Source organism: Arachis hypogaea, chromosome 8 (genome assembly GCF_003086295.3).
Source record: "Arachis hypogaea cultivar Tifrunner chromosome 8, arahy.Tifrunner.gnm2.J5K5, whole genome shotgun sequence".
Lineage (NCBI taxonomy): Eukaryota > Viridiplantae > Streptophyta > Magnoliopsida > Fabales > Fabaceae > Arachis > Arachis hypogaea.
The window spans coordinates 5,422,930-5,554,594 of NC_092043.1; the positions used below are offsets into that span (position 1 = coordinate 5,422,930).

The 131,665-nt window shown below is 35.5% G+C and overlaps 3 protein-coding genes, 1 long non-coding RNA gene, 2 other non-coding genes and 1 pseudogene across 8 annotated transcripts; all 7 read right to left on the minus strand.

Moving 5' to 3' along the window:
* Nucleotides 1-30,398: 30,398 nt before the first annotated feature.
* On the minus strand, nt 30,399-33,248 carry LOC112708312 (uncharacterized). The gene is made up of 4 exons (XR_011864303.1): nt 33,063-33,248; nt 32,860-32,973; nt 32,366-32,738; nt 30,399-31,635 (listed from the first exon to the last, which is right to left on the minus strand). It is a non-coding gene; the product is annotated as an uncharacterized lncRNA (long non-coding RNA).
* Nucleotides 33,249-48,680: 15,432 nt separating this feature from the next.
* On the minus strand, nt 48,681-48,784 carry LOC112708513 (small nucleolar RNA R71). The gene has a single exon (XR_003156368.1). It is a non-coding gene; the product is annotated as a small nucleolar RNA R71 (small nucleolar RNA).
* A 12,315-nt stretch (nt 48,785-61,099) lies between these two features.
* Nucleotides 61,100-82,496, minus strand: LOC112705789 (cytochrome P450 82A4). 3 transcript variants are annotated; one of them, XM_025756756.3, is made up of 3 exons: nt 82,327-82,477; nt 81,364-82,234; nt 61,100-61,934 (listed from the first exon to the last, which is right to left on the minus strand). In XM_025756756.3, the coding sequence occupies exons 2-3, from the start codon at nt 82,114-82,116 to the stop codon at nt 61,299-61,301; spliced, it is 1,389 nt and encodes a 462-aa protein (XP_025612541.1). In that variant the 5' UTR covers nt 82,117-82,234; nt 82,327-82,477; the 3' UTR covers nt 61,100-61,298. The 3 variants fall into 3 exon arrangements, with proteins under 3 accessions (XP_025612541.1, XP_025612540.1, XP_072057746.1); XM_025756755.3 differs by having other exon boundaries at nt 81,364-82,496; XM_072201645.1 differs by lacking the exon at nt 61,100-61,934 and adding an exon at nt 77,721-78,922 and having other exon boundaries at nt 81,364-82,480.
* A 10,936-nt stretch (nt 82,497-93,432) lies between these two features.
* On the minus strand, nt 93,433-93,540 carry LOC112708534 (small nucleolar RNA R71). The gene has a single exon (XR_003156388.1). It is a non-coding gene; the product is annotated as a small nucleolar RNA R71 (small nucleolar RNA).
* An 8,544-nt stretch (nt 93,541-102,084) lies between these two features.
* On the minus strand, nt 102,085-104,296 carry LOC112705791 (cytochrome P450 CYP82D47). Its single transcript, XM_025756757.3, has 2 exons — nt 103,042-104,296; nt 102,085-102,783 (listed from the first exon to the last, which is right to left on the minus strand). The coding sequence occupies exons 1-2, from the start codon at nt 104,041-104,043 to the stop codon at nt 102,154-102,156; spliced, it is 1,632 nt and encodes a 543-aa protein (XP_025612542.1). The 5' UTR covers nt 104,044-104,296; the 3' UTR covers nt 102,085-102,153.
* Nucleotides 104,297-111,237: 6,941 nt separating this feature from the next.
* LOC112704919 (uncharacterized) lies at nt 111,238-112,302 on the minus strand. Its single transcript, XM_025755782.1, has one exon. The coding sequence runs from the start codon at nt 112,300-112,302 to the stop codon at nt 111,238-111,240; it is 1,065 nt and encodes a 354-aa protein (XP_025611567.1).
* A 2,048-nt stretch (nt 112,303-114,350) lies between these two features.
* On the minus strand, nt 114,351-116,911 carry LOC112705792 (cytochrome P450 CYP82D47-like; annotated as a pseudogene).
* Nucleotides 116,912-131,665: the final 14,754 nt, after the last annotated feature.

Sequence of the window (131,665 nt, forward strand, 5' to 3'; positions counted from 1 at the left end):
TAATATGAGTATCGGCGTTCTAGGATTGCCTCTGGCATTTCCAAGACCTTATATCTTATGTATGTGGGCACCTTAACCTTACTGAGAACCTCCGGTTCTCATCCCATACGATATTTGTGTTTTTTTTTTCAGATGCAGGTCCAGAGGCACCTCGCTAGGCGTTTAGAGTTCTGCAGCAAAGTGGATTTTGGGGCTTTATTTTGATGTATAGTTTATATATGATCATATGTATAGAACTCTCCTAACAACTTGTGTTATTTTGCACCTCTTAGAGGTTTATGGAGAACCAGGATTTATTATATATGTATTTCAGGTTTTGGGGTAAGTAAATATGTATGTAAATATTCTCCGGCCAGCCTTAGTTTCGCAGGCTAAGTTAGGAGCTTATTATTTTGTACTCTTGCCCTCTGTTTTCACCTTCTATATGCTTTTGAACTCTAGCTTTTTTCATATGCAAGTTACGTTGTTTTTTAGCGCTGCGCTTTTAATTTTATTGATTTTGTTTTACCCATTCTTCAAGGTTCCTAGTATACTGGGCTTTTCAATTATTATACGTATATATATTTTATTTTAGAGGTCGTAATACTACATCACCTCTATTTTACGACTTAAGCGTAAAACTTTGTGTGGTAGGGTTTTACATTATGGTATCAGAGCAGTTCGTTCCTGTTGAGCTTGAGGGACGAACTGACTATGCTTCTGGGCATACTCTGGGTGTCTATACATGCTAATTAGGATATCTAACTGATATATATGGAATGAATGTTCATGAGCATGCATTTGGAACTTTGAATTCTCTAACGTTGTCATCCTATTTAAATATCTAACATTTTGAAATCGTTTCAATATTGTCCTACTGTCATTTTTGTTAATAGATCATTAATGACAGAACAACATTAAGATGATTTTAAAATGTTAGGAATTTAAATAGGACGATTAAAACGTTAGAGACAACTTTAATTTGGGTCTTATCCCAAACGAGATTTTACTCTTTTAAAGATAATTTAACTAATGTACTAAAGATACATGCTAAAATTATGTTTAGTAAAAAATTTAAATTTTTATTTTAATAAATACATAATAAATGTATTAAAAAGATAATTTTTTTATAAAACTTTTTTTAGTTAAAAACTTTAATGTTTGTCTTATCAATATAACAAAAATCACTTTTAGTAGCAATAACGTAATAGCACAGTTATCAAAACTAAACCGGTAATCAATCCGGTCATCACCGGATCACTGGTTCAACTGGTGGGTCATTGATTCACTCGGTTAATCCGGTCATAATGAAAAAAATAAAATTATATAAATAAAATTAAAATAATGTCTTAAAATTTTAAAATAAGTCTTTACAAACATTAATAATTCAATATCAACTTTTAAACATAACTAATGATTTAAAAAAAGATTTGGGCAGGAACAATTTATCTGGGGATGTGCCTGGGGATATTTCCAAATGCTTCTCGTTAAAATCTTTGTTAGTAGATCACAACCATCTTTCAGGGAACATACCAGAGGCATTGACAGATCTATCAAACCTAATAATGCTGGCTTTCTCTGCTAATAACTTTAGTGGGAAAATTCCTAGTAATCTTTCTATTGTCCCTAGCTTGGTCTACTTCAATGTTTCTGGGAACAACCTTGACGGTGAAATACCTCCAGCATTGGGCTCTAGATGCAACAATGCCTCTTCATTTGCAGGTAATGAGAAATTATGTGGGAAGCCGTTGGATAAACAGTGCGAGGAGATAAACAAAAAGAAACACAGCAACATAGTAACAACTAATGATAATCGACAACAAATTTAACTATTCAACCAAAGTTCACTAAAATTTTCTCAAGTTCAACAACTCCTCTAAAAAACCAAATACAACAATAGTAACTACCAAATTATTCAACAATAATTCTAACTAAAATTTACATCAAATTAGAGAAAGAACAGAAAGAACAACAACAATAACAACTCTATAAAAACCAACATTCAACAAACAAAAAGAACAACAACAACTCTAAAGTTTGCTCAAATTCACCTATATTAAAATCAAACCAGATAAAGAACAGGAACAACAACTCTGAAAAACCAACATTCAACAAACAGAAAGAATAGCAACAACTCTAAAATTTGCTCAGGTTCACCGAAATTAATGTCGAGCCAGAGAAAGAACAGCAACAACAACTCTAAAAACTAAATAAAACAGCAACAATAACATTCAACAACTATTAGATTCACCGAAATCAACATTGAACTAGAGAAAGAACATGGTCGAAAACTGGAACCCACCTGGTTGAGAAGACGACCACCAGCACCACCCGAAGGAGCAGATGCTGCTTCACTGGTTCTAGCGAAGTAAACGCAGGATCACAGTGAGAGACCGAGAGAGCGACGAGGTGAGAGACCTAGAGAGAGCGACAAGGTTAGAGACCCAGAGACTAACAGTGACGAACTGACGACTGGCGAAGTGAGGGGAGAGACAAGAGAATGACAAGGTGAGGGTGAGGGGCCATCGACGCCGAGCTTGAGAGAGCAAAGACAGAGAGACGAGGTTGGCTGGGGGGGTGGTTCCACTCAGAATCAAAATTCAGAAGTCTCAGATTAGTGGCTAGGGTTCATTCAAAGAAGGGGGCTGGGGGGAGGGGCAGGAGGTCAGAAACGATATCGTTTCAAGAAGAAAAAAAATTAATAAATACAACCCGGACCGGGTCACAGGTTCGCATAAAACTCATCAGGTCGAACCGGGTTTTCCCAGGTTTGTTGCATAGGCGGTTCGATGAGTGATTCGGCCTGGCTAGGTGACTGAATTTTCAGTCGAACCAGCCGGATCGAACCGAGTTTGATAACAATGCATAATAGTCACTATATATTTTATTTAATTTATGTTTTTGCTACAATTGTATATTTGCTATACTATTACATGCTATAATGATAATTATATATACTTTTTACTGTCATTAAAAAAGCCTTTACTAATTTGTATAATTGCCGGTAAAAGTTTTTTTAGCGATAAAGTATAAAGCTACTATTGTCCTATTGCCGGTAAATATATTATCGGCTATTTTTATTGCCATTTAAAAGTAAAATAAATATATAATTGTTAAAATTGATTTTTCTAGTAGCGTTATATGTATATATTAGCTAAATATTTTTTTTAAATTTAGCTTATATGTATCTTAAAATTATATTAACATAATGTTATGTCAATAAAAATAATTATTATTTGTATTAATTATTTAAAAGAATAAATACAATTAAACGATTATATACAATATTTTATACTATTAATATATTAAAACTAAAATATATATGTAAAATCATATATGTTTTTCATGTGTTGCAGCTAGTCTATGTATAATACTTTTATTTGAATTTTATATGGAATTCAATAATGAGATTTATCAATGCACGTTACTAATCACAAAAAACAGTCAATGCACGTTACTATAAATGACTTGATGATCATTAACATTAAAAAATGGTAATAAGTTATCGAATAGTTAGCTCAGCACATGCACGTCCATGCTTCTTTATTTAAAAATATAGCTAAATACTTAAATAAGAGGTTAGGCAAATCGAAATGAAAAATGCTAATGAATATCAAAATTTATTGTTTTTGAGTATTATTTATTTATTAATTTATTTTTTTAATTTAATTTTTTAATTTAATAATTTAATATAATTTATTTTATATTTTTAATAACTAATTAATAATTAAATATAATAAATTTTAATAATACTCTAATATTTATCAACCGGAATATATTAAAGCAACTTGGCAACTTGCTCTTTGTCAATAATGTTCGGTGTCAACGAGGTCTTGTAGTATATTATTATTATTATTATTATTATTATTATTATTATTGTATGACGTGCAAATACAATCTAACGATAAAACAATAATGAAGTGTGAGTGTCTCCTGGGTAGCTAGTAATGTTTCGCATGTTTCAATTATATACGATTTTGAATCTATGTATCTCATTTAAATTTTAGGTCCTTTACTGTTACCGTTTAAAATTTTGAAAACAATGACTATGTTTTAAAAACGTGACAATAAATCTATATCAAAGGCCATTTTTTTTAAAATGTGGCAAAAAAATTAACATGGCAATTGATTCTAAAAAGTGTAACCATAGAAAATTGATCATGACCAAACTAGTGACCTTTTGAAAAGGTGGTAATTACTCAAAAAGCGTAGCCAATTTATATGACCATCCTGTTTTTAATTTTCAGCACATTTTTAAAGCGTGTGACTAAGAACAAATTTTTTTTATAGTGTTAAACCAATATGATTAAAAGAAAAAGTTAAGGGAGTCAACTACAGCCTAAGTCAACTCAAGCCGATTCTTTGTAATTTTTACTTTTAAATTAAAATTCGAAAAATTTTAAGATAGTGGAAAGTTTTTTTTTCGTTTTTATAAAAAAACTTCTTGTTTTTCACTTAGTTGACTCTAGTTGGCTATTTTGTTTGTTGGTTTCCTAGTAAAACCGGATAATTAATATACACTTTAGCAAAATTAGATCATGCTATGAGAAGAAGCTACTGCAGCATGATATCAAGTAATAACAGAAGAAAGATTTTCTTTTTCAATACCAATGGCTACAGTCTTAAAGAATGCAACAGTGTTTTTACCTAAAAAAGGAAATGATTCCTACATTGAAGAGGATATCAAAGTCTGTATATGATAATTTGTTCAAGAAAAAAAGCAACTAATTTAAGCTGATTCAAATCATACACATACACCTTTGCTTAGATTATTTCTTCCTTCATATCGAGTGTGTTCAATTTTTCTATTGTCGAGATTAGGTTTAATATTATTCAATTGAAATATAAAGTACTAATTAAATACAATAAACATACATTAAAAATGACATAATAATTATAAAATTTTCAATTATAAATATTAAAATTCTATAACTTATACATATTAAGACTCTTACTACTATACTATTTTGGTAGGGATGTTCATGGCGGAGCCAGGTTTAATTAGACCCAGATCCGATCCTAAAAGGACACTAAGTCTATTTTGATCCGATCCGAAAGTGATCCAAAATAAACCAGATTAAATCAGATTGGCCCGATATAAATTTAATATATACAAATTTGTAAATTTTATATACTAAAGTAATAAAAATTTTACTTTTTAAAATCAAATTTAACAAATATTATATCATATTTGTAGCAAAATAAATTATTTTAAAGTAAAAATGATACCTTATAATAAAAAAATAATAATTGAAGTATAGAAGTATAATATGATACTACTAATTTCACTCTAAAATATATATTCTTACTGTAAAAACTAACTTCATGTCGAACCGGGTGACCGAAAGCTTAACCCGCACCCGACCCGAAAATGACATCAGGCAAAAATAGAAACCTGAATTTGGCAAAATATGCCTCGGGTCTGGGATGGGTTTCGGGCCGGGCCGGGTCGTAAACACCCATACTATTTGGTCTACTTATGCATGCTACATAAAATTCTTACTACACTTCATTTCTTAATCTCTCATTGACAAAAATTTCTTCAAATAAGGTTAAATTTGGCATATTTTTCTTACTAGATATATTCAAATATATCATGATTATAAAGGTAATTCATAATTTTATATTATATTTTTTTGTATTTTTTATTATCAGTCATTTTTTCTAACACAAGTAAGTTTAAATTTGACATATATATCTTCTTACTAGATACATTTAAATATAGGTGAATTCTATCAACCCTCTCTAAAATAAAGGGTAAATTACCCCTTGTGATATATATATTGAAAGTGATTCACCAGATGAGTTTTATGAAGTGGAAGAGATCTTTATGAATGCAATTGATGCACTTGAAGGTAGAGGAGAGTTTGGCTCTCCTATGATCCATGATGATAGATGTCATAAAAACATTTGGAAAGATTCTTCAGATCCTCAAGTCATAAACACAGTTAAAGACATTGTTGCTGATGATGATGTCAAATACAAGTTTTAAGGGATGGTAGATTGGGATTCTCATGAGGTTAAAGACATTGTTGTCGATAAAGTGGAGATCAAGTCGAATTCAATTGCAGACAATAGGATTTGCAAGATGAGGTGACAATTATGCACAAGAATTTAATCACTTTCAGGGGACAAAGGTTTTGCGGATAGTAAACATCGAGAATGTTATCACCATATAGAAGAGGGTGGAGGAGGCACAGTGGGTGTATGCTAAGGTTGGGAAGTTGTGCCTAATTAGCAGAGATTCTCCATACCTCGGTAGCACAAATGTTACCACGTGTCACGAGCTGAATATGTACTTGCACCTTGTTGATGGGTTTGTGAGTTCACCGCAAATAGATTTTTCCGGTGGTGACAGCCACCACCACCACCACCATAGACTGGTGATGCTAAACTAAATTTAAATAATCACAAGAGAGAGAGAGAGAGAAAAAAAAAAGTAGAAAACATATAGCTAGTTGTTATGATTAACATTCAACTTAATTGTAATTATAAGCACTATATATATCACAAGGGGTAATTTACCCTTTATTTTAGAGAGGGCATAGTAGCATTCACTTTAAATATATCATGATTATAAAGTTAATTCTTAATTTTATATTATATTTATGATGTTTTCATTCTCATTCATTTTTTTCTTACTTTTTTATTTAATTATTTGTAAACCAATACTATATGAGAAGATAAAATAAGACAACAAAAACAAATATAAAAATAAAAGTAACAAATGAAGATATAATTTTATAGAGTGATGCTAGGTAACCAAAGAATTTATACAATATAGAAAAGTCATGTAAAAATTCACATTCTCTTCATAAGTAAGTGACATACACCTCCTTATCACTTATTCTTCTTATCACCTACCATTTTTCTGTATGCTTGGAGCACATCTAGAAAATGGATTAATACAGACAGATTTACAGATAAATTTAGTCTTTATTACAGATGAATTTTTGGTTACCGACAAAATTATCGACAGATTTTGTCCCACTGTAAAAGTATCGTCGGAAATTATTTACCGACGGATTTTTTTCCGGCGAAAAATTACCGATGGATTTGTCAATTACTGACGGATTTTCTCTCTGTAAATTCTCCCTCTATTTCCTTGAAACATCGAACTTTCCGACGGATTTTTCGTGGGTAATTACAGACGAATTTTTCTGTAACACCCTACCATGCAGAGTCTTATGCTTAAGTCATAATTCAGAGATGGCAAGGTATTACGACCTCTAAAATAAAAAAATCTAGTACGTATAGTAGTATGAATGATTGATTATAACTAGGAGCCTTTGTAGAAAAAAGGGTAAACAAAAACCGCAACTCAAAAACGCAACACTCCGATCGATAACGTAACGAGCAAGGATAAACCAACGCAAGATTATATATATACAAAAGAATGTCAAAAACAGGAATATCAAGACTCAAAATCCGGCTGCGAAGATAACCGGTTCGAGCATAGCAATATATACATATGATAAAAATAAGGAAAACCCCAAAGGAAACCCAAAGGGACACAAATACATAAAACCTATTCTCCAAAATCTCCCATGAGAGGAGTCATCACGGTGTGTATTATTTAATGGAGATAAAAGTATCTAAGCAAAACATATAAACCAAAAATAGCCCCGAGAACAAAGGATCTTCGCAATTATAGAAGTCTCCAGCATGCCTCAACGGGAAACATCACGTCCTGCATCTGAAAACCACAAAATCCGCATGGGTGAGAACCAGAGGTCCCCAGCATGGTAACAGCTTCCACATATATAATACATAATAATAGAGGAAAGCCGAAGGCAATCCTAGAACTTCCTCCAAATAATATCAAAGCTTATAAACAAGCTAAACCATAAAGGGCATCTGACTAAAGATACTTCAGTCTAACTAATACTTCCCTTTCCAATTCCTTCAGACCTCCCAACCACCAGCAGGAGTATAATGTAGCAAACACAGTTATATCAAACAAGAAATATACAATTAGGAACAAGTAGAGCATTTAGACAATTAGCAAGTAATATGCAGTCAAATAGGCAATCTCAAACAATTCATATAGTATGCATATGATGAATGCCTGTCCCTAGTGGCTGATGATATCATCTGTCGGTTATAGAGCCAACCCGACAAGTCCTGGTAGCTAACCATTGGACTGTCCCTCTGTCACGCATCCCCAACTCGAGTTATACTCGTTATAAACTTGATCATAATCATGATCTATATCCATCACCCTCACTGGTGAATATTTACGGGGGCGAGCTCATCCGGGTCTTTCACAGTGCCCGGCCACACTTATGACATAGGGTCAAAAGAGCTTCGAGTCTCAACCTGGAGCACGTGGTGGCTAGCCACTGCTTCCTCCCAGGGAAACTCTCATCTCCAACAGTGGAAATGCAACATTCACAATTCATTCAACAGCATATATGCATTTGTACATGGCCATAATCATGGCTCTGCCGTAACACGGCAATAATCTAGCCTTCCGGCTCACGGTTAAATCCATAACCAGCCCATTGGCATCACGGTTAAATCCATAACCAGCCCATTGGCATCACGGTTAAATCCATAACCAGCCATTTCATTAACAAATACAGCCTTTCGGCCCATGGCATAACAAGCACTTCCACCACCATCCCCCTCATCTCACATAATCCTGCTTGATCCTCAATGATCATTCATTTTTTCCCTTGCTTCACTCGCAAGTTACCACATTCACTAGCCTTTCTTCTCATAGCTAGACATATCATAATGATTTAAGATATAAGTGGTGAGATCGGAGGCTTAGAAGTATGAAATTTGGCTTTTAAAACTCAAAAATCAACTTTGGGATGAAAACAGGTCCACGCGTACGCGCACTCCACGCACACGCGTGGATGGCCTCAAAAACTCATCGACGCGCAAGCGTCATGCATGCTAACGCGTGGATTAAAAATTTGCCAATCGACGCGTACGCGTCAACCACGCGTACGCGTGGGTGTTCTCGTGCCCCAGGCACAACACTGGCACAGTTCTGGCATAACTCTCTGGAAAATGGCTGGGCATTGGGTGCAGCACAATCGGCGCGCCCGCGCACATCACGCGCACGCGTGGATGGCGCTTTCTGGAAGAACGACGCGTACGCGCCAAGTGCGTCCACGCGCAAGGGGTCATTCTGCTAAAAATTTTCTAAGTTAAAAGCTTCAGAATTCACCAATTTAAACCCCAATCTTCCAACGGACATAACTTCCTCATTTTAAATCGTTTTTCACCCGTTCTTCGAACGGCACGGACATTCCGGATCCAATTTCATTTCTAAAAAGATTTGGTACAAAATAGAGATCCGTAGTCCAAGTTATGTCCCGCCAAAGTATGCCCAAAATCCATGTTTTTCATAAAAACCACAAAGTGCCATTTTCAAAACAAGCCATTTCCAACTCTTTTCAAAATCAATCAAAACATTCCATTTTCATCCCTTTCCTTTGAAATCAATCAAAATACATCAATTTCAACATCAAGCCTCCTCAACTCACACATTGACACTTTACCACAAATTACAAAATCACTATCTCATCATTCTAACCCACTTCACCCAAGTGGCTCAAACTCAAATATATTGACATATCATATACTCTTCCTCATGCCAATTCTCAACAACATCAATTCCACTAAATCATCATTGTACACAATCAATATCATACTCACCATCAACATGGTTCAACCCACAATTCAACCATAACTAATCATCAAGCATATATCACAACATGCATATTTCTCATACATCATACCACCAAGGCATCAATAGTCATCATCACATATATGACCACATCATATATATCAACAATTCAACAACATCAACAATTTAATGCCTATCTTAGGGCCTCTAGCCTAAGTATTTCCTACCACATTACATATTAGATACGGGAAACCGAAACCATACCTTAGCCGATTTTCCCAAGCTCCACCGGAGCACTTCCAAATCACTTATCCACAAGCTCTCAAGGCCTCAACACCTCCAAGAACAGATTTTTCACCAACAAACCCTTTCCAAGCTTTTCAAAATCACCAATCAAGCTCCAATATTCACATATACACAACCTAAGCCACAATCATCATACCCATACACAACATCTCAATATCCAACATCATAAAACAACAAAATTACACTAGGGTTGAGAATCTTACCACACCCAAGGTCCAAAGAGACAAGATTAACCTTCTCCTTCAAGAGAGTTGGGTCCTATAACATCAAAGAACCCAAAATCTCAACATTTCACCCATGAAACTCGAAAATAAGGGCTTGGATTTCGAACAGAAACACGTGGCTTACCTCAAGATTGATTGTATGGTTTTTGTAGAGCTCTCCGCGGTGAACGCGTGGCCGCAAACGGAGCGGCAATCGGAGCCCTAGATCAAAAGTTATGGTGGTTTGAAGATCAAGTGAGAGATAGAAGGTGGAGAAAGTGTTCTTCCCCCTTTTCCTCTTTTTTTCAGCGTGTGTGTGTGGCTAATGAGGAGAGAGAGTGCTGAAAACTAGGGTTTTGGGTTAGTTATGTTGGGCCAAGGGCCCACTTTGGGTCCGGTTGGCCCGGTTTGGCCCGTTCGGTCCAATCTTGGTCCGATTTCTATAAAATTGGTACCGAAATTCTCGTCTCAATCCCCTCTATCATATTTAGCCACAAAAATCACATTTTGGGCTTTCTAGAATAAATTCTCATTTATAGGCTAATTAGCCGTTAATTAACCGGGTTTTACATTCTACCCACCTAATTGGGAATTTTGCCCACAAAATTCAAATGCAATTACCTGAGAATAAATGCGGATAATCCGTTCGCATCTCTGACTCAAGTTCCCAAGTGTATTCCTCAACACCGCCTCGACTCCAAGCCACTTTGACTAATGAAACATCTTTTCCACGCAACTGTTTAATACTAGTATCCTCAATTCTGACCGGAGCCACTGGAAGCGTCAAATCTTCCCTTAACTGAACTGACTCAGGTTCTAACATATGGCTAGCATCAGGAGTGTACTTCCGAAGCTACGACACGTGAAACACGTCGTGCAGGTTCGAAAGATGAGGTGGTAGAGCCATCCGATACGCCACCGGTCCAATCCTCTCCAGGATCTGAAATGGACTAATGTATCGAGGATTCAACTTCTTTGCCTTAATCGCCCTACCTGCTCCCGTAGTCGGAGTAACCTTAAGGAAAACATGATCTCCTTCCTCAAATTCTAAGGGCTTTTGCCTCTGATCGGCGTAACTCTTTTGACGACTCTGCGCCGTAAGCATCCTATCACGGATTTTCTTGACTTGTTCAGTAGTCTCAGCTATCATTTCTGGCCCTAATAAGCCTTTCTCTCCAGCTTCATACCAACATAGCGGAGATTGACATTTCCTCCCATACAAGGCCTCATACGGAGCCATTCCAATGCTCACATGATAACTATTATTGTATGCAAACTCCACTAATGGCATATACCGATCCCAACTCGCTGGTTGGTCCAAAACACAAGCTCTCAACATATCCTCTAGTGTTTGGATCGTCCTTTCAGATTGACCATCTGTTTGAGGATGGTAAGCCATGCTCAAGCTTAATCGGGTTCCAAAAGCTTTCTGAAATGCACCCCAAAACCTTGAAGTGAAACGAGGATCTCTATCAGAGATTATAGTAGCAGGTACACCATGAAGTCTTACAATTTCCTTTATGTATAACCGTGCTAGCTCCTCAAGGGTGTAAGTCATTCGAATGGGTAAAAATGAGGTAAGTCATTCGAATGGGTAAAAAGTGAGCTGACTTCGTCAGTCGGTCCACAATCACCCAGATAGCATCAAAACCAGCCCTAGTCCTTGGCAATCCAGACACAAAGTCCATTTCAATACTTTCCCACTTCCATTGCGGAATCTCTAAAGGTTGCAACATCCCGGAAGGTCTTTGATGTTCAATCTTTACCTTTTGACAAGTTAAGCACTTTGAAACATATTCCGCCACATCATTCTTCATACCCAGCCACCAAAACATCGCCTTTAAATCATGGTACATCTTAGTACTTCCCGGGTGAATGGAGAATCCGCTTTTGTGTGCCTCCTTTAAGATATCTTGTCTCAAAGTGCCGATATCCGGCACAATGATCCTACCCTTGAATCTCCATAACCCATCTTTTTCTTCCGACACTCTCCACTGTTTTCCTTGCTCAATAGCCGGTAACACCTTCCATAACGCTTCATCATTTTGATGAGCCTTTAGGAGTTCGGACTTAAAGTCACTTGAGATTTCTAATCGGCTCAAACATAAGGTTCCGGATACTTCTCGAGCACCAATTTTCAGACTCTCGAATCCCTTGAGCAACTTCTCCTCTTGAAGCATCATCCAAGCCGCATATAATGACTTCCGACTCAACGCATCTGCCACTACGTTTGCCTTTCCCGGATGGTAATGCAACTCAAAGCCATAGTCCTTCAACAATTCCATCCACCTTCTCTGCCTCATATTAAGCTCTTTCTGATCAAAGAGATATTTCAAACTCTTGTGATCGGAGAAGACTTGGAATTTAACCCCATAGAGGTAATGCCTCCACACTTTCAAGGCAAACACAACCGCAGCGAGTTCCAAATCGTGCGTAGGGTAACTAACTTCATGAGGTCTCAACTGTCATGAGGCATACGCCACCACATTATGATGCTGCATCAGCACGCACCCTAGACCCTTCAATGAGGCATCACAGTACACCTCAAATGGCTCGTTCAGCTCAGGTAACACTAACACAGGTGCAGTGGTCAACTTTTTCTTCAATGTCTGAAAGCTCTCCTCGCACTCAGGAGTCCAAACAAACGGAGTGTCTTTGCGGGTTAACTTTGTCATTGGCAAAGCTATCTGTGAAAAGCCCTTGATAAACCTTCGGTAATAGCCAGCTAAACCCAGAAAATTCCTTATCTCCGTCACGGTGGTTGGTTGCTTCCAATCCATCACAGCCTCCACCTTAGTTGGATCTACGGCTATTCCCTTCTTACTCACCACGTGACCCAAAAACTTCACCTCACTTATCCAAAACTCGCACTTAGACAGTTTTGCATAGAGTTTTTTCTCCTTTAGAATCTGCAACACGGTCCTCAAGTGTTCCGCATGCTCTTCTTCAGTCTTGGAATAAATCAGTATGTCATCAATGAAGACAACAACGAATTTATCCAAAAACGGACGGAAAACTCTATTCATGTAGTCCATAAATACCGCAGGAGCGTTCGTCAACCCGAAAGACATTACAGTGTACTCGTAATGACCATAACGAGTCCTGAAAGCGGTCTTAGGGATATCCTCACCCCTCACCCTTATCTGGTGATAACCGGATCGCAAATCGATCTTGGAGAAAACTCCAGCTCCTTGTAACTGATCCATGAGATCATCAATTCTCGGCAATGGATACTTATTCTTTATTGTAACCTTGTTCAGCTGCCTGTAATCCACACAGAGCCGCATACTCCCATCCTTCTTCTTCACCAGTAACACTGGAGCACCCCACGGAGAGACACTTGGTCGTATAAAATTCTTTCCCAACAAATCCTCTAACTGAGACTTTAGCTCGTTCATCTCTAACGGTGACATCTTATAAGGAGCACTTGAGATTGGTCCCGCCCCGGGTACCAACTCAATAGCAAACTCAACCTCTCGGTTAGGTGGAAACTCATCAATATCGTCGGGAAACACTTTCGGAAACTCACACACAACCGGAATCTGTTCCAACCTTTGATCATCACCCGAAACGCCCGTGGTTAACAACATGATGCCCTGACATTCGGTTCCAGAACAGTTCACCATCATCGAATTCAAGTAATAATTATTCACCACGACCGGCCCTTCAGTATCTTCCGGCATAAAGTATACTGACTTTGTAGAATAATCTAGCAGAACATGGTTCTTAGATAACCAGTCCAATCCCAAGATAAGATCAAGACCGATCATCGGCAAGCAGACTAAATTATGAATAAAATCACGCTGCTTGAACCTAAAAGAAACTTCCGGGCATCCTAGCCTAGTTACCGTGGCTTCATGGGTAGCATTGTACACTCTTAGATCATAACCTAAAGTTACAATCTTCAGTCCTAACTCATGGGCTTTCTCAAATGCAACGAATGAATGCGATGCTTCCGAATCAAATAAAGTATTTAAAGTTTGACCAGCCATTTCACAGTTACCTCTAATGAGTGTCTCAGATCCCTCAGCTCCTATAGCTGAAGTGGTGAACACCCGACCAGTCTGCTGTGCTTTCCCTGCACCTTGTTTTTTCTTCTCCGGGCAGTTTGGGACCTTATGTCCCGCCTTACCACAGAAGTAGCACAAACCCCATCCGGCCATGTGCGGGACTCCCGGATGGTGACTTCCACACCTAGCGCAAGCTTGCTCATTTTGTGGCTGCTTCCCAAACCTTTTTCCTTGGGAGTTGTTGTTGTTGGGCCTCTTAAAAGAGCCTCCCCGCTTGAAAGGCGGACCTCTAGGTGCAAAGCTCTTCTCTCGGTTCCGTGGGAATGATCCCTTGTGACTCCCTCTCTCAGCAGCTGCCTTCTTCACATACTCTTCAGCAACCCCACACTTGTTCACTAACACAACAAAAGTTCTGATCTCTATTGGTCCCTGAGCTCCATTTCCGTCGTTGCCATGGTTGCTCATCTGTTGTCCAAGAGCCTCTGCAGTGGCCCACATAGCCGCAGCCATGTTCCCCAATGCCGCCATAAGGTCTACCGGGTTAATCGAGTTATTCTCTGACGCACGAGCATTCGTACGACCTCTCACACTACCTCTACCGCGTCCACGAGGCGCCATCTGGTTCCTATACATACCAAACAATCGATATTAAGTTGATCAGTCTCAATATTGGAAGTCTAGTGCTTCAAAGTCCCAAATGCATGCTCATGACCGTTTATGCCAATTATATCAAGCAGATATACTAATAGCACATAACACACACACAGAGAATGCACAGAAGCATAATCAGTCCATCCCTCAGGCTCTACAGGAACGAACTGCTCTGATACCATAATGTAACACCCTACCATACTGAGTCTTATGCTTAAGTCATAATTCAGAGATGGCAAGGTATTACGACCTCTAAAATAAAAAAATCTAGTACGTATAGTAGTATGAATGATTGATTATAACTAGGAGCCTTTGTAGAAAAAGGGGTAAACAAAAACCGCAACTAAAAAATGCAACACTCCGATCGATAACGTAACGAGCAAGGATAAACCAACGCGAGATTATATATATACAAAGGAGTGTCAAAAACAGGAATATCAAGACTCAAAATCCGGCTGCGAAGATAACCGGTCCGAGCATAGCAATATATACATATGATAAAAATAAGGAAAACCCCAAAGGAAACCCAAAGGGACACAAATACATAAAACCTATTCTCCAAAATCTCCCATGAGAGAAGTCATCACGGTGTGTATTATTTAATGGAGGTAAAAGTATCTAAGCAAAACATATAAACCAAAACATAGCCCCGAGAACAAAGGATCTTCGCAATTATAGAAGTCTCCAGCATGCCTCAACGGGAAACATCACGTCCTGCATCTGAAAACCACAAAATCCGCATGGGTGAGAACCAGAGGTCCCCAGCATGGTAACAGCTTCCACATATATAATACATAATAATAGAGGAAAGCCGAAGGCAATCCTAGAACTTCCTCCAAATAATATCAAAGCTTATAAACAAGCTAAACCATAAAGGGCATCTGACTAAAGATACTTCAGTCTAACTAATACTTCCCTTTCCAATTCCTTCAGACCTCCCAACCACCAGCAGGAGTATAATGTAGCAAACACAGTTATATCAAACAAGAAATATACAATTAGGAACAAGTAGGGCATTTAGACAATTAGCAAGTAATATGCAGTCAAATAGGCAATCTCAAACAATTCATATAGTATGCATATGATGAATGCCTGTCCCTAGTGGCTGATGATATCATCTGTCAGTTATAGAGCCAACCCGACAAGTCCTGGTAGCTAACCATTGGACTGTCCCTCTGTCACGCATCCCCAACTCGAGTTATACTCGTTATAAACTTGATCATAATCATGATCTATATCCATCACCCTCACTGGTGAATATTTACGGGGGCGAGCTCATCCGGGTCTTTCACAGTGCCCGGCCACACTTATGACATAGGGTCAAAAGAGCCTCGAGTCTCAACCTGGAGCACGTGGTGGCTAGCCACTGCTTCCTCCCAGGGAAACTCTCATCTCCAACAGTGAAAGTACAACATTCACAATTCATTCAACAACATATATGCATTTGTACATAGCCATAATCATGGCTCCGCCGTAACACGGCAATAATCTAGCCTTCCGGCTCACGGTTAAATCCATAACCAGCCCATTGGCATCACGGTTAAATCCATAACCAGCCATTTCATTAACAAATACGGCCTTTCGGCCCATGGCATAACAAGCACTTCCACCACCATCCCCCGCATCTCACATAATCATGCTTGATCCTCAATGATCATTCATTTTTTCCCTTGCTTCACTCGCAAGTTACCACATTCACTAGCCTTTCTTCTCATAGCTAGACATATCATAATGATTTAAGATATAAGTGGTGAGATCGGAGGCTTAGAAGTATGAAATTTGGCTTTTAAAACTCAAAAATCAACTTTGGGATGAAAACAGGTCCACGCGTACGCGCACTCCACGCACACGCGTGGATGGCCTCAAAAACTCATCGACGCGCAAGCGTCATGCATGCTAACGCGTGGATTAAAAATTTGCCAATCGACGCGTACGCGTCAACCACGCGTACGCGTGGGTGTTCTCGTGCCCCAGGCACAACACTGGCACAGTTCTGGCATAACTCTCTGGAAAATGGCTGGGCATTGGGTGCAGCACAATCGGCGCGCCCGCGCACATTACGCGCACGCGTGGATGGCGCTTTCTGGAAGAACGACGCGTACGCGCCAAGTGCGCCCATGCGCAAGGGGTCATTCTGCTAAAAATTTTCTAAGTTAAAAGCTTCAGAATTCACCAATTTAAACCCCAATCTTCCAACGGACATAACTTCCTCATTTTAAATCGTTTTTCACCCGTTCTTCGAACGGCACGGACATTCCGGATCCAATTTCATTTCTAAAAAGATTTGGTACAAAATAGAGATCCGTAGTCCAAGTTATGTCCCGCCAAAGTATGCCCAAAATCCATGTTTTTCATAAAAACCACAAAGTGCCATTTTCAAAACAAGCCATTTCCAACTCTTTTCAAAATCAATCAAAACATGCCATTTTCATCCCTTTCCTTTGAAATCAATCAAAATACATCAATTTCAACATCAAGCCTCCTCAACTCACACATTGACACTTTACCACAAATTACAAAATCACTATCTCATCATTCTAACCCACTTCACCCAAGTGGCTCAAACTCAAATATATTGACATATCATATACTCTTCCTCATGCCAATTCTCAACAACATCAATTCCACTAAATCATCATTGTACACAATCAATATCATACTCACCATCAACATGGTTCAACCCACAATTCAACCATAACTAATCATCAAGCATATATCACAACATGCATATTTCTCATACATCATACCACCAAGGCATCAATAGTCATCATCACATATATGACCACATCATATATATCAACAATTCAACAACATCAACAATTCAATGCCTATCTTAGGGCCTCTAGCCTAAGTATTTCCTACCACATTACATATTAGATACGGGAAACCGAAACCATACCTTAGCCGATTTTCCCAAGCTCCACCGGAGCACTTCCAAATCACTTATCCACAAGCTCTCAAGGCCTCAACACCTCCAAGAACAGATTTTTCACCACCAAACCCTTTCCAAGCTTTTCAAAATCACCAATCAAGCTCCAATATTCACATATACACAACCTAAGCCACAATCATCATACCCATACACAACATCTCAATACCCAACATAATAAAACAACAAAATTACACTAGGGTTGAGAATCTTACCACACCCAAGGTCCAAGGAGACAAGATTAACCTTCTCCTTCAAGAGAGTTGGGTCCTATAACATCAAAGAACCCAAAATCTCAACATTTCATCCATGAAACTCGAAAATAAGGGCTTGGATTTCGAACAGAAACACGTGGCTTACCTCAAGATTGATTGTATGGGTTTTGTAGAGCTCTCCGCGGTGAACGTGTGGCCGCAAACGGAGCGGCAATCGGAGCTCTAGATCAAAAGTTATGGTGGTTTGAAGATCAAGTGAGAGATAGAAGGTGGAGAGAGTGTTCTTCCCCCTTTTCCTCTCTTTTTCAGCGTGTGTGTGTGGCTAATGAGGAGAGAGAGTGCTGAAAACTAGGGTTTTGGGTTAGTTATGTTGGGCCAAGGGCCCACTTTGGGTCCGGTTGGCCCGGTTTGGCCCGTTCGGTCCAATCTTGGTCCGATTTCTATAAAATTGGTACCGAAATTCTCGTCTCAATCCCCTCTATCATATTTAGCCACAAAAATCACATTTTGGGCTTTCTAGAATAAATTCTCATTTATAGGCTAATTAGCCGTTAATTAACCGGGTTTTACATTTTCGACAAATTTTCTGTATGTAATTACAGACAGATTTTTCGATGGATTTTTCGTCTGTAATTATAGACATATTTTTCGACAAATTTTTTGTCTGTAATTTAAACATTGGAAAATCATCTCACATTCTGAATACAGACAGAAAATTCGTCTGTAAATTCGTCAGTAAGTTAAAATAGAACTTTTTTTAGATTTTTCCAATTACAAAATAAACTTATTTTCATACAAAATAAATATAAATTTAATACAAATTTTTATCTAATTTGTATTTGAATATTTATAATATTTCAAAAAATAAACAAATTCATCGTATTATCAAACTAAACGAAAAGTATTATAAACAAGCAAGTTAATATAATTCAAAACATAAACAAAGTGTAGATCATCAACTATAATTCCTAGCATATTGTTCAACCATACTAAAACTATCAGCTATAGTCTTCAGTGTCATCTTCATCCCCATCATCATCATAGTCCTCATCCGAAGAGATTGAGGATGGCGGCGGTGACGGTGGTAGTGGAACTGCACTAGAATTACTTGACTTCACTTGGATTCCTAATATAACAAAAAATCATAGTTTAAACATCAATAGAATATCTTGCACAAATTCTAAAGGATTGCAATCCAAAGCAAAATTTATCGCAACAGTCACAAATCATCAGAAACGAAACCTGATCAGATGCATAGAGAGAAGTGAAGAAAATATACCTTTTTCTTTACATGTGTGCCAAATTTTAAAAGGGCATCTGGCACAATTTGTCCATCTTATCACGCACACGGTCATCCAAGACCTATGAATGTAACAAGATTTTTCCACTAGTCAACAAAGGCATTTAAAACAAACACGTGAAAAGATTTTAGGGTAATACCAACCATAAATTCTTCAATATCTTAAATAGTCATTTTTAAAGTTAGGCTAGTACCAACCATATCCATCCAAGTTACTAGAATATCTTACAAAGGTGGGAAAAAGGCTTATCTATGGATTTTGTCATCATTACTTACTGGATATTATGAGCAAGACCTTCAAACACACAAATATCCAAGTTAGGCTTACACAATATAAGGCAAAAGTGACTGTTTTGCAACCGGTTTTGGTTGTGCAGTTTCCTTCTCAGTGGCTATGGCAATGGCAGGTTCCGAGGGAGCCGGATCACTGACGGCTACAACATCCGGTTTCTGCATAATCACAATAAATAACGAATCATAAATTATAGCTTAGTATAGTTATAGCAGTGAGGTAAATTTTTTTCTGTCATAACTTGTAATGTAAGAACAGACATACTTTTGGTGAAGAAATGTAAGGTATTTGAGATGATATCTTTGCAAGAAGCTCCTCCGTGGGATTCAGCGGTGCAATTGTCTCTGCTACTACCTCCACTATTTTACAATATGCAAGATCAAGGTTCTTGGCCATGACTGTTATAAGTTCTGCCACCTACCATGAAACAAAACTTGTTACTTTTTCTCTGTCATTCATAGGACTAGTTTTACAAAGTTGGAAATCAGCACAAAAGTTTACATGTTAAGCACTTGAAGGTTTGATACTTGACCCCCAAATAAAGTGTCTTCTGTTGATAGTGTTAGGTTTCTCCAAATCACATTTCACAATTTCAAGCTTCTCTACAGTTGGGCTAAAGACCAAAAACATTCTCTTGTTATTCAATACATCAGCATTTTCTTTATCGCCAAACCTACACAAATCATGAAATCCATAAATTTTCTTGTCTTACCTTGACTCCCTCCACTTGTTCCATCATCAAGCTTCATTTGCTCAACACTTTGCATATGTTCTATATCTTAATGCACATCCTTTTCATATCAAGCACTAATGGATACCAAATCTTGTTCATAAGATAGAACCTGTACCTTGATTAGTAGACCAGCTCTCTCAGCACTCCTCACTCTAGCTCTTACTTTAAATCTAAGTTTTATAAGCTCTCTGAAATGAAACTATCACTAGTCAGTATTTTAAAGAAAAGAAGTTTTTTCTTAAAGAACAAGTGAATTAAAGAGTACTAACAAATGTACCTAACAGCTCTTGAACCAACTCTACCAGTAGCACCAGCAACAAATACTAAGTTATCATCCTTAGAATCTGTTTTCTCAAGAATCCCCTCAATTTTTGTTGAACCTTGTATAGAGTATAAACATTAACATTCATATTAGTGATCATCAACACAAACCAAACATGTATAGCAAAATTATATATCTAACAGTTCTATCTGAATCACCTGAAGCTTAAGATCTAATGCAGTGGAACTTGTGAGGCTTAGTGATTACTCATAATTAAATTTAACCCAAAAAAAAGAAAGAACCTAGTGGTGCTTCTTTAATCTTTGCTGAGTCTTGAACTAGAACAGAAGTCTGCTTAATAACTGGTGCGCGAAATTGTGAACAATACTTTTTCACAACTCTCATAATCCCCGGTCATGAACCCCAAAAACTTGGTGTTCAGTACCATGGCATTACACAACTTCGCACAACTAACCAGCAAGTGCACTGGGTCGTCCAAGTAATAAACCTTACGCGAGTAAGGGTCGATCCCACGGAGATTGTTAGTATTGAAGCAAGCTATGGTCATCTTGTAAATCTTAGTCAGGCAAACTCAATTGATATGATGATGAACGAAAATAACTATAAGATAAAGATAGAGATACTTATGTAATTCATTGGTAGGAGCTTCAGATAAGCGCATGAAGATGCCTTCCCTTCCGTCTCTCTGCTTTCCTACTGTCTTCACCCAATCCTTCTTACTCCTTTCCATGGCAAGCTTAAGCAAGGGTTTCACCGTTGTCAGTGGCTACCTCCCATCCTCTCAGTGAAAGCGATAGCATATGCTCTGTCATAGCATAGCGGAATTCATCTGTCGGTTCTCAATCAGGCCGGAATAGAATCCAGTGATTCTTTTGCGTCTGTCACTAACGCCCCGCCCTCAGGAGTTTGAAGCACGTCACAGTCATTCAATCATTCAATCCTACTCAGAATACCACAGACAAGGTTAGACCTTCCGGATTCTCTTGAATGCTGCCATCAGTTCTCGCCTATACCACGAAGATTCTGATCTCACGGAATGGTTGGCTCGTTTGTCAGGCGAGCACTCGGTTGTCAGGCGATCAACCATGCATCGTGCAATCAGGAATCCAAGAGATATTCACTAGAGCCTTGATTGCTTGTAGAACAAGAGTGGTTGTCAGTCACCTTGTTCATGGGTGAGAATGATGATGAGTGTCACGGATCATCACATTCATCAAGTTGAAGAACAAGTGATATCTTGGATAAAGAACAAGCGGAATTGAATGGAAGAACAATAGTAATTGCATTAATACTCGAGGTACAGCAGAGCTCCACACCTTAATCTATGGTGTGTAGAAACTCCACCGTTGAAAATACATAAGCATAAGGTCTAGGCATGGCCGAATGGCCAGCCTCCCAGTGATCTAAGATAGCATAAAAATGAAGATAGCTACCAAAGTCCTCTCTATCATGATCTAAGAACTAGATGTCCAAAGATGAAAATACAATAGTAAAAAGGTCCTATATATAGAAAACTAGTAACCTAAGGTGTACAGAGATGAGTAAATGACATAAAAATCCACTTCCGGGCCCACTTGGTGTGTGCTTGGGCTGAGCATTGAAGCAGTTTCGTGTAGAGACTCTTCTTGGAGTTAAACGCCAGCTTTAGTGCCAGTTTGGGCGTTTAACTCCCATTTGGGTGCCAGTTCCAGCGTTTAACGCTGGGATTTCTTGAGGTGACTTTGAACGCCGGTTTGGGCCATCAAATCTTGGGCAAAGTATGGACTATCATATATTGCTGGAAAGCCCAGGATGTCTACTTTCCAACGCCGTTGAGAGCGCGCCAATTGGGCTTCTGTAGCTCCAGAAAATCCACTTCGAGTGCAGGGAGGTCAGAATCCAACAGCATCTGCAGTCCTTTTTGGTCTCTGAATCAGATTTTTGCTCAGGTCCCTCAATTTCAGCCAGAAAATACCTGAAATCACAGAAAAACACACAAACTCATAGTAAAGTCCAGAAAAGTGAATTTTAACTAAAAACTAATAAAAATATACTAAAAACTAACTATATCATAACAAAAACATACTAAAAACAATGCCAAAAAGTATACAAATTATCCGCTCATCACAACACCAAACTTAAATTGTTGCTTGTCCCCAAGCAACTGAAAATCAAATAAGATAAAAAGAAGAGAATATGCAATGAATCTCAAAAACATCTGTGAAGATCAGTATTAATTAGATGAGCGGGGCTTTAAGCTTTTTGCCTCTGAATAGGTTTGGCATCTCACTCTATCCTTTGAAATTCAGAATGGTTGGCTTCTTTAGGAACTTAGAATCCAGATAGTGTTAATGATTCTCCTAGTAAAGTATGATGATTCTTGAACAAAGCTACTTATTGAGTCTTGGCTGTGGCCCAAAGCACTCTGTCTTCCAGTATTACCACCGGACACATACATGCCACAGACACATAATTGGGTGAACCTTTTCAGATTGTGACTCAGCTTTGCTAAAGTCCCCAATTAGAGGTGTCCAGGGTTCTTAAGCACACTCTTATTTGCCTTGGATCACAACTCTTATTTCTCTTTTTTTTTTCTCTTTTCTCTTTTTTTTTTCGATTTTTTTTTTTGAATAGAAATGCTTTTTTTTTCTTGCTTCAAGAATCATTTTAATGATTTTTTCAGATCCTCAGTAACATGTCTCCTTTTTCATCATTCTTTCAAGAGCCAACATTCATGAACCACAAATTCAAGATACATATGCACTGTTTAAGCATACATTCAGAGAACAAAAATATTGCCACCACATCAAAATAATTAACTGTTATAAAATTCAAAATTCATGAAATTCTTCCTTTTTCAATTAAGCACATTTTTATTTAAGAAAGGTGATGGATTCATAGGACATTCATAACTTTAAGGCATAGACACTAAGACACTAATGATCACAAGACACAAATATAGATAAACATAAGCATAAAATTCGAAAAACAGAAGAATAAAGAACAAGGAAAGCAAAGAACGGGAACACCTTAGTGATGGCGGCTCTTTCTTGCTCTTGAAGATCCTATGGAGTGCTTGAGCTCCTCAATGTCTCTTCCTTGTCTTTGTTGCTCCTCCCTCATGATTCTTTGATCTTCTCTAATCTCATGAAGGATGATGGAGTGTTCTTGATGCTCCACCCTTAGTTGTCCCATGTTGGAACTCAACTCTCCTAGGGAGGTATTTAATTGCTCCCAATAGTCTTGTGGAGGAAAGTGCATCCCTTGAGGAATCTCAGGGATCTCATGATGAGTAGGATCTCTTGTGTGCTCCATCCTCTTCTTAGTGATGGGCTTATCCTCCTCAATAGGGGTGTCTCCCTCTATGTCAACTCCCACTGAATAACAGAGGTGACAAATGAGGTGAGGAAAGGCTAACCTTGCCAAGGTAGAGGACTTGTCCGCCACCTTATAGAGTTCTTGGGCTATAACCTCATGAACCTCTATTTCTTCTCCAATCATGATGCTATGGATCATGATAGCCCGGTCTATGGTAACTTCGGACCGGTTGCTAGTGGGAATGATTGAGCGTTGTATGAACTCTAACCATCCTCTAGCCACGGGCTTGAGGTCATGCCTTCTCAATTGAACCGGCTTTCCTCTTGAATCTTGCTTCCATTGGGCACCCTCTTCACATATGACTGTGAGGACTTGGTCCAACCTTTGATCAAAGTTGACCCTTCTAGTGTAAGGATGTTCATCTCCTTGCATCATAGGCAAGTTGAACGCCACCCTCACACTTTCCGGACTAAAATCCAAGTATTTCCCCCGAACCATAGTAAGATAATTCTTTGGATTCGGGTTCACACTTTGATCATGGTTCTTGGTGATCCATGCATTGGCATAGAACTCTTGAACCATCAAGATTCCGACTTGTTGAATGGGGTTGGTGAGAACTTCCCAACCTCTTCTTCGGATCTCATGTCGGATCTCCGGATATTCACCCTTTTTGAGTGAAAAAGGGACCTCGGGGATCACCTTCTTCAAGGCCACAACTTCATAGAAGTGGTCTTGATGCACCCTTGAGATGAACCTATCCATCTCCCATGACTCGGAGGTGGAAGCTTTTGCCTTCCCTTTCCTCTTTCTAGAGGTTTCTCCGGCCTTGGATGCCATAAATGGTTATGGAAAAACGAAAAAGCAACGCTTTTACCACACCAAACTTAAAATGTTTGCTCGTCCTCGAGCAAAAGAAGAAAGAAGAGAGTAGAAGAAGAAGAAATGAGGAAGAGGGAGATGGTGGTGTGTTCGGCCAAAGAGGGGGAGAAGTGGTGTTTAGGTTGTGTGAAAATGAAGGGTTGAAGAAGGGTATATATAGGAGAGAGGGGGTAATGGTTCGGCCATTATGGGTGGGTTTGGGAGGGAAAGTGGTTTGAATTTGAAGGGTGAGGTTGGTGGGGTTTTATGAAGGATGGATGTGAGTGGTGAAGAGAAAGATGGAATTTGATAGGTGAAGGGTTTTTTGGGGAAGAGGTGTTGAGGTGATTGGTGAATGGGGGAAGAAGAGAGAGAGTGGTGGTGGGGTCCTGTGGGGTCCACAGATCCTGTGGTGTCAAGGAAAAGTCATCCCTGCACCAAATGGCATCAAAATTCACGTTTTGAGCCAATTCTGGCGTTAAACGCCGGGCTGATGCCCATTCCTGGCGTTTAACGCCAGGTTCTTGCCCTTTCCTGGCGTTTAACGCCAGTCTGGTGCCCCTTTCTGGCGTTAAACGCCCAACTGCTAGGCTTACTGGCGTTTAAACGCCAGCAGCATCTTCCTCCAGGGTGTGCTGTTTTTCTTCCTGTTTTTCATTCTGTTTTTGCTTTTTTCATTGTTTTTGTGACTTCTTATGATCATCAACCTACAAAAAAGATAAAATAACAAAAGAAAATAGTTAATTATAAAACATTGGGTTGCCTCCCAACAAGCGCTTCTTTATTGTCACTAGCTTGACAGAGGACTCTCATGGAGCCTCAGAAATGCTCAGAACCGTGTTGGAACCACCCAACACCAAACTTAGAGTTTGAATGTGGGGGTTCAACACCAAACTTAGAGTTTGGTTGTGGCCTCCCAACACCAAACTTAGAGTTTGACTGTGGGGGCTCTGTTTGGCTCTGTTTTGAGAGAAGCTCTTCATGCTTCCTCTCCATGATGACAGAGGGATATCCTTGGGCCTTAAACACCAAGGATTCTTCATTCACTTGAATGATCAACTCTCCTCTATCAACATCAATCACAGCCTTTGCTGTGGCTAGGAAGGGTCTGCCAAGGATGATGGATTCATCCATGCACTTCCCAGTCTCTAGGACTATGAAATCAGTAGGGATGTAATGGTCTTCAACTTTGACCAGAACATCCTCTACAAGTCCATGGGCTTGTTTTCTTGAGTTGTCTGTCATCTCTAGTGAGATTTTTGCAGCTTGCACCTCAAAGATCCCTAATTTCTCCATTACAGAGAGGGGCATGAGGTTTACACTTGACCCTAAGTCACACAAGGCCTTCTTGAAGGTCATGGTGCCTATGGTACAAGGTATAGAAAACTTCCCAGGGTCCTGTCTCTTTTGAGGCAGTTTCTGCCTAGACAAGCATTCAGTTCTTTGGTGAGCAAAGGGGGTTCATCCTCCCAAGTCTCATTTCCAAATAACTTGTCATTTAGCTTCATGATTGCTCCAAGGTATTTAGCAACTTGCTCTTCAGAGACATACTCATCCTCTTCAGAGGAAGAATACTCATCAGAGCTCATGAATGGCAGAAGTAAGTCCAATGAAATCTCTATGGTCTCATTTTGAGCCTCAGAGTCCCATGGTTTCTCATTGGGGAACTCATTGGAGGTCAGTGGACGCCCAGTGAGGCCTTCCTCAGTGGCGTTCACTGCCTCTTCTTCCTCCCAGAATTCGGCCATGTTGATGGCCTTGCACTCTCCTTTTGGATTTTCTTCAGTATTGCTTGGGAGAGTACTTGGAGGGAGTTCAGTAATTTTCTTGCTCAGCTGACCCACTTGTCCTTCCAAATTTCTGATGGAGGACCTTGTTTCAGTCATGAAACTTTGAGTGGTTTTGATTAGATCAGAGACCATTGTTGCTAAGTCAGAGTTATTCTGCTTAGAACTCTCTGTCTGTTGCTGAGAAGATGATGGAAAAGGCTTACTATTGCTAAACCTGTTTCTTCCACCATTATTGTTATTGAAACCTTGTTGAGGTCTCTGTTGATCCTTCCATGAAAGATTTGGATGATTCCTCCATGAAGGATTATAGGTGTTTCCATAGGGTTCTCCCATGTAATTCACCTCTTCTATTGAAGGGTTCTCAGGATCATAAGCTTCTTCCTCAGATGAAGCTTCCTTAGTACTGCTTGGTGCATTTTGCATTCCAGATAGACTTTGAGAAATCATATTGACTTGTTGAGTCAATATCTTATTCTGAGCCAATATGGCATTCAGAGTATCAATCTCAAGAACTCCTTTCTTCTGACTAGTCCCATTGTTCACAGGATTTCTTTCAGAAGTGTATATGAATTGGTTATTTGCAACCATTTCAATCAGTTCTTGAGCTTCAGTAGGCATCTTCTTCAGATGAAGAGATCCTCCAGAAGAGCTATCCAAAGACATCTTGGACAGTTCAGAGAGACCATCATAGAAAATACCTATGATGCTCCATTCAGAAAGCATATCAGTGGGACACTTTCTGATCAATTGTTTGTATCTTTCCCAAGCTTCGTAGAGGGATTCTCCTTCCTTCTGTCTGAAGGTTTGAACTTCCACTCTAAGCTTACTCAATTTTTAAGGTGGAAAGAACTTTGCCAAGAAGGCATTGACTAGCTTTTCCCAAGAGTCCAGGCTTTCTTTAGGTTGAGAATCCAACCATGTTCTAGCTCTGTCTCTTACAGCAAAAGGGAATAACATCAGTCTATAGACCTCAGGGTCGACCCCATTAGTCTTGACTGTGTCACAGATTTGCAAGAACTCAGCTAAAAACTGATGAGGATCTTCCAATGGAAGTCCATGGAACTTGCAATTCTGTTGCATTAGAGAAACTAATTGAGGCTTAAGCTCAAAGTTGTTTGCTCCAATGGCAGGGATAGAGATGCTTCTCCCATAGAAGTCGGGAGTAGGTGCAGTAAAGTCACCCAGCACCTTCCTTGCATTGTTGGCATTGTTGTTTTCGGCTGCCATGAGTTCTTTTTCCTTGAAGAATTCGTTCAGGTGCTCTAAAGAGAGTTGTGCTTTGGCTTCTCTTAGCTTTCTCTTCAAGGTCCTTTCAGGTTCAGGATCAGCCTCAACAAGAATGCCTTTGTCTTTGCTCCTGCTCATAAGAAAGAGAAGAGAACAAGAAAATGTGGAATCCTCTATGTCACAATATAGAGATTCCTTGGAGTGTCAGAGGAAAAGAAGAGTAGAAGACAGTAGTAGAAAATTCGAACTTATTAGAGAAAATGGAGTTCGAATTTTGCATTAAGGGATGGTGTTAGTCCACAAATAGAAGGATGTGAGAAGGAGGGAAGTGATTTTCGAAAATTAAGTAGAAAATTTGAAAACATTTTTGAAAAACATCACTTAATTTTCGAAAATGAAGAGTGGAAAAGAAATCAAGTGATTTTTGAAAAAGATTTTGAAATTAGAAATCAAAAAGATTTGATTGAAAACTATTTTGAAAAAGATGTGGTTAAGAAGATATGATTGTTTTAAAAAAAATGTGATTGAGAAGATATGATTTGAAAAACATTTTAAAAAGATTTGATTTGAAAATTAAAAACTTGACTAACAAGAAAAGATATGATTCAAACATTAAACCTTTCTCAACAGAAAAGGTAACATACTTGAAATGTTGAATCAAATCATTAATTGATAGTAAGTATAAAAAAAATGGAAAGAAATTGGTTTTGAAAAAGATTTAATTGGAAAATTGATTTGAAAAAGATTTGATTTTGAAAACTTAGAAAAAATTTGATTTGAAATTGGGCGTTAAACGCCCAACCAGGCACCCTGGCTGGCGTTTAAACGCCAGTCTGTCCTTCTTCACTGGGCGTTTTGAACGCCCAGCTTTTTCTGTGCAATTCCTCTGCTGTATGTTCTGAATCTTCAATTCTCTGTATTATTGACTTGAAAAGACACCAATTGAAAATATTTTTGGATTTTTAATAATAAGGACAAACCAAAATGCAACAAGAATCAAATAACAATGCATGCAAGACACCAAACTTAGCAGTTTGTATACTACTGACACTAACAAAATGAAAATGCAAATGAGACACTCAAGTCAATAGAATTCAAAGATCAGAGCACGAAAATCATCAAGAATTACTTGAAGATTCTTAAGACACATGCATGAATGCAATAAGAACAGAAACATGCAATTGACACCAAACTTAACATGAGACACTAGACTCAAACAAGAATTATTTTTGGATTTTATGATTTTTTTAATTTTTTTGTGTTTTTCGAAAATTAAGTGGAAAAAGATATCAAAATTCTTAATGAGAATTCCAGGAATCAGTGCAATGCTAGTCTAAGACTCCGGTCCAGGAATTAGACATGGCTTCACAGCCAGCCAAGTTTTCAAAGAAAGCTTCGGTCCAAAACACTAGACATGGCCAGAGGCCAGCCAAGCCTTAGCAGATCACTGCTCCAAAAGCAAGATTGATAAGAAATCAACAAGCTCTTGTGGTGATAAGTTGAAATCTCGGTCCAATGAGATTAGACATGGCTTCTCAGCCAGCCAGACTTCAACAAATCATCATGAAACTCTAGAATTCATCTCCAAGAATTTCGAAAAAAAATAAATACCTAATCTAAGCAACAAGATGAACCGTCAGTTGTCCAAACTAGAACAATCCCGGGCAATAACGCCAAAAATTTGGTGTTGTTGTTGGATCTTGGCACTGATGTTACCAAAAGCTTGCTCAAAACTTGAACAATCCCCGGCAACGGCGCCAAAAACTTGGTGCGCGAAATTGTGAACAATACTTTTTCACAACTCTCATAATCCCCGGTCATGAACCCCAAAAACTTGGTGTTCAGTACCATGGCATTACACAACTTCGCACAACTAACCAGCAAGTGCACTGGGTCGTCCAAGTAATAAACCTTACGCGAGTAAGGGTCGATCCCACGGAGATTGTTAGTATTGAAGCAAGCTATGGTCATCTTGTAAATCTTAGTCAGGCAAACTCAATTGATATGATGATGAATGAAAATAACTATAAGATAAAGATAGAGATACTTATGTAATTCATTGGTAGGAGCTTCAGATAAGCGCATGAAGATGCCTTCCCTTCCGTCTCTCTGCTTTCCTACTGTCTTCACCCAATCCTTCTTACTCCTTTCCATGGCAAGCTTAAGCAAGGGTTTCACCGTTGTCAGTGGCTACCTCCCATCCTCTCAGTGAAAGCGATAGCATATGCTCTGTCACAGCATAGCGGAATTCATCTGTCGGTTCTCAATCAGGCCGGAATAGAATCCAGTGATTCTTTTGCGTCTGTCACTAACGCCCCACCCTCAGGAGTTTGAAGCACGTCACAGTCATTCAATCATTCAATCCTACTCAGAATACCACAGACAAGGTTAGACCTTCCGGATTCTCTTGAATGCTGCCATCAGTTCTCGCCTATACCACGAAGATTCTGATCTCACGGAATGGTTGGCTCGTTTGTCAGGCGAGCACTCGGTTGTCAGGCGATCAACCATGCATCGTGCAATCAGGAATCCAAGAGATATTCACTAGAGCCTTGATTGCTTGTAGAACAAGAGTGGTTGTCAGTCACCTTGTTCATGGGTGAGAATGATGATGAGTGTCACGGATCATCACATTCATCAAGTTGAAGAACAAGTGATATCTTGGATAAAGAACAAGCGGAATTGAATGGAAGAACAATAGTAATTGCATTAATACTCGAGGTACAGCAGAGCTCCACACCTTAATCTATGGTGTGTAGAAACTCCACCGTTGAAAATACATAAGCATAAGGTCTAGGCATGGCCGAATGGCCAGCCTCCCAGTGATCTAAGATAGCATAAAAATGAAGATAGCTACCAAAGTCCTCTCTATCATGATCTAAGAACTAGATGTCCAAAGATGAAAATACAATAGTCAAAAGGTCCTATATATAGAAAACTAGTAACCTAAGGTGTACAGAGATGAGTAAATGACATAAAAATCCACTTCCGGGCCCACTTGGTGTGTGCTTGGGCTGAGCATTGAAGCATTTTCGTGTAGAGACTCTTCTTGGAGTTAAACGCCAGCTTTAGTGCCAGTTTGGGCGTTTAACTCCCATTTGGGTGCCAGTTCCAGCGTTTAACGCTGGGATTTCTTGAGGTGACTTTGAACGCCGGTTTGGGCCATCAAATCTTGGGCAAAGTATGGACTATCATATATTGCTGGAAAGCCCAGGATGTCTACTTTCCATCGCCGTTGAAAGCGCGCCAATTGGTCTTCTGTAGCTCCAGAAAATCCACTTCGAGTGCAGGGAGGTCAGAATCCAACAGCATTTGCAGTCCTTTTTGGTCTCTGAATCAGATTTTTGCTCAGGTCCCTCAATTTCAGCCAGAAAATACCTGAAATCACAGAAAAACACACAAACTCATAGTAAAGTCCAGAAAAGTGAATTTTAACTAAAAACTAATAAAAATATACTAAAAACTAACTATATCATAACAAAAACATACTAAAAACAATGCCAAAAAGTATACAAATTATCCGCTCATCAATAACTGGTGGTGCTTTTTCAATGGCTTTCTGTACTGTCTCACGCTCTTTAACTGCTCTGGCATTTGCTTCATCTACCTATATTCAAAATTGAACCAACCAAAAAATGGCACTATGTCAAATAAAGTTCACTCGTAGATATACAAAGAAAACACAATACAAAAAAAACTTATAGAGATAAGCAACCCTTGTGTTGCTAGCCTCTACTTCATTAGCAACACGAAGAATGGGAGCTATCTCAACTAGTAAGGAAGGCACCACTTTACTGTCTAAGATTAGGCCTGCCCCCAAATTCCAAGTAGTCTGAGTACGCAGTATCCGCCTCTACGGTGGCGAATTAGATCCCCTTCTGCTGTAAGACATCTTGATGTCTCAATTTATCACTTCTATCTGCTATCACCATAGACAACAAGAATTAAAATATGAAATTCGCCCTTCACAGTTATGTAGACGAATCAATGTTAAATACAGCTGTGCGAAACACATAAATATTTTAATTTTGGCTTTTAGCATCAATCAGCGGTTCAATTTTTTACTTCACTCTTACTCCCTGTGTGATAAGATATTAAGATTTGGTCAACTAGATGGGAAGGAAAATTTGACTATACTATTCATATGGTCAGTAACTCAGTATAAAGGGTAAGTTCACCTTCATAATTAAGCAATATATATATATATATATATATATATATATATATATATATATATATATATATATATATATACCTAATTTCCCCAGAACCCCGATGCTATAATCACCAAACACAGCTAGAAGAAGAAAAAGATCTGCATATTAAAAACACCTAATATAATTCTTATAGGATATAAACAATTTTATTTTAACTAGACTTTTAATTTAAAATTTTTGTAATTAAATTCCTAAATTAGACAATAAATTGTACAAAGATAGAAACTTAATCACAATAAAAAGGACCTTATTGAAAACTCTTTATTCAGTACAAAAATTAAACTAGAAATGTTTAAATTATAAAGGTCTTCATTGAAAATTGGGAAAAATTATAAAACTTCAAGAATAATTAAACAAAACCTTATTAAAACAATATCACTGATGGAATCCAAAAATACAATAGCAGCAAACATATATTATTCATGTACTAACCCTTTGTAGTATGTTCCAGACATGGTGATAAGTGCTAGAGGATGATGATCCAAATAAGTTAACCACAAAAGCTTACCATTTGTTCTGTTTAGACCAATAACTACAGCAGGGCCATAAATTCCAACCATCAATGAATTGGGATCACCAACTATTGTAAGAGTTGATCATGACACTGTCCAATTCACATTGGTTGCTAATCTTGGTGCATTTAGACCTGTTAATTCTTGCAAGTTCTGCTTCCAAATAAGGGATCCATTTGTTTCATTCACTGCATATATGTTACCATTCCAACTTGGAAACTCAGTTCTCTGCAGTAGCAACAGCTGATTTGCAAACATAAGAGCTCTCATGGATTGTATTCTTTGATTTTCAACTTCAAGCAAAACAGGAAAAGGACAGGGTTAGCGCTAGGGCTAGGGTTAGGGATAATGAAATCAGAACAAAATCACAATGGAAGGGTTAGGGTTAGGGATGAGAAGGAGGCGAAGGCCTACTTGAACTAACAGTGACGAGAAGAGACGATGACAAACCTCCGGCGAAGAGAGAAGAAGTAGAGACGAAAGCGGCGGAGGAAGCTCGTAAGACAAGAGCAAATTAAAGGACTTGATCTATTGAAAGGAAAATCAAATACCATCAACTAGGACAAAATCAATTGAAAAGTCCAAGAAATAAATACATAATGATATGAAATATGTACCTTCCCATTGTGATGATCCACTAGCAATCCAATAAATAAATAGTATACTATGCATATTCTATTCATGTCTCAACTTTCTCTTCAACTTATCAACCTGTCAAATTTGAAAATATTAATTTACTCTATGTACTGAAAATTTATTTCACTAATAAATTATCACATACATCTTGTATCAAAGCCATTTTCCTTTCTCGATTTGATTGACACCCATTTTTCTGTGCAGGTATTGCTTTGCTTCCTCTACTTTCCATCTTGTCCTGCTTTGCACATTCAGAGATAGAATCTTTGAAAAGCAGCAAAAAGAGAGAACTAGCTAGAGTCTTTGATATGTTTCTTATGACAAGTAAAAGAACCAAGCTTCCACTTTCTAGATTCGGATAATATTCAAAAGAGGAAGAGAAATTCTATCTGCCTACTACAGTTAAAGTAGTTAGCTCGTTGAAATCAAAACTCTTTTAGTGTATAGTGTATAACTAAATTCTATCTTGCAAATTGCCTAAACAATAGAACAATTAACACATTACGATAAACAAATAACCAAGGTAAAAAGCAAAAATGAAAAATGATCAAAGCTTATTCAAAATGTAAATACCTTATCAAGGTAAGGCTATTCAAGAAACTTGTTCAGCTAATCAATCTTCAGCAAAAACATGGAAACAAGAAACATTACATCAATAAAAACTTATACCCCAAAAAATTCAACCAAAATGAAACTAGTCAATGCATTTAGGAACCTTGATTTCACAAACAAGTTTATAAGAACACAAAATAAAGAACTGTAACTGTTACAAGTTCTTATCATAGAATAGGAAATAGAATTAGAGTTAGCGATGGAATTGAATGAAAGAAAACAGCGATGAAAGAGAAAGGAGATTAGGGTTACCTGCACAGCTGAGGCAATATCGAAGAGAGAAACGCAGCAACACACGGATCGGAGAAGAACAAGAACTAGTGGCGAGATCGAAGAGAGAAACGCACATTAGGGTTCGAAAGGGAGTGATGTGAACAAGTCCGATATAAGGGATGTGACGGAGAAGAACCAAGAAGGGGTACGACAGAGCCTCGGTGCGATAGAAGTTCAGTGCAATGGAGGTTCAATGCGACGGTGGTGCAAGGCTGATAGTGCCGTCGATGAAGTATTTAAAGGGATGAGTGAAGAGGCGTGGAAGTGGAAACTGAAACGGAGAGAAGAACGTGATTCCCAAAACTTTATTTTAATATTTTCGACGGAAAATTTTAAATTACAGACGGATTTTCCATTTGTAATAATTTAATAAAACTGCAGCGTTTTGTTCATTTAATTACAAATAGAAAATCCGTCTATAACCATTTCCCATGAAAAAAATTAATTTTTTTGACAGAATTATCGACGCATTTTTTTTCGTCTGTAATTTATGATAATTCATTTTTTTCCGACAAAAAATTCCTCTCAAATCTCGTCTGTATTTTCGTGGGATAAAATCCATCAAAAATATCCGTCTGTAATAACTAATTTTCTAGTAGTGGAGTCAATAATGTTCTTTCCAAAATTAATTGCAGTTTCTCCCAAATCAAATCCCTAACATCTCTCAATCACATTATTATCCATTAAAATGCAATAATTCTCTACAAAAATTATGTAAGTTAAATAAAAAATTTTTAACAACTTTTACTATACAACTTATATTTCACATATAGACTATTAAAAAATAAAAAATAAAATATAAAAAAATTAAAAAATAAATTTTTTAAAATAATTATTAACTCGTCATATTAAAATTAATATATAAGCATACATATGAATATTAAATAAAAATATTAAAATAATTAAAATCATGACCTATTAATACACATATGAGATCATTTGAAAAATACAATAAGACATATAGTTTAAAATTTGATAATATTAATTATAAAAATTTATTAATCATAGACATGATATGTATGAAATTATGAATATTATGAGTACAAAGTTATGGATGTTATTAATATGAAATTATAGATGTTATGTGTATGAATTTATGGATGTTATGGGTAAATTTATCAATTGAATACATTAATTTAAGAATTTGACATTTTTTAAAATTCAATTATGATAAAATTTTAAAACATCTGCGTTAACTTTATAGTTAAGGATAAGTATTGTTTTGGTCCCTCACGTTGAGGGTCGGAATCAAACTCGTCCCTGGTGTATATTTTGATTTAAAATCATCATTAACATGTTTTTTTGTATTAAAATCGTCATTTTTTAAAAAAAATTAATTTTATTCCTAAAATACCCCTACTTTAATAAAAAAAATAATAAAATTAAAAAAAGAAAAGAACACGTTTTGGCGGTTGGGGGGAGAAAACGTGTTTTTGGGGGGTGGGGGGCCGAAAGAAAATGCGAAGGGGGGAGGGGAGGGAGAGGGGGAAGTGGAAGGAGGGGGAGGGGACAGCGCCGGTGAAGCTTGGAGCTGTCGTCGCCGTCGCCGAAAGAAAGAAGAAAGCAGAGGGCTGCAACGGGGGAGAAGAGAAGAGGGGAAAGAGAGAGGGAGCGCCGGTGGAAGGGAGGACCGTCGCCGGGAAGAGAAGAACGACGCGAGGAGGGCGGCGTGCGAAGAAGAGAGAGAGGGATCTGAGGTTGAGCTGGTCCATGCATGCTCCGTCGCCGGTCCGCGGGTGATGAGTGGCCGAGGAGAGAGAGAGATCCGAGGTTGGAGTGCATCGCCGGTCCCTGGACGCTCCGTCGCCGCCGTTGGGGATGGGTGGCCAAGCGTCGGTGGTTTTGCATCTGCTTTTTCTGCTTCTTCTTCTGCTGCATCTGCTTCTTCTGCTTCTTCTTCTGCTGCATCTTCTTCTTCTGCTTCTTCTTCTGCTACATCTGCTTCTGCCGGCGGGAAGGGAAAGGGGGAAGGGGAAGGGGGGAGGGGGGACGGCGGCGGCGGCGAAGAGAGGGAAGAGGGGAAGTAGAAAAAGACGGAGAAGAAGAGGAATACAATGACGCGGGGTGGGGGAGAAGGGGGAAAGGACGCGGGGGAAAGGGGGGAGGGGGACGACGAGCCATTGCCGTTGGAGTCCGCCTCGACGCCTCGCTTCTGCCGCCTCACGCCTCGCCGCCTCACGTCGCCGCCTCCGCCTTGCTTCTGCCGCCTCTGCCTCCGCCTCACGCCTTGCTTCTGCTTTCTTGCTTTCTGTTTCTGTTTGGTGTTGTTTCTGTTTTTGTTTAGTGTTGTTTCCTGCTTTCTTGGTGGTGGTCTTGGTGGTGGTGGTGGTGGTTGGTGGTGGTTGTGGTTGTGGTTGTGGTTGTGGTTGTGGTTGGTGTTGGTGCTGGTGTTGGTTGTGGTGCTAGTGCTGGTGGTGGTTGTGGTGATGGTGCTGGTGTTGGTGTTGGTGGTGGTGGTGGAAGAGGTAATTGTGTTGGTAGTGGTGAGGGTATTTTGGTCCAAAAAAATTAAAAGGACGATTTTAAATTCAAATAGGACTTTATAGATGATTTTAAATCAAAATATACACTAGGGACGGGTTCGATTCCGACCCTCAATGTGAGGGACCAAAACAATACTTATCCCTTATAGTTACTTATGCAGTAACTAAAAAATGATATGTGTATGGATGTAATATCTAATAATCATGAATTTAATTTTTATTTGTTAGTTGTATGTAATTATGGATGTTATGTATATGAACGTATGAATGTTATGTGTATGAACTTAATTAGTACAATATAATTATAAATGCACATAAAAACACACAAAAAAATCAGTTTATTACCATACCTCATCAAAACTAATGTGGTTTTTTATATTCTCAAAAATTGGTTGACTGATAATAATCTCGTTGGGTGAGTCCGTCTGTTGTTCAAATTCTTTAGCACCTTCTACTATAGGTACCGTATATAAGGTCGAATTCAAATATCATACTATTTACAATGATAAAAATGACTTCTTGTAAAATTCCTTGGCTTATATACTATATGTTTGCAATGGTATTATTCTTGTGATTTTTGAATGAACATAATTGAATTGATGGGAGGTATATATTAGAACGAAAGCATTCATGATAAGAATCAATTATAATTATTGAATGTAATTGATATTATCTTCATTAGGCGAAGGAGCAGAGCAAGAATCAATTGCAATTATTAAATGTAATTGATATTATTATTACCATTATTTATTATTATTATTAGTCTTTATTACATTTTTAAATATAAAAATCAAATTATAAAAAAGAATATTAAATATTGATTACAAGAATGTCTAATAGTAAGAGATATGATATTATAATTAATATAATTAGTTAGTGGAATTGATAAAGAATATGAGAAGTAGAATGATAAGAGGGTGGAATAAAAAATAAACTATTATTAAGTGATATAAATGAAGTACATTATAAAAAGTTTTGGCTAATTATGACTAAAAAATTTTGGTTACCAAACTTTTTCCAATTTTATAAAACTCTATAAAAGTATATGCCTTTTATAAAAATCAATAAATTCAAATTTTAAAATAATAAACTATATTTCAATTTCTATTATATTTTAGTAAAATAATTATATAAAATTATATATAAATTATTAAGTAAATATTCTGTAAAATATTTTTAATATAAAAACTTTAAATTTAATATTAATTTATATATTATCTAATGAATTTTTAAATAATAATCCATCTAACTTTCTAACTAACACACCATACTTAATAACCAACTAACTAACTTAACCACTTCTTCTAAGACTCTAACTAGTTAGCTATCAGATTGAACATTGCCATCCAATAAATATTTATGTCTACCAAAAATAAATCACAACGTTTTTAATTTCCTTGAAATGACTGGGTTAAATATACGTCGAGGATTCTTTTCATGATCTTAAAAAAATAAAAGTTCTAGACTTTTTATGTAGACTCCTAATGTTGAGTTTTAGATTTGAATTTAAGCATTAGCTTCTGGGGATGATTTATGTTTTTTAGAAAAATATTTAGTTTTAGTATTGGTTTTGGATCATATACTTTTGGGTAAAAAACTAATATAAGCCAATGCCTTCTCAAATTGACGTATATAAGCCAAAATGAAAATCGTTTCAGTAATGCACAAGACAAATTATTTATATAATTCGAACCAGTATGGTTCGAACTCCATATGAGAGTAATTTGAACCGGGGCAGTTCGAATTACTAGTTGATTTTTCTTCATAAATCGAACCAGGTAGGTTCGAACTCTGACAGCAAGTAATTCGAACCAGGGAGGTTCGAATTATAGAGAGACGGTCCGGCCAACGTATTTCGAACCAGCCTGGTTCGAATTAAGCAAAACATAAATCGAACCGGGGCGGTTCGAATTAGTGGGACTCAGTGCTACATAAACCACTAACATAAACCACGATCCAACCCACATGCAAAACCACTAACTCGCAAATACCGCTGCAATCAGAAATATTTCCGTACTAACCTCGTCGTTGATGACCCCAGCTATATGAGCAACTCCGTCCAAGCGATACAAACGTGCTGGATCGTCTCCCATCTGCAGAGTATTCCGTTCAGGTCTTCCTCGGAGAGGATCTGGGTCATTTTCTCTGAGATTTGGTGGGGTAGGGGGAAGGAAGAATAGTTTGAATGAGGGTGCTTCGAACTCCTTATATAGCTGAATCATCACTAATTCGAACCAGTTTGGTTCGAATTATGAAGGAGCACGCCAAGGGTAATTCGAACCAGGGTGGTTCGAATTACTTGCTTTGATTTCCAATGTATAATTCGAACTTGTCTAGTTCGAATTATAGTCATCTCGAGTTCGAACCACCTTGGTTCGAATTACGTTTAATTTTTCTCTGCCACCAATTCGAATCACCCTGGTTCGATTTACTAAGGTTTGTAGTTCGAACCACCCTGGTTCGAATTACATAAAGATAGCATTTGGCTTATTGCTGAAACGATTTTTAAATTGGCGTATTTACGTTACACGATTATTGCCTTGGCTTATTAGGGTTTTTTACCCTATACTTTTAGGTTGGATAATCATATATATTCAAGACTAATAAATAAAAAAGATTGGATTGAGACTTTCATATTTCATAATAACTTAATTATTTTTAATAAGAAATATTAAAAATTAGCAAAATTTATTATTTTTAATTAGTATTTTTTTAATTTAGTAATTTAATAATATATTTTTAATTTATATTTTTAAATATTAATAATTAATTGCTGATAAAAATAATAAATTTTATTAATTTTTTAATATTCTTCATTTTTAATTAATTCAATTTTTTTCAAAGCGGATTCCGTAATTATTCAAAAAGATAAGTGCATACTATTGTGTATATATATGCATTTGGAAAATCATTATTAGATGCGTGCGTCATGTGTTGCATCTAATCTATACTATATATTTCTCTTTGAAAAAATATATACTACTTTATTTGAATTACCATATGTTATTCAATAATTGGATTTATCAATGCAAGTTATTGACTTATTGTTATTGTCTTGATGATAATTGATAAAAAAATGATGATAGGTCATCTAATAATTAACATATGACTGCACATGCATGTTTCTTTATTTTAAAACGCGTCAAGTATTGTTTTTTTTTTCTAATATTTAGAGTAATAAGTATTAAAATTATTTTTAATATTTAAATTATCTTATTTAAATTTTTAATATTTTAAAACAATCTTAATATTATCCTTCATTAATGGATCACTAATGAAAGAACAATCTTAAGATTGTTTTAAAATATTAAAAATTTAAATAAAACAAAAATATTAAAAACAAAAATAATACGTTATTCTTAAAAGAATTACTAAAATCAAATAAAATAAAAGTGAATTTTAATAGAATGAATAATATTATAAATTTAAAATTTTTATTTATCATAGAATATATGTAAAATGTTTAATAGATAAATTTTCGAAAAAAGAAAAAAAGAGGATGAGACATATAAAATATATTATAAATTATATATTTTTGTCTCTAATATAATGAACTTTTTAATGTTTAATTTAAATAATTTTTATTTTTAATTTTAAAATAATTTTTATTTTTAATTTTGAAATAATATCAATTTTTATGGTACATAATTATTTGATTAATTTTTAATAAAAAATAAGTTAATTAGTCTTAATCATATTTTTTTCATTTTAATTAATTTTTTTTAATTTTACTTTTACAAATTTTTATTCATCATAAAATACTTACAGAATGACTAGTAGACAAATTTTTAGAAAAAAAAAATATGATACAGATACAATAAAATATAAATTATATATTTTTGTCTCTAATATACTGAACATTTTTAATGCTTAATTTATTAAAATTTATTTTTTAACTTTAATATAAATTTTAATTTTATTCTTCAATAATATTAATTTTCTAGGATAAATAATTATTGAATTATTTTTAATCATATTTAACTAAATTATTCTTAATCACATTACTTTTATTCCAAATAATTTTATTTTTTTAATTTTATTTTTAATCACATTATTTTCATTCTAAGTAAATTTATATTTAATTATGTGTAAAATTAAAAAATAAATTAAATAATTATCTATCATAAAAAATTAATATTATTAACAGATAAAATTAAAATTTATTTTAAATTTAAAAATAAAATTTAATTTAATTAAATATTAAAAAAGTTCAGTATATTAGAGAAAAATATATAATTTATACATTATTATATATATTATCCTCTTTTTTTCTTTTTCAAAATTTATATTCTAGCCATTCTACAAGCATGAGTATAAATTTTGAATTTGCAATATAATTTATTCCATAAAAATTTACGGTTATTTTACTTGATTTGGTAATTCTTCTAAAAATAATGTATTTTTTTGCTCTAATCATTGTCGTCATATTTAAATTTCTAACGTTTTGAAATCGTTTCAATCTTGTCTTACTGTCATTTCTATTAATAAATTTTTAACGACAGAATAAAATTAAAATAATTTTAAAATATTAAAAATTTAAATAACAATTCAAATATTAGTGACAATTTTAATTTGGGTCTTGTTCCAAACGAAACTTTACTCTTTTAAAAAGAATTTAACTAATATACTAAAGATACATGATAAAATTATGTTTAGTAAAAAATTTAAATTATTATTTTAATAAATACATAATAAATGTATTAGAAAAATAATTTTTTATAAAACTGTTTTTAGTTAAACCTTTAATCTGTCTTTTATCACTATAACAAAAATTATTTTTAGTAGCAATAACATAACGATCATTATATATTTTATTTAATTTATATTTTTACGGTAATTGTATATTTGCTATACTAAAAGTTAATTGCCGCTAAAAATTTTTTAACAATAAAGTATAAGATTAATATTATATTTATTGGCTATTTTTGTTGCCGTTAAAATAGTTACTAAAAATGATTTTTCTACTTGCTAATGAGATTGATCAATTCACGTTACTATAAATGACTTGATGATCATTAACATTAAAAATTGGTAATAAGTTATCTAATAATTAGTTCGGTGCACATGCACGTCCATGCTATTTTATTGTTTTAGAAATATAGTTAAATAAAATAAAAGATTAGGCACAATAACTAAAGCTACTTAAAATTATGAATACATCATATATAAATCAAATGTAAGCAAATATTACATAATTGTACTAAAAGAAAAAAATATTATAAGGTTTCACTAGAAAGAGATTTTTATATATTTCGAATGAGGCTAATTTGAATTACAAAATTCACACTAATTCGAATCACATAAATTTAAATTAGTCAACATTAACGTAACTAATTCGAATTATGCATTTGTTATATTTATGGAGTAATTCGAATCTCATTAATTCGAATTATAAAAAAACGTTACCTACACTAGTTTGAATCAATCTAATTCAAATTAGCACACTATTTTGACACACATAGTAATTCGAATGGGTCTGTTACAAATTTTTATAGTACTCCTACCATTTTTTAAGTCATTTTTTAAAATTATTTTGTATAGAATAAAATATTTTTTTTGGATAAAATATTTTTTTTAAATTACTATACATGAAATAATTTTTTTTTAAGAATACTATAAAAATTTGTAATGTCCCAGTGAATTAAGTAAATAGATGATATAAATATATATTTTTAATTTTTAAATTATTATGGACTATGTAGGGTATTTTATTTAAATTTTGAGTACATGCGTGTATTTACCTACGTCACTGGGACATTTTTTAAGTCATTTTTTAAAATTATTTTGTATGGAATAAAATATTTTTTGTGATATAATTTAAATAAATTTATAAAAAAATAATTTAAAAATTAAAAAATATATTTTATTCCATGCATTAAAAAAAAGCTAACAAAATATTTATGAGCTATCAATTCGAATTTCATACAATACTCTTCAAATAACTTAAGAAGGCCCATAAAAAGTTAATGCAAGAAGTTATAAAAAGTAACCCATAAAAAACGACCTAACGAGATCTGACTAAAAATAGATTACTAAAAATAACTTAAGAAGGCCCGACAGAGAAGTCGGACCAATGAAAGGATCACTAAAAAGGGACGAAGACATCTCGCAAAGACCAAAGAAAGGCTAAAAAGCCAAGACAGAAGTGCTTAGCTGAAAGGTACAAAGTCTCGAAAAAAGACATTACTTAAAAAGCAAAAGCACAAATCGGAAGAAGGCTAAAAAGTCATCTAAACAAACTATAAAGAAAAGGTTCCCCTTCGGAACACTACCTAAAAAGTTGTTGGAATATGACTAAAAGCTCGGACAACGAAGCCATATAGGTCGACGTCAGCTAAGAAGAGGCGCGTCCCAAAAAGTGAAAAACGACTTAAGGCTCAAAATTACTTAGCTAAAAGGGTACGAACTCCACTCAAAGAAGGCACGATCTCAAAATAGGGCTACAAAAGGCGTTCGAAATTAAGAAGGTTCTATGTAAGGAACACTAGAAAGTTATCGAACAAGTTACTAAAAGCCCGGACCCCAAGCCGCAAGGATAACTTTGCCAAAGCAAAAGGTTGATAAAAGCTCAAAGCAAGACATGATCCAAAAGGCGAGGGTAGAAAGACCCACATTACCACTCAAAGGAGGTCGGACAGGGAAGTACCAAACCTCTATAAAATCCGCAAGATTCGCAAAGGTAAAACATTAAAGGTATAAGTAACATATTAGCAAAACACATTCAAACATCAAAGGCATCATCATGCATATAAAACATTAAAAGACTCAATGGCTGCCTAAATGGCAACCCAAGAGTCTAAAAGTGTTGTTTTCAAAACAAAGTTGCTAGGAAGCAACCAAATGTCAGAAGTCACCCACAAAAAACTGACATCAGTAAACAAGTCCAAAGTCCACAAGTTGGACTACACCAAAAACAAGAAGAAAGACATAATAAGGAATCATCAGGGATCTGAAGTCGCATCAGCAGCAGCACATCCTCAAGACTTGGAGGCAGGGTAAAGATTGGGGTAGCATTAACAACTCCTTCGGGCCCGTTCAAAGTCTCCACGTCCGGTTCGGGCTCAGGAGGGTCGACCTCTAAAGGAATGGAAGAAGCTGAAGCTGCCGAAACTTTGGCTGGTGGCACAAGAGGAGGACCCTCATCATCATCATCAGGGGCAGGCACAATTTTGCCATCCTCCACCACATTATCCATACTAAACAAGGAGAGATTGGCCTCGGGAGCAAGAACTCAGACCTGAGCCTCAGGATCTCAAACATATTAGTCATACTACTTACCATGTGTCCCTAAAGCTCGGCATAATCATCTTGGGCAGATTGAAGCCTCTCCTTAGCTTCTAACAACTCACTAAGGCCCGAGTATAGCACTCCTTGTACTTTTTCGCAGTCTGTTCGGCCAAGTTAGCAGCTGCCTCCACCACAGTGGCACGTTCTTTCGCTTTCTCCACATCTATCTCCAACTTGGCAAACCTGGCATCCAGCTCATCCTTCAGACCTTTCACCCTATCAAATTCAGCTTGGGCATCCTCCAGAAAGGCCTTGGTAGCACGGATAGGGGACTCCCTAACAACCTGAGATAAGGCCGCGCCAATATTGGCCATCCGAATACTATTCCTCGTTATAAAGTCAAGGTGATGAAGGATCGAGACGACGTCCAGAGGGACTTTACCATATGGAGCAATCAATTCTGTGGAAAATGCCACACTATCAAATTCTTTGTCATCAAGATTATACGACCCAACAGTCTTTTGGCGCTTGGGAGGCGAGCTAGCAACATTAGGAGAGGAGGCAGGACCAGAAGTAGCCTGAGATGGATCAGATGGAATTGTTTGAACTCTAGGGGTCAGGATGATCTTTCTCGGGCCCAGAGAGTCAGAAATAGGCTTCTTCGGAGGCACCTGAGAAGACCCTTCCCCCAATGTCTTCGCCGTCAAGTTTTGGGCAACTGTCGCCTTCTTGGCCCTCCGGAAGGCCTTCATGGAATCTGAAGATTTCACCATCTCTGAAAAGTAAGCTAGGAAAACAAGTTACAATAATAAAAAGGGATAAATTCATAAACAATAGAAGAAAACTATCTGAAAGAAGTCAGACGCTACCTAGTTTAGCACGAAGGAGGGAAGGATCACCTAGAAACTTTTTTGTATCCAAGTAAGGAGGATCCCCCTAATGCTCCTCTAAAACACCTACCAAAGCTTGTTCTACTTCACTCAGACTCTCCCAAGGATATTTGACTACTACTACATTTTTTTGCCACCATAAAGGGTAGGTGGGTTCATCATTCTCATCCAAGAAAAAAGGAGGAGCACCCTCAACAGCTCAGACTTTGAAATAGTAATTTTTAAAGTCTCGAAAGGACTCATCAAACATAGAAAATACCTTCTTCGCTTGAGTAGCTCGGAAGGAAATCCAAGAGGCTTTCTTCTTGGCCACCCCAGGTTTTGTCAACACAAAAAAGGTAAAGAAAAAGATTTTCGGTAGGTCGGACACCCAGTTCTTGACACAAAAAGCTGAAAAATCTTTATAAAACCCCAAGAATTTGGATGAAGCTGAGAAGGGGCTACATTACAGGACCACAAGAGGTCGGTCTCAAAAGCAGTGAAAGGAAGAGTAATACCTAGCTAGCTAAAGAAGTAATCGTAAGCATAGAAAAAAGGACGCTCTGCCTGAGTTACAGGAGGGAAACTAACCCTCTCCTCAGGATCGGGTGACTGATGAGCGGATAATTTATACGCTTTTTGGCATTATTTTTAGGTAGTTTTTAGTATGTTTTAGTTACTTTTTAGTATATTTTTATTAGTTTTTATGCAAAAATCATATTTTTGGACTTTACTATGAGTTTGTGTGTTTTTCTATGATTTCAGGTATTTTCTGGCTGAAATTAAGGGACCTGAGTAAAAATCTGATTCAGAGGCTGAGAAAGGACTGCACATGCTGTTGGATTCTGACCTTCCTGTACTCTAAGTGGATTTTCTGTAAACCCTAGTAACTAATTTAGTATAAATAGCACCTTTTACTATTGTATTGGGGAGATTTTTAATCACTTTAGATCATTTTGCACATTTTGGGAGGCTGGCCATTCGGCCATGCCTAGACATTCTTCTCTTATGTATTTTTTACGGTGGAGTTTCTACAGCTCATAGATTAAGGTGAGGAGCTCTGCTGTTCTTCATGAACTAATGCAAGTATTATTGTTTTTCTTTCAATTCACGCCTACTTCTTCTCCAAGATATACTCTCGTACTTAATTTAGTTAAGTCAGAATAAAGGGGGTGACCCGTGACAATCACTCACTATCTTCATTACTCGCTTAGCCAAGATCCGCGTGCCTGACAACCACAAGCGGTCTACATGATGTTAAACGTAGTCATTGGACAACAGCTGGAGTATAATCTCTTGGGTCTCCGATGCACGGACCGAGTCCGCGTGGTTAGAACCTTCGTGGTATAGGCTAGAAACAATTGGCAGCATTCCTGAGATCCGAAAAGTCTAAACCTTGTCTGTGGTATACCGAGTAGGATCTGGGACGGGATAACTGTGACGAGCTTCAAACTCACAACTGTTGGGCACAGTGACATTGTGCAAAAGGATAGAGAGATCCTATTCCGACACAAGTGGGAATCAACAGATGATTAGCCATGCGGTAGCTGTGCTTGGTATTTTTCATCCGAGACGAGCAATCCGACAGTTGATTAGCCGTACAGAAATCGTACCGGACCATTTTCACTGAGAGGATCATACAGCTTGCCATGGAAGGGAGGACACATGATTGGATGAAGAAAATAAGAATGCAGAGGTTCAGAAGCAACAAAGCATCTCCAAATGCATAAGTATCTCTGAAATTCTCACAAATGAATTACATAAGTATCTTTATGTTATTTTCCGTTTTATTTATCTTTTAATTATCAATACCTCATAACCATTTGAATCCGCCTGACTGAGATTTACAAGATGACCATAGCTTGATTCAAGCCGACAATCTCTGTGGGATCGACCCTTACTCGCATAAGGTTTTAGTACTTGGACGACCCAGTGGACTTGCTGGTTAGTTGTGCGGAGTTGTGAAAAGTGTGATCACAATTTCGTGCACCAAGTTTTTGGCGCAGTTGCTGGGATTGTTCGAGTTTGGACAACTGACGGTTCATCTTGTTGCTTAGATTGGGTAATTTTATTTTATGTTTGAGCTTTTATTTTTAGTTTCGAAAAATACAAAAATATTTAATAAATCATAAAAACAAAAAAAATTTTGTGTTTCTTGTTTGAGTCTAGTGTCAAATTTTAAGTTTGGTGTCTTGCATGTCTTTCTCTTCTTAAAAATTTTCAAAAATATGTTCTTGATGTTCATCATGATCTTCAAAGTGTTCTTGATGTTCATCTTGACATTCAAAGTGTTCCTGCATGCATTATTAGTTTTGATCTTAAGTTTTTCTGTTGTGATTCATTTTGTTGTTATTCTCTCTCCTTATAAAAAAATTTAATATATATATATATATATATATATATATATATATATATATATATCTTTTCAAGTAAATAATACAAAGAAATGAAATATCAGAACATAAAGCAGAGGATCACAAGAAAAAGAGCTCACTGGCATTAAAACACCAATAAAGAGGCACTTTGGGCGTTAAACGCCAGAATGGATATCATTATGGGCGTTTAACGCCAGTAAAGCTATCATTCTGGGCGTTAAACGTCAGAATGAGCAGTATTCTGGGCGTTTAACGCCAGAAATGGCAGCATTCCCAGTAAAGAAGGATTCCTAGCGTTTAACGCCAGCCAAGGTATCTGATTGGGCGTTAAACACCCATAGAGGTAGCCAAGTGAGCGTTAAACGCCAGAATGGATAGCATTCTAGGCGTTTAATGCCAGGATGACACAAGGGAGGTAATTTCTTTTCCAATTCAAATTCTTTCAAAGTTTCATGTTTTAAGTCATAACTTTTTGCATCAAACATATTTTAAACATTCACTTTTTTCATCTTTTAATGTTTTCAAAAAATTTTCAAAACTAATTTTTCAAAAATCTTTTTTCTTAATTTTATGTTATATTTTCAAAAATCCTTGCTTACAATTAATGTTTTGATTCAAAAATTTCAAGTTTTTTACTTTCTTGTTAAGAAAGGATCAATATTTAAATTTTAGAATCATATCTTTTTGTTTCTTGTTAGTCAAGTCATCAATTTTAAAAATCAAATATTTTTAATTTCTTTTTCAATCATATCTTTTCAAATCATGTCTTTTTCAATCAAATCTTTTTCAATCATATCTTTTTCTAAAATTTTAATTTCAAAATCTCTTTCTAACTTCTTACCCCTTCTTTTCAAAATTTATTTTCAAATATTTTCCAACTAACTACTTGATTTGTTTGTTTTAGTTTTAAAAAAAAAGTTTACTTTTTCAAAACCACCTAACCACTTTTTCACTTTTCATTTTTGAATACTCTCTCTCTCTCTCTCTCTCTCTCTCTCTCTCTCTCTCTCTCTCTTTCTCATCTCTTTCTATTTATTTGCTAACACTTCTCTTCTACTTATAATTCGAACTTTCTCTCTCTCTCCCTCTGTATTCGAATTCTTTCTTATTCTCTTTCTACCTCATTCCTCTATTCTTCTTTTCTTCTGACACATCAAGGAATATCTATACTGTGACATAGAGAATTCCACTACTCCCTTTGTTCTCTTCTTTTTCATATGAGCAGAAACAGGGATAAAAATATTCTTGTTGAAGCTGATCCTGAACCTGAAAGGACTCTGAAGAAAAAGCTAAGAGAAGCTAAAGCACAACACTCCGGAGAGGACCTTACATAATATTTCGAAAAAGAAGCAGACATGGCAGCCGAACCTAACAACAATACCAGCGATGCAAGGAAGATGCTTGGTGACTATACTGCACCAACTTCCAACTTCTATGGAAGAAGCATCTCAATTCCTGCCATTGGAGCAAACAACTTTGAGTTTAAGCCTCAATTAGTTTCTCTAATGTAGCAGAATTGCAAGTTTTATGTACTTCCATCGGAAGATTCTCATCAGTTCTTAGCTAAATTCTTGCAGATATGTGATACCGTTAAGACCAATGGGGTTGATACCAAGGTCTACAGACTTATGCTTTTCCCCTTTACTGTAAGAGACAGAGATAGGATATGGTTGGATTCACAACCTAGAGAAAGCCTGAACTCTTGGGATAAGTTAGTCACTACTTTCTTGACCAAATTCTTTCTGCCTCAAAAGATGAGCAAGCTTAGAGTGGAAGTCCAAACCTTCAGACAGAAGGAAGGTGAATCCCTCTATGAGGCTTGGGAAAGATACAAGAAATTAACCAAAAGGTGTCCTTCTGACATGTTTCCAGAATGGAGCATCATATGTATATTCTATGATGGTCTGTCAGAAATGTCCAAGATATCATTGGACCATTTTGCTGGTGGATCCATTCATCTGAAAACACCTGCAGAAGCTGATGAGCGGATAATTTATACGCTTTTTGGCATTGTTTTTAGTATGTTTTTAGTATGTTTTAGTTAGTTTTTACTATATTTTTATTAGTTTTTATTTAAAATTCACTTTTCTGGACTTTACTATGAGTTTGTGTGTTTTTTTGTGATTTCAGGTATTTTCTAGCTGAAATTGAGGGACCTGAGCAAAAATCTGATTCAGAGGCTGAAAAAGACTGCAGATGCTGTTGGATTCTGACCTCCCTGCACTCGAAGTGAATTTTCTGGAGCTACAGAAGCTCAATTGGCGCGCTCTCAATTGTGTTGGAAAGTAGACATCCTGGGCTTTCCAGCAATGTATAATAGTCCATATTTTTCCCGAGATTTGATGGCCCAAACCGGCGCTCCCAGTCAGCTCAAGAATTCTGGCGTAAAACACCGGAACTGGCACAAGAATGGGAGTTAAACGCCCAAACTGGCACAAAAGCTGGCGTTTAACTCCAAGAAAAGTCTCTACACATGAAAGCTTCAATGCTCAGCCCAAGCACACACCAAGTGGGCCCGGAAGTGGATTTTTATGTCATTTACTCATCTTTGTAAACCCTAAGCTACTAGTTCTCTACAAATAGGACCTTTTGCTATTGTATTATACATCTTTTGATCATGTTTTTATGATTGAACCCTCTTTGGGAGGCTGGCCATTCGGCCATGCCTAGACCTTGTTCTTATGTATTTTCAACGGTGGAGTTTCTACACACCATAGATTAAGGTGTGGAGCTCTGCTGTACCTCGAGTATTAATGCAATTACTATTGTTCTTCTATTCAATTCGGCTTATTCTTGTTCTAAGATATTCATTTGCACCCAAGAACATGATGAATGTGATGATTATGTGACGTTCATCATCATTCTCACCTATGAACGCGTGCCTGACAACCACTTCCGTTCTACAAGCAAACAAGGCTTGAATGTTTATCTCTTGGATTCCTTAATCGGAATCTTCGTGGTATAAGCTAGAATTGATGATGGCATTCAAGAGAATCTGGAAGGTCTAAACCTTGTCTGTGGTATTCTGAGTAGGATTCAAGGATTGAATGACTGTGACGAACTTCAAACTCCTGAAGGCTGGGCGTTAGTGACAGACGCAAAAGAATCACTTGATTCTATTCCAACTTGATTGAAAACCGACAGATGATTAGCCGTGCTGCGACAGAGCGCGTTGAACATTTTCACTGAGAGGATGGGACTGTAGCCATTGACAACGGTGATGCCCAACATACAGCTTGCCATGGAAAGGAGTAAGAAGAATTGGATGAAGACAGTAGGAAAGCAGAGAGACAGAAGGGACATAGCATCTTCATACGCTTATCTGAAATTCTCACCAATGAATTACATAAGTATCTCTATCTTTATTTTATGCTTTATTCATAAATCATTTCATAACCATTTGAATCTGCCTAACTGAGATTTACAAGATGACCATAGCTTGCTTCATACCAACAATCTCCGTGGGATCGACCCTTACTCACGTAAGGTTTATTACTTGGATGACCCAGTGCATTTGCTGGTTAGTTGTGCGAAGTTGTGATAAAGAGTTGAGATTACAAATGAGCGTACCATGTTGATGGCGCCATTGATGATCACAATTTCGTGCACCAGAAGCCCAGGAACTCATTGAGATGGTTGCAAATAACCAGTTCATGTACACTTTTGAAAGAAATCCTGTGAACAATGGGATGACTTAGAAGAAAGGAATTCTTGAGATTGATACTCTGAATGTCATATTGGCTCAGAACAAAATATTAACTCAGCAAGTCAATATGATTTCTCAAAATCTGATTGGATTGCAAGCTGCATCCGGCAGTACTAAAGAAGCCTCTTCTAAAGGAGAAACTTATGACCCTGAGAATCCTGCAATGGAAGAGGTGAATTACGTGGGAGAATCCTATGGAAACACCTATAATCCTTCATGGAGGAATCATCCAAATTTCTCATGGAAGGATCAACAGAAGCCTCAACAAGGCTTCAACAACAATAATGGTGGGAGAAATAAGTTTGGCAATAGCAAACCTTTTCCATCATCTTCTCAACAACAGACAGAGAATTCTGAGCAGAGCCTCTCTGTCTTAGCAAATATAGTCTCTGATCTATCTAAAACCACTTTCAGTTTCATGAATGAAACAAGATTCTCCATCAGAAATTTGGAGGCACAAGTGGGTCAACTGAGTAAAAGACTTACTGAAACTCCTCCTCGTACTCTCCCAAGCAATACAGAAGAGAATTCCAAAAGAGAGTGCAAGGCCATAACTATAACCAAAATGGCCGAACATGGAGAGAGTGAAAAGGCAGTGATTCCCAGTGAGGAAGACCTCAAGGGACGTCCACTGACCAATAAGGAGTTCCCTATTGAGGAACTAAAGGAATATGAGGCTCATTGATGAGCGGATAATTTATACGCTTTTTGGCATTATTTTTAGTATGCTTTTAGTATGTTTTAGTTATTTTTATTATATTTTTATTAGTTTTTATTTAAAATTCACTTTTCTGGACTTTACTATGAGTTTGTGTGTTTTTCTGTGATTTTAGGTATTTTCTGACTGAAATTGAGGGACCTGAGCAAAAATCTGATTCAGAGGTTGAAAAGGGCTACAGATGCTATTGGATTCTGACCTCCCTGCACTTGAAGTGAATTTTTGGCCATGCCTAGACCTTGTTCTTATGTATTTTTAATGGTAGAGTTTCTACACACCATAGATTAAGGTGTGGAGCTCTGCTGTACCTCGAGTATTAATGTAATTACTATTGTTCTTCTATTCAATTTAGCTTATTCTTGTTCTAAGATATCACTTGTTCCTCAACTTGATGAATGTGATGATCCGTGACACTCATCATCATTCTCACCTATGAACGTGTGCCAGACAACCACCTCCGTTCTACCTTAGATTGAGTTGATATCTCTTGGATTCCTTAATCAGAGTCTTCGTGGTATAAGCTAGAATCAATTGGCAGCCATTCTTGAGAATCTGAAAGGTCTAAACCTTGTCTGTGGTATTCTGAGTAGGATTCAGGGATTGAATGACTGTGACGAGCTTCAAACTCGCGATTGTGGGGCGTTAGTGGCAGACGCAAAAGAATCACTGGATTCTATTCCGACATGATCGAGAACCGACAGATGAATAGCCGTGCTGTGATAGAGCGCGTTGAACATTTTCACTGAGAGGACGGGACTGTAGCCATTGACAACGGTGATGCCCAATATACAACTTGCCATGGAAGGGAGTAAGAAGGATTGGATGAAGACAGTAGAAAAGCAGAGAGACGGAAGGGACAAAGCATCTCCATACGCTTATCTGAAATTCTCACCAATGAATTACATAAGTATCTCTATGTTTATTTTATGTTTTATTTATCTTTTAATCAATAATCCTCCATAACCATTTGAATCCGCCTGGCTGAGATTTACAAGATGACCATAGCTTGCTTCATACCAACAATCTCCGTGGGATCGACCCTTACTCGCGTAAGGTTTATTACTTGGACGACCCAGTGCACTTGCTGGTTAGTTGTGTGAAGTTGTGATAAAGAGTTGAGATTACAATTGAGAGTACCATGTTGATGGCGCCATTGATGATCATAATTTCGTGCACCACTCATACAGAGACCATAGGGATTCCACTGAACTTACTTTTGCCATTCATGAGCTCTGATGAGTATTCTTCCTCTGAAGAGGACGAAGACACTGTTGAAGAGCAAGTTGCTCAGTATCTAGGAGTAATCATGAAGCTGAATACCAAGTTATTTGGTAATGAGATTTGGGAGGATGAACCTCCATTGCTCATCAATGAACTGAATACTTGGATTCAGCAGACATTACCTCAGAAGAAACCGGATTCCAGAAAGTTCTTGATACCTTGCACCATAGACACTATGACCTTTGAGAATGCTCTGTGTGACCTGGGGTTAGGCATTAACCTCATGTCACTCTCTGTAATGGAGAAACTAGGAATCTTTGAGGTACAAGCTGCCATATTTTTACTAGAGATGGCAGACAAATCAATGAAATAGGCTTATGGACTTGTAGAGGATATCTTAGTGAAGGTTGAAGGCCTTTACATCCCTGCTGACTTCATAATCCTAGACACTGAGAAGGATGAGGATGAATCCATCATCCTTGGAAGACTCTTCATAGCCACAGCAAGGGCTGTGATTGATGTGGACAGAGAAGAGTTAGTCTTTCAATTAAATGAGGACTACCTTGTGTTTAAGACTCAAGGATCTTCTTCTATAAATATGGAGAAGGAGCATGAAAAGCTTCTCTCAATACAGAGTCAGACAGAGCCCCCACACTCAATTTCTAAGTTTGGTGTTGGGAGGCCACAATCATGCTCTGAGCATCTGTGAAGCTCTGTAAGAGCTTTCTGTCAAACTACTGACATTAAAGAAGCACTTATTGGGAGGTAACCCAATTTTATTTATCTATATTAATTACTTTTTCATTTTATTTTTTATTGTTATTATATGTTTTCTTTAGGTTGATGATCATGTAAAGTCACAAAAATAGCTGCAGAATTAAAGCGGAATAAAAAATAGCATAAAAAATAGCACACCCTAGAGAACAGGCTTACTAGCATTTAAACGCCAGTAAGGATAGCAAAATGGGTATTTAACGCCCAGTATGGCATCATTCTGGGTGTTAAACGCTAGAAATGACACACAGACTGGCGTTTAATGCCAGAAAAGAGTGTCTGGTATCTAGCTGGCGTTAAAGGCCAGTAAAGATAGCAGAATGGGCATTTAACGCCCAGTCTAGCAGCATTCTGGGCGTTAAACGCCAAAATTGACAGCCAGACTGGTGTTTAACGCCAGAAATGGGCATCTGCCTGGCGTTTAACGCCAGAAATGGCACACAGTGGGCATTTAAACGCCAGAAAGGTGCAGGGATGAGAAATCCTCGACACCTCAAGATCTGTGGACCCCACAGGATCCTTACCTACCCCAGCTCACTTTCTGCCTTCTTTATACCTTTCCATAACACTCTTCCCCATAATCTCTCCACCACTCACATCCATCCATTATTTTCCAACATAAACCCCACCTACCTCACCATTCAAATTCAAAACCAATTCCCTCCCAAACCCACCCCTTCTCACACGGATTTCCTTTTAGGTAATTTTATTTTATGTTTAAGCTTTTTACTTTTCAAAAATTTTTCAAAAATACAAAAAAATATTTCCATTTTGTTCTTCAGAGTTTTTAAGAATGGATCCTAGAGTTTCATGATGATTTGTTGAAGTATGGCTGGCTGTGAAGCCATGTCTAATCTCTTAGACCAAGGTTTCAACTTATCATCACAAGAGCTTGTTGATTTCTATCAATTTTGCTGTTGTGAGCAATGATCTGTTAAAGCTTGGCTGGCCATTGGCCATGTCTAGTATTTTGGACCGGAGCTTTCACTGAAAGCTTGGCTGGCTGTGAAGCCATGTCTAATTCCTGGACCGGAGTCTTAGACTAGCATTGCAATGATTCCTGGAATTCTCATTAAGAATTTTGAACCCTTGTTTTTCTTTTCCACTCAATTTTCAAAAAAGCACAAAAAAAATTTATAAAATCTTAAAATCAAAAATAGTTTTATGTTTCTTGTTTGAGTCTAGTGTCTAATTTTAAGTTTGGTGTCAATTGCATGTCTTTATTCTTCTAATTTTCGAAAATTACATACATTATGTTCTTCATTGATCTTCAAGTTGTTCTTGATGATTTCTTTGCTCTGATCTTTAAATTCTCTTGTCTTGAGTGTTTTGTTGTTTCTCATATGCATTCTCAATTTGTTAGTGTCAATAGTATACAAACTTCTAAGTTTGGTGTCTTGCATGTATTGTTTATTTGATCTTAGTTTCATTTTGATTATTCCTCATCATTAAAAATTTAAAAATTCCTCATCATTTTGATTATTTTCATAGTCCTCTTACATGAAAAACACGTCCTTGGAAAAAACAAGAAAGGGACAAAACTAAATTAAGAGATAAGCGAACAAAACATCTCAAGAAACTATGTTACTTACAAAGTGGATCTTCAAGTAGCTTTTGATTGTTTGTGTCAATGATGAGCCATTATTTTATGGGTTATTTTATATTGAATTGAATGGATTTTGTCACTTATTCTCACACTTATTCATCTAAAGTGCATGTTTTTAAGTTTTCTTCCTAATTTTGTGCTATGATTGAAAACATGCTTCTTTGGCCTTAAATTTGCTAATTTTTAATCATCTTTTATTACCATCGATGCCATGATATGTGCGTTAAGTGATTTCAGGTTTTCTAGGGCAGGAATGGCTTAGAGGATGGAAATGAAGCATGCAAAAATGGAAGGAACACAAGAAATTGAAGTTTTGAGAAGCTGGCCTTGACGCGCACGCGTGGACAACGCATGCGCATGACCGGTGCAGCGGGCAAGTGACGCATACGCGTGGATGATGTGTATGTGTGACAAGCGTCACATGCCTCAGTTACGAGAAAATGCTGGGGGCGATTTCTGGGCTGCTGTTATATGTAGAATTCTAGAGAGAGAGGCTCTCTCCTCTCTCCAGGTTTAGGGTTTCTTCTTCCAATTTCTCTTTAGATTTAAGTTTCAGTCATATTTTAATTTAGTTTTCTCTTACTTTTATTTGTTCTAGAACTTTAGTTATCTACTTCTCTTATTGATTCATTTTCTTTTAAAACCATTGTCTATGCCAGTACCTTTGGCAACGATTTTTTTGTTACCGTTGGCTTAGGTAAAAAACCATTGCCTTTGAGTATTGGCAACGACCGCATATACCACAGGTCAAAAACCGTTGTCAAAGCATTGCTTAAAGTTTTAGGAACGATTTTTCAATCTACAACAACAATTTTTTACCGTTGCAAAAACCCTTATTTGTTGTAGTGAACGGTTGACTAACAACATTAATTAATAGACAGTCATGCATCTAAAACTCAAACTTTTATCATTAGGACAAGTCTTACTGCATGACAGACACTCAGAGTATGCAGTGAATCATAGCCAGTCAATTCCCAAGGCTCTAACAGAAACAAACTGCTCTGATACCATAATGTAACACCCTAACTTTTAGCACCTCATGATTGTACCAAAAATGTAGGCATTACTTAGATCTAAACCTTTCTATTCTATAAGATATTATTAATATTATTATAAGTCAGAGAAGAGCAAATAGAGTGTTCTTAAAAGTTTTAGAAAACGCAAACTTAATTAAAGTACTATATAATTCTTTTTCATAAGACACTTAGGGAAAGGCAAGGGAATAATGCAGAGATAATTATATTATAGAATGATAAGGAAAGAAAAGAAAAAGAAAGAAAAATATTAAAGAACCTCTGCCATAGGAGAGCAGAGAGCAAATATTATAAGAATTTAAAAGAATTCCTGCCAAAGGAGGGCAGGGCACAGAAAAGAAAGAAACAATGAATGAAAAGAAAATGAGATAAGCAGAGATATGGTGGTGAATCCACCGAGATTTGCTTTTCAAAGATACATCAACCACTCCAGGGGATGGTCGCACCTGTAAGACAGAGGTTGCTTATAGAGGTTATCAATACATATATTGGCTAGAGAGAGCCTCTCCTATAAGACCGAGGTTGCTTACCGAGGTTATGTTTGCATACATCGGCTTAAGAGAGTCGCAACTGTAAGACAGAGATTGCTTATAGAGGTTATGGCACTGGAAGCCAAACTCAGACAAAGCTTGCTGAGTTTAATCAAAATATAATTCAATAAATAACAGAGAATAAAAGAATTAAAAGAATAAAAGTAACTAAAAGAAATCTCTACCACAGGAGAGCAGAGAACAAAGATTAAAAGGATCTAATGAACATCTGCTACCGGAGAGTAGATAGAAAAGAAGGTATTAATTAAAGGGATCTCTACTGCAGTAGAGCAGAGAGATTAAAACAGAGTTGAGTGCTGTTTGGGCCTTAGTGCTAAGTGTCTAGTGGAAACGGCGATGTGTAATGCTCACTTGATACTATATGGACGGCTCAGTGGGAACGGCAATGCATAACGCTCACTTGATACTATATGGACGGCTCAGTGGGGACGGCGATGCGTAACGCTCACTAGAGACCGAAAGGAAGGTTCTCCCATGAGGATGGCGATGCGTAACGCTCATGGAGGGAACGTTGGCTGAGATAGGACAACGATACGAAACAATTAACTCAGGACCAGTGTCAAGAATCGGGCAACAAACCGACACATGAGCTCATGGCTTGTATAGGACTAGGCATGCATCATACTTGTTTGCGCATATTTGTTTATGATTGTGTTTTCTATTATTGTGTGTTCTCTTGATTGGATTCTATGTTCTGTAATTGCTGAGTTGGATTTATACTTTCTTGACTATTGTTATTGACTGAGAACATAATGAAACGAACTTAACTTCTAACACTGACCCTACTAAGAACTTCTCAGTTCTTACCCCCCTATTTTCACCCCTTTCAGCTACAGGTGCGAAGATTTAGTGCGGAGCTACAGGAGCACAGAAGATTATGTTCACGGGTTGAGTTATAAGAATTTATTTTTCCCTCATCGTTTATTGTTTTCATTTTTAGCGGGGTAGGATTTGTAATAAGTCTATGTATTTAATACTATGTGAATATATAAATACTTTTGTGATTAAGTGATTGAAAATAAAGTCTCCTCTCGTCTTCTTAATTAAAGTTTCGTTCGTATTCGCGAAGGCTCAATATTAAATAAAGATAGTATAGAATAAAAAGGTTCAGAGGTAAATAACACCTGGACTTTTGGTACGATCCTGAGGTGCTAAAAGTTAGGGTGTTACATCTCTCGCTTTTGTGACCTAGAGGGATTAGGGGAGTATATAAAGTCTAGGATAGCCTGGGTGCCAGTTTAAAGATTTCTTGGATAGGTCAGGGCCTGAACTGTCATATATATATATATATATATATATATATATAGAGAGAGAGGTGTCATAACTGAATTCTATATGCTACTATAGGCTGGATGACTAAGTACTGTTAACTGACATGAAATGTACATATGTGTGGTTGTTTATAACTACTTTATCTATTATTACTTGTGATTTTATTACTTGTGATTTTATCTGCATAAGTATTTTTGCTTACCAAATCAAATGCCTTAAAAAAGAGGGTTACTCTGATAAAATGATCACATTTTAACAACGATTCAAAAATATATAATAAATAATAGTTAAAGTTAAGAGAAGCAAGTTAATAATACTTAGCTTCTAGTGTGACATTGACACGCTAGGAATTGGTCTTTATTACACTGACAATATAATTTATTTTGATCCTTGAAGCTTATTGATTGTATAGTTGCTTCCCTGCACACAAAGCAATGTGCAATTATCAATTCCATAGAATTTCAAAGACTAAATTTTTATACCTACAAATGCTTCCATTCCTATTTATCCCATCTAAAATTCTAATGTGCAAACAACCTCCCAAGTGAATATTTATTGTACGAAAAAGAATTTTGTCCAAACCAAGCTCAACACAGAGGCCTCTTATTGTAGAATCAAACAAAAATACAAGATGCAAACTTACTCATAATAGGAACCTAAACCTCCTTTATTACTACAACTTGCTCACTCCGCCACATTAACATACAAAGAAAAGTCATGTTATCCTTTTGTTAATAAAATCATTGCTACAATCCAAGAAATTTGAACAATTTTTACTCGCCTATGAGTTATGAAATATTAATTTGTGAATTTAATTTTGTACCTATAAGTTTCATCATAAATTATTGTATGAAAAATAACAAAATGTAAAAAAAAATAGAGACAAGAAAATCAAGAGAGAGAGAGAGTAACCTTCTGTACTTCTAGGAAAAAAATTTGTGCCTTCAAGCTGATGGAGAAGAAGGTGAATCAACTAGAGATTATAATAATGGATTATGAGTGATTATCAACAACAAAAAGAAGCATGAAATCAAAGGAGAAAAGAACAAAGAGTAACATTATTAGCTTACCACGGATAGAAACTAATATATGTGCGGGGTTCTGGAGATGATTTCATTGTAAGTTTTCATTCGGGGTGAAGAATTTCTTTCGTTGCAATTTGGAGGAGCTAGGTTTTGGAAGAACGAAAATTAGGATAGTGGCGAGTAGCAATAGAGTGAACATTTGGGAGAAGCGCTCGAACAAAAAATGCCAAGGTAATGGGTGAATTTGTGAAAAAAATTTGAACTGCCGTGGAGTGAAAATGATTAACCATAGTAGTCCTTGAGATTCACAGGATTATTCAATTTGGTCTTTGAGATTCCAATTTCACCCTAATGATCTCCCAGATTTGGCTCCGGACACCATAGTTGTCCCTAGGGTCATCTGGTGCTGACTCAACTGACGAAGTGCTGATGTAGCTATCCTTTGCCATGCAGGAGGTTCTCAATGGCTAGATGACTTGAAAGGATTACCATTGGACCCAATTTGGTCTCTCCCTATTATAAAACCCTAATTCATTCCCAATGTTCAAATTGTTCTCTTCTTCTTATTCTTTTATTTTTTTTCTTCTTCTTAATATTCTTGAATATGTGTAGCTTTTAATTATATATATATACAATACAACATATGTTAGATGAGAAAAAAGTATTTGTATTTATATTTACTTTTTTAATAAGTGTTGAATCTTTTCTTCCCATATGCCAAAGGCACTCAATTCATTACCATTATAGAGACATCTCACTTTCAGGTGGTTCTTCTTCTTCTCTTTCAAGCACCTACCACTCATCAATACGAAGTTTTCACTATCTTTAGTTTAGAGGGAAGGACACGTGAAAAGGATTCTTCAGCCATTTTCATGTTGCTCTCTGTGAAATTAAACCAAAACATTCAGAGACGATGACAACAGGGAGACAGGATGTGTTTTCTGGGACGAACTTGTTGATGCTATCAGAAACTCAAAGTTGTTTGTTGTTATCTTCTTCGAAAATTATACTTCCTCTAGGTGGTGTTTGAGAGAGCTCATCGAGATCATAGAATGCAGGAACAAGAATGAACATGTTTCTATGATTCCAATGTTCTACGAAATAGAACCCACACATGTTCGCAAGCAGTCCAGAACTTATCACACAACATTCGCTAAGCATGAGGGTTTTTCGAAGGACCGTTGCAAGGTACAACAATAAGCAAGTCGTATCTTTCAACACAGACAAAAAATAAATAATGAAACTTTATAGAAAATATGTAAAGTTTGAAGGTGAAATATGAAAAATGAATGAAGTAAGTACCTTGTTTTTGTTGGATAAGCTGAAAGAGTGTGCGATCAAGATCAGTGGTTAAGTCCACAATTCAAGGTTCAAACACTCCAAAGTTGAATGAGGGAGATTTCAAATCTTACAATACAAACTTGAATCAATGCTTCACATGGAATGCAAAAGAAGAAATAGAGAGAGGTTTGGCACATGTAATAAGGTGATCAGAGAGTTTCGATTAAAAAGAAGAAAAAGAAGAGTAAGAAGAAGAGGAACGTAATCTAAAACATTGGAAATGAATTAAAAATTTTAATGGGAGATGGACTAAATTGGATCCAACTGCAATCTTGTTACGTCATATAGTTGTTGGAAACTTCTAGTGTAGCAAAGGATAGCCATGTCAACATTTTGTTACTTGATGAGTCAGTACTAGAAATGACCCCAGAGACTACTTTGGTATCCATAGGTAAATTTAAGAAACTATTATAGTGAAATTAGAACATCAATAACCAAATTAAATAATCTCGTAAATCTTAAAGATTACTATGAGAATTTTTTTATTGTTGATTTCTTACCTCAAACGGTTTTGTTTATACGGCTGGAATGGGTAAAATGGGGCAACAACCACGGCAGTTCTATTTAAACTCCTCTAAGAAATAACGGCTGGAAATAATTATAAATTGTAGTGAGGTGTGTTTGAAAATTTTTCTTTTTATAAGTAACACCGGCACAAGGCAAACACTATACCTAACTTACATGAAGAATATATAGGTCTACATCGATCCCCTTAAAAAATTAACATAATTAAAATATCTTGGAATAATAAATAAACTGAATTATTCATTATTCACATTTTGTTACTGTAAGCTTATATATATATATATATATATAATTGATCTCCAAGGTGAATAAACTCAAAACCAAGTTCAAAGCTTTCACAATTCACATGGGACTTTGATATATCATGCATTAACGTTCATTTAGAACAGTTTGTACAGTTCCTAGCTTGCTAAATGCTAATATATAATCATTAATCTTTCATGCATGCATGGAGTCCATTCCTTCAAGTATTATTATACCAAAAATACATATAATCCCCATAGGTGATAGGTCTACATATACATATAGATATCCAATCGCATGACCCGGCCAACATATAGTCATAAATTATTTGGACAAGATACCTAACAATATATAAAATTAAATCAGTGTAAGTCTTCGTAAAGCTTTGAAAAAAGACGTGGTTTGATGAGTACATCAAGAGGAGTAGCCTTGGTGCTTGTTAGGCCAAAGATTTCAGTCATATCAATGGGTTCATGAGATGGCTTTGAAATTTCAAAGGATTGCAAGAAAGTAGCCAAAGTTAGATGAATCATGGGCATGGCAAAAGATATCCCGGGGCACATTCTTCTCCCACTTCCAAATGGGATCAGCTCAAAGTGATTACCTCTCACATCAACATTTTTGTGGTTACCGGAAAGGAACCTCTCCGGCTTAAAGTCAAATGGGTGCAACCAAACGCTAGGATCTCTGTGAATCTTCCACAAATTTGTCATTAGTGGTGTTCCTTTTGGAATGTAGTAGCCGCCAATAGTGCAATCCTCTGTAAACACACGGAGTCCAGAAAGAGTTGATGGAGGGTGTAATCTTAATGTCTCTTTAACTATAGCTTGAATGTAAACTAAGTTACTCATGTCTGATTCGTTTACGAATCTTTCTTTCCCAACTTGGATATCCAACTCCTTTTGTGCTTCTTCCAAACTAACAATGTTATTTAGCAAACAAGTTATTATCCATGTAAGGCTTACTGTGCTTGTGTCAACAGCTCCGGCAGTTAAGATCTACAATAACGCACAATTTTACATTTTAGGAACAACATAAATGGGGTGGTTTACTGATGTAAAATGACAAATACATCTAAGAACATTTTCAATACTAATTTTAATTTTAATTTTATTTTAGATATAAATATTTGTAGGACCATTTGTTATAAATAATAATTCGAAATTAAAAGTGAAATTTGTCTATTTTATGCTTAGTCTTAATTTAATTAAAATTTTATATTTTTTTTAATTACTTCATCAACGTAATTTTATATAATCAAAAGTGATATTATATCTTTAATGTGATATCGGTTTTATTTTATCAATCAACTCTAATATAGATTTTAATTTTAAATCAATTCACTTATTAAAGATATTAAAAATAATATTCTAAAAACACTCCATTAGAGATGCTCAAAAATCAAGTCTACCGACAATTTAGAAACAATTTTGGATACATGGAAATAAATCGGTTGACTCAATAATTTGGTTTAAATTTAGTTAAATACTAAATTTAATTTTAATATATTATATCTATCCTATAATAGTTATTAGCTAATGAGATATGTTTAAATATCATTAAAATTTATTATTTTTGGTCATTATTTTTAGTTATTAATTTAATATTTTAGTCTAATAATTTAATAACATATTCTTAATCTATATTTTTAAATATTCATGGCAAACTAATGGATAAAACAATAATTTTGGTAACCTTCTAGTATTTCTTTTACCTAAATTAAATTAACAGTGATATTACATGACCAAATTATTTTAATAATCAAATTCAATTAAATTAATTCAATAGTTTGTTGTCACAATAAAAATTAGATTAAAAAGAAAGAAGAGACACATAAAAAACTTAGTTGTAACGTGATTGCAAAAATAATTTATTCACCTAATATTTTTTTTACCGAATATATTTATATCTATCTTACCTAATTTGGTATAATAGTTATTACCTAATTAATTTAAGAGTATATACCTAAATTGGTCCTCAACGAATTTTATTAGATTAGACAGTTTAGTCTCTCAATAAATTTTTATAACTATAGAAGTCTCAATGTAATAAAATTTATTTGCGTATTTAATAATTTTTAGAGTAATTATCTAGATCAGTGCTTTAATTTTCAAAATCATACATTTTAGTCCTTCAAATTTCAAAATACACAAAACAGCCTCCATTATTTATTTCTGTTAGACAATACAATCTCCAATCCCTCAGTTAGTCACTAATGATGACTGCCAACATGGAATATTAATTCACACATGTGACCATTAAATGTTCATGTGTGCTATATAGATAAATCAATCCTTAGAATGAAGTACAAAATAGCTCCCAAAAAATTTTAAATATCTCAAAGCAGTCATTGAAAAATTTTAAAAATTTCAAAATTATCCTTTTGAATTATTTTATATATCACTATTTCTAAATTAATAAATTTTAATTTTTAAATTTTTTTATCTATTTAGCTCAAATTTGATTATTTATATACAAAATTATTTTACAAACTTTAAAAATAAATTATATATTAATTTTGAAAAGACGTTATTTTTCAAAATAAAAATTTAATAAATGAACTCATTTATTTTTTATCATACAAGATATTAAGTTAATTTTTTAAGTATCATATTCTATACTCATTCTTTAATGATAAAGAAGAGAATATATTAGTGTTATTAGAAGAGATAGGAGTACTCTCATTTAACATAAATTTTTTTATATGACTAATTAAAAATATTTGTACAAATGCTTATAAAGAAAATACTTTAAAAATTGCATGCAATATAAATCATGTCACCTATGAAGTCAAATTTATAAATTTTGGTCAATCATAAGGTTAATGTAGATTATTTACAAAATCACAACGTAAAACTCTTAATACTTTGTAACACTTAAAAGCTATTTTTGCTACGACAATTAGCTATTATACCAAAAAAATAATTTATTTTTACTAAGGAATATTGTCTAAGTTTGTTTAATGTTAATATGTTTAGGTATATAAATGATAATAATTTTTATAATTCAATAACCTCTTAAATTTAATTATCGTTATTATGATTTTTACATAATCTCCATATAGACATCATAGATTAATAATTAAATAATATTATTCTTTATAATATTTTAGTGTTAATAAATAAAATTATTTTTCGTATATATTTTATTACTTTTTGTATTCTTAATTTATTGTATATTTTTAATAATATTTTATAGGTACTGTTCCGAGGGTTACTTGAAATTGGGTTGTTTTTTGGCCTGAACGTAAGGTCCAGACTACTTTTGAGGCAGCGTCCGACTTCTGCTGGTACCGAGGTGCCGCCCTTTGAGTTTCTCATGAGGAGGTGGGAGGTGATACCTATAAGGGACTCCGATGCTTAAGTTAGAAAGGGATTAAAGCAGATTTTTTGCAAATTGGGTTCTAAATATACCTGAGAGTGTCAGTGTATTTGTAGTAGAGTAGATAACCACCATTTTAGAGTAGTTCCACCTTTAGTGATGAATAACTATTCCCTTTTTCTAGAAAAGTTAAGATTTCCCTTCAAAATAAGTGGAAGATATCTTAAGAGTTAGTTACTTATTCACATAAGTAGAGCTGAACTGCCGTCGTTGTGCCCGACCTCTATGAGGTCGGATAGGTGTAGCAGTTAGATCTCTTGAGTGAGCTTCTATTCATTTTAGGCCTGGCTATATTTTTTGAGCCAGGATATGAACAGTGTCGCTGGTTGAGTCTGAGCTTTTCGAGGTTGGACTCGAGCATTTGTAGATTAGACTAGTCTCTTTGTGGATGTAAACATCAGATCCGGTAAACCGCCTTCCCTGGGACTAGGTCAGGTACTCGACGTGTTTTAAAATTTGTGGCGCTATGTGTTTTCGTAGTTTTGAGTATATTACTCTACGGTTACCTTAGTAATCATGCGCCATAAATGAGGGGGAGTGGAATTACTCCATTGCCCTTAGTGTGTTATAAATACCCAAAATCTTTCTCTTTTTTTCTTTTTTTTTTTTTTTGCTTCTTCTGAAATGTTCTTCTTCATCCCTCTCCTTTCTTTAGATTCTTCATTTTCTTCGTCTCAAAATTTTAAGATTTCTTTGCTCTGAATTTTTGCTTCGTGTGGAACATTCGTGTTTTTCCTGCTTTTGCGTACTCTTTCCACCACGCATTTCTTCAAGGTTGGTCCCTTTAACCTTTGAACTTTCTTTACTGTGATTTTTGTATTCTGAGCATATTTCTTTCGTTTGAAATATTTTTTTACCGTTATCACTAGAGGGTTCGCAATATGTTTGGAGGTTCCTCTTTGTATCTTGAAAATCATTCTCAAGGATTCGCTTTCTTTACTTGAATCTTTTCTTGTTATTGTTGTTGTGAATCTGAGTGTGGGGTTTTCCCTGTGTTGCCCCCAAATGGTGAAGTCTGTATGAGTACAGCGCCATTTTTATCTTTACAACGTAGTTTATCTATTTGATTCAGAAAAGAGGTTAAAAACCATGGCCATATTCTTTCTTGTTGAGGATAGTTCGACCTTTTATGTAATCTTCTAAATGCTTTAGATATTGTACCCGACTTTCCGACTTTGTTGTGATGATCTTCTTTTGTTGTATTATAGGTGTAGCTTTTATATCTCGTTCAGTAATTCTCAGCATGTCGTCTAAAGTCCCGTCTAATCTAACTTAGGTAGATGTATCTATTCTTTCTTCCGTTTTCATTATTTATAATGAGTATGTTGAGACCCTTCATAGGAATCATAAGTTGTGTGAAAACTGAGAGAATGAGCATAGATATGAGGTCGTAGTTGTTGATCCTGAAGAGAGGATTTGTTTTTCTCGACTTGACAAGTCGGAGTGTCATTTTCAAATATGTGTATAAATGCTTTTTTACAAGGTTGGGGGTTAGCCTTCTTTTTATCGACTTTGAGTCCGAGGTCCTTAGGCTTTGGAAAGTCGCTCCTTCCCAACTCCGTCCCAACTCTTGGGATTTTCTGAATATTTATCAACTTCTCTGCCGTGAACTCGATGTTTTTCCTTCTCTTAAAGTTACCTTTTTGTTCTGACGAAGTCTTTTAGTTCTAAGAAGTAGGGCTGGATCTCCTTTCGAGCTGTTCAGAAGAGGAAGGTCTTTGTCATTTTTTACGATTCTTTCTATGACTTTAAAATTTACTTTTTTAAGATCCGATTTGTTGAGGGTTTCCGACCTTTCTTTCTGGATGAGAGGGATGAACCCATTTTTAGCTTGTATTAGGAGAAAAATTCTGTAATTCTTAAGTACAACTTGGATGACTTGGATAAGGTCCAGGAGAGTGTAGTCGCCTTATTTCAAGAGTGTTAGGGCTGAGCTCCTTATCTGGATACCAAAATTTTTTTAGGAAATCCAAGCCAAATATTGCCCAAGCTAGGTAGCATTTCCTTTTACCTTTGTAGATAAATTTTGTTGATTATTTTGTTGGCTTGACGTAACCCAACTTTGATATCATGCAGAAAAGATGGATCTTAAGTCAGCTGCTATGAAAACTCTTTGGACTGCCAAGAAGATTTTTGTTGCTCGTACTATCCAATTACAAGAAGTTGAGAGTCAGACAACCTTCTTTCTCCTTCCAAGTCGAACTCGGGTGCCTCTGTCTCCCTCAAAGTTACTCCTATCCAACTCCTCCTCCTCTCACTCCTCATTCTAACTCTGGTAATCAAGAAATTTCCCTTGTGCTTCCTCTTCCCGAGCCTAATCCTAAAAAACGTAAGACTTCTAAGTCAGGAAGCGTTTATGAACCGGACATTGATGGTATTGAATTTTGTAAAAAACACATCCTTCCACACAGCTTTATTAGCATGGATGATGTTTCCGTGAAGAACCTTCTTCAAGTACTTGCCTGAGGTGAAATTTGTACAGTCGGGGTATGCTCTACTTTGATGAGGAAATTGGAGAAGACTCCTCTAGGTGCTACTTGACGCTCTTTGGCTGACTTACAAGCTAAAGTGGCATCTTTGAGGGAGTTCAAAAGGAGCTGGAGGATGAAATGAGGCCCTTATTTTTAACCTTGCCAAGGCTCGGGAGAGGGTGAAGCAGTCTGAAGCCGCTTGTGCCATGGCAAAGGGCCTAAAGAAGAAGGTTAAAAAGAGCTATACCAGGGTCTTAGGGGAGAAGCTACATTTTGTGGATGAGATTACCAAGTCAAAAGAGAGGTATGCATATTTAGAGGAGTCTATAGCTCAGGAAATGGACGAGCTAGTTGAAAATTTGAAGGCCCAGTTCTGAGTTATAGCTCCCGAGGTGAACTTCTGCCTCATTAGTCCTGACAACATCGTGGTGGATGAGAAAATTGTCCCTAAAACCAGAAGATGAGGAGGACACTCTTATGCTCGACCCGAAGACTTCGGAAGTCCGAGCCAAGGGAGCTTCTCAGGTGGATGATGAGAGTATTGCTTCTCAGCCAGAAATGCTCCTGACCTCCTCTGCGTAACCCAAAGACACTTTTAACATGACTCCTAGCGAACAAATCCTTGCTCCTTAATTTTAGTTTCAAAGTATTGGAAGGCCCGACATGTGTGTCTTTATGAATAACTTAATTTTTTAATAGCTATAGTTTGAACAATTTCTCTTTTATTTTACTGCCAAGAAAAAACCTTTCTCTATTATTTGAATATGTGGTGGCTTCTGTATAAATGAGTGTTTCTTCAATCATCTTTTATTAGTTGGCACAACTGTTTCTTTAGCCTTTCGCGACTTAGTAAAAATTTTCATTAAGTCACTTTTGATGCTGTTTTTGCTAAGTTGTGGAAGATGTCATTTAAAAATAGTTCAGGCATTATTATGAACCTTTCATTTGTAAGATGTATACCGTTTCCCTTAATTAGTTGTGCTCCGACCTTTAGTAGTCGGTTTTAACAAGTTACTTTTGCATTTTGTTTTAAGCCTAACTATTTTAGGTAGTAACGAGGTCGGACCATAATCTACTTACATAACTTCTTACACTAATTTGTACATCGTCACTTCATCTTGTCAACTATCTAGGTTGGGCAATGATTTTCATGTTTTTTTGAGCTTAAATTAGTGCGTTTAAATGGAAAACTTCATAAAAAAATGAACTATCATTAATAAGGAAAAAATGATTTACATAAGTTTTGTTGCTACCAAGAGTTTTCTATTAACCTTTAACCCTCACTATGGTGCCTTGTTAACACCCCCTCTAGGAAAACCCTTCTTGGAAAAAATTATGAAGTCGGAAAAAAAAGTACACTAGGGAGCAAGGTGCGCTTTCTAACTGTAGTCTCTTTTTAGGTTACATACGTGCCATGACCTTGGGAGCTCATTTTCCCTTAAGTCGGACACTTTGTAGTAATCTTTTCCTAAGGCTTCAGTGATCTTGTAAGGTCCATTCCAGTTTGCAGCCAACTGTTCTTCGCCCGACTTCTATGTTCTGAAGTCATTTCGGATTAATGTGAGGTCGTTTGTGGCAAAGCTTCTTTTGATGACTTTCTTATTGTACCTTAAGACCATTCTTTGTTTCAATGCTTCTGTTTTTATTCGAGCTTATTCTCGGACTTCTGGGAGGAGATGAAGTTCTTCCTTTTGAACTCGGACGTTTCCTACTTCATCGTAGAATCTAACCCTTGGAGATTCTTCATTAACTTCTATAGGTATCATGGCTTCTATGCCGTAAGCAAGTTAGAAAAGAGATTCCCCTTTTATTGAATGGGGAGTTGTTCAATATGCCCACAAGACTTGAGGGAGCTCATCTGCCCATGTTCCCTTTGCGTCTTGTAGTCGGCATTTTAACCCGAGTAACATGACTTTATTCGCAGCTTTTGGTTGTTGATAAACCACTATTTCATGGTTTATTTTGTGTTTAATTGAGTGGATTTTATCAACTCTTTACCCACTTATTCATACTATTCGCATGTTTTACATTTGCCTTCCTAATTATGTGCTTTGATTGAAAACATGCTTCTTTGATCTTATATTTGCTTATTATTAATCCTCTCTTATTACCATTAGATGCCTTGATATGTGTGTTAAGTGTTTTTAGAGATTATAAGGCAGGAATGGCTCAGAGGATGGAAAGGAAGCATGCAAAAATGGAAGGAATACAATAAGTTGGAGAAATTGCTAAGCTGTCCAGCCTGACCTCTTCGCACTCAAACGGCTATAACTTTAGCTACAGAGGTCCAAACAACGCGGTTCCAGTTGCGTTGGAAAGCTAACGTCCAGGGCTTAGATTTGATATATAATTTGCCATAGCTGCCCCGATGCCAGGCGACGCGAACGCGTGAGTCACGCGGACGCGTGACCTGGCAGGAACGCAACCCGCGCGGCCGCGTGAGCCATGCGGCCGCGTCACTTTTTCGCGACCTGTACGGACCAGAAAGCGCTGGAAGTGATTTCTGGACTGTTTCTGACCCAGTTTTCGGCCCAGAGGACACAGATTAGAGGCTATAAAGTGGGGGAATGCATCCATTCATAATTATGCTTTCATAATTCACTTCTCATGATTTAGATTAGTTTTGAGAGGGGTTCTCTCCTCTCTCTCTCTCTTAGGATTTAGGACTTCTCTTTCTAGAGTGACTCTCGATCCAGGTTCAATGTTCCTATTTATGTTTCTCTTTTATTTTTATTTACTCTAATACTTTTATTTGTATTTGATTTATATTGCCCAATTGGCTTATGAACTTTTCATGTTAAGATTTGAATGATCTATTTATTATAATTTGAGGTATTTCAGTTTAATATTACTTTCTTTTATTTACATGATTATTGCCTCCCATCTGAAGGCATTTTTATTCCAGCAGTTTCAATTTTCCTTCCTTTTGGCTTTGGTTAAATAATTGGTGACTCTAGAGTTATTAAACTCATTGTTGATTGAAAATTGGAATTCATCCACTTAACTTACCTTCATAGTTAGAGGTTAACAAAGTGGGAGAAGAATCCAATTCTCATCACAATTGATAAGGATAACTGGGATAGGACCTCCAGTTCCCATACCTTGCCAAGAGTTTATTTTATAGTTATTTATTTATTTTTCTTATTATTTTTTTGTGCAACATACTGCCCCCTTACTTCCAAAACCCCAATTTTACCTTTTTCATAACCAATAATAAGAACATACCTCCCTGCAATTCCTTGAGAAGACGACCCGAGGTTTAATACTCGGTTATCAATTTTAAAAGGGGTTTGTTACTTGTGACAACCAAAATGTTTGTACGAAGGAATTTTTGTCGGTTTAGAGACTATATCTACAACACGACTGTTTTTATGAAATTCTTTACTGGCAAAAATCCTAACGTCAGTTGTCTATTGGCTTGGGAATGTTCTACCAATGTGAATTGGTGCTTAATCTTAAGGCTTGCCACCAAGCTTCTGTAGGCTGAGTCGGTGAACTGAGTTTCATTGTCCATGGTAATGGAGTGTGGAACTCCAAACTGGGTGACAATATTCTTGTAAAAGAACTTTTGAATTCATTGAGCTATGATGGTTGCTAAAGGTTCTGCCTCGATCCACTTAGTGAAATAATTAATACTTGCTATAAGGTACTTTACTTGTCAGGTGCCGCGGGAATGGCTTGAGGAGGTCTAATCCCCATTTTGCAAATGACCAATGCGAGGTTATGCTGATGAGCTCTTATGGCGGTGCCACATGGAAGTTAGTATGCTTTTGGCAATGCGAGCATCTTTTAACGAAGTAGGCTACCTCCCGTTGTAAGGTCAGCCAAAAGAAGCCAGCTCGGATTACCTTTTTTGCTAGTGATCGTGCTCCTAAGTGATTTTCGCATATGCTGCTGTGGACATTTTTCTAAGACTTTATTAGTCTTGGAGGTCGGGACACACTTTAATAGAGGTGTAGATACCTCTCTTCTATAGCGGATATTTTGAACCAAAGTGTAGTTTTGTGCTTCCATTATGAGCCTCCTTGCTTCCCTTTCTTCTTTAGGGGTGATATTGAATTTAAGGTATTCGAGAATGGGGGTCATCCAACCTAGGCTTACACTGGAGATAGCCATTGTACCCAACATGTCGATTTCCTTGGCCACTGATGGTGTGTGGAGAGTTTTCTGGATCAAACTTCTATTGTTTCCCCTAGCTTGGTGCTAGCCAATTTGGAAAGGCCATCAACTCGAATGTTGAATTCCCGAGCTATATGTCGGATTTCCATTTTCAAAAATAGCTAATTGTTCCCGTATTTCTTGTAAGTACTTTTTTATGTTGGGATCTTTAGCCTTATAAGTCCCATTAACTTGAGAGGTTATTACTTGAGAATCACTAACTACAATCAACTTTACTCCCCCGACTTCTTTGGTTAGCCTCAAGCCAGCGAGTAAGGCTTCGTACTCGGCTTGATTGTTGGAAGCTAGAAACTCGAATTTTAATGAAAGTTCTATCACAGTTCCATTTTAGTTCTCCAGGATGACTCCTGCTCCACTTCCAGCTTTATTGAATGATCCATCCACATATAAATTCCAGGTTGTAGGACTTCCTTGAGTTTTTGTGTACTCCACTATGAAGTCAGCGAGGTATTGGGATTTTATTGTTGTCTGAGTTTCATACTTTAAGTCGAGTTCAGACAGTTGGCCCATTGTAGCACCCGACCTACAGTGTCTGTCTTTTAGAGGATATGCTTCATAGGTTGATTAGTTCAAAGTTTTATGATATAAGCTTGAAAGTAAGGTTAGAGCCTTCTAGAAGTGAGCACAAAGGCATATGCAAACTTTTCTATTTTTGATAGTTTAGTTCTATCCCCTATAGAACCTTGCTAACAAAATAAATTGGTTGCTATCCGTTCTCAGCTTCTCGGACTAAGACTGAGGCTATGGTCCTATTTGCAACTGCTGAGTATAACACAAGCTAAGCCCTTAGAGCAGGTCGGGTCAGTATTGATGGCTGACTCTGAAAGTTTTTGAAGCCTTGAAAAGCTTGTTCATATTCTCGAGTCCACTCAAATTGGCATCTTTTCTTGAGTATTGAGAACAGCAGTAGAGATTTCAGGGCCGATCCTGCCAAGAATCTAGATAAGGCTGCCAACCTTCCATTTAATTGTTGGAGTACCTTGAGACAAGTCGGGCTTTTCATCTCAGGTATTGCTTTACACTTGTTTGGATTGGCTTCAATACCCCTTTGGGTAAGCATAAAGCCTAAGAATTTCTCAGCTTTCATTGCGAAGGTACACATCAAGGGTTTTCGTCTCATCCCGTACTTCTTTATCGTGTTGAATATTTCGGCTAAGTCAGACAAGAGGTTGACATCTTCCTTAGTCTTGACAAGCATGTCGTCCACATATACTTCCATCAATTGTCCAAGGTCAGATGAAAACACCTTGTTCGTTAGTCACTGATACGTGACTCCAGCATTTTTTAATTCAAAAGGCATTATTACGTAACAATAGTTAGCTTTTAGAGTGATGAAAGATGTCTTCTCTTAGTCCAATTTATACATCAGGATTTGATTTTATTTTAAGTATGCTCATAAATGACAGGTATTTATATCCTAAGGCTGAGGCTACTAAGGCATCAATGTTGGGAAGAGGATATGGATTTTTGGGACAAGCTATATTGAGGACGGTATAATCGATACACGTTCACTATTTTCCCTTCTATTTCTTCACCAGGACTATATTAGCTAACCACAAAGGATATTATACCTCTTTTATGAGGCCAACTTCTTTTAGGGTTGAGTTTTCGTCGCTTTTGTTAAATACGTCGTGAGACCGGGTAAACAGGGAGCTTGTGACACATAAGGTTGGGGTGTATCTAGGGCATATCAGAGGCTTTCCAGGAGAAGAGGTCGGAGTTTTATTGTAAGAGCTTAACAAGGTTTTCTTTTAATTCTTCACCAAGGTTGGCTCTTGTTGTTTTCTCAGCCTGGTCTTCGATTTGAACCTCTTCAATTTTCCCACCAAGTTGTGGTCGTAGTTCTTCTAGTGCTTGAATACCGCCGAGTTTAATAGTGTTAACTTCTTTACCTTTTATGTTTCTCTGTATATTCAAGCTCTCATTATAGCATTTTCATGCCAATCTCTAATCTCCTCTTATGGTAGAAATTCTCTCTGAAGTCAGGTATTTCATGCAAAAACGAGGAGTGAAAACGACCACACACAGCTAGTCGGTTCAATGTTGTCCGACCTATCAATGCATTGTAGGCTGATGAAAGTTCTGGACTTCAACCCCTTACCAAAAATAGTATACAAGGAGATGAAGTTGAGAGGTTAGATTGGTGTGTCTTCTAACCCAAAAGATTATCGGGAAAGGCTCTTAGTTCTTTTTTTTTCTAATCCGAACTTGTCAAAAGCGGATTTGAATAATATATTGACCGAGTTTTCCTGATCTACCAGAGTACTGTGGAAGTTTGTTTTAACAACCCAAGTTTTTGAAAAATTAAATAATGAGTTATTTACAATTTATTAAATTTGTTGAGAATTTTATTCTAAGAAAATTATTTTACTAAAAGTAATTAAATTGATTAAGAGATAAGTTGATTTTAAATCAATAAATTTTTTTATATAATCCTATTATAAATGTATATTTTGCGTAGTTAAAATTGAAATTTGCAGTGATTGAAATTTATGAAGAATTATGCAATTTAAATTTAAGTAACTGATATTATAAGTTATAATTTATTTATTTGAAGTCTTTATTCTTGAAAACTGATTTAAGATAATTAAATTAATTTTATAATTAATTGAGTTTGAATTAATTAGGGCTTATATGTAGTTTTTATTAAAATGAGATATTAAGTATAATTGAAATTAAAACTTGAAGTAATTGTTATTTTGAACTTGAAATTGTGTTTTATAAAAGATAATTCGTTTAATTTTTTTTAGATCTTAAGTTACAAATAATTATCCGGACTTATTGATATATTGAAAAATAAAATTATATGCATTTTAAAAGTAATTTTGTATTATTATATTTCAATATCAAATAATTATCTTGCCTCAAATATTTTTTAAAATTTCTATATTATTAGCACATATTTTATTCTAACTCTATCCCTAAGTTCCTAATTTTTACACACATCGTAATTATCCAACATGTATATCTGCTCACTAATCACTTACACACACGCACGCGACACTAATTCCTCCCATATTCACACACGGGTTTCACTCTGAGCCACTCCCTCATACACAAAAATATGTGACAAACACGCATAAAGAAATCAGAGAAGAGAGGAACCAAGGTGGGAGAACAAAATGGAGAGGAGATGGGAAGAGAAGGAGGCAACGACGATGGATCTCACTACCACCATCGCCGCCTTCACTGTCATGGAGAGGAGAAAATGAGAAAGAAGGACGTCGCAAGAACCAGAGGTGCACGAGAGAGAGCAGATGCGATCGACGAGGGGAAGAAAGAAGGTTCCACCGTTGCCGTGTCCTACCACCAATGTTGTCGTCAATCAGAGCCCTAGCCGTTGCTGCTGCCACTCCACGCGAGGGGGAAGGAAGGTGCACCAGTGGAGCCACGATCGCCGCGTACTGCCCCACTTCATCGCTGTTGCGGAAGCTTTCCTCACCACTATTGACACCAATTAGGGCAAAAGAGAGTAGGATGCAAGAGAGAGGCTGCCGGAGAGAAAGAGAAGCGAAAACACGATAAAGAAGGGAAGGATGAGGTCCGTTCTCATGCCATTCTGATCTGTCGCCACCGCCGCTATCGTCAATTAGGGTCGAAATCATCGTCGTCATGCCCTGTTTCCATTGATAGAGCTGTCGTTGGAGTCGTTGTTTCGGTTTCAATTCCTCCATTCTTGAAACTATAAGCTTTAATCCTTGCTCTGCTCTTTCTATTTGCTACTGAAATTATCATACATGATAGTGTTGATGCTATTAAGGAACTGTTAGAGCTGCTGTTGATGAGTCTGTTACTGCTACTTTAATTCTGGTTTGATATTTTCTTTGATTATGGTCTATTTACACTTTTTATTGTCACTACCACACTTGTTCTGATTTGATTTTAGTATATGCCTTGTTTTGAATTTTCTAGGGTTGTGTTTGTTTTTTAGTACTATTCAATTTGAATCCTCTGTTCTGCTGTAACCATCATTACTGTCATGGAGTTGACACTACTGCTGTTTCGATTGTTGCCACTGTTGTTCCAGTTGTGTTGGAATTACCACTGCTGCCATGAATTAAAAGGAAAGGGAGTTGTCACGATAAGTCTATGCGAACTTGGTTAACCGAGGTAAAGGATTCGTTTTAAAATTAAAATTTTTTAATTTAAAAATATCCAAAAATTCTTATTGAGTAATTGTAAATAATTTATAAATATTATGTATGACTAATTGATGAGAATTAATTGAATTGTTGCTGTGAATCGTGATTAATTTGGTGTTATTTGTTAAATTGAAATATGATGAGTTAATTGTTGAAAAACTATCATTTTGATAATTGATGAATTGAGTTTGAATTATACCTATGATTGTGACTGTTTTCATTGTTGTGTGTGATTAACTAATGAGATTGATTTTGGTTTGAGGCTGTGGTTGTTATTGATTTTCTGATTGCTTTGAAATTGTCAAAAAATCTGATTAGTAATTGGTGGCAGAGTATTAGTTGTTAAAATAAATTATGATAAATTGATTATTGGGAATATGTTATTATAATAACTGCTGATAAAAGACTGGTGAATTATAGAAAAAGAGAAAATCCGTAAGGATGGCTTAAGTCCATTTTAGGGAAAATTATGTCTGAATTTTTATAAAAATTATAAGAATTTAATAAAAATATACGGATTTAATTAAAATGAATTATGTAAATTGTGTCTTAGATGCTTAATTGGTAGGTTTGATATTCAATAACTGGAAATGAATATTAAGGTTTGTTTGATGATGGTTATTGATTGTTTATAAAATAAAAAAAAATAGATATTCTTTTAAAGTGTTAAGATTAAAGTTAGAGTGTTTGAAAGTAGCTTGAAAGAATGCTTAAGAAGGATAAGAAATGATTTTAAATAATAAAATAGTAATTTTATCTTGATCAAATATTAAAGGAGTTTGAATACTTATAAATTAAACGTTTTGATGTTATGATTGATAAATGGCAGAAAGTGTATCTTTCTGGTGATACAGAAAAATGTATAAAATTATACGGTGATGTAGAGGTGGGAATGATTATATAGTCATGCAGAGGTGTGAATGATTATATGGTGATACAGAGGTATGATTGATTATTTGGTGATGCGGTGGTATGACAAAAAGGAAAAAGAAGAGGAATGAGAAACAATGATTGAGAAAGATAATTGAAAAACCGTGAATGATAAACAAATTATTGAAAACGATAATTATATATGAGAATTGGTTGTTTGATTGGGCCTTTATACTAATTGATAATGTGGGGACACCTATCTAACTGATAGCCTGTATCTCACTGAATGCACATATGATATAGTGATTATATGATTATGATTTTAGCCTAATTGACATGGGTAAACCTGTGTGGCTTTGGTATCTGATTGACATGGGTCCACCCATGTGATACCGGTGCTGGCTAATTCAGTTGAAAACCATATTTGGAGTTTGCCTTGGATAACATCGGGTTGCTAGTAGACAACCGACGCATGAGCTCATAGTTTGCATAGAAAAGGCATTCATCATATTGTTTGCACATTTTCATTTGATTGTGTTTGTTTATTTTATTCTTGTGATTGTGTTGTTTGTCTCTGTTGCAATCAATTTGTGTATTGATTTGGGTTTCTTACTTGTGTCGTTGGTTTGTGAGGTTTGATTTATATGTTTGAGGAATAGTTAGAGTGGCTAAAAATTGTTTAGGAGCATAATTTAAAGGGTTTTAAAATTGTTCTAAGACTTAAGAAAATTTTAAAAGGTTTGATAAAGAAAAATATTTTTAGAATATGAGTTAACTATTTATATTTTATTCTGTATTTTTGCGAACATTCACATTCTCTACTGAGAACGTGTGGTTTGTTCTCACCCCAAAATTTTAAAAACCCTTTTGAGAGGTACAGACAGGACGACTGATTGAAAAACTACCGACAAATAGAAGACTTGTTTGGCTAGTTACTTCTGGGTTTATTTTCCTTCGCCCTTGATGTTTTAAGTGTTGTATTTTTTTTACAGAGGGATTGATTTTATATTTGAATTCTATATGAAGAACTATTATGTATTATTAATTATGTAAATATGTGCCTATTAATATATATTTGTACTTGATGGAAAAATTTTAACTTTCTAGAAAAAATGTCTACAAGTTAAAGGAATTTGGTTAGTAACGCCTTTATTTTGGTACGATCATGACGTGCTAGAAGTTAAGCCGTTATATTTGCGTTGGAGAGTATCATAGTAATCACAACAGGATCGTCATAACTAGATGTCTCTCCTTGAGCGTCTTCTTTAGTGAATAAAATTGTGGACAAGTCTGGAATGTCGCAATCTCCACCGACTTGATATAATTCCTTGAGATGCCTTTTTCAAGAAGACTTAGTTATTCCCCCTCTTGCAAATCCTCCATTTATCATATGTACGTGCCTATCAGAGATTTGTGGTGGCCGATCTCATTGACCCTCGTCTTCATCACCTCTCTTCCTTTTTCCTGGATCGTCTAATCTTTCGACGAGGTACCACTTTAACTGACCTTCTCTGATCAATTTCTCTATCACATTTTTCAGATTATAGCAATCATTGATAGAATGTCCATATAGTTTGTGATACTTACAATATACCGTCCAACATCCAGCTTTCTTGTGCTTAATAAGACGAGGAGGTAGAAGTTTTTTAGTGTGGCAGATTTTCCTATAGATATCGACACAAGAAACTCAGAATGAAGTGTAGTTATAATATCATCGCAGCTTTTCTAAGCTATATTCCTCTTTTTTCTTTGCTTTCTTATCTTTATTCCGAGCTTGTTAGGAAGGGTTTTGCCTTGAAATTGGCTCTCTAAGTCGAAAATTTTTCTCCATGTTGATGTATGTTTTCGCCCATTCTTGTACTTCATATAGAACGGTCGAATGTCACTTGATTGTAGATTAAGAAAACGGCCCTTCTATGAGGTCATTAACCAAATCCACTATTACTGCTTCTTTGGGTAAATTTTGAATCTAGAAACAAGCTTTGTTGAATCTTTCTATATAAACTCAAAGAGTTTTTCCGACTTCTTGTTTGACTCCCTAGAAGGCTAGGAGCATGTTTGACTTTATCTTTTTGAATTAAAAAGCGGGTGAGAAATTTTCTTGCAAGGTTGTCGAAACAAGTTACTGACCTAGATGGTAAACTATGAAACCACTTCATCACCGCTTTGGTTAATGTCGTCGAAGAAGCTTTGCAGTGAGTTGCATTGGACGCGTTAGCCAAATATATTCGACTTTTAAAATTACTGAGGTGTTGTCTCGGGTCGATCATTTTTCATAGAGGTCTATGACGGGGCTTTTGAAGTTCCTAGGAACCCTAGTCCGCATGATCTCTTCAATGAATGAATCTTCTCCTCCAAGAGAGCTTTCCTCCTGATCCGCACAATTGCTCCGATTTTAAAGGTCGGCCTCTAGTTTCCAAAGCTTTTCTTCTAGCTTTCTTTGTTGTCGTACCTCCTTTCGCAAATCTTTTTCCGCTTCTCTTTGTCAGTCGATCTCCTGTTCAAGTTACTCTAATCAGCCATGATGCCGATGTACGAGTCCCATTATCTCGGTTATATGTGGGGGCTCTTCACTTTCTGGTGAATGTATATCTGAATGGATTCTCCTCGATGGAGGATTTCCTAATGTTCCCTCCCCGTTAGGACCACTCGTTCTATCATGATGTGGAGGTATCATGAGAGCTTCGTCGTCGTTATGAGGTTCTGGTTCTGACTCAGATGTCTTGTGACCATCTTCGAACTGATTGTCCGCCATGATTGGGTGTAAACTTTCAGGTCCCCAACAACGGCACCAATGTTCCGATGGTTACCTGAAACTGGGTTACTTTTGAACCTGAATGTGAGATCCAGACTCCTTTTGAGACAGCGTCTGACTTCTATTGGTGTTGAGGTGCCGCCATCTGAGTTTCTCGTGAGGAGGTAAGGGTGGTACCTGCAATAGATCTTGATGCTTAAGTTAGCAAAGATTTAAAGCAAGTTTTTAGTAAATTAGGTTCTGAATATACTTAAAAGTGTCAGTGTATTTCTAGTAGAGTAGATAACTACCTTTTTAAAGTAGTTCAACGTTTAGTGGTGGATAACTGTTCCCTTTTTTTAGGGAAGTTGTTGAGATCTCTCTTCTAGCTAGATAAATGGAAGATATCTTAAGAGTTAGTTACTTATTCACATAAGTAGAACTGAACTACTATTGTCACGCCCAACCTCTATGAGGTCGGATAGATGTAGTAGTTGGATCTCTTGAGTGAGCTTCTATTCATTTTAGGTCTAGCTATGTTTTTTGGCCCAGGTTATAAACAAGTACCATTTAATAAAACTATTACAAGATGGTTTTTGAAAAAGATTAAAAATATTCTAATGGATTATTTTGAATTTTTTAAAATTTTTCAAAAATTATTTTGAGATTTTTTTCAATTTTTCGAGGATTGTTTTATACTTTATTCTAATAATTAATATGTCCAGCTAGCATACACATGATCAATTAATGTTCTACGTTAGTGACTACTGAAAGAAGACTGTATTATCTCTAGAATAATAAAAAAATTTGAGTACTAAAGTGTCAAATTTAAATTTTTTTTAAATCTAATTTAAATATTTATTCTTAACTTAATATATTACCTAATTAAAATTTAATTATCGATACATTTAAGATAAAAACATTACAAGTAATTCATATTGATTATTTTCATGAAAATATCTATAAAGATAATATATCAAATCTTTTAAACCACCCAACTATTCACCGTAATATCTTTAGACGAAGACATCGATATCGAATTATTAGCCACCCATTTTTTTTTTTGTCTTATATTTAAACTAATGCTAATCAATTTTCTTGTGTTTTACGCTACAAATATTGCCCTCTTACATTTTCCTACACCTATTCATCCAACATTTTTTAAAGGGGGCCACTCCAATGAAGTCATCAAAAATGACTTCCGCTGAATCTCAAAGCTGCACCATTGGATATTATTTTGGGATTGAAAATTTTATGGACATGCGTCACTTATGATGGACAAGAAATTAAAGTTGGTGCAGTGTAATTTTTCTATTTTGGTTCAATGTGTTAAATGAATCTAGTTAAACCGATATAAAAATAAACCGGTTTATAACAATAATTAAAATTAATTTTAATTTTTTTATTAATAATAAACCAATTTATGACAACAATTAAATATTCTAAATGTCATCTCGAAAACGAATTTAACTTTTAGTTTTAGGTTTACAAATAATCATACATGAAGTGATATATTTCATATCAAAATTATTTTTTAAATTTTATCTTAATCATTAATTTATATAAAATGGTGCTCTAAATTTATTCTAGATAACTAATTTACACTTAATTAGAGATTTAACCGTGAACTTGACATTAAATTATATTCTATATTAAATCTCAACTTTTAATTAATATTAATTTTTAGTGTAAGAGTGAATTTCACATATAGTAATGCTTTAATTTTGATTGAAATCACTAATTCACATTTAATTAGAAGTGCAAAAGAGAACTTCATATGACTACATCAAATCATACTCTAAATTTGATATTAAAAACTAATTAACACTTTTTTTTGTTGTCATTATTATGAACTTCAAATTAAATTATGTTCAAATTTTTATATGACCATATCACTAATTATCATTTATTTATATGTATAAACAAAATTTTTAAATTAAATCATACTCTAAATTTAAGTGAATTTAATAAAAATTTAAATTTTTATTTTAATAAATACTCAACAAATCATTACAAATTTAATTTTATAATTTTACCAAAAAAAATTTTAATTAAAAATTTTAACTTTACCAAATTTAGTATTTATTAATTGTAATAATAATTAATAAATATTAAATAAAATAAATTTCAGCTATTTTAACTAATTTTTTTTTGTTTTTTAAACATTATTATTATAAAATAAAAGGTACATTATACAAATAATTACATAATGTATACACAAAAGCTATGATTTATTTTATTATAATTTATTTATATTTAGATATACTTACTTTTTAGTTTTTTATTTTTATTATTGAAGGAGAAAAAAATTAAGTAAATTTATTAATAAAAATATTAACCAAAAGATATATTAGTATTTTTAAATTTGAATTATACAGTGGTTTGGTTCAATACAATTTAATAAAATCGGACCAAATTAAAAAGCAAATCACGTAGGACACTTGTTTCAATCATAAGAAGGATTTCAGGTGAAGTCATTTTTAATGCCTTCATTTAAGTGGGCGCCTTTCTTTTAAATGTATTATAATGCACTAATGAAATGATTGATCATAATAATGTGTCCAAAGATTAAAGTGGATAAGTGGGATTTACTGTAAATAAAGATAAAGACGATGAGTTATTAGAATCAAAACTGCATAAATATCCATACCAGCACTGTAGCTTTGATGATGGTATCGACATCATATCCTGCAAGCTCATCAGTACCATCAAGAACAGAAAGCATCACGTCAATGAAATCTTGACTCCTACCATCCTCTTCTAAAACCCTTTTCATTCGATGCTCTTCTAACCACTTCCCACATATGGCGTCCAATTCCTTAGCGGTTTCTTTCATGGCTTTCTCGTGCCCACCCAAGTCCACCCACCGAAGCCAAGGCACCGCATCACCCACTAATATCATCCCCAGTTGCTGCACAAATTCCCTCAACGCTTTTAAACACCGCCGTCCTTCCTCAGAACTGCCGCTGTCTCCGCCCAAGTATCGCTTCCCCGAAAAGACTCTGAGAATCGTAGTGATGATCAACTCCCCAAACCACTTCTTCATCTCCACCGCCACATACCCCGACTCGTTCTTCTCATCCTCCCACTTTTTGAAAAGCGCTTTGATACTGCTTTCTACTTCCGAGACACGAACGGGGCCTAAGAGCTCCACTCGCTTGTTGGAGAGCAATTCCTGGTTCGCAATCCTTCGCATCTCGCGCCAGTATAGGTGATTAGGTGCGAAGGGAAACATGGCTCCTTTGTATGCCAAGCGTTCGACAGCGATGAGGTTACTAGGTCGTGATGATAAGGTTACGTCGTTGGTGGTGAAGCATTCTTTAGCGGTTTTCCAGTTGTTGATGACCACAGCACGTTGGGACCCGATCTTGATGGTGAAAAGGCTTCCGTATTTGTCTGCCATGGCGCCTAGAGTTTTGTGAGGTGGCCTTGAAGCTGCGAAGAGAGGGAGATGGCCTATTATGGGCCATGCACCCGCCGCTAAGGGTGGCTCTCTTCTACCTCCGCTAAGTTTTGACCTCCTAAAAAGAAAGAGGAAAGGAAGTAAGATTAGAGAAACGAGTCCAATTACTTGATAATAAGTAGCGCTCAAGCAAAAACTCATAATTATAACTTCTAATTATGATCGTTGGGTCGCTTCGCTCTTTCAGTTATGAAGTGGAAGAGACTAGCTAGAGAGTATGACACTATTATTGGTAGATTGTTCGAGAACCTGCACTCAGATATTTTTTAACGAGTGTACTCAAATAAAAGAATTTATTTTCTTTAACCAATTTATGTCATACACACTAAAATGGGATTTTTTATTTAAATAAATTAAATAAATGTTATTTATTGAAATAAATAATTTTAAAAATTATTATGAAATTGCGTAAGATTACTTATCTCGTTTAATTTACATTGTAAACGAGATAAAATAGTGTGTGACATGTGTATATTTTGTTTACAGTATAAACGAGATACATTAAGACAAATTTTCAACAACTATAAAAGGATGTGCAACCCTTGGCATTCTCCACATATATTTCAAATCTTCTTTTCCGTTTTTCTTTCAAAAAATAGGCAAAAATGTCTAGTAGTAGTGGATATATGGTTGTCTGTGTGTATCCAAATTGTCGTATGAAAAACAGTAACAATGGGGTGATATTTGAGTGTGAGAATCTGTTACTGTTGCGCACTCGACTCGTAAGTTCATTGTCCGAGTTGAAGAATCTGATATTGAGCAACCTTGGTGGTTTAGGGAGAAAAGATCTCGGAAGGGTGCGGTATAGGTTGCTAGCACCGTTGGGTAATAGAATTTTTCGGTTTCGTCTGTTTCGGCTCTAGGGTAATGAGCATGTGCGACTCATGTTTGAGATCCATGGGAGAATCATGGCGGAACAAGTAATGGAGCTTTCTGCCGAGGTTGGTGATGTTAGTGGCGGTGGTTCTGTCCACTCGACCTTTATGCAGGATGACCCACCTCTCGCACCACTACCAATTCATGTTGACAGTCCAGTGGAAGACATGGACGTGGGTGATGAAGACTCCGACGAAGAATGCATTGCAGACAACAACGATGGTGATTCTTTTAAAGATGATGATGAGGAGGAGTTTGTACCGAAGACGCCGACCAAGACAACGGTGCGCTATGTTTTGCCTCCCCCCACCGGATTCCGGCACTATCAAATGTATCAAGTCACTATCATACATTGGATCTGGATGCCATGCATGAGAAATCTCCATTTTTCAACATCAAAGAAGAGGATTACAACCTAGACGGTTGGGTAGAGTTTTAGATCGGCCATAAATTCAAATACAGAGATGTAGTAATGCAGGGTGTGAAGAACTACAGCATTCACAGAAGTGTTGAGTACCAAGTGGTCAAATCAGACCGATTAAGTACCACGTGCAATGCTGCCAAGCTGCAACTGATGTTCTTAGAGTCTCCATGTATCCCTCTGACAAAACCTTGGATACTTGTGAGCTCAAATTTAATTGTGGCGTATTTACTCATTTATGATTGCTATATCTAGTGTAGTTTCCAACCATGAATGTTTGATTTTGTTAGGGAAGTGTGGAGGGTTGGTGGAGTGCATACGTGTCTAGCACCTACCATGTCCAAAGACCTTTGACTGTTGGACAGTAGTCTCATCTGCAAGGTCATCTGGTGCAAAATTAGAATGTCCACAAACTAACTGGAAAGTGCACCAGGTCGTACCTAGTAATACCTCAAGTGAGTGAGGATCGATCCCACGAGAATTGATGGATTAAGCAATAATGATTGAGTGATTTCTTAGTCAAGAAAGCAGAGAATGGTGTTTGAGGTTTCAATTGCATAAAATAGTAGTTCAGAGAGTTAAAGAAGGCAGTAAACGGGTTGTGAAAAATATATGAGAAAACAGTTAAGATTTCAGAGTTGTTTATCTTCCGAACTAACTTTTCTTACCAACTATTTTAATCATGAAAGATTCAATTCATGGCAAACTGTAAATGACTAAACCCTAATTCCTTAGTAATTTAGTTTCCTATAACCTAATTAACCGTCAATTCTTTGGTCACTTAATTTCAATTAGAGGTTTAAGTCCAATTCTAGTTTATGTACCGCAAAAACCTTAACTATCCAAATATAAGAGGATTATATATCACGTATCCCGTTAAGTCAAGATAATTAGTGATTTAAGAGAAATTGTTTTCAAGAGTGATTGAGTGATTTCTTAGTCAGACAAGCAGAGAATGGTGTTTGAGGTTTCAAATGCATAAAATAGTAATTCAGAGAGTCAAAGAAGGCAGTAAATGGGTTGTGAAAAATATATGAAAAAACAGTTAAGGTTTCGGAGTTGTTTTATCTTCCGGATTAACTGTTCTTACTAACTATTTTAATCATGCAAGATTCAATTTATGGCAAACTGTAAATGACTAAACCCTAATTCCTCAGTAATTTAGTCTCCTCTAACCTAGTCAATCGCCAATTACTTGGTCACTTAATTTCAATTAGAGGTTTAAGTCTAGTTCTAGTTTATGTACCGCAAAATCCCTAACTATCCAAATATAAGAGGATTATATGTCACGTATACCTTTAAGTCTAGATAACTAGTGATTTAGGAGTAATTATTTTCAAGTTGTTGTTCAAGTAAATTACTTTTTCAAGGTTTACAAGAACTTAAATAAAATAAGGGTTATTCTTCCGATCTACCCTAAATCTTAAGATGAAGAATGAAAATAAATTCTTGAAATTGAAATAAATACATTAATTAAAATAAAAGAGTAATAGTATTAATCTATAGAATAAACAGAGCTCTTAACCTTAACAGTGGAAGTTTAGTTGCTCATGACTCAAAGAGAAAACTAGGATTCAGAAAAACTATAAACTGTAGAATGCGGTGCGTAAAAAAGAAGTCTGCCCGAAGGGCTAAATCTTTTCCCTTTTATATCTAATCCTAATTAATGTAAAATATATTTTTTAAAACTAAATAATATCTTTTCCTATTGTAAAATAAAATAAAAGGTTTTCATCAAAACAAAAATAAAATCTTCGAATACTCCTTGAAGACGTGGGGACCATTGTATTCTTGAAGGTTGGTCCCTAACTTGGCTCCACTATGGCTATATGGTTTGGTGTGCTTGTGCTTCATCTGGCGCCTTATTTGGAGAATCCCAAGTTAGGCACTACCAAGGCCGTATGGATTTGGGAGCTTTTCTTCATCTGACGCTTAACTTGGAGAATCCCAAGTTAGGTGCCACCAAGGCCGTATGGTTTGGAGAAAAAGTGTTATTATTATATATCATTGGAAAGCTCTAGAAGTTAGCTTTTCAATACCACTGAAACAACATCAATTAGACCTTTGTAGCACAAGTTATGCCTGTTGGAGTGCAAGGAGGTCAGGGTTGACAGCATCATCCACTTTCATCCTTTTCTTCTATATAAACCCTGTCAAATGCATCCGAATGCTAGCTGAAATAAACTGAATTGCAAACAACTCAAAGTAGCATTCATAGTGGCTCAAAAATACTTAAATCTTGATTAAACTTAACAAATTTGAATGCAAATTCACTAGAAAAAGCTAGGAAAGATGCTCACGTATCATCATCCTGCCGTTGATACAGTCCAACCCATCCATCAGCATCCATGTCCTGCAAGATATAATTCGACAAAGCCATCACTTTAAACCCTCTTACAAAAAGGTCTAGATGGCGAAGCAAAAGGCAATTGCGTAGATATACGAGGACTAGGAGGTATCATACAACAAGGTATGGAAGCTACTATAGGTATTGCAGAGTTATTGTCCCAAAATGATATGTGAGCTTAAGGCCATATCTTACTATGATGAAAACCTTATGGTCCGCAACTATAGCATATTCAACAAAGTATTTTGGGCATTCCCATCCTATGTTGAGGCTTTTAAGCATTGCAAGCCGTTTGTTTCTATCGATTACACACATTTATATGGCAGATACGGTGTGTGTTGCTTATTGCAGTGGCACAAGATGGCAACAACAATATCCTTCCTATTGATTTTTCAATTATGGAGTTTGAGAGTACGGAGTCATGGTCTTTCTTCTTGACTAATCTGAGACGACATGTCACCCCACAGGAAGGTCTGTTGATTATTTCTGATAGATCACAGGCAATCAAGGCTGCACTTAGGGCCGATGATAATGGTTGGCAACCTCCAAGGGCATTCTATGCTAATTGTATTAGACACATGGCTGTAAACTTCATGTCTCATTTCAAGAGCGTTGAGAGCAAATGACACCTCATAAATGCTGCTTACAATCCAATCAAGGTTGGGTATGAGTGGTACATATATGCCTTAAGAGGTTTGTCGTTACCCGAAAGTGAGATAGTGAAAATAGCAACTCTAGGACTAGGGTTTTATATGTGTAGAAATTTGTTCAATGTGCATATCCCTGATTTAGCCCATTTGGCTGAGAAGGTTCGTTAGACAGAACTCATGAAAAAGGAAAAAGAAAAGTATAGGAGTGAGCAAAGATCGAAAAGTAAACCTTTTACTCGGAAAGAGAAAGTTGCTTATGTGACTATGCAGTCCTCGGAGGAGGAATTCGATTTCGAAACAGAAGTCGATTTGGTTGAACTTAAGAAAGGCCCTCCTTATGTTTGTTCTTTACTCAAGAAGCATCCTAATAATGAAAAGTCGAATGATTCAAACCTAAAAAGTGGAAAGAAATATAGTTTTGATATCTCGAAATCTGATTAAATTTTCAATGTGTTGCTTAAAGATAACAATTAATTTTGCCTGATGGTAGAACTGTACTTTTGGTGAAAGATTTAAAATGGAAATCTTATTGCAAGTTTCACCAAGCAACAAGCTATTCGACTAACTATTGTGTTCGTTTTAGAGACTTAATTCAGGAAGCAATAACGGAAGGATGGTTGAAATTCGATGATGGCAAGAAAGAGATGAAGGTTGATGTTGATCCCTTCGATGTTGATGCCAGCTTTGTAGAGCCATGCTTAGGAGTAAATATAGTTGGCATGTCATATGACTTTGATGTGACTCTGGATGATTTTGAGTCACAAGTGAGATATGTGTATCCCAGGACAGGGGATGGTTTGTTGTATTTTTTGGTTCAACAAAAGATTAAAGATCGGGACGTATCTTTGTGTCCACGGTGCAATGCTATTTTTGATGTCGAAGCAGCAGCAATCTTTGAGAAGGAGAGAATGAAAAAAGAATTGGCTCATAGAGAAGAGCAGACACTCTAGAGGCAACCATTTTGGCATTTTGAGGGTCAGAGTTTTAAGACCCCTTAACAAAGTATTGCTGCACCTTTAGGCCAATCTCAGGCCATAGGTGTCCAGTGGATTCGAAACTGACAGGAGTTTCAGAAAAAGGATCATCTGTATCGACGCAACCCACAATGGGGATATTGAGAACCTCCTCGAAATCAGCACCCTTATTACCGTGGTTGAGCTAGAGGATATCCGAGAGGCAGATGAGGCAGGAGAAATTTCAATCAAAATAAAAAACCTTAGGTGGAAGTAAGCAAGGGGGCAACGCCCTCCGTGCACTCTCGAATTGTCTTTCAATGGAAGCACTCTCCGAAATAGAATATACACATAACACAGAGTATACCAAAAGCATAGTCAGTATGTCCCTTAAGCTCTACAGGAACGAATTATTCTGATACCATAATGTAACACCCTACCACTCAGAGCTTTATGCGTATGATGTAAATCAAAGGTGGTGAGGTGCTACGACCTCTAAAAATAAAATACATATATATATATATATATATATATATATATATATAGCAAGGAAAATATGGCTAGGAACCTTGAAAGAAAGGGATACAATTAAAATAAAACTGAGGATACAACGCTCATGAGAAACGGAAAGACAGAAATCTTATACAGAAAACCAAGAGGCAGATATATATATAAGTAGAGTTCCAAAAGATAGTTATATAATCAAGATCTAGACTCGACCTGCGAAGCAAATGTCGGCTAGAATATATATATATATATATACAACCCAACAGTGAACCAAAAGACAAATACAAATCCTAATTCTCCATTATCAACCTCTAAGAGGGACAAAACATGTTTTTATACAAAGTCAGAGAAAGTACATATATAACTAAGTACATAATATAAAAATCCCAAATCATAAGTCTTTGCTTCCAAGAAAGCAAATCCAGCACGCTCAGCGAGGTGCGTCACGTCCTGCATCTGAAAAATAACACATACGTATGGAATGAGAACCGGAGGTTCTCAGCTTGGTAAAGGTGCCCCCACAAAGGTAATATATAAGGTCCCGAAAAAACCAGAGGATTCCTAGTCCTCCGGCACTCAAAAATTAAACTTAAAGATTATACTAAACCATAAGTTCTCAGTAATCTATCCAAGGATGCTAATTCTAATCTACTTATTCAATTCTAGTTTCCTCTCCTAACCTCTGAAATACCAGGTGAAATAACCCTCAGCGTCACCTATGCCAGCATGAGAGATCTCTCAGTTGTAAACACATACAAAATAGACAAAGAAATGACAAGTATAGGTAGCAGTTACAGCAAATAGCTTAGATAGTAGTTAATCACAGATAAGCAATTAGACAAACCAAAATAATTCACACTTAAACAAATCATACAAATGCACATAATGCATGCCTGTCTTACTGGCCATAAGCTCACGGGTCAGTTACTTTTTCAGAACCCGACACACCCAGTAGCTATCCCGGATATCGTCTCTCTAACATGCATCCACACTCTTGGGATATAGTGCCCGTCACACTCTTGGGATATAGTGCCTGTCACATGTACTCTTGGGATATAGTTCCCGCCACACTCTTGGGATATAGTGCTCGCCACACTCATGGGATATAGTGCTCCCACACTCTTGGGATATAGTGCCCGCCACACTCTTGGGCTATAGTGTCTGACACACTTTACAAATAGAGAGAATATAAGGAAACAAAAGTGGAAGAAAATATAAACAACCAAACTCACAAGCAAAATCGCAACTTAACATAATCATTCCTCAATCTGCCTCATCATAGTCACAGTCACTGATGAGCGGATAATTTATACACTTTTTGGCATTGTTTTTAGATAGTTTTTAGTATAATCTACCTACTTTTAGGGATGTTTTCATTAGTTTTTATGCTAAATTAATATTTCTGGACTTTACTATGAGTTTGTGTGTTTTTTTGTGATTTCAGGTCATTTCTGGCTGAAATTGAGGGACCTAAGCAAACCTCTCATAAAAGGCTGACAAAGGACTGCTGATGTTGTTGGATTCTGACCTCCCTGCACTTGAAATGGATTTTCTGGAGCTACAGAACTTCAAATGGCACGCTATTAACGGCATTGAAAAGTAGACATTCAGAGCTTTCCAGAAATATATAATAGTCCATACTTTATTCGTAATTAGACGATGTAAACTGGCGCTCAACGCCAGTTCCATGCTGCATTCTGGAGTCAAACGCCAGAAACACATCACGAACTAGAGTTGAACGCCAAAAACACTTTACAACTTGGCGTTCAACTTCAAAAGAAGCCTCTGCACGTGTAAAGCTCAAATCTCAGCCCAAGCACACACCAAGTGGGTCCTGGAAGTGGATTTCTGCATCAATTACTTACTTCTGTAAATCCTAGTAGCCAGTCTAGTATAAATAGGACATTTTACTATTGTATTTGACATCTGGATCCTGGATTGTATTTTTGATCCTGTGATCACGTTTTGGGGGGGGGGGGGGGCTGGCCATTCGGCCATGCCTGAACCTTCATCACTTATGTATTTTCAACGGTGGAGTTTCTACACACCATAGATTAAAGGTGCGGAGCTCTGCTGTACCTCAAGTTTCAATGCAATTACTACTATTTTCTATTCAATTCCGCTTGTTCTTATTCTAAGATATTCGTTGCACTTCAACATGATGAATGTGATGATCCGTGACACTCATCATCATTCTCACCTATGAACGCGTGACTGACAACCACTTCCGTTCTACCTTAGACCGGGCGCATATCTCTTGGATTCCTTAATCAGAATCTTTTGTGGTATTCCGAGTAGGATTCAGGGATTGAATGACTGTGACGAGCTTCAAACTCGCGATTGTTGGGCGTGATGACAAACGCAAAAGAATCAAGGGATTCTATTCCAACATGATCGAGAACCGACAGATGATTAGCCGTGCTGTGACAGAGCATTTGGACCTTTTTCACTGAGAGGATGGGATGTAGCCATTGACAACGGTGATGCCCTACATACAGCTTGCCATGGAAAGGAGTAAGAAGGATTGGATGAAAGCAGTAGGAAATCAGAGATTTAGAAAGGACACAGCATCTCCATGCACTTATCTGAAATTCCCACAATTGAATTACATGAGTAACTCTATCTTTATTTTTTGCTTTATTTATTATTCAAAAACTCCATAACATTTATTATCCGCCTAACTGAGATTTATAAGATGACCACAGCTTGCTTCATACCAACAATCTCCGTAGGATCGACCCTTATTCACGTAAGGTATTACTTGGACGACCTAGTGCACTTGCTGGTTATTTGTGCGCAGTTGTGACAAAGTGTGATTCACGTTTGAGAGCGCTACCAAGTTTATTGGCGCCATTGTTGATGATCACAATTCCGTGCACCAGTCACCATCTATCAGGGATATAGCGCTTAACACACTCTTGGAATATAGTACCCGTCACACTTATCAGTCATTCAACTTCCTCATCTTTTTTTCGGAGCAAGTGGACAATGCAACTGCATCTTACCCGGTCATTGTTGATGATCACAATTCCGTGCACCAAGTTTTTGGCGCCATTGTTGATGATCACAATTCCATGCACCAAGTTTTTGGCGCCGTTGCCGGGGATTGTTCGAGTTTGGACAACTGACGGTTCATCTTGTTGCTCAGATTAGGTAATTTTCTTTTTATTTTCTTTTCAAAAAGTTTTCAAAAATATTTTTTCAAAATTTTTCTCTTTGTTTTCGAAAATTATTCCAAAATTTTTAAGAATGAATTCTAGAGTTTCATAGTAACATGTTGAAGCCTGACTGGCTGTAAAGCCATATCCAAATCCTTTTGGATTGAGGCTTCCACTTGTCAATATAACGGGTATGTATATGGAGTTGGATAAAATATCAGCTGTTGCATGCCTGATTCATATCTTCTAAAGCTGGCTGGCTATTAAGCCATGCCCAACCCTTGGATTGGAGCTTTAGACTGACATTGAAAGATTCCTGGAATTCTTATTAAAAATTTTGAATCTCTTGATTTCTTTTCCTATATGTTTTTTTTCGAAAAAATAAAATAAAATACAAAAAAATTAATAAAATCATAAAATCCAAAAATATATTGTGTTTCTTGTTTGAGTCTTGAGTCAATTAATAAGTTTGGTGGCAATTGCATAATCATATTGTTCTTGCATTTTTTCGAAAAATTCATGCATTCATAGTGTTCTTCATGATCTTCAAGTTGTTCTTGGTAAGTCTTCTTGTTTGATCTTGATGTTTTCTTGTTTTGTGTCTTTTGTTGTTTTTCATGTGCATCTTTGCATTCATATTTTCTAAGCATTAAAGATTTTTAAGTTTGGTGTCTTGCATATTTTCTTTGCATCAAAAATTTTTCAAAAATATGTTCTTGATGTTCATCATGATCTTCAAAGTGCTCTTGGTGTTCATCTTGACATTCATAGTGTTCTTGCATGCATCATTGGTTTTGATCCAAAATTTTCATGTTTTGGGTCATAATTATGTTTTTCTCTTTCATCATTAAAAATTCAAAAATAAAAAAATATCGTTTCCTTGTTTGTCTCATAAATTTCGAAATTTTGGGTTGACTTAGTGAAAAAAATTTTAAAATTAGTTATTTCTTATTAGTCAAGTCAAAATTTCAAATTTAAAAATCTTATCTTTTCAAAATCTTTTTCAAAAATCAATTCTTTTTCATTTTTTTATTTATTTTCGAATTTTTTATTTTAATTTTTCAAAAATATTTTTCTTAATTTTATTTCAAAATTTTCGAAAATTTACTAACAATTAATGTGATTGATTCAAAAATTTGAAGTTTGTTACTTTCTTGTTAAGAAATGTTCAATCTTTGAATTCTAGAATCATATCTTGTAGTTTCTTATTAGTCAAGTAATCAATTTTAATTTTAAAAATTAAATCTTTTTAATCATATCTTTTTATCATATCTTTTATATCATATCTTTTTCAAAATTTTATCTTTTTCAAAAATTTGATTTCAAATTATCTTTTCTATCTTCTTATCTTCTTATCTTTTCAAAATTGATTTTCAAATCTTTTTTTTTTCAATTAACTAACTAACTTTTTGTTTGTTTCTTATCTTTTTCAAAACAACTTAACTACTTCTCCCTCTCTAATTTTCGAAAATATCTCCCCCTTTTTCAAAATTATTCTTAAATTAATTAATTGTTTCAATTTTTAATTTTAATTTTATTTCTTATCTTAATTCTCGAAAATTATTAACTCCTTTTCAAAAATTATTTTCGAAATTCTTTCCCTCTCCTCTTCTTCTATTTATTTATTTATTTATTTACTAACACTTCTCTTCACCTCTCTTCATCTCAAATCACTACCCCTATCCTCACCCTTCTGTTTGGATTCTCCTTTATTTATTCCCTTTCTTCTTCTACTAACAATAAGGAACCTCTTTACTGTGACATAGAGGATTCCTCTTCTCTTCTTTTCTTGTTCTCTTCTCTTTCATATGAGCAGGAACAAGGAAAAAGTTATTCTTGTTGAAACTGACCCTGAACCTGAAAGGACTCTGAAGAGGAAACTAAGAGAAGCCAAATTACAACAATCCAGAGACAACCTTACTAAAATTTTCGAACAAGAGAAGGAGATGGCAGCCGAACCTAACAACAATAATGCAAGGAGGATGCTTGGTGATTATACTACACCTACTTCCAAGTTTGATGAAAAAGCATCTCAATCCCTACCATTGGGGCAAACAATTTTGAGCTGAAACCTCAACTAGTTGCTCTAATGCAACAAAATTGCAAGTTTCATGGACTTCCATCGGAAGATCCCTATCAGTTTTTAACTGAGTTCTTGCAGATTTGTGAGACTATAAAGACGAATGGAGTAGATCCTGAAGTCTACAAGCTCATGCTTTTCCCTTTTTCTGTAAGAGACAAAGCTAGAACATGGTTGGATTCACAACCTAAGGATAGCATGGACTCATGGGATAAGCTGGTCGCGGCCTTCTTGGCTAAATTCCTTCCTCCTCAAAAGCTGAGCAAGCTTAGATTGGATGTTCAGACATTCAAACAAAAAGATGGTGAATCCCTCTATGAAGCTTGGGAAAGATACAAGCAGATGACCAAAAGGTGTCCTTCTGACATGCTTTCAGAATGGACCATTCTGGATATATTCTATTATGGTCTGTCTAAGTTCTCTAAGATGTCACTAGACCATTCTGCAGGTGGATCCATTCACCTAAAGAAAACGCCTGCAGAAGCTCAAGAACTTATTGACATGGTTGCAAATAACCAGTTCATGTACACTTCTGAGAGGAATTCCGTGAATAATGGGACGCCTCAGAGGAAGGAAATTCTTGAGATTGATGCTCTGAATGCCATATTGGCTCAGAACAAAATGTTGACTCAGCAAGTCAACATGATTTCCCAAAGTCTGAATGGATGGCAAAATGCATCCAACAGTACTAAAGAGGCATCTTCTGAAGAAGAAGCTTATGATCCTGATAACCCTACAATAGCAGAGGTAAATTACTTAGGTGAACCTTATGGAAATACCTACAATTCATTATGGAGAAATCATCCAAATTTCTCATGGAAGGATCAACAAAAGCCTCAACAAGGCTTTAATAATGGTGGACGAACTAGGCTTAGCAATAGCAAGCCTTTTCCATCATCTTCTCAGCAACAGACAGAGAATTCTGAGCAAAGCACTTCTAATTTAGCTAATCTAGTATCTGATCTGTCTAAGGCCACTTTAAGTTTCATGAGTGAAACAAGATCCTCCATTAAAAATTTGGAGGCACAAGTGGGCTAGTTGAGTAAGAAAGTTATTGAAACCCCTCCTAGTACTCTCCCAATCAATACTGAAGAGAATCCAAAAAGAGAGTGCAAGACCATTGATATAATCAACATGGCCGAACCTAGAGAGGAAGGAGAGACGTGAATCCCAATGAGGAATACTTCATGGGACGTCTCTCAAGCAAGAAGGAGTTCCCTATTGAGGACCCACGGGAATCTGAGGCCCATATAGAGACCATAGAGATTCCATTAAACCTCCTTCTGCCATTCATGAGCTCTGAAGACTATTCTTCCTCTGAAGATGATGAAGATGTAACTGGAGAGCAAGTTGCTCAATATCTAGGAGCTATCATGAAATTGAATGCCAAGTTATTTGGTAATGAGACTTGGGAAGGTGAACCTCCCTTACTCATTTGTGAACTAGATACCTGGGTTCAATAAACTTTACCTCAAAAGAGACAAGATTCTGGTAAATTCGTAATACCCTGTACCATAGGCACCATGACCTTTGAGAAATGTGACCTAGGGTCAGGCATAAATCTTATGCCACTCTCTGTAATGGAGAAGCTGGGGATCATTGAGGTACAGCCTGCCTTATTCTCATTACAAATGGCAGACAAGTCAGTAAGACAAGCTTATGGATTGGTAAAAGGACGTGTTGGTAAAGGTTGAAGGCCTTTATATCCCTGCTGATTTTATAATCTTAGACACTAGGAAGGAGGAGGATGAATGCATCATCCTTGGAAGACCTTTCCTAGCCACAGCAGGAGCTGTAGTAGATGTTAACAGAGGAGAATTAGTCCTTCAATTGAATGGGGACTACCTTGTGTTTAAGGCTCAAGGATCTTCTTCTTTAACAATGGAGAGGAAGCATGAAAAGCTTCTCTCAGTATAGAGTCAAACAAAGCCCCCACAATCAAACTCTAAGTTTGGTGTTGAGAGGCCACAGCCAAACTCTAAGTTTGGTGTTGAATTCCCACATCCAAACTCTAAGTTTGGTGTTGGGAGTCTACAACATTGACCTGATCACCTGTGAGGCTCATGAGAGCCCACTGTCAAGCTATTGACATTAAAGAAGCACTTATTGGGAGGTAACCCAATTTTTATTTATCTAATTTTATTTTATTTTCATTGTTCTTTTATGTTTTATTAGGTTCATGATCATGTGGAGTCACGAAAAAAATATTAAAATTAAAAACAGAATCAAAAACAGTTGAAGAAAAATCACACCCTAGAGGAAGGACTTACTGGCGTTTAAACGCCAGTAAGGAACATTTGGCTGGCGTTCAACGCCAGAACAGAGCATGGATCTGGCATTGAACGCCAGAAACAAACATGGAACTGGCGTTCAACGCCAGAAACATGCTGCACATGGGCGTTGAACGCCCAGAACATGCATCACTTCGGCGTTTAAACGCCAGAATTGCATGCAAAGGCATTTTACATGCCTAATTGGCGCAGGGATGTAAATCCTTGACACCTCAGGATCTGTGGATCCCACAGGATCATCTCAGGATCTGTGGACCCCACAGGATCCCCACCTACCTCAACTCACCCTCTCTCCTCTTCTTCACATTCATCCTCTCTTCCCCATAAACACTCTTCCCCATTACCTCTTCACCACTCACATCCATCATCTCTTTCCCACCCAAACCCACCCTACATAGCCGAATACACACCTCTCTCCCTCTCCTCCATATCTTCTTCTTCTTCTATTCTTTTTTCTTTTGCTCGAGGGCAAGCAACATTCTAAATTTTGTGTGGTAAAAGCATAGCTTTTTGCTTTTCCATAACCATTGATGGCACCTAAGGCCAGAGAAACCTCAAAAAAAAAGAAGAAAAAGGGAAGACAATTGCTTCCACCTCTGAGTCATGGGAGATGGAGAGATTCATCTCAAGAATCCATAGTTCAGTAGTAGAGCATTTGACTGCAAATCAAGAGATCCCTGAGATACCTCAGGGGATACATGTTCCTCCACAAAACTATTGGGAGCAACTAAGGATAGGAGCACCAAAATCACTAGGGATCATGCAACAGAAGTAAGGAAGAGACATAGAGAAGCTCAAAGAGCACCATTGGTTCTTCAAGAGGAGGACGCCACCCTCACTAAGGTTGACTCATTCCTTAATCTCCTTGCTCTTATTTTTCTGTTTTTTTTATTTTTATGATTCATGTGTGTTTATGTTTTGTGTCTCTACCTCATGATCATTAGTATTGAGTAACTATGTCTTAAAGCTATGAAGAGTTTCTACGCCGGGGGAATTGAAGGAATTAGTTCCCGGTTCTCACCTCTCTCCCGACGGACATACCTTATCTAAGATATATAACAGTCGAGTGAGGCTTCTTTTGTCCCTCGCTCATTAAAACGAGTCAGCTTTCGCCCCTATACGCTTAGCTCTTTCACTTCGTACCTATCACTTTCAGCTCTCTCTCCCTTTAGACTAGGCTTGCTTTCTTTTGCTGTGTCCGGCTCTTATTGACGTCTTTCCTTCCGCTATACCTTATCTCTTTTCCGCTTCGACCCTTCCATCTTTCATCTGGAATATCAATTCTGGGCTGCTTCTCTATTCTTTTCTTTTGTTTCTCTGTATATACTGGAGCCATAGCCTTCTCGGGAAAAAGATCGGGGAAAGGACAGTAAAGAAATACTCAGACCACTCAAAAGATAAAAAGATATCCTTGAGCCAGACCATCGTCAGACTCAAAATGAAAAATTTCCAATCTTGAATGACACGAAGAATTTTTTGAATCATCGCAATTAGCGTATATAAATGTTCCAAATCACTCGTTGATAGTGTAGACTCGCCGAACTCGGAACCTCTATGCTAGGTTCTAAAGGAAGGAGCTTTCTGGATTTGATTTGAGCAAATAGCCTTCTCGGAGAGATCCGCTCGTGCACAATCGGACGCTTCGCTACTTTCCGCCTCGTCTTCCCGCTTTAAAAATTCCATGAATCCTTCACCTTTCTTAAATGAAACATGTTTTAATACAAAAGAACAAGAAGTACATGAATTTCGAAATTATCCTTGAATTTAGTTTAATTATATTGATGTGGTGACAATACTTTTTGTTTTCTGAATGAATGCTTGAACAGTGCATATTTTTGATCTTGTTGTTTATGAATGTTAAAATTATTGGCTCTTGAAAGAATGATGAACAAAGAAAAATGCTATTGATAATCTGAAAAATCATGAAATTGATTCTTGAAGCAAGAAAAAGCAGTGAATAGCAAAAGCTTGCGAAAAAAAAGAGGCGAAAAAAATTTAGAAAGAAAAAGAAAAAGCCAATAGCCCTTAAAACCAAAAGGCAAGGGTAAAAAGGATCCAAGGCTTTGAGCATCAATGGATAGGAGGGCCCAAGGAAATAAAATCCAAGCCTAAGCGGCTAAATCAAGCTGTCCCTAACCATGTGCTTGTGGCATGCAGGTCCAAGTGAAAAGCTTGAGACTGAGTGGTTAAAGTCGTAATCCAAAGCAAAAAGAGTGTGCTTAAGAACTCTAGACACCTCTAACTGGGGACTTTAGCAAAGCTGAGTCACAATCTGAAAAGGTTCACCCAGCTATGTGTCTGTGGCATTTATGTATCTGGTGGTAATACTGGAAAACAAAGTGCTTAGGGCCACGGCCAAGACTCATAAAAGTAGTTGTGTTCAAGAATCAACAAACTTAACTAGGAGAATCAATAACACTATCTAAAATTTTAAGTTCCTATAGATGCCAATCATTCTAAACTTCAAAGGAGAAAGTGAGATGCCAAAACTGTTCAGAAGCAAAAAGCTACAAGTCCCGCTCATCTAATTAGAATTAATATTCATTGATATTTTGGAATTTATAGTATATTCTCTTCTTTTTATCCTAATTGATTTTTAGTTGCTTGGGGACAAGCAACAATTTAAGTTTGGTGTTGTGATGAGCGGATAATTTATACGCTTTTTGGCATTGTTTTTAGATAGTTTTTAGTATAATATACCTACTTTTAGGGATGTTTTCATTAGTTTTTATGCTAAATTCACATTTCTGGACTTTACTATGAGTTTGTGTATTTTTCTATGATTTCAGGTAATTTCTGGCTAAAATTGGGGGACCTGAGTAAAACTCTGATAAAAGGCTGACAAAGGACTGCTAATGCTGTTGGATTCTGACCTCCCTGCATTCGAAATAAATTTTCGGGAGCTACAGAACTCCAAATGGTGCGCTCTCAACGGCGTTGGAAAGTAGACATCCAGAGCTTTCCAGAAATATATAATAGTCCATACTTTATTCGTGATTAGACGACGTAAACTGGCGCTCAACGCCAGTTTCATGTTGCATTCTGGAGTCAAACGCCAGAAACACATCACGAACCAGAGTTGAACGCCAAAAACATGTTACAACTTGGCGTTCAACTCCAAAAGAAGCCTCTGCACGTGTAAAGCTCAAAGCTCAGCCCAAGCAAACACCAAGTGGGCCCTGGAAGTGGATTTCTGCATCAATTACTTACTTCTGTAAACCCTAGTAGCTAGTCTAGTATAAATAGGACATTTTACTATTGTATTTGACATCCTGGATCCTGGATTGTATTTTTGATCCTGTGATCACGTTTTGGGGGGGGGGGGGCTGGCCATTCGGCCATGCCTGAACCTTCATCACTTATGTATTTTCAACGGTGGAGTTTCTACACACCATAGATTAAGGGTGCGGAGCTCTGCTGTACCTCAAGTTTCAATGCAATTACTACTATTTTCTATTCAATTCCGCTTGTTCTTATTCTAAGATATTTGTTGCACTTCAACATGATGAATGTGATGATCCGTGACACTCATCATCATTCTCACCTATGAACGCGTGACTGACAACCACTTCCGTTCTACCTTAGACCGGGCGCATATCTCTTGGATTCTTTAATCAGAATCTTCGTGGTATAAGCTAGATTGATGGCGGCATTCATGAGAATCCAGAAAGTCTAAACCTTGTCTGTGGTATTCCGAGTAGGATTCAGGGATTGAATGACTGTGACGAGCTTCAAACTCGCGATTGTTGGGCGTGATGACAAACGCAAAAGAATCAAGGGATTCTATTCCAACATGATCGAGAACCGACAGATGATTAGCCGTGCTGTGACAGAGCATTTGGACCTTTTTCACTGAGAGGATGGGATGTAGCCATTGACAACGGTGATGCCCTACATACAGCTTGCCATGGAAAGGAGTAAGAAGGATTGGATGAAAGCAGTAGGAAAGCAGAGATTCAGAAAGGACACAGCATCTCCATGCACTTATCTGAAATTCCCACCATTGAATTACATGAGTAACTCCATCTTTATTTTCTGCTTTATTTATTATTCGAAAACTTCATAACATTTATTATCCGCCTAACTGAGATTTATAAGATGACCATAGCTTGCTTCATACCAACAATCTCCGTGGGATCGACCCTTACTCACGTAAGGTATTACTTGGACGACCCAGTGCACTTGCTGGTTATTTGTGCGCAGTTGTGACAAAGTGTGATTCATGTTTGAGAGCGCTACCAAGTTTATTGGCGCCATTGTTGATGATCACAATTCCGTGCACCAGTCACCATCTATCAGGGATATAACGCTTAACACACTCTTGGAATATAGTACCCGTCACACTTATCAGTCATTCAACTTCCTCATCTTTTATCCGGAGCAAGTGGACAATGCACTGCATCTTACCCGGTCACATATATTTCAATCATAATATGTTATTATCATTTCAATCAAACTTATTCATCATCATCTCATCGAATTAATCATTTACTTATCAAATCTCTTTTGATACCAAAACCAACCCCATCAACACCCTTACTCCTATTTCGTAGCATAAAACCTAGCTATCGAACCTTAAACAGAGTTTTCAGAGATTTAAAAAATTAGAGGAATGGTTGATAGTTTCAAAATGGTGAATTTTTATGAAAACAGTAGTTGTGAAGGTTTACAAGCTTGTTGAGAAGATTAAATAGGAAAAACAGAATTTTGTGTGAAAAACAGCGCTTAGCGTGTGCATCATTGTTGTGCGTACATACGCACCAGAAGAACTTCCCAGCTTGTGCGTATGTATCATAGTGTGCATACGCACAACTTGCAAATCCTCAGGGTGTACATACACACACCCCCTCACGCGTAAATGCACTCCCTGACTTGTGCGTACGCACAACTTGCAAATCCTTAGGGTGTACATACACACACCCCCTCACACATGTGTGCGTACGCACGCACACCAGAAATCCTGGTTTTCTGCAACTTAGGAAAAAATTCAATTTTCGGCACTTAACTTTCGACGCCCATAACTTCTTCTACAAAATTCCGATTTTCAAAAAATTCATACCATTTTAAAGATCTTGAAATTATCTTTAATTTGAAACAATTTTTTTTTCAAATCCAAAATCCAAATCTCAAGGTATGGTCAGCCGAAATTTATTAAAAATTTATGTTTAGTAAAAGAGTTCAAAACTTCTTTTTTTTTTTTTTCCAAATTCTCAATTTCAACCAAAGTTTTACCCCTCAAATAACATCAAATATACTCAAAGCAATTCCATAACCATTTTATCCCTTTCACAACATTTCAATACTCACTTTTATCAATTTACACCCAACCGTCAATAGTCACCAACAACACAATTCATCAATGCCTCAGAGCACATTTCATAAACATTCATCATTCCTCATCAATCACTACAATCATCAATTATCACACATTTACATAATTAAACTCAACATATCCACTAAATCACTAAACCTCAATAAGTTCACATAGTTCAACCTATCCTACGGTCATCTAGCCTAAGTTTTCATGTTATATTATATATTATCTACGATAAACCAAAACCATACCTTGGTCGATTCTTCCCTAAGTTCAGAACACCTCCAATTCCACCGTTCCTCAAGCTTTCACTTCATCAATACCACACCAAAATCGGGTTCCAACCTCCAAGGTTCAAATCAATAACTCAACTACCAATTTGGACTTCAAATCAATATAATTCAATCTATTTCCATATTATATCATTATAATCAATGCCAAAGCTTATTAATTCAATAATTTCACAAGAGTTAGAGGCTTCTCACATTACCTATGAACAATTAGGACAAAACCGACCCAATGATTTTTCAAAGTTAATTCACACCTAATATATATCACCAAAAACACAAATTCTCTCAACATATAATACCCAAATTAGAAAACTGAAAGGGTAAGAACTGGGCACAAAATTTCAATTTTCTTACCAAATTGTTCAGTGAATTTTGTAGAGTTTTCTGAGACGAATGCGTGGCTACTGACGGCTCGTCAATCATAGTTAGTCTCTTTTATATTGTATAACTACTTGTTACTTCTGATTCTAAAAAATTTAAGTTTTAATTCTTATACCACATTAGAGGACTATACTTTATAATAATTTTTTTAATATCAAAAGTCCTGATAATGATTCTTTAGATGCTAATGCATCAAAGAATGATCCCTAATCAATATTTTTTAAAATTTGGTTAATCTTTTATTATAATCCCTAATCAATATTTTTTAAAAAGTGTTGCTAAAAAAATGTTACCAAAATAAAAAATATATATAATTTTAATTTTTAAAACACTTGCATAATCACCATTATTACCATAAACATAGTTACCATAAAATATCATTTAGTTAACTAGCTTCTTGGTTCTTTGTGCTTGGATTCTCTGATTTTTCTTATGTTAAGCTTTTTCGATCATAAAAAAAAATAATCACCATAAACATAATCATATTAAAATTTACCTAATAAAATATATCAAAAATGTATATTAAAATTTATTATTAATACAAAATGATTAAAATCAACTATTAAAATTTATTATTAGTATAAAATATATATTAAAATATAAAATATATATTAAAAATAATATATATTATACATAAATATATAATAATTAATTTTAATGATTAATTTAATTTCTGTACAAATAATATTTTTGAATAAAATAAAATATATCAAGATAAACCGTAGAGCCTAGAAGAAAGACGTGGCTTGATGAGAACATCAAGGGGAGTAGCTTTCATAGTTGTGAGGCCAAATATTTCAGTCATATCAATGGGTTCATCAGATGGCCTTGAAATTTCAAAGGATTGCAAGAAAGTAGCCAAAGTTAGATGAATCATGGGAAGGGCAAATGATAGTCCGGGACACATTCTTCTCCCACTTCCAAATGGGATCAACTCAAAGTGGTTACCTCTAACATCAACATCTTTGTGAGTGGTAAGGAACCTCTCTGGCTTAAATTCCAATGGGTCAGACCAAATGCTAGGATCCGTGTGAATCTTCCATAAATTTGTGATTAGTTGCGTTCCTTTTGAAATGTAGTAGCCATTAACATAGCAATCATCCGCAAACTCACGAGGTCCTGAGAAAATTGCTGTAGGGTATAACCTTAATGTCTCTTTAACGATGGCTTGAATGTACACCAACTTACTTATGTCTGTTTCGTTTACAAGTCTGTCTTTACCAACATAGATGTTCAACTCCTTTTGTGCTTGTTCTATTGTGCCTGTATTGTTCAACATACAAGATAATATCCATATAAGAGTTCCTGAAGTGGTGTCAATCGATCCTCCCATCAGAATCTGCAACGCACAATAATTTTCAGAGGAAAACGTGTTCTTTGATTAACAAAACAGTAATATTTTTTCAAGTAATAATTAGAAGTTGTAATTCACACATAGTATTTGTCAGTTCGATTAGGGACCATAATAAAAGACTAACCAAATTAATTAACTAATATAATATAACATATTATATTGTTGATCAATTTAGGTACAATTGACTATAACTACATTACTTGAAAAACACTTGAGTCCACCATATACTATATATATACATACCCAAGTGGTGGCTTTGATGACAGTATCGGAATCAAATCCAGCAAGTTGAGTACCATCAAGAATTGAGAGCATGACGTCCATGAAGTCTTGATCGCCACCATCCTGATCAGAATTAGCTCTTTTCCGGCGATGCTCCTCTAACCACTCCACCATAATGGCGTCCATCTCCTTAGCGGTCTTTTTCATGGCTTTCTCGTGCCCACCCAAATCCAGCCACCGAAGCCAGGGAACAGCGTCACCCACCACAACCAACCCCAACTGCCGCATGAATTCTCTCATGGTTTTCAAGAACCGCTGTGCTTCCTCCTCATCAGAACCACCAAAATATCGTTTTCCCGCAACCACTCTAAGAACCATACTGAGCATCAACTCTCCAAACCACTTCTTCATCTCCACCGCAACATAGCCCGAGGAGGAGGCGTCGTTGTCGTTGTTATTGTTGTGTTTCTCAGCCCAGAGTTTGTAGAGCGCTTTGATGCTGGCTTCTAACTCGGAGACACGAAGGTGGCGTGATAACTCGATTCGGCGAGTGGAGAGCAATTCCTGGTTGGCAATCCTTCGCATCTCGCGCCAATAATGGCCATAAGGGGCGAACGACACTATGGCTTGGTTATAGGTAAGGTGTTCGACGGCGACGACCCTTGGCCGCGATGACAGGGCGATGTCGTTGGTGGTGAAGCATTCCTTAGCGGTTTTCCAGTTGTTGATGACCACAGCACGTTGTGATCCGATCTTGATCCTGAATATGGCTCCGTATTTGTCGGCCATGGCGCCTAGAGTTATCTGTGGTGGCTGGGAACGGGTGAAGAGCCAGAGATGGCCTATTATGGGCCATGCTCCCGCCGCCAGCGGTGGCTCTTTGCCTCCTCGGCGGCGGCCGACTTTGGAGCTTCGCAAAAGAAAGAATAGCGGAACAACTAAGATTAGAAAAACGAGAGCAATCATTACTAGATTATTGGTAATGCTTAAGCAACTCAGAACTGAAGGGGCCACAGAAGCCATTGCTCTGCAACCTACCACAACTACCCCTTAACCTTATGCCCTTATTAGATCTTTTTCCTCATTTGTCTATTTGACAATAAAGAAAAAAGAAAATCTTAAGTAACGTGCAAAATGAAAACACTAAAGAGCATGTGCATTGACTTACTATGTTTTGGTTTTGGATAAGCCATTTTTACTTTCTTTTCATCCCATCATAAAGTGGTTAGTGTTAAGAAGAAAAAAATCTAAATTTATTTTATTGAATATTTATTTATTGTAGAATGTATTTGTTCTCACAAGAATATTTTTTTCGAATTATACGTCGGTTTTGTGTTAATATGGGGGATCCTGAGGACTCGAACTAAATCGAGAATATCCTCGTGAACTCAGACGCAAGTGTGGTACCTGCAAAAAGAATTACGACACTCAAGTCAATAAAAAATCACTTATAAAAAATAATATATGATCAGTGGGCTGTTTCTTTTATCTGCTGGCCCTAGTCGACCCTATGCTCGTTTTATAAAATTGATTGGTGTTGAATAGGTCGTTGGTTTGAGTCGTGATCTTCGTGACTGACTTTTGGGTGAGATCGTGGGAAGTAATTTATTAGGATAACGTTATGTTATTTTTCAAATGTGGGTTATCGTGTCGAGGTATAACGCGGTTCGTCCAATGTTAAAGGGATACCGTACACATCCCCCAAACTTTGACTTGGAAACCGCAGTTTTAGCAAGTTGAGCTTACCCTGTATAGTTATACCTCAGTGTTTAATGACAAGTGTGTAGCCCCAAACTCAACGTACGTTGTTACTACTTCAAGTTTGGGTTTTATGATTTTTACTTAGATGTGTAACGGGTTTAAAAATAAAAAATAGGTTTTGAGTGTTTACCTTGTTAATTGGGCTGAAATATTTTGCTTTGCCTATTGGAATACAGACCGTTTGCCTTGGACATGTGAACAGTTTTAATTGTTAACTTCCCATTAAATTAGTGGATTGTAATTAAATATTTTTTCCGTTTTCTCATTGGGAAGAAACACAATGCATGACTTGAAGCTATTTTTTCTTAATTGAAAAAAGACATGTCTTCGAAAGGTTTGTCTTTCTCTCTTCCTGTCCCTTTCTTTGTCTCAATCTCTTTCAAAAAGATGGTTAGGGAAAAGAAAAAAGACAAGGTTAAAGTAGTTGAAGTGAATAAACAGAATTTCTATCATTAGGTTCACGTTGATGTGAAAACTCGTGCGTCGTCGTATTGTGATGTGAAGTCGCTTTGTGAGCTAAAAGCTCTAAAGCTTGCTAGGGAGGGGTCAGGGGTTTGCATTGAGCTTCTCCCTTATACTAGTGAGGCAAGGGTCTGCGAAAGGAGGGGTGATTGGGAGTATTTCTATATGTATACTCCTTGTTTTACTGAGTTGCATGTGAAATTCACCTTTTCTAACTTTGAGTGCAAAGTCTTGACGCAGTTAAACTATGCTACATCGCAATTGCACCGTAATTCCTGGGTGTTTCTGCATGCGTATGAGTGCTTGATGGAATTTCTTGAGTTTTCCTGTTCTCTTAATGTTTTCTTTTCTTTATTTTAATCAAAGGGGGTGTGGAAAGGCCTTTGAGTTTTTCTTAGTAGTTTCTCCAGATGTTCTGTTTTTCTTTTGTACAAGTCTTCATTTAAGAACTTCAAGTCTTTATTTGTAAAGGTTCGATCTTTGGAAATCAAATATCCTTTTTATTTAGACGATGAACTAATAGAGAAGTATACTCTATATTGGTGTTCGGAGAGAATGCAAATTCTTGAGGCTGATGAGAGGAGTGAGGAGGAAGACATTTTTCTACACTTTCTCATAGAAAATTTTGCTGTTGGCGAACGCTTATCCATTCCGGATATGCTACATTTTGAGAAGGAAAATGATAAAGAGGGTTTGAAAACATATATAGGCAATCATAGTCATGTGTTTTTGGTTTTGATGATTTCTAATTGCTAATGTTTTGTTGTTTCTTGTAGGCAGCCGAGTTCCTCATCTTAAAACTTCTCGCTCCAGTTCGATTTGAGTCGGAAAAGGTTGGTAGTGGTTCCAGGTTGGTTAAAGAAGCCGATGGGGACGCTTCTCATTCTGCTGCTTAGCATTCTGTTTCTTTAAAAAGGAGGAGGGATGAGTCGGACAAGTCTTTGGAAGTTATATCCGAGGAAGGTATGGAAGCTGTTATTGGTGAGAGGTCGGTTTTTAAGAGACAGAAGAAGCTGCACAGGTTTATTGACGGGGTGAACCCTCAATCTCTCTGGAGCGACCAGTTTCCTATTGATGAGCTGGCCGACCGAATTTCCCATTATCCTAGAGACATGCAGCTGACTCGGTGAACTAGCGTAGAAGGAATTGGAAAATTTATCTAGGTTAGCTAATTTTGATTTTTGTTATTTGTTTTATATCTGGACTTGTCATTGATTAGTTGTTATGTAGGTTGTGGCTTCGCGTCTGTTATGCATTGGTCGTGCGACCGAGTTGCTAGGAGCGGAGCAGTAGATTGCTACGAACAAGGTGCTTAGCTTGGAGAAGACCTTGAAGGAGAGGGACGATGTCATTGTTGACGTAACTGCAAAGATAAAAAGTGAGGAAGAGGAAATTGTTAAGCTTCAGGATCAAATCCGTCTTCTCCAGGCCGAGATTAAGAAGAATGAAAAGACAAAAGGTGAATGACATCTCGAATTCATGAGATGGAGGATAAGGGTCTTGAGATGTTTGCTGCGGGATTTGTTTGTGCTGTTAGCCAAATTGCTCTGTTTTCTCCCGAATTTGACGTTGGAAAGCTTGATGAGATGATGATTGTGATTGGTGGTCAGCTTGTGGAAGATGAGCCGGGCGAAGGTCATGCTGACAATATTCCTCCGCCCTCCTGAAGAATTTTGTTAATATTTTATAATTTTGAAATTTAGTATTGTGTTCATTTGGTACTGTTGTTTGGCAGCCGATGATTAAGATGATTATTTTTTGAAACTGTTTTTGTCGACGTGTTGTGCCAGTTTTGACTTTATGAATGCTCTGAATAGTTGCTGCATATCTATGAATGCGATATTCCAACTTATGTTTTGTTGGTTTGATGTTGTCAAAGGACAAATTTAGTATAGTAATCAGGAAGAAAAAGATGATTAGATTTTTGAATGTGAAAAAGACCTCTCGGTTGTTGAGAGGCGTGGGGTGGTCGGCCTCGTTAAAACTGCTGAGTAAAATCCTCCTCAAGGAAAAACCTTGTGACCAGGAAAAAGAGTATCTTCTCACTCCACTTTTTACAATAAGATGTTAAATATGATAGATCTTTAGAGATGAAATATTTCAAGTGTTGGGGAGAGCCATTCCTTCCATCGTTTCGAGGGAATATGCTCCTTTTCCGATGACTTTGGAAACTCGGAAAGGACCTTCCCAGTTAGCAGCTAGTTTTCCATGTCATGGTGGTTTCCAAACTTCTTCGATTTGCCTTAGCACTAAGTCTCCTTCTCTTAGAGTTCTCAGTCGTACTTTTTTGTTATATTGCTTTTGCATAGCTGCCTGCATGGCTCTTTGTCTGAGTTCTGTTAAGCATCGCTCCTCTCCTATTAGATCTAGCTCGGCTGATCTGGCTTTCGTGTTGGCCTGTTTGTCAAAGTGCTCAGTCCGAGTAGATCCTTGGCTGACTTCCATGGGAATCATGCAGTCTGTTCCGTAAACTAGTTGGAACGGATTTTCTTTTATCATGGACTGTGGTGTTGTGTTATAGCTCCACAGTACTTCTGGTATGAGTTCTGCCCAACGTCCTTTAGCATCTGTTAGATTTTTTTAATGCCTGTAAAATAACTTTGTTAGCCGCCTCCGGAAGCCCATTACTTTGTGGGTGCTCGGCAATGATGTTTGATATGCAGATCAGTTAAGTATGACTCAATTTTCTTATCTGTGAATTGCCTACCGTTATCGAAGACGATTTCTCTAGGTAAACCAAATCTACATATAATTGATTTCCAAATAAAATTTTGTACCTTTTTCGACGTTATTTTCGCAAGTGGTTTCGCTTCTATCCATTTTGTGGAGTAATCAATGGCTACCAAAAGGAACTTTACCTGTCCTGGTTAGACTGGTAACAGTCCGAGTATATCCATGTCCCATTTGTGAAATGGCCAGCTGACATCTGAGTTGTGTAACAATTCGACCAGGTTGCGAATGAGCGGTGCGCACTTTTGACATGCATCACACTTTTGTACCTTATTTCTGCAGTCTTCTCTTAGCTTCGGCCAGTAGTATCCTGCTCGTAGGATTGTTATGGCCAAGCTTCTACCTCTGGTGTGATGTCCACAGATACCATCATGGACTTTGGCAATGGCATTCGCTGTATCTTCTTAGCCAAGGCATTTTAGTAATGGCCTAGAGATGCCCCATTTGTATAGGTCAGTTCCCATCATGGTGTAATGGCTTGCTTTATGTCTGAATGACCTCGGATTTTCTTCCTCTGGTATTGCCCCAATTCTTAAATAGCAAAGTCTTCTTCCTGTGATATACTTAAAACAAATTTGATTTCTGAACTTGGTTCTATTAGTGTCAGGTGATATAATTTATCATGTGCATCAATTACCCTGTATGTAGCTAATTTAGATAAAATATCAGCCCTACAGTTTTGTTCTCTAGGTACATGTGATATTTCAAAATTTTGAAAATGTTGTATCATAACTTTTTTCCAAAGTTAGATACTTTTCTAGGAGTTAATCTCGTACCTGAAATTGACCGGTTACCTGTTGTACTACGAGGAGGGAGTCATAGTATACCTTTAGATTTTCTATTTCTATTTCTTTTGCCAACCGGAGGTCTGCTAAGAGTGCTTCATATTCGGCTTGGTTATTGGTTGCTTGAAATAGGAATTTGATTGACTGTTTGGCTTGGACTCCAGCGTTGTCCTTTAGCAGGATCCAAGCTCCACATCCACTTTCATTTGATGCACCATCTACATACAACTCCCATGTTTTGATTGGTTCTTCAAGGTCGTTGAATTCTGATACAAAGTTGGCAACTGCTTGTATTTTGGGAGATCCTTGTGATTCGTAAGAGAAGTCAAATTCCGAGAGCTCTATTGCCCATTTTGTAAGTCGCCCTGCTAGGTCTGGTTTGGATAATATTCTCGTCCGAACTATTATCCGATGTGTTTGAAAATAGTGTCATAGAGACCGAGCTATGATGACCAGGCTAAATGCTAATTTTTCAATGGTCGGGTACCTTGTTTTGGCATTTTGTAATACTTTACTCACAAAGTATACTAGGTGTTGTTCTTTCCCTGTTTCTGTTATAAGCATGGCGCTGACTGTTAGTTGAAATTGAAAGAAATACAAAAAAAGTGGTTTACCTTGTTGTGGCTTCTTGAGAATAGGGGGTGAATTGAGCAGATTTTTTAATTCGATGGAGGCTTTTTCACATACGTCTGTCCAGAGAAACTTTTTAGCCTTCCTTAAGGTGTTGAAGAAGTGATATGACTTGGCCGCTGTTGCAGGTAAGAATCGGGACAAAGCTGCTAGGCATCCTATAAGTTGCTGCACTTCTTTGATTGACCAAGGTGATTGCATACTTATCAAGGCATGACATTTGTCGGGTTTGGCTTTTATTTCCCTGTTTGTCAGTAAGAACCCAAAGAATTTGCCTCCATGTACTCCAAATGCACATTTTTCTGGGTTTAGCCTCATATTGTACTTTCGGAGTTGCTGAAATACTTCATTGAGATCGGCCTCATGTTGTTGTTCCAAGCTTGATTTGACCACCATGTCGTCAACCTATATTCCAATGTTCTAGCCGATTTGATCTTTGAAGACCTTGTCCATTAGTCTCTGACAGGTTGCTCCTGTATTTTTTAGCCCAAAAGGCATGACTTTATAGCAAAAATTACCTTGGTCCGTTTCAAATGCTGTTTTTTCTTCATCATTAGGGTGCATTTGTGTCTTATTATAAACAGAATAGGCATCCATGAAACTGAGCACTTGATATATCCTGAGATGTCGTCTACCAATCTGTTAATATTCAGTAGTGGGTAGGAATCCTTTGGACAGACCTTGTTTAGGTTAGTGAAGTCCACGCGCATACGCCACTTTCCCGAGCTTTTCTTAATCATTACGACATTTGCTAGCCACAATGAAAATGAGGTTCTCGGATAAAACCTGCATCAAGTAATTTTCTGTGTTTCTGCTATTGCTGCGCTTTTTCTTTCTGCACCTAAATTTAGTTTCTTTTGCCTTATAGGTCGGGCGTTAGGATTGACTACTAGCTTGTGGCATATGAAGTTCGGATCAATCTCTGGCATGTCGGCTGGCATCCATGCAAACAAGTCGATGTTGCACTTTAATGTCTCAATCAGATTTTATTTTGTACCTGCAGAGAAGATGGAGCCGATGTTAGTAATTTGGTATGGATTCCCAAGTTGTACCTTTTCTAAGTCGTCCGTTGGGGCTGGGCAGTTATTGCTTTCTCTCGGATCTAGCTCAGTCAAAGTTGGAATGCTTTCCGAGTTGTAAATGTAATGGATCCTTGTAATAGTCTCGTTTGCGGTGACTTTTAAACCCGCATTATAACATTGCCTAGCTTCCTTGAGGTCTACGTGGACTGTTGTTATTACGTTATCCTGCACAGCAAACTTAACACAAATGTGAATAGTAGAGATAATAACTCTGAAAGAATTAAGGGACGGACGTCCCAAAATGACATTATAAGGGTTTGCACAATCTACTACTAAGAATTGAATATCAAGGGTTTTTGAGTTCGGAGACTCGCCCAACGTTGTTCTCAACCATACATAACCTGATACGGGGACCTTTTTCCCAGAGAAGCCTACCAATTCTCCGAGTCGTGGTTGTAGTGCTTTGTCGTTGAGTTGCATCTTCTTGAAGGTGGAATAGAATAAGACATCGACACTACTCCCTGGATCGAGCAGAACATTTTTTACTGTTAATTCTCCCATTTGTATTAAGATTACTACTAGGTCTTCCAGATTTGGGCATTGCGACTTTAGGTCGGATGCGCCGAAAGTGATTTGGGCTGCTGTTGCTGAGGTTTGAGTCCGTTGCCGAGACCCATCTATTGCCATCATGGTTCTATAATTCCTTTTCTCGCTGTGCTGGTTGCTCCTCCTCCTACAAAACCGCCTAAGATGTAGTTTATTACTCCGTTAGATGCAGGAGTTTCAACTGGTCCATACCAGGCTCCCTTTTCTTTCTGGTCTGAGCTCTAGCTTGACTTGTTAGTGTCCCTTGCTTCTTTCTGCCTTCTGGAAGTTACGTATTTATCCAATAGGCCTTGTCTTGCTAGCCTCTCTAATAAGTCTTTGGATACTACACATTCGTCAGTGGTGTGGCCGTATTTCTGGTGAAATGCGCAATGCTTGCTCCTATCTACATACTTTTGATCCTGGTATGTCCGTGCTTTGCTTGGTGGTTTGATTAGTTTATTGTGTAGTATTTCTTTGATGATGTCCTCTCTTTTGGTGTTGAACTTGGTGTATGAGTAGAACTTTGGTGTTAATTTGAAAGGCTTTTTGAGATCTTTGTTTTGAGATTTGGTAGGTTTTTCCTCCTCCTTACGAGGCAATAGTCTTTTGTTTCTCTGAGCTTCATGTAATTCTTCGATTTCAATTTGCCCAGTTGCTTTTTCTCTGAACTCCTCCAATGTCTTCGGTTTTGCGACGGTTATTGCTTCCTGGAATTTCCCGGGTCGAAGGCCATTTTTTATTGTGTGCAATTGTACTTTTGGGTTGAGGTCTGGGATTTTCATGGCTGCCGTTGTGAACCGTGTCATGTAGTCCTTCAAACTCTCATGTTGTCCTTGCTTGGTTGTACTGAGATAATCTGAATCTCGCACATAGCTTTTGGATGCTGCGAAGTGATTTATGAACAATTTGGCGAATTCTTCAAAGCTTGATATTGAACCTGCAGGTAAGTTAGAAAACCATAATAAAGCAGCTCCATCCAAAAAGGTTGGAAAAGATCGGCACAAGATGAGATCGGAGTCGCTATTGAGAAACATCATAGATTCGAATTTCGTGACATGGACTTTAGGATCTCCAATCTCCTTGTACGGCGTTAAAGTCATGGGAAGTGTAAAATTTTTAGGTATTTTAAAACTCATTATTTCTTCTGAGAAAGGGTTAGTTCGCCGTCTTCCTATCTTGGGAGGTATCTCCTCTGTCTTCGCATTTGATTCTGATTGACGTTCCTCGTGTTGATCGGTGTTTGCCTTCTTATCATCGTTCTTTTTTTCGTCATTGTTCTGTATTATTGCCAACAATTTGGCCATTCGTTGGTTTTCTGCTTGTAGAGCAGCATTAGCAGCCAAGAGTTCAGTATTGGTCTGATTGGCCTAGGGGGTCACTGAATGGTCCGTCATTCTTCAGCTTCTGAAAAGAAAAGAAAGTACAAGGCGGATATAGTAGCGTTAGGTCAAAAAACTAAAAGCGAGGCGGGGCCACACGGTGGGCGTCAAATATTCTGGCAAGGATACTCTTTTCGAGCTATACGTCAGTCTTGTGTTAATCTAGGAGATCCTGACAACTGGAACTAAACTGAGAATATTCTCGTGAACTCGGACCCAAGTGTGATACCTACAAAAAGGACTCCGACGCTCAAGTCAGTAATGAATCACTTATAAAAAATGAGTATATAATCAGTGGGTTATTTTTTTGATCTGCCGGCCCTAGTCGACCTTATGCTTGTTTTATAGATTTGATTGGTGTTGAATAGGTCGTTGGTTTGAGCTGTGATCTTCGTGGCTGATTTTTGGACAAGATCGTGGGGAGTGGTTTGTTAGGATAACGTTACGTTATTTTTTGAATGTGGGTTATCGTGTTGAAGTATAACGTGGTTCGTCCGATGTTAAAAAGATACCGTACAGTATTAAATAAAATTGAAAGTAATAAATTTTGGTAGTAATTTTTTATTAATATTTTTTTATTATCAAATATTTCTAAAAATATATTAAAATTCGGAAATGATAAATTATCAATATTTTTTCGTGTATTTTACCTTATATTTAAATTAATATTAATTAAATTTGTATGTTCTACTTTTATTAATTAAAAATATTCTCTTAATATTTTTCATTGAATTGAGTAACATTCGTGTACTTTAAAATTTTCATGATTAGTCAAATTAACTTTAAGATACTCTTAAGTAGGAAATCAATTTAGGTTTTTTTTTTGTGCCAATTAAATTATTGTTTAGCTAATAAAAGGATAAAAGCGAAAAAGAAAGGGAGAGAACAAGTCACTTAACATTAGTTGAAAATATTAATTTTTATTTTTTATTATAATTAATAAAATATTAATTTAATATTATCAAAATATTATATAATTAGTAAATATTATTATTTTTTGGTAAAAATTTAGCTAATAATAGTTTGTACCTATCATCCTATATATTTACCAGGAGTGTTAGGGAGCCAGTAAATTTTGTGATTTATAGCTATTAATTAGCTATTATTAGTATTTTTAATGGTATGAGATTATATCTAATAATATGAGATTATTCATTTTTCTTTTGTTGGTTAAGTGCTAGCCAAATTTTAATAAAAGTGCTATCCTTCTAGACTTTTTCTATATTTACTAAAATTTACACACATAAATTAACATAGTTAACACTTACATATCAAAATATGCACACATAAATTAATAAAAATTATTTGTTAAAGATAATTTAGTGTTTATGCTGGTTAAATTTATTAAAAATTGGTAGTTTTAAGATTTTTACTTAATATTATTATATAATATAATAATAAGGTGGTTGCTATAATGTTTAAAAGTGTTTGTTTAACTTATTAAAAAATATTAAAAATTAATATTTAATTTTAAAAGTATAAAAATAGATAATTATTAAATATTCAAATTTTGTCATAAGAAAAAGTTAGAAAAAAATTAGACATCAAATTATAGGCACTATAAATTCACCATTGAGTCATCGAAAATAGTATATAATGAAAAAAAGAAAATTTATAGCGGTGGATTTACATATATATTTGTTTACTTATAGCTATTACTTTTTTTAAAAAAATATAACTAATTTTGAAAAGTAACGAATACTTGGTTGCGTTGAATACATGGCAAGTAACTTAGCTTCAACTGAACTAACTTGGGTTGGTCGAGTGGTCAGCAACCCATTGACCAGCGACAGACTCTTAAATGGAGCTCAGATCTGCGACGAATTAATCTTTAACCTGTCGGGTTGGGGGATACCGTTTGGGTAAACCAAAAAAAAGGAACTTAGCTTCAACTGAAAAGACAAGGAATTTAATGTGTGCGGTGTATAGATCTTTTGAGTTTCTTATCTATTCATTTATAGTTAACACAGATATAGTACTTAAATAAGATGGTAGCATGAACTAACCATGAAGTTCTAAGCACAAACCAGGTCCAAAAGGTAGCAGTAGTCAAGTCAAGTACAAGCAGGCACCACAAAAAATAAATATGCAAATTCATTGTTCATGCAAGGGTGTTCAATGATAAAACAGAAGGGGATAAACGAGGTTTGGCGAAAACCTCAAGCGGTGTGGTTTTGATGATTGTGAGTCCATACTTAGCACTCATATCAACAGGAGCATCTGAGGGAGTTGTGATCTCAAATGCATGCAAAAATGCTGCTAACGCCAACTTCGTCATTTGAAGCCCAAATGTTATGCCAGGACACGACCTTCTTCCGCCACCAAACGGAAGAAGCTCGAAGTGCTGACCCTTCACATCCACATCCCTGTGCGTGCTTATGAACCTCTCCGGCTTGAATTCCAATGGGTTTAACCATACGCGAGGATCCCTGTGAAGCTTCCAAAGATTCAAGAACAATCGTGTGCCTTGTTTGATATGGTAACCCCCTAAGGTACAGTCCTCTGTGAATATACGAAGCCCTGATAGTGGCCCAGCCGGGTACAATCGCAGTGATTCTTTGACCACAGCTTCAAGGTATTTTAGTTTGTTAATATCTGATTCCTTCACTAGTCTCTCCTTGCCTACTTGCTCGTCTAGTTCATCTTGAACCTTCTTCAAAACGTGGCGATTATTCAGTAATAACGAAAGTGTCCATGTCATGGTAACTGTTGTTGTGTCCGTTGCCCCTGCAATTAGCGTCTGCAAAATGCAGCCATAACAATATAACATCACTATTTTTGAACATTCAACTATTGTCGCTACATAAATTAATTTAATATCTAGGGTTGGCCCCTAATTAATACAACTTAACTAAGTGTGGCTCTGCTAGCTTTTATAAAACGTAGAAGGGAATTATTCACAATAAAATTACACAGCATGATGAGAAAATAAAGCGTTAAGCACATGTTTATATCTACCAGCCATTCTTATTGTGTGAAAAAACGTAGCAGTAAAACAATATTAATCTAAGGTTGAAGGAACATACAACTATTTTCAAATATTAGGTAATTGAGTAACGATTTTCATGGGAATGGATCCTCTCAAAGTTAAAAAAAATTGAGAGAGTAAATTGTGATCTCTAATCCTTTATCGAGTTGTCTTTCTTATTTTTTCTGAGTTCCACTTATAAAATTAAGGATGAAATATCACACTTCACTCCATCAATTGTTAAAAAAAAAATTAAAAGGATTCATTTTCGATTTTAGCTCCTTGTTTCAGTGGGTGTAAATGGATAATCAACTTGGTTAATTTCATTTTATGTCATTGAATCAGTTTCAATCCCTTGAAGCAAACAAGCAAAGGTGATATTGGAAATAACAGAACAGAGCTAGGTAATAAATGCGTACCAAGCAAGTAGCTTTGTTGACAGTGTCAGCATCAAAGCCAGCAAGATCAACCCCATCAAGGACAGAAAGCAACACATCAAATAAAATCCTGTTCTGTTTTTGCCACTCCAGAGTCTCTGTTCTCTCGATGTTCTTCAATCCACTCACTAACTATCTCGTCCATTTCCTTAGCCGCCTTCTCCATCTCCTTTATTTTACCACCAAAATCAAACCACCTAAGAGCAGGAATCGCATCCCCAACAACCGTCACTCCAGTAAGACGAAAGAACTCCCTGAACGCCAACCGGATCCGCCTCACCTGCCGCTCATCGCCACCCTTCGCTGAGTACCTCTTCCCCGCAACCATCTTCAGAATCACGTTCAGGTTCATATCTCCCAGCCACTTATTCATCTCCAATAACAACCCTCTAGAGCCTTCTCTTTCCTCCAACCACGTTCTGTATATCTCTTTCATTGAATACCCCACCTCTGAATCTCTGATATCGCGAAGCAACTCGAACCGGCGAGTGGAGAGTAACTCCGAGGCTGTTATCTTTCGCATCTCGCGCCAGTAATTGTTGTAGGCACAGAAACCGAAATTGGCATAGTTTTGTCCTAGGATTTTTGCGGCGGTATATTTTGGACGAGAAGAAATTATGGCATCGTGCGTTGTGAATAACTCTTTGGCTAGCTCTAAAGAACTCACAACTATGGCAGGGTGCACGCCGATTCGTATTCTGAATATTGGTCCGTACTTATCTGCCATGGTTCCCAGGGTAACATAAGGTGGCTGATCCGAACCACTAAAGATTTTCAAGTGGCCGATTAGTGGCCAGCCGCCGGCCGCCTCCCGCGGTGGTTGTGGCTTGCAAGCATTGTCGTCACGTGCAGTTTTGATGAAGTACAAGTAGTATGATATGATTAGTATGCCAACAACTGCTGCTGCTACTGCTTCTTCATACTCAATCGTCATCATGATTCATAAGGTCAGATCCAACAGACAACATACAATTTGTCTTTGATTTTATCGATTTCTGTTGAAAAGCTTAATGTTAATTTATTTGTATGCAGCTGCCATTGATAAATCAGGTAGACACTAATGTATACTCTGTATACCAAGTTTAATAATAAGGAGGCCAGATAAAGACGCTTAAAACGTCTTTTTTTAAAGATATTTTTATGTTGTGTTTTAATTGGTTTCTGTATAATTTATTCGGTATTCCTCGTCACATATTATTAAATTCCTCAAAAGATTTTCTTTCCAAAAAACAATAAAAAAAACATTTAATTTGAACTAAAATAAAAAAGTAATAGATTAACTATTAAATTTTTTTAAAAGATTATTTACATAAAAAAATATATCACATTCATCAAAATATATATATAAAACAAATTTTTAAAATTTTTATAAATAAAAAAATAATTAATTTTTATTCGTATAATATATAAAACAATTACTATATTATTATTATATTATGATTAAAATTTACTAATTTAAATTTTATTTTTATTTTTAATATAAATATTAGAAATAAATAACTTTTTTATAACAAGATGTAATGTAACAAAATACATATAATATTAATTAGTTTTTAAAATTTTTTGAAAAGATGGTTTTTTCTAATAAAGTGTTATTAAAAGATTAACATTATAAAAACTAATTTCAACCAATATGATATAATAGGTTATTAAATATATCTAATACAAAACACATTGAATACAAATTTTTATTGAGTTTAAATTTTAAATAATTTTTAATTAAATTTCAAATATTTTTATTTTAAGGTGTTAGAATATTTTAACATCATTTTTTTCGTATCTTTTTAATTGAGTCTTTGATTTTTTAAATTATAAACCTTGTTTATAATTAAGAGTAATGTTTTAACACCACCAATTAGTTACACATATAAAAATACAAGAATAATTCTATTGTCATAATTATAATCTAACTTTATAAGCAATACAATACAATAAAACTATATATAAGTAATATAACTAAATTTTATCTACATCTATAGTCATATTTCATAAATAATATAATTAAATTATATTTATATTTATAATTAAAATATGAATAAAAATACAAAAAATTATCAGGATAGTTAATTTTTTTTGTTCATAATTTTTTTTATTATTTTTGTTGTGAAAAGTTTAATTATTTTAATAATTAACTATTTTTTAAAAAAGATAATTGAATAACAAAAAAGTCTTATTAAGAGTAATTTATTTATATATAATTAAAAAATAATTGAATAATTATATACGGTAAAAAATTAATATTATTAAAAATAAAATTAAAATTTATTTTAAAATTAAAAATAAAGTTTATTTAAAAATAAAATTAAAAATCATAGTTTTTTTCTTTTTTCCAAAATTTATCTACGAGTAATTCTATAAATATTTTATGATGAATAAAAATATTAAACTCGTACTAAAATTTATTTTTATTCTACTAAACGTTAAATAAACTATTGAAAAGAATTTTGTTTCCTCCATTAGAGAAGAATGATAAACTTCCATACTTCTATTATGTTTTGGCAATAATTTGGCCTGTTAGTTTTTAATGTACATAATAATAATAATAATAATAATAATAATAATAATAATAATAATAATAATAATAATAATAATAATAAACAAGTATATCACAGTAAAAAAGGAAGCACGTCACCAAATAATTTATCATCCGAATTATATATGAATCAAATTGATAATATGAGGGCTAACACTACAAAAATCGATAACAAGGTTAGAGACTTACAAAACCTTTCTTAAGATCATAGAAAAAAAAAACGTTTATATTTGTGTGATATATAAAACAATTATCATAGTAATAATAATAATAATAATAATAATAATAATAATAATAATAATAATAATAATAATAATAATAATAATAATAATAATAATAATAATATTTGATTAAATGTTCTTGTTTTAAAGTAAAATCCTAGTTAATTTTGGTATAGAAATTTCAAATTTGAAAACATTGATAAAAATTATGTTGAATTTTGATTTATTTGATTCTCATTTAAATTAATCACTACATAAGTTAAAGTTCTGTTTTGAAGTTATATTCGAGTTTTAATCTGATTTTTAAAGTTTCAATTTACTTAGTTTGATTTTTTAACTTAGGTATCCGTGACTCATATTAGGGTTTTAAGTGTTTAGTTGAAAAAAAAAATAAGGTAAAAAATTTTTCAATTGTCACATCAAATAGTCCTGTTTTAAAGTAAAATTTTCTTTTAATATTTGATTAAATGTTCTTGTATTTAGTACTTTTTTTTGGCACTTCCTCTTAGTTAAAAATATAATCATTAAAATTTTTTTAGTTATTATTGCTAGGGGTGTTTACAGATGGGATATGGCTGAAATTTCGATCTAATCCGCACTAAACTTATTAGATCAAATTCGATATTCACACTTTTTATGTTTGGATCAGATATCAAATATATTCATAAAATAAAAAATATTAAAAAATTTTATTTTTATAAAAAAAGTCAATAATTTTTTTGTTAAATTTTTTAAACATGTTTACTTCTATCTGATTAAAGTGTGGATCCGATTCGATCCAATCCGATCATCTTATAGATCAGATCATATCCTCAAATTACAGATCAATACTGTAGATTTATATAGATACGATCTAATCAATACTGTAGATTTATATGGATATGATCTAATCTATGAACACCCCTAACTACTACTATAGGTTCATTGTTGCAAAAAAATACTTCTTTTATTATAAACCATTATTAGATCTTAATTACCATTAAAACAACTTAATTGTCAACAAAGAGATAATACATATTGGTCTCTGAAATTATGTTCGTATTTCAATCCATAGTTGTAAAAACCGAACTAGATCGTCTGCTTCGACCAAAAAACTAGTGAACCGGACTAGAACTGGACCGTAATCCGGTTCGATTTATTCCTTGGACCGTTTAAGGAATATAACCAGTGTAAACTGGTAAGAACCGGTCTAACCGAACTGGTCTGCTTGAAAAAAATTTTAAAATGTCTCCACAAGGTCTTGAACCAAGAACCTTGGAGAAAAAGCAACCTCTACTTGCCACTTAGCCATTGCACTTCTATTTATTATATTTAACAAATACTAATTATATACTTTACATAAATATCTAATTTAATTTAATTTAATTTTTATTTTTTCTATTTTTAAAATTAATTATATTTTAATTATATACCATTATTAATATAAATATAAATTTCACTAAAAATTATTAATTTACTTGATCTATTTTATTGCTAGTATTGTGATTAAGGTTATTTGTTTTGATGTTAGTGTTAAAATCTACTGATATTATAGTTAGATGATAGGTTTTGTGAATTAATTATTTTTTTATTATGTCAAAATAAGATACTATTGTAGTATTAAAATTTTATGGTTTTTTTATATTAGTTATTTTTAGAAGTTGAGACTTGATTCTTCATAAAATATTTGTGAAGATATGTATTTCAAATTTTAATTTTAAGTTTTTAACTATTTTATATTTTATATTTACGTGAGACCGGTTTTATCGGTTCAACCAGTGATTTATCGGTTGAACCAATAAACCAGTGTGTCTTGATTCTTCATTTACCATTGTATTTCTTTACCATTACCACGTTAACCAACCATGTTGTGAATCTGATCTCTTGTATGAAGCTGACATTGATGAGTTTTTTGGTTTCCTCTAAGGATGCTTGCTTCTTCTCTGTGTCGAGGTTACGCTTTTTCTGTGATATAGGTTAGGCAGAGGGGTTGAGTGCTAACTTGTGAGATATGATCAAGGGATCAATCCTGGACAATTCAGCAAGTGTTCATGCGAATAGATCGATATGTTGCTATGTTAATTGTTGAATTTCATTCTTTTCCTGCGGGCTTAGAGTCGTACCTACATAAGTAAACTTGTTAGAATCATTATTGAAATATACTTTTTGTAAGTTCTCCGTTGGTGTTGGTGGCTCAAGGAACTCGACTCGTGGGTCAAGGTCTGCTAGTGTTGGGACCTCGGCAGATTTGTGGACGTTGTTTACTTGAGGTCCCATAGCTCGGTTTGGTAACTTTAGACTGATGTTGTAACATTGCCAAGCTTCACGATGATCACTATGAATATTTGCAATGTGGTCGTCCTGCACAGAAAACTTAACACAAAGATGAATTATAGATACTACGGTGCCGAACTTATTTAAAAAAAGTCGGTCAAGTATTAAATTATAAGGACTAAAACAGTCGACAACCAAATATTGGACGTCAGAGGTTTTGGATAAATGATGCTCATTCAGTATGGTTTGTAACCACACAGATCCCAATATCAGGACTCGTTCACCTGAGAATCCGGCCAAATCTCTGCTAGAAGGTTGAAGTATGTTCTTGCTGAGCTTCATTTTCTAGAAGGTGGAGTAAAATGGGACATTAGCATTACTTCCAGGATCGAGCAATACCTTCCGCACCAGAAGGTCTCTTATGAATAGATATAACGAGTGGGTCATCTAGATTGGTGATGTTTGTATTGAAATCGGATGACTAGAATGTCATTTGTGGAAGATGATGAGGTAGTTTTAGTTTGCATGATGCTCCTACTACTGAGAGCATAGCTCGGTATGAATGTTTGCGTGCCAAACTTGCTGCTCCACCTCCTATAAAACCTCTAGATATACAATTAATAATACCTCGTGGTTGGTCGGGATTGTGGTGAGTTGCTCTCTCCTTATCTCGAGAATATTAAGTTGTAGAAGTATGTTCGGCAGAGGTGATAGTGCGTTTCGGCATGTGGCCACTGATATACTTATCTAGATGACCCTGCCGAGCTAATTGTTCCAACAAGTCCTTGGAGATGACACTTTTGTCAGTAGTGTGTCCATATTTTTGGTGGAATATGCAATATTTAGACTTGTCTACATTCTTCGCGTCTAGGTAGTTACCAGCCTCGCTGGGGGGTTTGATGAGCTTCGAGTTCAGGATCTCTTTGACTATGTCATCTCTCTTTGTGTTGAATTGCGTATATGAGTCATAACCAAGAGTTAACTTGAAGTTCTTCTTGTTGTCTCGAGCTTTGTCCTCGTCTTTATTAAGGTGAGGTTTTTCTGATTTCCGAGCTTGGCGGAGCTCTTCTATCTCCATCTGCCCCTTGGCTTTTTTGTGAAACTCGGCAAGTGTTTTTGGCTTGGATACGGTGATTGCTTCTTGGAACTTGTCTGGTCAGAGGTCACACTTGATGGCATGTAGATGTACTTCGGGATGAAGATCTGGTATGGTGATGGCTACTTTTGTAAAGCAGGTGATATAGTCCTTCAGGCTTTCATTTTGACTTTGTTTTATTGTGTTCATGTAATCAGAATCATGTAAGTAGATGGAAGAAGTAGCAAAGTGATCTTCAAAGAGTTTTGCGAGTTCTTGAAAATGAGAAATAGAATCTACAAGGCAAAGAACAAAACCAATCAAGTGCAGGACCATCTAAAAAGATAGGAAAACAACAACACAAAACAGAGTTAGAAGCATCGTTTACTATCATTATAGATCAAAACTTTTTGACATGCTTCTTTGGATCCCCTAACTCATCGTAAAGAGTTAAGCTCGTTGGCAGAGTGAACCTCCTGGGTATTTGAAAGTTCATGATATTAGTGGTGAACGGGCCCACAGCATTGTCCAATTCGTTCTCTTCATCGCCTTGCCGACCTTCCTCACGCGACTGGGTTTCAGAGACATGTGTTGGATCAGAGTAGTGTTCCTCATCTTCTGCTTGTTCACCATTATTGTTATTGTGTTCAGTGACAGACTCAAAAATATTTAATAGTGAAGGTGAAAGTAATACAAAAAATAATTAAAAATAAATATTTAAAATTCAAAATATATTAATTAAGTTTCCAATAATTTTATTAACATGCTTAAAGTATGATAATTTAAAAATATTTTAATATAATTATTACTAATACTAGTGCCTTGTCAAATATTTTTTACCCCACATTTTATTGATTTTTATATAATACAAAAAAGAATTATAACTCAATAATTAAAAAAGTTATTAGAAATATAATTTTAATGGATCAACTTTAATTTTTTTCTAAGTTTTTATAGTTGTGTGAGAGAGATTAACAATTTTTTTATTTAATTATAAAGTTAAAACTCTATCATATTTATGGTAGATGTTTGTTTGACAAAAACACATTATTATATATAAGGCCAAAGGATTTGGATCTTCTAAATTTTGAATTTTATTTTAGAGGATAAAGTGTGATCTCTTATCATTTATTTCATGGGTGCGACTAAAAGAAAATATGAGAGAAAAACTATTGAAAGGTGAGAGATCACATTTTACCATCTAAAGTGAAAATTCAAAATTTAGAAAATCCAAATTTCAAGGCAAAAAATAAATTAAATAAAATAATGAAAATAAATAAATAATATATAATATTATCTCAATTAACTTTTAAGAAAAATTACTAAATACTAATAATATTATTTATATTTGAAAATTTAAGTTTGGTTTTGTATAATTTGTAAGAAATTATATTATTATATGATGTCTCATATGTGTGATGTGTGATGTGTTCTTATTTTATTGGTTTAATAAATATTTAATTAAAAAAAAGTTACATGATTATTTTAAAATATAACAAACTTGATGGAAGTTGTTTTTTTTTTATGAAAACAAATCAGAATTCAATCCTCTCTTCCTATCTATAAAACGTCTTTCTTCTTCACTCACTATCAATAACTAAATAAAAGAAAGAATTAAGAAGGCAAAAGAATAGACAAAATGAATTCTTCTTAATACCATCATCATCATAGATCAAGGTTAGTAACTATTCTTATTTTTATTTGTGACCATCAAGAATTTCAAGATCCTTTTATTATTGTGACTAGTTTTATAACGTTCACTAAAACTGTATAAATTAACATGTGGTATCAAAGCTTTAAGTTGTGAAATCTATAATTGTCCATGAAAATAAAATTTTATTGCGAAATTAATATAGCATGAAATTTATAGTTGTATAAATTTGTTAACTATATTTTAGTTTACATGTTTTCGTGCATGATTGTTTATTGCAAGGTATATATAATTGTAATATATTAGAATATTTGCAGTATATATGATGAATGTTATATGAATAAATGATTAAGTATTACTATTATGCTGTGTATATATTGATATTGGTTTTGATAATTACGCGCTGTGTTATTATGGATATGAACAAAAATTTTTTTAAACCCAAAGTAATGTGAAGTGTCCTCTCCACATTGAAACCAAAAGAACAATATCTTTTATTTTTGTAACAATAAAAGAAAATATTGTACTAAAATTTTGAGATTTGTTAATCACCAAAGTGGTCAAATCTAAAAAATTTAGTTAATTTTATGTTTATTATTTTGTATCAATTACATATAAAAAAGATGCTAAATGATAATTATTTATATGTTAATTGAAGCTCATTGTTATTAGACATTTAAGGGTCACCCAAAAATTGATTAGTTGATCTTATAATTAATGAACATGACTGTTAGCATATATACGTACTGTTATTAGTATTTAAATATCCAAAGATATTAAATATTTTTAATTGGTGCATGTATCTTTACTAAATAAAGTTAAATTTATTAGTATCATTATGTTATTGTATATTGATATATCACCCAAAGGAGAATATTAATATACTTTGAATGTTTCTATGAATGCTCTTTGAATCTGAATAATGTCTTATCTTATGACTCAAAGTGTTAATATTAAGTACGTGATAATTGTAGCACATGCTACGTCTATTCCAATTTTTAATGGGCTGAATTTTTCTAATTGGTCTGAATAAGTCCAATTTCACCTTGGTGTCTTAGATCTTGATTTGGCACTTCAAGTACAGAAACATGCTGCTATTACTGTTCTTAGTAGCAATGAAGAAAAAGCTCATTATAAAGCTTGAAAAAAGTCAAACAGACTTAGTCTTATGTTTATGCAGATGAGCATAGCAAACAGCATCAAGTCAGCTCTTCCTAAGTTTGATAATGCTAAAGAATTTATGAAGCTTGTGGAAGAGCGCTCCCAAACTACTGATAAGTCTCTTGGTGGGACTTTAATGGGTACTTTGATCACCATAAAATTTGATGGTTCTCGTACTATGCATGATCATGTCATTGAAATGACAAATATTACAGCAAGACTTAAGTCATTGGGAATGGAAGTAGATAAAAATTTTCTTGTGCAGTTTATTTTAAACTCATTACCATTTGAGTATGGTCCTTTCCAAATGAACTATAATACTATGAAGGATAAATGGAATGTGCATGAGTTGCATAGTATGTTAGTTCAAGAGGAAACCAGACTTAAGAATCAAGGAAATCATTCCATCCATTACCTGAACCATCAATGAGTTGGAAAGAAAACTGAAAAGAAGCATGGAAAGGGAAAGAGAAAAGGACCATTAAAGACTACTGAGTCCTCTTCTAAAATCCAGAAGAAAGATAAGTGTCATTTCTGCAAAAAACCTGGACACTTCCAAAATGATTGTCCAAAGAGAAAGGCTTGGTTTGAAAAGAAAGGTAATAAGCTTAATTATGCTTATGTATGTATTGAATCAAACTTAATTGAAGTTCCTCGTAATACATGGTGGATTGATTCTGGAGGTACAACTCATGTTTCTAAATCGATGCAGGAATTCTTTACAACCCAAACCATAAGGCCAAATGAAAAGTTTGTCTACATGGAAAATAAAGATAAAGCTCCAGCAAAAGCTATTGGGACTTATCGGTTGATTCTCGACACTGGACATCTTTTGGATTTGCTAGATAATTTTTATGTACCAAGTATTTCTAGGAATTTAGTTTCTTTATCTAAACTTGATGTTGCTAGATACTCTTTTAATTTCGGTAATAGTTATTTCAGTTTGTTTAAGCACAAGTATATGATTGGATCTGGCATACTTTCTGATAGTTTATATAAATTTAATCCTGATGATTTATATGCTGAATCACTTATGACTTTGCATCATAAAGTTGACACCAAATGTGGTTTAGTGAATGAACGTTATGCTTACTTGCGGCATAAACGTTTAGGTCACATTTCCAAAAAAAGAATGGATAGGTTGATAAAGAATGACATCCTTCCAAATATAGATTTCACTAATCTTAATATTTGTGTAGATTGTATTAAAGAAAAGCAAACAAAACACACAAAGAAAGGAGCCACAAGAAGTACCCAACTTCCTGTAATTATACACACTGACATATGTGGACCTTTTGATGTAAATTCTTTCAATAAAGAAAAATATGTTATCACCTTTATTGATGATTATTTAAGTTATGATTATGTTTATCTACTTTATGGTAAATCTCAAGCATTAATGTTTTAGAAATTTATATAAATAAAGTAGAAAGGCAGTTGGACAAAAAGGTGAAAAATTGTTAGATCTGATAGAGATTGTGAATATTATAGAAGATACGACGAAATAGAACAAAACCCTGGTCCATTTGCTAAATTCTTTGAAAAACGTGCTATATGTGCTCAATACACTATGCCAGGTACACCTCAACAAAATGGTGTATCAGAAAGGCGAAACCGTACTTTAATAGAAATGATTAGGACAATGATGAGTAATGCATCTTTACCTATATCATTGTGGATGTATGCTTTAAAAACTGCTATGTATTTGTTAAATAGGGTTCCTAGTAAGGCAGTTCCTAAAACTCCTTTTGAGTTATGGACTGGGACGAAACCTAGTTTAAGACCTCTAGATGTTTGGGGATGTCAAGCAGAAATAAGAACTTATAATATGCAAGAAAAGAAGCTGGATGCAAGAACAATCAGTGGATATTTCATTGGTTATCTAAAAAAATCAAAGGGGTATAGATTTTATTGTCCTACTCATAGTACAAGAATAATTGAAACTGGCAATGCACGGTTCATAGAAAATGGTGAGACCAGTGGGAGTACAGCTTCACAAAATGTGGAGATTAAAGAAGAATTCAAGTTCCTTCAACTTATACTTCTATTTATAGAGTTGTTATTCCAAATGTTATTGAGCCTAATCACAATCAACAGGAACAATAAATTATTGATCCTGTTGTTGTTGGACTAAATAACAATCAAGAGGAACAAGAACTTATTAATTCCATGGTAATGAGGAGCCGATAATAGAACAACCACAAGAAATGACATTAAGAATGTCTCAAGAGAAAGATGATCTGCTATTTCTAATGACTATGTGGTGTATTTACAAGAGTCAGAAAATGACTTGAGTATTGCTAATGATCCAGTTTTTTTTCTCACAAGCCATTAATGGTGATAATGCTGATAAATGGTTAGAGGCCGTGAAAGATGAACTTAAATCAACGGAACAAAATAAAGTATGGGACCTTGTGGAATTACCTAAAGGATGCAAGAGAATTGGGTGTAAATAGGTCTTTAAGACTAAGCGTGATTCTCATGGCAACCTTGAATGCTACAAGGCTCATCTTGTTGCCAAGGGTTTTACTCAAAAAGATGGCGTTGATTACAAATAGACTTTCTCATCAGTTTCTAGAAAAGACTCTTTAAGGATTATCTTGGCTTTGGTGACTCATTATGACTTAGAGTTACATCAAATGGATGTAAAAATCGCCTTTCTTAATGGGAATTTAGAAGAAAATGCTTACATGGATCAATCAACAGGATTTTTGGTTGAAGGGAAAGAACAAATGGTGTGTAAAGTTAAGAAATCACTATATGAATTTAAACAAACATCCCACCAATGGTCTATCAAATTTAATGATACAATTTCGTCCTTTGAATTTAAAGAAAATACCGTTGATCGGTGTATATACTTGAAGGTCAGTGGGAGTAAATTCACTGTTTTAGTTCTATATGTTGATGATATTTTGCTTGCATCTAATGATCTTGGTCTATTAAGCGAGACTAAGAAATATCTCTTTAATAACTTTAAAATGAAAAATATGGGTGAGGTAAGTTATGTAATTGGAATAGAAATATTTCGAGATAGATCACAAGGACTATTAAGATTGTCTCAGAAATATATATTAATAAAGTATTAGAGAGATTCAGAATGACACAATATTCAGCATCACCCGTTCCAATTCAAAAATGGGACACGTTTAGTCTCACAAGGTCAGATATCAGCTTTGCAATTAGTATGCTTGGCAGATACCAAAGTAACACAAGATTGGATCATTGGAAAGCTGCAAAAAAAGTTTTAAGGTATCTGCAAGGGGACAAAGGAACACATGCTTACTTATAGGAGATCTAATCACCTTGAAGTGATTGGATATTCAGATTCAGATTTTGCTGGTTGCGTAGATACAAAAAAAATCCACTTTTGGTTATTTGTATCTCTTTGCTAGAGGAGAAATATCATAGAAGAGTGCGAAGCAGTCAGTAGTTGCTACTTCTACAATGGAAGCTGAATTTGTGACATATTTTGAGGCCATGGTTCAAAATAAGTGGTTGCAGAACTTCTTTTCAGGGCTTGAAATTGTTGACAGTATTGCTAAACCGCTGAAAATTTATTGTGATAACTCTGCAGCAGTTTTCTTTTCTAAAAATGACAAGTATTTCAAAGATGCTAAGTATATGGAATTGGAATACTTTGCCGTTAAAAAAGAAGTTCAGAAACAAAGAGTGTCAATAAAGCACATTAGCACCAATATTATGGTTGTCGATCCATTGACTAATTGAATTATTATTATTTATTTTCTAATTTAAGTCAATTTAATTTTTCTAGTTTCGATAGATTAAATTTATATATAATTTTTTTCATTATATTGATATTTAAGAACATAAATTTTTATCATACATAAATAAAAAATTTAAACATGCCATAAATATAATGATACAATGGGCATTATATACTTCTATATATACTTCTTATTATTTTTTCTATAATTCAATGGGGGCAGAGCCCCCACAACTTTGTATGTAGGTTCGTCTCTAGTTGTGCTCAATCCGAGCATTAGTTAGTTCGATTATTTGATTTGTCATTCGCTGATTTTTCTCTGTCGTGTATTGATTTGCTTGTTACAATTCTGTTATATGAAGAAACTCGGATAGTGTGGAAAGAGGTAAATCAGTCAAGATTGAGAAGTAAAGATTTTGGGACCTGTAAGGAGAAAGGGTTTTTTTTTCCGAGACCCCACGGTGGGCGTCAAATGGTCTTGTGTGATCGAACTATAAATCAGCAGGATGAATCTCACCTTCTACTGATCAAATCTAAGTTTTTTTCTTTGGTAGAGTTATATCTCAGCTTTCAGTATACAAAGAAGTATGTGTATCTGCAAAAGGCACTCCGATGTTCAAGTTAGTATAAGAATTATCCAGATGTACTTGAATATAAAAGTGTCTTGGCTCCCCTTTTATAGGGTGGAGTATCCGATCATTGTATTTTGAAGAGTAAAATGCATAATTAAACCAAACCTAAAACAATATTACACAATTCACAAAAAAAAAACGTTACAAGTGCATATTTCTATATAAATCGAATGAGATACATTCGATTTGTAAATTCCCATAGTAAATCAAAATTGATCAATTCGAATTATCAAAAAGAATGCAAATTGAATCAGTCAGTCGATTTATGCATGCAAGGTTTCGCTCCTAGTTATTTGAAATAGACTGTTTCGATTTATCCCAAATTTGATTTTTATATAAACTTAAGATGATTAACTCTCCCTTAAATTTAAACAAAAAAAATTAAAATAATATTTGAATATGAGTTAGATTATAATTTATATTTAAATTTAAATTAGACATTTATGTTTATGATTTTATATTTATTTAATATTTATAAATAAAATATATTTTTTATCATATGTAATAAATAACAAATTTACATAATAAATATACAGATATTTTATTCTAATCCCTTGTCTTGATTTCTAACAAGTTAATAGACATTTATTACCATGCATACCAAAATAAATAACATATGAATTTTATGAATCAAAATTAATTATTTTTATATAAAAACTGAAAAAATATGTATAATTTAGAGACAAATTATTTATTTAAATTTATTAAATTCTATATTATAATTTTTTTTAAATAGTTACTCTAATAAAATTATTTTTATGTAGCATGCAACTGTTCATGAATACAAATAATCAACATATCAATTATTATAAGAGATTGCAATTTTTGAATATACAGAAAATAAAGTAGGACAGAGAATAAAGTTTGATAACTATAAAATTTTCACTATATAAAGTATATAATTATTTATATATTTTGTTGGATAAATTAAATTTTTAAAGTCAAATAATTTTATAATCTAATATTCTAAAGTTTTTAATAGAATATGAAATCGTACTCGAACTAACATAAGATTTAATATATTTTATGAAAATAAAAAATAATATAATATAACAATAATTTTGTCATATTAAGTAATTATATCTAAAATAAATCATAAAATAAAAAATAGAACTTATAACTAATTCAACATGATTTATGTATATTTTAATAGTTAGTACATGTTGTACATTTATATATTATTAAATATATTCATATTATATGTTATTCTACATAAATTTTTTTATGTTTATTTTTATTTATCTTAATTTTTTAAATAACAAAAATTATTTTTTTAATATTTTATTATAAAAAAAATTTATAATTTTTTTATTTATTTTAAATTTTTAGATAACAAAAATCAAAATAACTTATTTCGAATTACTAGAAACAAAATTTTGCATATATAAACCGAACATAATTTATTCGATTTATTGGGTGGCTGATATGTATGTATAAATTGACTGATTCATTTAATTTACATTCTTTTTAGTAATTCGAATTGATCAATTTTAATTTATTATAAAATTTATAAATTGAATACATCTCATTTGATTTATATAAAAATATGTACTTGAGTGATTTATGTAACATTTTTTTTGGATTAATTGTATAATATTATTTTGAGTTTGATTTAATTGTGTATTTTACTCTATTTTAAATATTTCTCCTTTTATGAAAATTAGCTATATATGAAAACATTTTTATTTGACGACCGTTTATTGGTAACCGATTTTATGGTCAATAGTCAAGTTATACCGTTTTAGCCGATTTATAACTGCATATCAATATATATAATCTTTAATTATTATCTGATTATTTATATCCACCTAGATCTCATCATGCTAACGCTACTCTAAATTTCTAATGACCTTAGCTTGTCAGTCTCCAAGAGAATTTGTTTTAGACGAATACTAGACTTTCAATTAATTGAATATAGAATAGTTAGTTTAGATGATCTTTCTTTTAATGCAAATACGATTTTTGTATTATTAATATAGCTACATTTAATGATATTAATAGTTTATTTACATCTGATGACGAAAAGACGTTGATATTAAGCGAATTTTTCTTCTTAGATAAAATACGGTAAATAATTTAGCTAAAATCAGATTCATCAAAATGAAGTGTTTTAACTTTTAAATATAGATAAATTTTAGATGAGGACGACGTCTTTTCAGTCCTATAAAATAGCATATCATTACGTGTTTTTCACGTAGCCTTTTCGAATTACCACAAACTTTTGTCTTCTTTTCGGATTGGTCAAATTGTTAGGCGCACTTAGTGGATTATTATATTTGTAAATTTGTAAATGGTGTGTTTATATAGATTAAACTTAATTTAATGATAAAGTTATATAATAATAAAAAATAGTATATGTTCACTAATAATTAACGACCAAAGTTACAATAATATTTTATTTAATTTGTTTTTAATATATAATTATATTTTAATATATATTTTATAAAATAACTAATTTAATAATTAATTTTTAATACACATAAATATAATTGTATAATAATATAACATAAGATAAATATTAGACTAAGAATTATATTAAAATCTAAAAGTATGATAACTTGATAAGAATGTGAGAGTAGACGTGTTGATATAAAATTTGAGAAATATTAAGCGACTAACTTTTTCAATGTAAT

What these genes read in the sequence shown, in the direction of transcription:
- LOC112705789 (XM_025756755.3), bottom strand. Translation starts at nt 82,317, where the DNA reads ATGAGTTTTTGCTTGAGCGCTACTTATTATCAAGTAATTGGACTCGTT. An exon ending in TCATCAAAGCTACAGTGCTG is followed by an intron (nt 61,935 to 81,363) that starts GTATGGATATTT and finishes GCGTTATTGTAG; the next exon opens with ATCTTAACTGCCGGAGCTGT.
- LOC112705791 (XM_025756757.3), bottom strand. Translation starts at nt 104,043, where the DNA reads ATGGCTTCTGTGGCCCCTTCAGTTCTGAGTTGCTTAAGCATTACCAAT. An exon ending in TCATCAAAGCCACCACTTGG is followed by an intron (nt 102,784 to 103,041) that starts GTATGTATATAT and finishes TGTGCGTTGCAG; the next exon opens with ATTCTGATGGGAGGATCGAT.
- LOC112704919 (XM_025755782.1), bottom strand. Translation starts at nt 112,302, where the DNA reads ATGGCCAAATTGTTGGCAATAATACAGAACAATGACGAAAAAAAGAAC.